Source organism: Pipistrellus kuhlii, unplaced genomic scaffold (assembly GCF_014108245.1).
Source record: "Pipistrellus kuhlii isolate mPipKuh1 unplaced genomic scaffold, mPipKuh1.p scaffold_m20_p_39, whole genome shotgun sequence".
Taxonomy (NCBI): domain Eukaryota; kingdom Metazoa; phylum Chordata; class Mammalia; order Chiroptera; family Vespertilionidae; genus Pipistrellus; species Pipistrellus kuhlii.
This window is the reverse complement of record NW_023425539.1, coordinates 562,764-665,684: the sequence shown is the minus strand read 5'-3', so window position 1 is coordinate 665,684 and position 102,921 is coordinate 562,764. Positions and strand designations below refer to the sequence as shown.

Here is a 102,921-nt window from a genome sequence, read left to right as displayed (position 1 = left end):
AGGTGTGGCACTACCGTGGCTTTCTCTCCTCCTGCTGATGTCAATTGTATCCCTGCTTCCTGGTCTAGTCTAGGTTGGGCCACATTTTTGTCAGGCATTGATGCTCTGTTGACTAATGAGTTTGCCGACCTCTGGTTTAGACCTTGGGCTCTCTTTTCAAAGTCTTTAAACTTACAATACTAGCAGTGCTCTCTGCTGATTGTAGAATATTCAAACAGTATAGAACTCAGTATACAAAATCATGAGTTTCCCCTCTATTCTGTAAACCCCTCGTAATTCAATTTTCTGCACAGAGAAAGTCCCTTGTCCACACAGGCTGAATGACTACAGGACTTCCCAACACCTTCCTTTGTCTTTGACAGTCTTATCTTCCTCAGGCAGCCACATTGCAGAGGTTTGCTCCACAGAAAATTGAATGGCTGAGGCTGATCAGCAGCATGAACTCCAAGGCCAGAGGATGGAACTGGGAATGTAGAGAAGGAAAGAATCCCAGGGTATGGTTCTGTCCACTCATTATCCGGTCCAGGCACATCCCACTGGGGCCCAGCAGTGCCCTAACCGCAGCTGGAGGTGGGAGAGGTACAGGAGACAGCCAGGACCTGGTGTTCGCATGGGATCTCTGCTAAAGAATCCAGGGACCAGGACAAAAGCACAATATCTATTCTAGGTAATCCAGGACCTTCTCCCCTCCCAACCCCACAGGAGGCAGACGGCCTAAGGAAGACAAGATAAGCTGCCTGGGCAAATCCCCTCTTTCTTCTCTCCTATGAGCCCAGCCTGGAGACTGAAGGGTCCCAGGTTCGATTCCAATCAAGGTTGTGGGCTTGATCTCCTGTAGGGATCATGCAAGAGGCAGCCAATCAATGATCTCTCTCATCATTGATGTTTCTCTCTTTCTCTCTCTCTCTCTCTCTCTCTCTCTCTCTCTCTCTCTCTCTCTCTCTTTCTATCTCTCTCTCCCTCTCTTCCTGTCCTTTCATCTCTCAAATCAATATATATATATGCTTTCCATATTTAGTCCACAAATCTTTGTGGAATGCCTATTGTGCAAACATCGTGCTAGGCACAGGGGATATGATGATAAACAAAAGCAGACAAGGCCCAGCTCTCATAAAGGTTATAATCTAATGAGGAAAAATACTTCAGTTGAATAATCACCTTAAATAAATATATGATTACAAAATAAGATTAATACTATTATGATAAATACTCTAGTAGTCCCTCAATATCCATTCTCCCTTTATGAGTAGCATAGGTAAATGTCCACTTTCAGGTAAACATATGGTTACCTGGAATAACAAATACATTGATCAGCCTTCTTGCATCTAGAGGTGGTCTTGTGGCTAAATTCTGGCCAATAGTAACAGAAATGGTATGTATACAGTAGCTTCCAGAAAATGTCTTTAAAGGAGGAGGCTTGCCCTTTTCTCCTCTTTCTTCTTCTTGATTGTGGGAATGTGGACATAATGGCTGGATCCCCAGCTGCTTTCTTGAATCATGAGGTGACCTTGGGAATGAAAGCCATGTGTAATGGAACAAGACTAAATAAAACCTGGGTACCAGGCACCATGGATTAGCCCGGGACTTCTGCATGTGAAAAAGACATGCACTTTAGTTTTGTTTAAACCACTGTGACTTGGAGGGGGGGGGGGGGGGTTGTGTGTGATTTTTCAGTTATAGCAGGGAGATAAATGGTTTTATCAATATATATATATATATATAACATGGAATCTGCCCCATACTGGGGGGCTTCTTTGAGGAAGTAATGCTTTATTTTTTTTTAATTTTTTTTTTGGTATTTATTGCCATTTTATTGTTCCTGTTGTTATTTTTTTTTAAATCAATCTTTATTGTTCAAATTATTACAAAGGTTCCTCATTTCTTCCCCCCTCCACCAGGTTCCCACCCCACCCTCCGCCCCCTCCCCATCCCCCATTGTCCTCATCCATAGGTGCAGTTTATGTTCAGTCTCTTCCTCCCTCCCTTTCCCCAATAGTAAATCCCTTTTCAGATAGTAAATCAGTTACTTAGCATTTTCTCATATCAATAATACCTCCACATGCCCAATGATACATTTCACACAAAAGACATTTCCAAATAGGTCAACCAGCCTCATCCAGGCCCCACCCAAGGCACTCACAGATCAACACCCCAGCCCTATACTAACTCAACACATCCAGATCTAAGCCTTCATCACTTGATTCAGCAGACCCTCAAGTTCCCACCAAAGTTTCCAGCCATGTCTGAGAGGCAGCCGTGGGGCAGGGGCAGGCGAGGAGCGAGCTGTTCCGGGCCTGGAAGCTCCGGGCCTGGCCTCTGTTGCTCTGGTTCGTTCCACAACCAGCTGCTCCGGGTCTGGTCACTGCCGCTCCCGACCTAGTTGCTCTGGACTTGGCTGCTGCTGCTCCAGGCCTGGCCACACCGGACCCGGCCACTCCGGGCCTGGCCGCTCCCAGCCTGGCAGCCGCTGCTCCGGGCCTGGAGGAAGTAATGCTTTAGTTGAGTGAGCCAAGAATGAAGTGGGATGTAAAAAGGTTTCAAGCAAAAGGGAAAAATTCCCTTTGCAATGGCCCTGAGGTGGAAGGGAGCTTGGCATGAAAGGAAGAGAAGGAAGGCCAGGTGGCTGTGACAGGAAAAGTAAGGAGAGAAGTGGCACAACATGAAATCCGAAAGATGACCACATAGGGCCTCCTAGGCTTGTTAAGACTTTTGCTCTTTATCCCAAGAATAATGGGGAGCCACTGAAGGGGTTTCAGCAAGGGGTTACCGGGTTAAATTTGCTCTCCCCTGGGCTCATAGTTCCATTCATCTGAAACAGTTACCATGCCCCACCCCAGAATATCCTTGAGGCCCAGACAAAATATTGTTTACCTGTGAATAAATTTGTGTTTTTCTTAAGTCATTTTATTGCTGTGGTAGAATATGTAACACAAAATTTGCCACTTTAACTGTTTTTAAGTGTGCAATTCAGTGGCTTTAATTACATTCACAATATTGTGCAACCATAACCACTATCCCCCACTTTTTTTTTTTTTTTTTTTTTTTTTTTGTGGATGAACTTTTGCACTTATTTAACAACTGTGTGTATTTAACAACTGTGTGTGGGATTGAACTCTATCATTGCAGCAGTCACTATGTGTGAATTCCTAGAAAGTGGGCTGTGGGCTATGAGGAACAGTTGACCATGTCGGGGTCAGCTGGGGCCAGCCTGAGGAATGTCATACCCTGGCCAGCAGGGCCGCCAATCAGTCAGCTGTCACCAGTCAGGCCATTCGGTGTGCTTTGCTTAAGAGGAAGAATATAGCCCCTGAACTGGACCAGGGACGAGACCAGAGTTAACTGATGTTTGATGTCTTTCAGGATCTTAGGAAAACGTTTTGGCCTAGTTGATCTACCAGAGAATGCCAGAATCAATGGGGATTTTGTCTGTGATTCTCAACCGGGGGCGAACAGTTCTCTGTGGATATACACAGCGGTGTGCCCAGGACACAGGAAGCCCCAGGACAGACACGGGACATTCTCCTGGAGCCTTCATTTGACTTGATGGGAAATAACTCACATGCTTTTATTTTCAAACAAATGTACATGCATTATGAGACAGAAAGTGACATAATGAAGTTTAAGTGTAAAATATAAAGTTTAAAGAGATTACACTTGCTGGTTTGGACCTTACTCTCAGATTTCCAGGAATATTTGTCTCTTTCCCCAGCGGATAGTAGTATTTTGGTATAGCATAGTGATTATGAATAGATTCTCAAGCCAAAGACACAGAGGCCACCGCTCGCTCTGATATTTCTTAGCTGTGTCACCTTGGACAAATTATACAACCTAGCTGAGTCTCGGTTTCCTAATCTGTTAAACAAGAAAAATGATTTTACCTAGGTATGTGTTAAATATTTATAAGACGCTCAGCACACACCAAGTATGCACTAGGAGTTCTTTCTTTAAAATATATTTTTTATTGATTTCAGAGAGAAAAGAAGAGGGAGAGAGAGAGATAGAAACATCCACGATGAGAGAGAATCATGAATCGGCTGCCCCTTGCAAGTCCCCCACTGGGGATCGAGTCCACAACCCGGGCATGAGCCCTTGACTGGAATCAAACCTGGGACCTTTCAGTTCGCAGCTGAGGCTCATTGAACCAAACTGGCTAGGGCTGGGAGTTCTTTTTAAATTTTATCTTTACTGTTGAAAGTATTACAGATGTCTCTCCCCCCTCTTCCCTACCCATGAACCTTCTTTATTGATGAGTAATAGTATGAAATGGTAATAGTTTAGACCAGTGGTCGGCAGCCGCAGTTTGCCACTCTGTTGACTAATGAGTTTTTGCCGACCACTGGTTTAGACCGTGGATTCTCTTTTCAAAGTCTTTAAACTTACAATACTAGCAGTGCTTCTCTGCTGACTGTAAAATATTCAAACAATATAGAACTCAGTGTAGAAATCATGAAATTTTCCACTTCCCCTAAATTCCAGTGACCAGACCAGAGGTAAACACAAATAACTATTGTTGTGCATCCATCCTGCCAAACATTTTTTAAAAATTCAACAAATGCGGCCCATGTCCACGGGAGATGCCAACCATAAGGCTCCACAGCTGCTTCCTGCCACTGGTTTCAAATGTCTAAACATAAAATGTAATACTTCTAGCATGCACATCTTATCGTATGTCAATAGTGCCTCAATAAAATGGTCAAAATTTGATAAGAAAAAAATCAATATAATTTAGGATTTACTAATACAAGGGCAGAGGTGTGCTGGAACTGGCTTGTCCAGCTTGTGAAAGCTGATAGTTAGGTTTTGAGCAAGCCAGTTGTTAACTACAGCCATCATTAAAACATAATTTATGCACTTTTACAATTAAGCTAATTATATATTTTTTAAAGTAATAACTACTTGCCCTGGCCAGGTGGTTCAGATGGTTGGAGCTTTGAACTGAAGTCATTCCATACATCAAAAGGTTGCAAGTTCAGCCGAGCCGGTTTGGCTCAGTGGTAGAGCGTCGGTCTGCGGTCTGAAAGGTCCCAGGTTCGATTCCGGTCAAGGGCATGTACATTGGTTGCGGGCACATCCCCAGTAGGGGGTGTACAAGAGGCAGCTGGTCGATGTTTCTCTCTCATTGACGTTTCTAGCTCTCTATCTCTCTCCCTTCCTCTTTGTAAAAAAATCAATAAAATATATTAAAAAAAAAAAAAAAAAAAAAAAAAAGGTTGCAGGTTCGATTCCTGGTCAGGGCACATACCTAAGTTTCTGGTTCCGTCCCTGGTCGGAGCACCTGCAGGAGGCAACGGATTGATGTTTCTCTTTCACATTGATGATTCTCTCTCTCTCTCTCTCTCTCTCTCTCTCTCTCTCTCACTCTCATAAATTGGGGGCGAAAAACCACATATTTTTGAGAATTAAAAAGAAAAAAATTGCCGGGACTGGTTTGGCTCAATGGATAGAGCGTCGGCTTGGGGACTGGGGGGCCCCGGGTTCGATTCCGGTCAAGGGCATGTACCTTGGTTGCGGGCACATCCCCAGTGGGGGGTGTGCAAGAGGCAGCTGATTGATGATGTTTCTAGCTCTCTATCTCTCTCCCTTCCTCTCTGTACAAAAATCAATAAAATATATTTTAAAAAAAATTAAAAAGAAAAAAATTTAAAATATATTTTATTGATTTTTTACAGAGAGGAAGGAAGAGCGAGAGGGCTAGAAAGATAGAAACATCATTGAGATAGAAACATTGATGAGCTGCCTCCTGCACACTCCCTACTGGGGATGTGTCCACAGCCAAGGTACATGACGTTGATCGGAATCGAACCTGGGACCCTTCAGTCGCAGGCTGCTGCTCTAGCCACTGAGCCAAACTATCTAGGGCAGGAAATTTAAATAAATAAATACTCAAGATGCATTGTAATTATATTTTACCAGTATCTATGTTTGTGAGGTAATTCACATCTACTATATCTGTATGGTAGAAATATCATATAATGGTGTGCTGCTGCCCTCTCTCTCTTTCTTTCTTCTTTAAAAATTTATTGATTTCTTACAGAGAGGAAGGGAGAGAGATAGAGTTAGAAACATTGATCAGCTGCCTCCTGCACACCCCCCACCAGGGATGTGCCTGCAACAAGGTACAGGGATGTGACCTTTCAGTCCATAGGCTGATGCTCTATCCACTGAGCCAAACTGGATTCGGCCTGCCCCTCTCTTTTCAACTCCAGATTCAGTGATTCTACCTTGGAGGTTTGAAATTGGCCATGATGGGAATATTTATACCATAAAAATTGGCAAACACTACAAATCTGGGTGTGTTTTTCCCCCCTCAGAGAACTAATCGGTAAACATTTACCAGCACTGTACTATTTAAGAATAACACAAGAAGAATAAAAAATAGGTGTATCTTTAAATCAACATAGAGAATTTAGCCCATCCAATAGAAAGCACTAAAGGAGGGGGGGAAAGGTATTTGATAAATAGAAAACGTAATGGATGCCTGATTAATCATGCCAATTAAATCTAAAGGTTTATATGGCCCTAGCTGGTTTGGCTCAGTGGATAGAGTGTCAGCCTATGGACTGAAGGGTCCCAGGTTCGATTCTAGTCAAGGGCACGTGCCTGTGTTTTGGAAAGTGCCAGAGGAAGCCAATCAATAATTCTCTCTTGCCGAAACCGGTTTGGCTCAGTGGATAGAGCCTTTGTCTGCGACTGAGAGGTCCCAGGTTCGATTCCTGTCAAGGCATGTACATTGGTTGCTGGCACATCCCCAGTGGGGGGTGTGCAGGAGGCAGCTGGTCGATGTTTCTCTCTCATCGATGTTTCTAGCTCTCTATCCCTGTTCCTTCCTCTCTGCAAAATATCATATATATATATTTAAAAATAATTTTCTCATCATTGATGTTTCTATCTTTCTTTCATTCTTCCTTCCTCTCTGAAATCAATAAAGATATATTTTTTTAATAAAGAGTTTTAAAGAAATAAAGGTTCAAATGGTTCTTCCTGTTACCCTATTAAAGTCATAGGAAAGAACTAAAACTATGATAAGCCCATAGGTCAAAGAGAAAGTAGCAGAGGAAACATATAAAATGTCAACTGCATTTTGGAAGATGGAAAGAGAATGAATAAGTAATAATTGATTTAGGTTTCAGCTATCTCTGTTCTGCTAAGTCCTCCAGAGAAATAAGGCCACAAGAAGAAAGAAGCAGTAGATTCATTTTAAACGACTGTAGAAAGCCTCAGAAGTTGGAAGCTGGAAGCATTGAATACCTCTCAAGGTGGGAGTGGATGTTAGAACTAAGCACAGAAGCGTCAACTGACAGTTTGTGTAAAGAAATAGTTCCCACTCCCAAAATTTATCTATAAATTAGATTCAATGCCATCGGGACCTTTTAAGAAATTGGACAAACTTATTCTTGTTAGAGTAACTAAATTAATTTTGGAAATGAAGAGCAATCCGGGAGGGGGGAGGGACTAGCTCAACCAGATTTTATGATGTAATATGAAGCCATAGTCATAAAGCAAGAATGATATGCTACAGAATAGATTTAAACCAGAGAAACAGGATAGAAAGTTCAGAAATAGACCCATACATCTATTGGAATTTGATATAAGATGAAGGTAACACTATAAGTCAACCTGGAGAGGACGAATTATTCAGTAGATGATGTCAGGGAAACTGTATCACTATTTGGAGAAAAATAAAGTATGATTCCTGTTACCAACTATACACTAATCTGCACTCCTGAGTATGAGAAAGATAAAAGACCACACAGTCCTAGCCGGTTTGGCTCAGTGGATAGAGCATTGGCCTGCAGGCTGAAGGATCCCAGAATTGGTTTCAGTGAAGGGCACACGCCCGGATTGCTCGATCCCCAGTGGAGGGCATGCAGGAGAGGGCTGATCAATGATTCTCTCTCTTGTCATTGATGTTTCTATGTCTCTCTCTTTCTCCTTTCCTCTCTGAAGGAGTGGAAATAATAATTAAAAATAATAATTAAAAAAGTATATATATATAGACCACACAAGCCCCAGCTGCTGGTTTGGCTCAGTGGATAGAGCATCGGCCTGTGGACTGAAGGGTTCGATTTCAGTCAAGGGCACATGCCCAGGCTGCAGGTTCAATCCCCAGTAGGGTGTGTGCAGGAGGCAGTCAATCAATGATTCTCTCTCATCACTGATGTTTCTCTCTCCCTCTGCCTTCCTTTTTGAAATCAATAAAAACATAATTAAAAAAAAAAAAAGAAAAAAAAAAGAAGACCACACAAAAGAAGGGGAAGTCCACTAGAAAAAAGGGCAAAGGCTGTCAATAGGTAATTCACAGAAGGAAAAATGCAAATGACTCATTAGCATAAGAAGAAATGTTCAAATTCACAGGTAAATGCAAATTAAAACAATGAGATATTATTGTATTCCTATCAGGGTGTATCCTGTATAATGCTCCTGAGATGTAGAACCTGTGAGCTAGATTTTTACATGCAGCAGCATAAATAGGTCATAAAAACAGTGTTGAGGCTGAGACCGATTTGGCTCAGCTGATAGAGCGTCAGCCTGCGGACTGAAAGGTCCCAGGTTTGATTCCAGTCAAAGGCATGCACCTTGGTTGCTAGCACATCCCCAATGCGGGGTGTGCAGGAGGCAGCTGATCAATGTTTCTCTCTCATCAATGTTTCTAACTCTAGTCCTCTCCCTTCTTCTCTGTAAAAATCAATAAAATATATTTTTTTAAAAACTGTTGAATTTTTAAAACAGAAAAAGATCCTTGGACCAATTATAAATTTAAAACATAGGCTGGAAATAGCAGTATATATTTTTTTATATATATATATCCAAGGGTACATGTCAAACATCAAACATGTAACAGTGGGCGCTTACGAAGGAGGGGAAGGAGAATGTAGACCAAGACCAAGGGAGGGGTTAAGATAAGTGAAGGGCGGTACATAGACCAAGCAAGCTATGACTGAGGAATCTGATGAACTCAGTTCTCAGCAAGCAAGGCATCTCAACCCCCTGCCTTTATTTAGCAAAAATCTCAATGGAATCTCTTGGGACTTTGCAACAAAGCTGTAAAGTTTTTCTGGAAGTATAAATAATGAAGAGAAGATCAGAAAACGTTGAAAAAGAAGAGCATTTAGGGATGACTTGGCCTTCCAGATAATAGAATGTATAAATAATTCAGCAGTCACTAGAACAGTATGTCACTGGCACATGAATAGACAAAAGAATCAATAGAATAGAAAAGGGCAGAAATAGACCCAAGAACTTAGCAGAAGCTACTGGATGATAACAGTGGCATTTTGATCAGTGATGGATTTTACAACAGGATATTTGAAAATCTGACTCGAGATATTTGTGGAAGGGAGAAAATACATACAGCAGGTAAGATTTTTTGAGAGTAAAGAGACTTAGGGTTTGAATACCTGTTTTGATACTGATTAGTTATGTAATTGCAGGCAGGTTACTTAACCTTCCTAAGCCTCATTTCTCCCATATTTATAAACAAGGTAGTAAAAGCGCCTACTCATTTGTTGTGTGGATTAAAAGAGATAATGGATGTTAAAAAGTAAGAACATGGTACCTATTACACAAACTGTGCCCCATAAATATTAGCTATTATTATTTCTATCCTATACCACACACAAAGTAGTGTGTAAAATAAAACCATAAGTGTTCCAGAAAGAAAAAAAATGAATATTATTATAATCTTGGGGAACAGAAGGGATTTCTAAATATGACCTGAAGTTAGAAAACATAAAGAAAAAGAAAACAGTTCTGATTGAAAAAAACAAAAAAATTCTTTATGCCAAATCCCACCACAAAGTATTAGGTATGTGGTGTGATATCTCATTATAATTTTTCATGTACCTAATGGCTAGTGATGATGAACTTTTTCCCTATATGCTTACTTACTATCTTTTCCTCTTCCCTGGTGAAGTGTCTGTTCAAATCTTTTGCCCATTTTTTAATTGGGCTGTTTTTTATATTATTGAGTGTGAGAGTTCTTTATGTATTCTGGATACAAAACTTTTCTCAGCTGTGTGTTTTGCAGTATATTATTCCAGTCTGTGTCTTGTATTTTCATTTTCATAACAGTGTCCTTTCAAGAACAGAATTTTTTATTTTAGTGAGTCTAATTTACCAGTTTTTTCTTTTGTGGTTCATGCTGTATGTATCTTCTCTATGAAATTTTTGTTTAAGTCACAAATATTTTCTCCTCTATTTTATTCTAGAAGGCTTATAATTTTAGGTTTATATTTAGATCTATGATTCATTTCATGCTCATTTTTGTACTTTTTGGGGGGCATATTCATGTCCAATTGTTCCAGTGCCATTTGTTGAAATGAACTTATTCTTAACTTAACTGCCATTATATTATATGAAATAGTTCTTTGTACCAAAGCTTGATGAATCGTGGAATATATAGCTAACATATCTGTAGTATTCTTTATAGTTTACAAAGTATTTGTCATTATATAATCTCATTTGACCCACAATCAACCATATGAGATAGGAATAAAAATGTTATTCCTGATCTAACTGGTTTGGCTCAGTGGATAGAGCGTTGGCCTGTGGACTGAAGGGTCCCAGGTCGGATTCTGGTCAAGGGCATGTAGCTTGGTTGTGGGCACATCCCCAGTAGGGAGTGTGCAGGAGGCAGCTGATTGATGTTTCTAACTCTCTAACTCTCTGTCCCTCTCCCTTCCTCTCTGTAAAAAATCAATAAAAAATATTTTTAAAAAATGTTATTTCTCCCATTTTACAGATGAAGAGGCCAAGATAAGCTAGCACTTGGCCAAGAGGACAAAGCTTTCAATACTATTGTCAACATTCATTATTGAACTTCAATAAACCCTGAGTAGCCTTTTCCAAGATCCAAGTTATGCCCATAAATCTGTTCAGTACTCAGGATCAAGTCAGTATTTACTACTTAATTTTGAACTTACTGACCCTTGAAAACTGGAAAGGCTGAGATTTGGTACAACTGGTATCTAAGAGCATGGTTATTTGCCTAACCATAAGTGGTCACATGTCTCAACTCTGCTATGTGAACTGGCCATGGTCCTGCAAACTTTATTCTATAAAAATGTAATTAGAACTCTTTTCTTTGGAATATTTTTTTTAAATCTTAAAAAAACACAAAAACACAAAAAAAACCACAATATTTAAAAAATATATTTCTTTATTGATTTCAGAGTGGAAGAGAAAAGGAGAGAGAGATAGAATCATCAAGGATGAGATAGAATCGTTAACCTGCTGCCTCCTGCACACCCCTCACTGGGGATTGAGCCCGCAACCCAAGCATGTGCTCTTGGCCAGAATTGAACTCTGGACCCCTCAGTCTGCAGGCTGACGCTCTATCCACTGAGCCAAGCCAGGCAGGGCCTTTGGAATATTCTTGAGCTTCAACAAGAATAAACTCTGTTACCAAATAGTCCAAATATCCAGATTAAACTATCATTTGTTTCCAACTGGGAAGGAGCAGGGAGGAGGAGGAGGATGGAGAAAAAGAAACTTGGATGAAAGGGAAGCCAGTGGAGGAAGAAAGGATAAGTCTGGCATGGATGGGTGCCCAGAAAAATTTTATACATTCACATTTAGAGACTCCTTTACCTTTGAATTAAAAAGCATACTGATCAACTGCCAAGTATTATTTTGTTAATTAGATTTTCTCCATGAAATTAGTCTTCTGACACATTTCCAACCATTTCTCTGAAGCAGACCCTCTGAAATCCTGACTCTCTCTTTACAAGCAAGGTTAAATGTTATGGCCTTGCTTTCTCCTCCTCACCCACAAGTCTCAAGTTTCTTTGCCTTGTTCCTGCCTTTGTCATTCTCTGTGAAGAGCATAATAATGCACAGAGGCTGGTGGGACAATGGGGCTGATTCATGGTTTGGGAAAACAGGGGATTGTCTCAGAGCAAACATTGACCCTCCTTTTTGCTGGGGGCACTATAATGACAGCAGCTTGTTTGGATTTGTTTGGATAAGCATCTAAATGACAGGAGCAATATGGGGTTCCTAAGGTCCCTGGAGGCACTTAAAATAATCTTGGAAGATGCTGGCAGAGTTTGTGCTCTTTATAAACAAACAGGGAGAGATTATTCAAACAGCTGCTAATTTCATTAAGAAGCCTCATTTAAAATATATATATATATATATTTTATTGATTTTTTACCGAGAGGAAGGGAGAGAGATAGAGAGCTAGAAACGTCGATGAGAGAGAAACATCGACCAATTACCTCTTGCACACCCCCTACTGGGGATGTGCCCGAAACCAAGGTATATGCCCTTGACCGAAATCAAACCTTGGACCTTTCAGTATGCAGGCTGACGCTCTGTCCACTGAGCCAAACCAGTTAGGGCTGACTTTTAGCTTTTATTTCATTTCCCAAATAGTAAAAAGTTGCAAGAATTTATATTTCATTGTTGGTGAGAATATGGATAAATGGATGTTCTCAAATCCTATGATTGTAAATTGGTAAGTAAATTTGAAGGATAATCTGAGAGCATCTGTGACAAATTTTTAAATTGTAAACCTGACCTAGCTATTTCAACTCTAAAAGAAAGGTATTCATTGAAGTACTTTGTTTATAATAGCAAAAAATGTTTTAAATAACTTAATTCATCAGCAGGGTATAGTTAAGTAAATGATGGCACATTTCTGCTATGAAATACTGTGCGGCCTTTAAAGAGAATAAGTAGATCTCTAGTACCAGCCTGGACATCAGCCCATGCTATTTTATTAATTTTAGAAAATATTTTGCAAGATAATAAGATATTATGATCCCAATTCTATTTTTCAAAATCCAAGTATATCTTTTTTTTAAATATATATTTAAAAAAAAAGATATACACTCAGAAATATATATACCTGTATATATAGAGAGAAGTTTTTGTTGAAGGTGCCTACCTCTGAGTGTCTTCCCATGCACCGAGAGTTCACCGGTTCAATTCCAATTAGGACACATACGTGGGTTGTGGGCTCAATCCCCAGTGGGAAGTATGCAGGAGGCAGCTGATCCATATTTCTTTCTCTCTCCCTCTACCTTCCTCTCTCTCTCTCTCTCTCTCTCTCTCTCTCTCTCTCTCTCTCTCTCTCCCTCTCTCTCTCTCTCTCTCTCTCTCTCTCTCTCTCTCTCTCTCTCTCTCTCTCCCTCTACCTTCCTCTCTCTCTCTCTCTCTCTCTCTCTCTCTCTCTCTCTCTCTCTCTCTCTCTCTCTCTCTTTCATCAATAAAAACATATTAAAAAAGAAAAAGGAAATAAATGACTGAATATACCCACAACCTAGATCAATCTCCAGATAATTATGCTGAGTAAAAAAAAAAGCCAGTCTCCCCAAAACCGGTTTGGCTCAATGGATAGAGTCTCCGCCTGCGGACTCAAGGGTCCTTGGTTTAATTCCGGTCAAGGGCATGTACCTTGGTTGCGGGCACATCCCCATTGGAGGGTGTGCAGGAGGCAGCTGATCGATGTTCCTTTCTCATCGATGTTTCTAACTTTCTATCCCTCTTCTTTCCTCTCTGTAATAAAATCAATAAAATATATTTTTTTAAAAAGCCAATCTCCAAAGGACTGGCTTACATACTATTTGATTCCATTTAAATAATATTCTTAAACTGACAAAATTCTAGAAAATAAAGAACAGATTAGTAGTTGTCAGGGGTGAAGAAGTGGGTGGGATGGGAGGGAAAGAGAGGTGACTGGTTTTGGAAGGGCAAGGTGAGGGGTCCTGGTGGTTGAAGTGTTTTGTAAGTTAACTGTATCAATGTCAATATCCTAGTTAGGATGTCGTATTATAGTTTTGCAAGATGTTACTATTGGGGAAAGTATAAGGGTATAAAGAATCTTTCTATTATTTTTTATATCAATCTATAATTATGTCAAAATCAAAAGTTCAATTCAAAAATAAAAAAGACTGTCCCAACCAAAATACCTATGGAGGCCCTGTGAAAAACAAATACAACAAGATTTTATAAAATATATTTTTTATTGTTGATAGTATTACAGATATCTCCCATTCCCTTCCTCCAATGAGATATTTATCAACCATTAAAAGACGGTGCTTTTGAAAGATTATTTAATGACATGGGGAAATTTTTACTTTTAACCTTCAGTTAAAAACTATTAAGATTTAGACCCTGGCCAGGTAGCTCAGTTGGTTTCTGGTCAGGACCAATGAATGCATAAATAAGTGGAACAACAAACTGATGTTTTTCTCTCTCTCTCTCCCTTTGTCTCTCTCTAAATCAATAAATAGAAATTAAAACAACAAAAACAGTAAAAAACATGGGAGTTCTATTTTTATTTGTTTGCTTTTTTAAAAAAAAAAGTATATGGCATTTTGTACAATATTTTGTTTGGAAAACTAAGCTTTTGAGGGGGGAAAAAAAAGCAAGTATGAAAACCATGATTTAGGGTGTTTTATATAACTTAGCATTAGTGGTTTTCTGGACCAGCATCTGGAGGCCTGGAATTCAGTCCTTCCTTTCTTTGTACAGTCAATAGTAGAAGGAGGGACAGTAGAAATAGCAACTGGGAGGGGAAAGGAGTGTGTTACTGAAGGGAATAGAGAAAGTTCTCTTTGGAAGGAGAAGGTTATTGGTTTATCTCTGGTCTTACACAAAGACAGTATAGGCAGCTCCATAGCAAACAGGGCAGACTAGCTTCAAGATCATCAAAACACCGAAACCGATTTAGCTCAGTGGATAGAGCATTGGCCTGCGAACTGAAGGATCCCAGGTTCAATTCTGGTCAAAGGTACGTACCTTGATTGCGGGTACATCCCCAGTGAGAGGTGTGCAGGAGGTAGGTGATCGATGTTTCTCTCTCACCAATGTTTCTGACTCTCTCTCCCTTCCTCTCTGTAAAAAATAAATAAAATATATATTTAAAAAAAAGATTATCAAAACCTTTCAGGCTAGATTATCTTCCCAGTCTTACAGCCCCCTCCACAACCCTCCATCTACCTCCACCCTCTCTCATACACTTTTTCATTCACTATACTGGAGCCTTTTCTTGCTCCCAGAACATGCCTTCCACATTTTTAACTTCACACCTTTGCTCAAATCATTCTTTCTATCTTCTTTGCCTTCCCCCAGACCTGTACTACTAGTTACATGGGTTATGAAATACTTGAAATATGGTTAGTGTGGATTTGGATATGCTATAAGTATAAAATGTATACATTGGATTTTAAAAGAGTATAAAAATGAAAGTTTCACCCTTTTCCCTTTAAAAATGTGGCTATAGCCGAGACCGATTTGGCTCAGTGGATAGTGCTTTGGCCTGCGGACTGAAAGGTCCCAGGTTCGATTCTGGTCAAGGGCATGTACCTTGGTTGCAGGCACATCCCCTGTAGGGGGTGTGCAAGAGGCAGCTGATTGATGTTTCTAACTCTCTATCCCTCTCTCTTCCTCTCTGTAAAAAATCAATAAAATATATATAAAAAATAAAATAAATAAAAATGTGGCTATACAAATTTTCAAATTATAGTACATTCCTGTTTCATAATATATGTCTATTGGACGGTGGTGCCCTATGTTATGAAACATAGTTTTACTGTTATGTATTGACCTCAAGGACATGTTGACTCATCATTTGTGAATCCAAATTTTTAAAAATATTTTTTATTGATTTCAGAGAGGCAGAGGGAAAGAGAGATAGGAACATCAAGGATGAGAGAGAATCACTGATGGGCTGCCTCCTGCATCCTCCCTACTGTGGATCGAGCCTACAAACTGGGCATATGCCCTTGGCTGGACTCGAACCCTGGACCCTTCACTCTGCAGGCCAATGCTCTATTCACAGAGCCAAACCAGTTAGAGTAAAAAGTTTTAATCAGAATTATACTAACTTCAGTGAATTTTTAGGGATATGTATTTATTAGCAGTTATACCACTTTGAATTTTCATTTTTATTGTTTCTAAGTTATTCTCATTGAGATTGATTTTCTTCTTGTAATAATTTTACAAAGGAAATTTGAAATATTTATCATGTTTTCTTAAGTCTCTTTTGTATGGTTTCTGTTACTGTGAAAGACTTTTGTGGTCATGCTTTTGACTATGTGTGTATATGTCTCTCCCCTCCCACTCTCTGAAAATCAATGGGAAAAAATATCCTCCAGTGAGGATAAACAACACCAAAATTAATATAAACCATTGACCTTTTTTAAAAATATATGTATTTTGTTGATTTTTTACAGAGAGGAAGGGAGAGGGTGAGGGAGAGGGAGAGTTAGAAACATCGATGAGAAACATCAATCAGCCGCCTCCCACACACCCCCTACTGGGGATGTGCCCCCAACCAAGGTACATGCCCTTGACCGGAATCAAACCCGGGACCCTTCAGTTCGCAGGCCGACGCTCTATTCACTAAGCCAAACCGGCCAGGGCCAATTGATCTTTTATCCAATTAAAATTAATATTATTCTAACTGATTTGTACCACATATTAGTGTCAACAGCTAAAACTTCACACATTAAAATGTTTTATCTGCAAAACTTAACCCAGGAAAATTGCATGTAGATTACAAGCTGCTGCTTCTAAATATTGCTTCTATGTCCAGGCTGGGAGTATCACCTTCATTCTTTTTTTTCTTTTTCTTTAATGTTTTTATTTTTTTCTTTAATGTTTTTATTTATTTCAGAGGAAGGGAGGGGGAGAGATGGAAACATCAATGATGAGAATCATTGACTGGCCGCCTCCTGCACAACCCCTACTGGGGTGGGAGGTTGAGGCCAAAACCCAGCATGTGCCCTGACTGGGAATTAAACAGTGACTTTTTGGTTCATGGGCAGATGCTCAACCACCGAGCCACATCGGCCAGGCTCTCCTCTTTTAATATCTTTTGTTTCTATGGCCTCCCAGTGTTTATGACGCATAAGGATGCTATGATGCTGAGATGAAGAATGACTGAATTTAGTTGGACTTGCCCTCATTTTCTTTGGGAAAATGCAAGTACATAATCAATTAGCTAAAATCTCCTGGAGTGAGTCTCTTACCAGTTGGGTCATGGCTCTCTTTCCAATGATACACATAACTTGTACGCCTGAAAGCTACCTTCTCACCATTTGCTAATTGCGTTCCACCAGATATACACACACAACAATGTATTTACCTATAAACAGAAGACAGTTTAATTATCAAAACGGTGTTTTCACATTTGTGTTCCTTGTAAACAGATGTTAGCTCTGGAGCTTTTAGAAGACATTTTTTTTTTTTAAACATTTATTTATTTATTTTTACATATTTTATTGATTTTTCCCCCCTCCCTCCCTCCCACACATCCCCTCCCTCCCCAGAGTTTTATGTCCATTGGTTGTACTTATATGCATGGATACAAGTCCTTCAGTTGATCTATTATCTCCCCCAGATCCTCCTCCCCTCCCCGCTGAAATTTGACAATCTGCTTGTTGCTTTACTGTCTCTGTATCTATCTTTTGGTTCATCAGTTTATAATGATCTTTATTATCCACAAATGAGTGAGGTCATGTGGTGTTTCTCTTTCATTGATTGGCTTATTTCACTCAGCATGATGTTCTCCAATTCCATCCAGGTTGCTGCAAATGATGAGAATTCCTTCTTTTTTATGGCAGCTTAGTATTCCATTGTGTAGATGTACCATAGTTTTTGGATCCAATCATCTGTTGACGGGCACCTAGGCTGTTTCCAAATTCTGGCTATTGTAGATTGTGCTGCTATGAACATAGGGGTGCATATATCCTTTCTAATTGGTGTTTCTGGTTTCTAGAAGACATTTTGTCCTATCCTCAGTAGCAATATTTCTGGAGTGTTTCTTCCAATCAGCTTATTTGCAGAACTTTTTAAACTATCACCAATTTTATTGCAACAATTAAAACAAATGTTTCCATTTTGGAAATGTTTACTTGAAAAATAAAGATTTGCAATTCAAATGAATGGGGAGATTGTTAGTTTCAGATCTTTCCTTGGGCTGTAAGTAAAATGGATATTTATACTTTTTTTTTTTTTTTAAAGAAACATCATCTAAAATATTCATTATTAAATGTTTCCTGTGTGGATGTATTCTTCTTTAAAAAAATATATTTTATTTTCAGAGAGGAAGGGAGAGTTAGAAACATTGATGAGAGAGAAACACTGATCAGCTGCCTCCTGCACTCCCCCCACTGGGGATGTGTCCGCAACCAAGGTACATGCCCTTGACCGCAATCAAACCCAGGACCCTTCAGTTTACAGGCCGACACTCTATCCACTGAGCCAAATTGGTTAAAGCATGGATGTATTTTTTTTAAAATATATTTTATTGATTTTTTACAGAGAGGAAGGGAGAGAGATAGAGAGCTAGAAATGTCGATGAGAGAGAAACATCGACCTGCTGCCTCTTGCACACCCCCTACCGGGGACGTGCCCGCAACCAGACCGGAATTGAACCCGGGACCTTTCAGTCCACAGACCGACGCTCTACCACTGAGCCAAACTGGCTTCGGCTATGGATGTATTCTTATTGGATCTGTATAAGTCCTTATGAATTATGATTGATAGCATAGATGTCCTAATTCTTCATTCTCAATAGTCAAGTGTTTATTAAGATGGATCTATTATTTTAGCTACTGAAAAGAAAGTGCACAGAACCAGAGTACATCCCTCCATATCAAGCATATAACAGTTTTATTTCTGTTTTGAAAAATTATTATTGAGGAATAAAGTTTTTATACATTTCTTCCAAGCAGGTTTATTGTGTTTTTGTTTTTTAAGGATTGCTATAAAAATAAAACTTGGTCACAATTTAGCAGATAATTACATAATACAGATTTTAAAATATTCTAAACATATATGAGTTTATGAGCTCAAGATTTATAAGGATTAGTGCTACCAGTTTGTATTAAATCAGTGTTTATTAATGTGATTCTAATTTTTAAAAATATATTTTATTGTTTTTTACAGAGAGAGGGATAGAGGGTTAGAAACATCCATGAGAGAGAAACATCGGTCAGCTGCCTCTTGCATACCCCCTACTGGGGATGTGCACAAAACCAAGGTACATGCCCTTGACCAGAATTGAACCTGGGACCTTTCAGTCCACAGGCTGGCGCTCTATCCACTGAGCCAAACTGGTTTCGGCAATGTGATTCTAATTTTATTCTGGACAATTTTGTTGGCGTTTGGAACATTCATTTAAAACAATAAAGAACTTAATGGGGGAGGGGATAAAGACACATATATAATACCTTAATCAACAAAGAAAAATAAAATGTACATATTCTGGCTTAAAAAATAAAACAATAAAAAACGGATTTACTCAGCCAATTAAATAAGAAGTGTGTTATCAGGCAACAATAATATTTTAAAAGACAGAAATGAACCAAAAGTAGATTCTTACAACAAAAGATGTTCATTTATTTCATGTTTATTTCCTGTTACCTCTCTATGCCTCCTCTTGTCTTTATCGAACTAGAGAATCCCTTAACTGGAAATCTGAAGACGACCTTCCAGAGAACATTTGATGTCCTTCTCTGCCTTCAGTTAGGAGCAAACCCAACCCCTCCAGGCTATTCACTCATGTTCGAACACCGCCAGGGACAGAAACAACCTTGCCTGACAAAAGGAAACCTGTTTTGGTACCAAGCTACAGTGATGGTTACTGGAGTTACCTATGATTCCCAACTAAGGCAGTCTACTTTACACATGCAGCATCCTCTAATTCTTACAAAGCCTTACAAATTACTTACTTAGTAAGTCTATTTTATGAGAAGCCCAGGCCAGAAAGAGTAATTTAGCCAAGGTCATATTTCTGTTAAGTGGCTCATCCAGGATTCATACCCAAATTATTTCTTTCATTAACTCAGCTGTTTCTCCATAGGCAGTGAGTATGTATTTACAAACATAAAGAGAAGTAATAAAATCAATGAACATAACCTTAAACTTATGTTCCAGGAAAAGTTTCCTTGGACAATGAAAATTATTGATGAAATAACCACACTAGATATCTGTTATTAAAGATTCAGAACCTCGCCGAAACCGGTTTGGCTCAGTGGTAGAGCGTCGGTCTGCGGACTGAAAGGTCCCAGGTTCGATTCCGGTCAAGGACATGTATCTTGGTTGCGGGCACATCCCCAGTGGGGGTTGTGTGCAAGAGGCAGCTGGTCGATGTTTCTCTCTCATTGACGTTTCTAGCTCTCTATTCCTCTCCCTTCCTCTCTGTAAAAAAAAATCAATAAAATATATTTTAAAAAAATTCAGTACCTCTAATCTGGCCTCTTTTAAATCATACGTCTCTGTGTGAATAAGCTGACTACAAATTCCCCAGATTTCTTTGTTATCAGTATTTCAGCCCATAATTTAGCAAACACACACACACACACACACACACACACACACACCTGAGAATCTGGAAGTCTCAAAACGGAAGCCCAATGAAAGATCTGGAACTTTACCCCTACAAGGCGTGTGTGTGTGTGTGTGTGTGTGTGTGTGTGTGTGTGTGTGTGAGAGAGAGAGAGAGAGAGAGAGAGAGAGAGAGAGAGAGAGAGAGAGAGAGAAAACACTAAGGAAAAGAATAGCTGAATCACATCTAAAAGCAAATTGTCCCAATTAAAAATCTATAACAGTGAAGACAATTGGGCATTCCATCCGCCTTTTAACCTCAAACAGCTCTTCTCCCCAAGCGAACCCAACCTCCTTCCAACCCACACCCCAACCAAACTAGGTAATAAACACGAAAGTTGGAGGTAGAAGAGTCGACAGCTTGGCATGGGGTGGGCTTTACTCTGAAGTCTATCGGGGCCCCGGGATCCACTAGATCCCTCCGCTAGAGGGTCCCGCCGTGGGTTGGCGCAACTGGGGAAGGTGTTGTTTATCCGCCAGAGCAGGGCGGGGAGTCCGTGATGGGCCCGAACCATCACCCCAGAATCCAGGGAACGGGAACCGAGAGGCTATTTCAAAGGTTACGGGAGGCGCGCAGAGCAGCGGCTCGCGGGCCAGCTCGCTCCCCGGCTCCGGGGCACCGCCACCCGCACGGGCCGCCGGGCCGGCGGGCCGCGGGCTCAGCGGAAAGCGGCGCGGTGCGGAGCCGGGCCCCGGTCGGCCGGCGCATGCGCCGCAGCGCCTCCTCCGCTCCCGCCCCCCTCCTTCCCGGCGGGGCTGGGGCGGCGGCGGCCGCGGCGGCGCGGTGACGTCAGGGCGTTGGGGCAGCTCCTGTGACAGACGGAGCTGGAGCGGCGGGGCGGCGGCGGCGGCGGCGTCTGGCGGCCGAGATAGCGAGTGAGCGAGCGAACGAGTGGCGACCCCGGGGTCTAGGGAGCGAAAAAAGAGAAGAAGGGGAGCGCTCGGGCGCGAGCGAGAGAAAACCGCGAGCGCCGGGCCTGGGTTCGCGCCCCGGAACGGCTGAGGAGCTGCCGTTCCCCTCCCCCTCCCGGGCCCGGGCCCAGCGCGCCATCCTCCCCTCCCTCCTTCCCTCCCTCCCTCCTTCCTCCCTTCCCTCTCCCTCTCCCCCTCCCCCGCCGGTGGATGGGAGTGAAGGACGGAAGAGGCCCTGCGGAGGCGGCGGTGCAGCGCTTCGGTAAGGCGACGCGGGTCTCCGCCCTTCCCTCCTCTGTCTGCTCCGCGGCGCTCGGGCGGCTGCGGGCCGAGCCCGGCGGCCTGACGATGTGGCCGCGCCGGTCCCCTCCCTCCCTCCCTCCCTCCCATTCTCCCCTCCCCCTGCCGCCGCCTCCTTCTTCTTCTCTCCTCGCTCTCAAAATGGCGGCCGCGGCGGCCGTTGAGTGAGACACTCGAGAGGAGGGGGAACGGGCCGGGGAGGGCGCTGCCCTCGCTTCCCTCCTCCCCGGCCCGGGCGGCGGGGTGCCCGGCCGCCGCCGCTCCACCCGCGGCCCTCCCCGGGAAGGGATCGCACCCCTCCCTCGGTGACTTAGCAAGAAAAGTATTCTTGGGTAGGAAAGGGCGTGGAGGAGCAGGTCGCCCTCGGATCCTGGAGAAAGGGTTCGGCCTTATTTTCCCCCGTCCACGGAGAGCCAGCTCCGCTTTCCCCCCGCGCTCCCCGCGGTGGGCGACGGGGGCCGGGCCCGGCCCCGCAGGCTTCCCAGGAGCTCCGGCCCCACCTGTCCCCGGGATGGGGCTGAGGATGACCAGCCCTGTCCCTGGCCTCCCGGGGCAGTGGTCCAGCCTTTGCATCCACTGAGGCCAAGCGGCCCGACCCACCGACCCCTCTGCAGCATCCACCCACCAAACCAGGCAGCGTTTTTTTCCTCCTCCTCCTCTGCCCCCGGCTCCTCCAACCGGAGTTGCCTTTTGACGTTGTAACCCCGGGTGAGCTTCGAGGCCCTCAGCTATTCCCCTCCATCCGGCCTCCCCGATCCTTAGCGGCCCAGGTGAGAAATGCTCAAGAGGCGGTGGGCAAATTTTAACACTTGATCTCTCTAAAGCATTCGAGTGGATAGGAGGAGGAGGAGGTTTTCAGCATCTGAGAGATGAGAGAGCCAAGTGCTTTATTTGTTATTCTGCCTTTCTCAGTGACTTAGCAAGAAGCTCCTTTGGAGGAGGGCAGGTTTTTTCTGTTGGGGGTTGGGATTTGGGTCCAATGTATACCCGTGGCTTAAGATAAGAAATGGTACTTTTTCAGAGAAGAACCAGATTTGTTGTCTCGTTCTCAATGGGCGATGTCATGCCAAGGTCTCCCCCTCCCCCTTTCCTTAAGAGGCCATCGGGAGAGAATAAAGATATGACTGTTATTCCGGCCGCTGCTTCAACACACAATCCTCGAGATTCATAACGTTTTAAAGGCTAACCAAAAAAAAATGCGTGCCATTTTTGATCATTGTATTTCTGATGGGGGGTGGGTGGTTTTGTGCGCTTTTCATTTTGAAGCCAGGGCGGAGGAGACGGTGCTTGGGCCTTTCATACCAGTAATGTCATCCCTCCCCACTTGCCACAGTAGTATTTGCTTAATTTTTATTTATTTATTTTATAGCGGGAGGGGGGGTTGATTGCTGCAGGGTCGTCTCTTAATCAGGAACATTTCCTGCTTATGGATGTCGGTGGTAATATGTTGAATATGTAAAAAGCTTTTACTTAATTTCTGATTTGGACCTAAGGCATCAGCTAGCTTTTAATCTCATGGGGATCTTTCAGGACACAGTTTTGAAAAATAATTGGCATTTGCAAATTGCAGTTTTTATTAAAGCAGAAGAGCAATTTGTATTGAGGGAGATTTATTCTTTCATGTTCTATTATACATTGTTTGGATTGTTCAGAAGGGGAGGATCCAAAACAAGTTTAAAGCTGTTATGTTTTAAAAATATAAATCAGAAAATAGAACCCAAATTTTCACAAAATATTCCTGTATGTATTGATTTTGATGGAGCTAGCCCTATTTTGGCACCCTCCTGCCCCTTTCTAAAAAAATGGGCTAATATTTGTGGATGCTATGAACAGCCATTGAGCCGAGGAGACTGGGTGGAGTAAGAGAACAGAAGCTGTGAAATGCTAGATTTAGGTTGCCCTTTCATAGCACTTTGTCTCTTCCTTATGTTTCTAAGGTTATTTGGTACTAATTTATGCTACCACAAAGGCATTTCTCTGTAGTAAATCTTAAAATCCCATGATTTTAGTTTCCACCTTTTTTTGGCAAGGTGGGAATTGAATAATTGAAGTAAAAAGCAATGTCCTTGCTCTAAAGCAGGCACTTATTGTCTATATGTATCTGTAGCTATACATACACACACACACACATATACACCCTTATTAATGTTTTTGTTGTTTTAGTTAAGTATAAATTAATGAATGCCAGAAATATTTGGCAAGAATTAATGGAAATATTGCAGAAATCTAATAATACTACAATTTTTTTTTTTACTTTAGTTTGCATTAAAACAGTAAAGCTGTGATTTTAAAAAGAATGAACATCAAAGAGTAGAAAAGATAATTTGTGTTAAAGGCTCTTGTGTTGTCCCCTTGAAAGGGTCCTTTCGGTAAGATGCTACCATTAGAGAGGGTTGGTTACTTTAATATTTTGTAACAAGCATTCCTGTGAATTTACATCTTCAAAAGAATGTCAAATTCATGTGCTAATTGTGATTTTGGTGAGCCTTATAACTATTTTTGTGTTATGCTTTTGTTATTTTTAATGTGATTAGAAAGTAGGAGGGTTCATATAGTGAGGAATGAGTAAGTTAAGAATGACAAATCACTGTTATACGTCTGACATATTCCTATTCCTAGTATTTATAGTTATAAAAGAGCAGTGTTTTTCTTGGTAGATTATTAGTGTATCTGATATTTGTGGAAACTTTTGCTTAATGTGGTGATCCATTTTAAAAATTCTTCATAATCCTATATTCATAAACTTTTAATGAGATTGGGATAGATTTCATTTTTTAGTAGAATTGCTTATTGTCTGTCTCTCAGATAAAGTAACTCTAGTATATAAGAGATTTGGATATGTACCATCATTTTTTGTTTTCTAGCTAGAACATCCATATTTCATAATCTATACTTTATTTTTTAATATACATGTTTCATATGTACTGAATTACATATATAAAAAAGAAAAAATATATAAAGTATATATAACTACTTTTTGTTTCCATGTGGTTCGTATTATTCATAATTTATCTTTTTTCTTTTAATCCTTACCCAAGGATATTTTTCCATTGATTTTAGAGAGGGTGTTAGAGAAAGACAGAAATATCGGTGTGAGAAAAACACCAATTGGTTGCCTCCTATACATGTCTTGCAGGGCCTGGGCCAGGGAGGAGCCTGCAACTGAAGTGCTTTCCCTTAGCTAGAATTGAACGAGGGACCCTTTAGGCCACAGGCAGACACTCGATCCACTGAGCCAGACCGACTAAGGCAATTTATCTTAAGTCTTGGAAAACTATGGAAGTTGTCAACATTGCGATGGAGGTTCTTAACAAACCCCAAACAAAATATTAGTGCAATCAGAGTGAATTTTCCAATGCTTCCAGTTGGGTTCTAAAGCAGTGAATCATGCACACTGTTGCCAAAGGGACTTGAGACTTGGTTTTAAACTCAGCTGGCCATGTTGGCTGTGGTTCTAAAAGATTTTTTTAAAACTTGTCTTTAAGTCCCTGTTGTGAAAATATTTCATAATGACAGTAACCTGTTTTATGTACATTGAAAAGAGAAATAGTTAAGTTTGAATTGGAAATTCTTTGCCACTGTTCTGTCTTGTACAACTATATATATTTTTTTTATTTAAAAAGTTATCTATTTAAAACTAATGTATACAATATATACGTTTTGAAAAGAAAAAGAAAATCAGTCCTGAAGATACTTAGTTGTAGAAGGTCAAATGTTTGGAGAATGTTTCTTCATGAAGAAAGATGCTGTGTTATATAAGCCTAATAGCTAATTGCAGTGAAGGCTTTTTGCATTGCTTTAGCTTTGTTGCTGGTTTGGTATGACACTTTGGGCTAGTCATTTAAAAGGAACTTTAATTTAGCTTCTGCTATGGGTATAATTTTTAAACTTGCCATGGCAGTGATAGCCTTAATTGATATTTGTGAAATATTTCATACTCTTTGGATATAGACATCATAAGTATTTATTATTTTGATGAATTGTTTTTCTCTTTAAAAGATTGTGGCTTTTGGTGAAATTTACCTAATTAGTATTGATAATGTGCATTTGTCAAGGATACTTCTGGAAAGGTATCCTCGGAAGTTGTTATTTAACATTGTAATAAACATTTTCCTAGAACTTTGTAAATGTATTTAGTAGTAATTTGGTATTCGTTTTCATTTATTTTGTCAGCTACTTTTTGAGGTAGGTTAGTATTTTTATGGATGAAACTACTGAACTCAGAATTTGTTTTCCTAAGGTCTTGAGAATTGGTTAGTAGCTAGAATGAGGTAAATATAGGCACTGAACCACTTGGTATTGCCTTGTATGATCAAGGAAACATTCTTTTTTGTTTTGACAAAATGAACTCTTTTTATGAGTATTATATATTAATTTCTTTTTTAAAATGGTGAAAGTCAGTGGCATTTATTACTTGCATAATTTAAATTGGCATTTTTCTTTCTTTTAAAAAAATATATTTTACTGATTTTATACAGAGAGGAAGAGAGAGGGAGAGAGAGTTAGAAACACCGATGAGAGAGAAACATCAATCAGCTGCCTCCTGCACACCCGCACTGGGGATGTGCCCGCAACCAAGGTACATGTCCCTGACCAGAATTGAACTTGGGACCCTTCAGTCCGCAGGCCGACTTTCTATTCACTGAGCCAAATCGGTTAAGGCATAAATTGGCATTTTTCTTAAACATATAGTCTTGTATTAGCTATTTTGCTTGCATAGACCTTAGACATTTGAGTAGGAACTCTCAGAAAGTGCCTGATGTTGCTTTACAGTAGTATTAAGTAAATGTTGCATGCATACAGCGCTATTCAGGTAATGTGAATAAAATATTAACATTAATATTAAATTAATATTTAAATAAGAGTAGTGTTATTAAGTAGATACTTGTTGCATTTGATTGAATGCAGGGATATGTGAAAGGAAATGTGCTATCCAATAGTAATTTGCAAAAGCTAATTTCCAGTGATCTCTTGGGAAGTACAGTGAAGGAGGAAAGTTAATGTTATCCCAGGGAGCAGCAGCACACTTCTGACATAGTTATCAAGACCATACAATTCCCAATGTTATAAAAAGTTAATTAATCCACTGGACAAGTTACATTTGCGTTTTGTAATTATTTGCTCTTTGCATTTTGATTATTTGCTCTTGAGCTCTTACCTGTTGACAGTAATTTTTTAAAATCTTCATTTATTGATTTGAGAAAGAGATAGATAGATAGATAGATAGATAGAAGATAGATAGATAGATATTGTATATGGATTTGGTGTTTAACTTATTTATGCATTCATTGGTTGATTTTTGTATGTGCCCTAAGCAGGGATTGAACTTGCAACCTTGGCATATTGGGACACTGGTATAACCAACTGAGCTACCTGGCAGGGCCTTGACAAGAATTATTATTATTAAACTTTTTGCAAAATTGATTGAGAAAGAAAGCGGGAGGAGGAAAGAAGAGAAACATTGATGTGAGAGAAATATTGATCAGTTGCCTCCTTGTATGTGTCCTGACTGGGAATTGAGCCCATAGCCCTTTGGTATATGGACGATGCTCCAATCAACTGAGCCACACTGGCCAGGGTTTGATGGGAATTATTGATAGTTTAGTAAAGCTGTTAAGATATTTTCTGCGAGACAATCTTTTGATAAGAGTGAAATTAAGAATCAGAAAAAAATTTAAAGAATTTGATTTTTTGAAGGCATTTTACAAAGTTTTATGTTTAGAATTTTCCACATTTTTTTTAATATACTTTATTGATTTTTTACAGAGAGGAAGGGAGAGGGATAGAGAGTTAGAAACATCAGTGAGAAAGAAACATTGATCAGGTGCCACCTGTACACTCCCTACTGGGTATGTGCCCGCAACTAAGGTACATGCCCTTGACCGGAATCGAACATGGGACCCCTTGAGTCTGCAGGCCGATGCTCTGTCCACTGAACCAAACCAGTTAGGGCTGCACATTATTGAATAATCCACTATTAAAAAAAAAAAAAAAGTTGAATCTTTTTTTTTTTAATAGTTTGTTTTTTAGAGAGAGATAAAGGGAGAGGGGGGGGGGAGCAAAAGAGAGAAAACCATCCATATGAGAGATTAACATCCATCACCTACCTCTTGCATCTCTTATCAGGGCTGGAGCCAGCAACCTGAGCATGTGCTGTGACTGAGAATTGAACTGACAACCTTTTAGTGCACACACAACACCCAACCAACTGCCCAGGGTGATTAATCCACTTTTAATCTGTGCCAGATAGAAAGATATTTTATACTAGTGTTTTGTGTGCATAAGGAGTGTATTTTTATTCATCTTTGCAAAAGAAAGGAAGGTATGGATAATGAGTCAAGTTTATTGATTAGTTTTGTTAACTTATTTTTTTAAGGGTAAGAAAAAGCTATACATTTTGCATCATCTGAAAATTAAAGCTGTTGACTAAAACTGTATATGGATATTTTAGATTCTAATCCACAATTTATCAGCTATGTGCTTTGAGGGAAAGCCTCAATTTCGTTATCTGTAAATGGATAATGTTGACAATATCTCAGTTATAGGGTGGTTACAACTACTGCATGATAAAAGGCCTGTAAATCCTTCAGTAAATGTTTTTTACTGTTAAAGACTTTTAAGAATATGTACATATTACTGATTTTTTTACAGAGAGGAAGGGAGAGGGATAAAGAGTTAGAAACATCTGTGAGAGAGAAACATGGATCTCTGCCTCCTGCTCACTCCCCATTGGGGATGTGTCTACAACCAAGGTACATGCCCTTGACTAGAATCGAACCTGGGACTTTTCAGTCTGCAGGCCAACGCGCTCTCTCCACTGAGCCAAACTGGTTTCTACTGTTAAAGACTTTTTTAAGGAAGAGAATTTAGCAGTTTAAGCATATAAATATGGTTCTTACAGTTTTAAGTATGTTTCTTAAGAATTAGGATTGGGGATTCTTGCCCCTTTGGTATCAATTATATGTTTCTCGGTGATGGCTTCAAAGTTTCTTAGTAGACAAGAAGTTACATGTAAATCAATGTCAAATGGAAAAATTTCATCTCTATATATAAAACCCTAATATACAAGTAGACTGAATAGAGGAACAACTGAACAGCCTGTCATTATTACATGTGCTGACCACAGGGGTGTGTGCAGGAGGCAGCTGATGGATGTGGAACATGGTGGGTGTCAGCCGCAGTGGGATGGTAGAGCAGGTCAGTGGGGGCACCAGACCAAGGCTGGGCATTGGTTGCTGTCATCAGGGCGAGCCTCTGGTGGCTACTGAAAATTCTTTGCTCCAGCATGCTATGGTTCCACCTAGTGCTCATACCTGCTGCTGGCGCCAGAGTTGCCACTCGCACCTGCTGCTGGCACCTGGCGCCAGCCCCGATCACTTGGTGCCATCAGCGGGTGCAAGTGGTGGCTGCTGGCCCTGATTGCCCCTCAGGTCTTTTCCACCTCCCCCTGCTCTTGAGGGGTGATTGGGGCCGGCAGACACCTCTTGTACCTGCTGCCAGCACTGGAGCTACTGCTCGCACCCTCTGCTAGTGCCCAGCACCAGTCCCAATCATTAGATGCTGTCTGTGGTTGTGAGGGCTGCTGGCCCTGATCACCCATGAGGGATTCTTTACCTCCCCCTGCTCCTGAAGATGATCAGGACAGCAGCCACCACTTGAACCCGCTGCTGGCGCTGGCCCCTTTCCTTCCCACAGCCGGCCAGGTGGTCAGTGTACTCCCACAGCTAATCTCCCTTAGCCAGCCAACCTCCCATGGTTCCTCCCCACAATTGGTTCTGATTGGGACTGGGCGAGACAGCCACCATAGGCCATGATCACCTGCCAGGCCGAGGGACCCCACCTGTGCACAAATTTGTGCACTAGACCTTTAGGGTTTTTTTTTTTTTTAACTTAATTTAATTTTTTAAATTTATTTCAGAGAGGAAGAAAGAGGGAGGGAGAGAGAGAGAAACATCAATGATGAGAATCATTGATTGGCTGCCTCCTGCACGCTCCCCACTGGAGATTGAGCTCGCAACCTGGGCACGTATCCTTGATTAGAATCGAACCTGGGACCCTTCAGTCCATAGGCTGACGCTCTATCCACTGAGCTAAACCGGGTAGGGCTAGTTTTAAATATAAAATTATGTTGCAAATAAGCATTTTTTTTAGACTCCAAAATAAAATTTACAATTTTATTTTAGCAATCAGAAAATTTTCTTTATACTTTTAAATATTATTTACGAATCACATTTTGCTCTTTAGAAACAGATATATGATTTAATGAATGGTTGTAAAATGAATATCTGTTGTGCTGTTATCCAAGTCAAATAATACAAGATTGCCAGCACCCAAGAAACCCCTCGCATTTTTCTTCCAGTCACAGTCCTCACCCATGGTGACCACTCACGTACTTTAATGTATTCATTTCTTTGTATTAAAATTTTTTTAAAAATATTTATTGTTGAAAGTATTACATAGAAAAATTTTAAAATCTTTTATTTTGGAATAATTTTAGATTTACAGATAGGTTAAAAAGATAAGACAGTTCTTGTAAATACTCTGCACCCAATTTTCCCCATTCTTACAATCTTACATTTCTGTGGTACATTTGCAAATCTTTGTATTTACTATTAGCTAAATTTCAGACTTTATATGGGTTTCACTAGTTTTCCCATTAATGTCCTCTTTCTGTTCCATATCTGACCCAGAGTACCACATTGGATTTTGGTTATGTCTCCTCATTCTTTTTTAGTCTGTGACAGTTTATCTTTTCTTGTTTTTTATTAACAGTCTTGAGTAGTACTGGTCAGGTAACCTATAAAATGTCCCTTAAACTGAATTTGTCTGGGTTTCTTTTCTTTTCTTTTTTATTTTTCATGATTAGATGGGGGTTATGGCTTTTTGGAAAAACTATTCTAGAGGTGAAGTGCACTTCTCATAATATCATGGCAGGGGCTATATGATACCTACTGGTGGTATTAACCTTCATCACTTGATTAATGTAGTGTGGCCATTTTCTCAATTATAAAATTACTATTTTTCCTTTCTCCTATTTTATCCTTTGAAAGTGAGTCAAGTTCTATGTCCCAGAGAGGAGAGTATTTACATACATTATTTAGAGCTCTTCAGTAAGACAGACTCATCTCCTCTCCCCCATTTATTCACACAATTTACATCTTTATTGTCAGAAAGTTTTCATTTAGAATTTTAAATATTAAATTAAACAACCCCAATATTCCTCTAGTTTATAAAAGTTTGGAAAATAAAGATCAGAGAAAGTCTTTGAAGAAGCTTATTTAATTGAATTATATATCCCTCTAGAAATACTTGTGAGAGTATGTAGTGTTGGAATTTTAAAGAAAAACTCCCTATATTGGGGCTTGTTTAGATGGTGACTGCTGTGATTTGAGAAACTAAGTAAATAGTGTCTTATTCATTGGTTCAGATCTAGTATTTGAACATATTCTTTCCTTCAAAAAGTTTTAAATACTAAATAGAAACCAATATTTTGATTTATTAGACTCTTTTAAAAACAACTGGTAGATGGATATCTAGTATTTAACAACCCTCAATATGGAAAGACCAAGCACATCATATAAGGGTCAGTTTGAAAGAGTAGGTAGATTGTCCTGTGATGTCTGGCCAGTGGATATAATTTCCTTCCACCCAGTTCTTGATATGAATTGAAATTATGCTCCTTGGCAAGTACCAAAAGTGTGGATGTTTTATACATTAAGTACAGACCATTTATATATTTTTTGTGAAAACCTAGTTTTACCCAAATAGAATTTGTAAAAGTTCTTAAAAGATTCTTCTTAAAAAACTAGAGGTCCGGTGCATGAATTTCATGCACAGGTGCGATCCATAGGCCTGGCTGGCAATTGAAGCATGAACATCTGGCATGCAAGGGCAGGTCCCAACTGACCTTTGGGCCCTGGGCATCACCTGGGCCCCTAGGCTCCTGTCCAGCTCCTTCAGCCCCTGGAAGATGGGCTGCAGCCCCACCCCTTGCTATCACTGCTGGCTGGTCATTGTCTGCAGGGCTATTGGTGGGGCAATGGAGCCTCACTTGCACCCACCTTTGCCTGGCACCACCTGCTTACCTGCTCTACCATCTTGCCGTGGTCCCAGGTCCCCATTGGGGCCCATTTGGGCTGGCAGCACCTTCACTGCTGCCCGCTGCCAGTATCACATTGCCAACGCAAGCCATGTTCCACGCTGCCCTGGTGGTTAGTGCACATCATAGCAAGCGGTCAAACTCAAGGTGAAGGGGACAGTTTGCATATTAGGCTTTTATTATATAGGACAATTTTGACCATAGCCAGTTTGCCTCAGTGGTTGGAGGGTTGGCCTGTGGACTGAAGGGTTGTGGGTTTGATTCCAGTCAGAGTGCCACGTACTTGGGGTTGAAGGCTAGGACTCTGCCCCAGTTGGGGCACTTGCAAGAGGCAACCAATTGATGTGTATTTCTCACATCCATGGTTCTCTATCTCTCCCCCTCCCTTCTCTCTAAAAAAGCAATGGGAAATATATTTTTGGGTGAGGATTAAGAAAAACAAATTAGCTGGGACCGGTTTGGCTGTGGATAGAGCGTCGGCCTGGGGACTGAAAGGTCCCTGGTTCGATTCCGGTCAAGGGCAGGTACCTTGGTTGCGGGCGCATCCCCAGTAGGGGATGTGCAAGAGGCAGCTGATCAATGATTCTCTCTCATTGATGTTTCTAGCTCTCTATCCCTCTCTCTTCCTCTCTGTGAAAAATCAATAAAATATATATTAAAAAAATAAAAGAAAAACATTTTTTTTTTTTAATTTTGAATCTGTGACATCCCTGTCTTATTTTTTTCTTTTTCTTACCCATAATAGCAAAGTTGTTAAGAAATACATTTAAAGAAAAAAAGGGGCCACTACACAATCCTTTTTTTATGCTCCTGGAAATTAATTGCTTCAGTAGAAGATCGTTTTTATGCATCAGGACTCATGGTAGTTTTCAACGTAGATTAAATGTAAGGAAGTATTTTTATTTATGTCTGTAATAGATATGGTTTCTACCCACAAGAAGCATACTAATATATGGCACTCTGCCTCTTCTTTCTTCACATTGTGCTCAAGATTCCCCTTCCCCTTAAAGTAAGGAAGATTTTTTTTCTTTAGTCCTATTAGAACTGCAGCTCTTTATCGATGTCTGCTTTTTTTTTTATTTCTCAGTTTGCCACCCTTAGCCTCAACTCTTCAGCAATACTGCATTTTCCAACTAATTAAAATGATTTTGTGCCCTAGTTGGTGTTGCTCAGTTGGTTGTGTATCATCCCATGCATGAAAAGTTTGCAGGTTTGATTACTGGTCAGGGTATATGAGAGGCAACTGATCGGTGTTTCTCAAATCCATGTTTCTCTCTCTATCCTTTCTTAGCTTTCTAAAAAAATCAATAAAAATATTTTTTAAAAGGAAAAATTATTTTGTATTTGAATATTTTGTTGTCATGTTATATTCATTATTATTTTCTCTTTATCTAAAACTTGCCTCAGAAAAATTGCCAATCATTTGTTTCCACCTTTCTTAGTCTTTAAAGCTGACTTGGTCAGTGCTCAGTTCATGTTATATTCTCTTTGTCACCTTTCTAGTCCCTACCCTCCCACCTCATTCTAACTAGATTGTATATTTCCTTAGGAGTGAATTACATTGTATCCATTTTTTACTTACTTTAAAATCTTACAGACAGAGCCTATATAATAGTCAATGAATAAAAGGATATGTAAAGCTCACATCTTCTATATTGTAAGTTTCTTATGGACAGAGACTAAACATTGTTTTTATGTCACATGTCGCTTTCCATAGATGAGGCATATGTTTGAAGATATGTGTTCTTTGGATGAATACTGGGAACTTGGTACATTCTCAGTAAATAAATTGAATAATTGAGGTCAAGAATATAGTAATTTCTTAGTAATATTGGTGTGGATAATAGTATAAACTAGAAATTAGTTCAGTTGAGATAGGTTTTCCATTTGGGTTGCCATAACAACCTGGGCAGTTGTCCTCAGATGTAAACAAGATATCTTCCCTTAGGACCAAGATCATATCCTAGAGAAAGCCATCCTACAAGAGCAACTAGTGAACTCTGTCAAAAATAATTCCGCCTTGGCTGGGTAAGCTGAGTTGGTGAGTGCTGTCCCTATCCACCACGGTTGTGGGTTCAGTCTCTGCTCAGGGCATATACAAGAAGCAGCTTTTGAATGCATAAATACTAAGTGGAACACAAATTGATATTTCTCTCCATCTCTCTGTCTCTTTAAAATAAATACAATTTTAGAAATTCCACTTTTGCATAATTTCTATTTGACTATAAAGCTTTTCCCCCAAAAAATTATTCCAAATGCTTCCATCCTAGTCCAAGCCTCTGTCATCTTCTATTTTCAGCATCCCCATGCTTTAATATCTCATATATTATTTCCAAAACACCATGATCCCTAATTGGTTTGGCTCATTGGATAGAGCATTGGCCTGCGAACTGAAGGGTCCCAGGTTCCATTCTGATCAAGGGCACATGCTTGGATTGTGGGGCTCAATTCCCAGTAGTGGGTGTGCAGAAGGCAGCCAACCAAAGATTCTCTCTCATCATTGATGTTTCTATCTCCCTCTTAATCTCTGAAATAAAAAATATATATATTTTTAAAAATCGCCATGAAATAACCAGTTTTAGAACATTGTTCCCTTTTTTAAGAATTACAATGATTTATGCCTTGTAATTCCTTTGGGTTAACTGCATCAGTATTCACCATACCTTGTGCTTTAAAAATGTCCATAGGACAGTAAGTCTTCTATTATTGTTTGTATGCTTGGAAATACTAGCAAGCTTCTTTTTCTTGGGCAATGGATTTTTTTTTGTGTGTGTATGACCTTGTTGAACTTAAAAAAATCAAATCTAAATTAAAATTAAATACATACATATATACATACACATATACATACTTACGTACATAAGTAAATAAATATCAGGTCTATAAGGGCTGTTATAGCTATGTTTGTTTGTCACTTGAAAATGTAGCATTTGTAGGCAGAAACCAGAAGGGTAATTTCAATGTAAAAGGAGGCTAAAAGTTCTTTAATTTAAAAATATATATATATTTTATTGATTTTTAACAGAGAGAAAGGGAGAGAGATAGAGAGCTAGAAACATCGATGAGAGAGAAACATCGACCAGCTGCCTCTTGCACACCTCCTACCGGGGATGTGCCCGCAACCAACGTACATGCCCTTGACTGGAATCGAACCTGGGACCTTTCAGTCTGCAGACCGATGCTCTACCACTGAGCCAAACCGGCTTCGGCAAAGTTCTTTAAATTTTTTTAAAGAATTTCAGTATCAAGTTAAGACAGCCAATTGATTTTTCTACAGGACTTAAAATTTGGCTGTCTCTGACATGTTAATTGGTGGTCAATCTGTGTGGGTTTTTTGTTTTGTTTTGTTTTGTTTTGTTTTTATTTCAGAGAGAGGAAGAGAGATGGAGATAGAGATAAAAACATCAATTATGAGAATCAACAGATGGCTGTCTCCTATATACCCCCTACTGGGGATGGAGCCCACAACCCAGGCATGTGCCCTGACTGGGAATCGAACTGTGACCACCTGGTTCATGGGTCAACATGAACCACAGCAGCCAGGTGTTTAATCTTTAAAAAGTTTTATCAAAGCCAGCCTCATTCAGCTGGGCTTGGATGTTTGTTCATATTGCATATTTTGATTTTTTTTCCTAATTAAAAAAAAAAAAGATGAGAATAAAATGATACTTTGCATCTTTAGTTCTGAAAACACAGTAAATTTTTAGTTTTACTATAATGCATATTGTAGTCATTTTAAAAATATATATATATCATTGATTCTTCTACAGAGAGGAAGGGAGAGGGACAGAGAGCCAGAAACATCGATGAGAGAGAAACATCGACCAGCTGCCTCCTGCACATGCCCCACTGGGGATGTGCCCACAACCAATGCACATGCCCCTGACCGGAATCGAACCCAGGACCCCCCAGTCCGCAGACTGACGCTCTATCCACTGAGCCAAACCGGTTTCGGCCACATTGTAGTCAATTAAAAACACTAGATACCTGCTGTGTGTTAATTACCATGATATTTGGTAGAAACAACAAGGAATAAATATGTGTAGCTTTGGAGGACAGTTGTTGAGGAGACACTATTCAGGCAGATAATTACAGTGTAGTATGAGAAGTTTTAAATATGTGTACATACAAAGAACTATGAAATGATAGGAGGGAGTTACTTTGCTTAATTTTTTTGTCAAAACTATGTAAGTAAATCCCAGTTCTGCTATTTATGCTAGCTGCTGAGAACTTTGCTAATGCTGTTTCAATACCATTGATAAATATGAAGTTGAACCTGTTCAGTTACCATTATTGGCAGTTTTATATGGTTTAACCCTAATAGTATTTCAGTATGGCAGTTAAAACAATAAAATAAAACATTTTTAATTTCTTTTGCCGATACTGTATGTCATTGTTGGGTAATATTTTATTAAAATCAAGCTTTGTGTTGACTAAATGTACCATTTTTGGAGAACATTTTAAAAATGTTAGCTTGGTTTCTCTTTTTAAGAAGATAATATATATGAAAGAATTTATTAACTAGAAATTGCTATGCCCTTATAAGATATTTATTAATTGCCTATAATTCTGGAAATATAATGATTTGGAAAGTCTTGCTTTCAAAGTTTGATTCCTTACAAACATTTATTGAGTGCCAGAACGACAAAGACATTCAGTCCAGTGCTTGCTCCTGAGGAGTCGGTCTGGTACTAGGCATAGCATGTATCTAGTTACAAAGAATGTGGGAGGCAGGACAGGATAGAATCACGATTTTTCAAATTTATCTTAGCACTGTATACTTTTACTCAAAAATTGGTGCACAGAAACCCAATACATAAACAGATAAAAAGGGAGTCCTGCCTGTTTGGCCTCCTTTCTGTTCTCATTCCAGCTGTTTGAAACCATTGATGTGGGAGCAAAAACCAAACCTGGGCCCTGCTACTGCCTAGCTATTTGACCTTGGATACATGACCTGACTTTAGTGAACTTGTTTCCTCATCTGTTAAGTGAGGATATTAGTTTCTTTGCTGGGTGTTGGAAGAATTGAACATTGTAGAAGAGGGATTTAGGATGTAATGGCATTCAGTAAACATAGCTATTAGGGTTATACGGACATGACACAGTGAGACTAAAGAAGATGGTGCCTACCTCTGCCAAGGAGTATCGGCTGGCCAAGGAGGGCTTCACAGGCCGTGATTGGCCTCCTTCAGGCTGAATCTTAAAGGGGGATGGAAAATTGCAAGATATGAGGTGTACAGGTTAATAGTGGCAGATTTTGTAATAAAAGAAAACACGATCATTTCAAGAGAAACATCAAAAGTGCTTTATTCAAAGTAATGTCCATTGATAGCTACACATTTCCCCATCTTTCAGGTAATTTGTGGATACCGTCCCAATAGAACTTTTTTTGTTTTGAGGGAAACCATTCAGAGACACAATTTTCCACTTCTTCATATTTTAGTGCTGCTCAGAAAGTGCGTGTGCCACCCATCAAACAAGTGGTAATCTGAAGGAGCAGGGTCTGGCGAATATAGCGGGTGGGTTAATACTTCCCAGGCAAGATCTTTTCACGTGTCTTTAACTGTTTTTTTGTTTTTGTTTTTTTAAAATATATTTTATTGATTTTGTACACAGAGGAAGGGAGAGTGATAGTTAGAAACATTGATGAGAGAGAGTCATCGATCAGCTGCCTCTTGCACACCCCCCACTGGGGATATGCCCGCAACCAAGGTACATGCCCTTGACCGGAATCGAACCTGGGACCTTTCAGTCCCCAAGCCGACGCTCTATCCATTGAGGCAAACTGGTTTCAGCTTTAACTGGTTTTGAAGTGTGTGATGGTATGTCGTCATGAAGCAAAATTACTTTGCCATGTCTTCTGGAACATTCTGGTCGTTTCATGATCAAAGCATGGTTCAAATTGATTATTTGTTGTCGGTAGCAATCAGTATTAACGGTTTCACCTGGTTTTAGAAGCTCATAATATACCACACCTTCCTGATCCCACCAAACGGAGAGCATTGTCTTCTTTCCGAAGCGATTTGGCCTTGCAGTCGATGTTGATGGTTGACCTGGATCAATCCATGATTTTGTGCATTTGGAATTCTCAAAATCAGTTTTTGTTGCCAAATGCAAAAAAAGACTATTGAAGCAACATTTTACTGATGACTTTTAGGTCTTCCATTTGTCTTTCCTTCAGTTGATATGATACCTATTTTCCTTCCTTTAAAATCTTTCCCATTGCTTGTAAATGATCGGAAATTGTTTGCTGAGCAACGTTTAATCTTTTTTTTTTTTTTAAATATATTTTATTGATTTTTGTACAGAGAGGAAGGGAGAGAGATAGAGAGTTAGAAACATCGATGAGAGAGAGTCATCGATGAGAGAGAGTCATCGATCAGCTGCCTCTTGCACACCCCCTACTGGGGATATGCCCGCAACCAAGGCACATGCCCTTGACCGGAATCGAACCCGGGACCCTTCAGTCCCCAAGCTGACGCTCTATCCATTGAGCCAAACCGATCTTGGCTAATCTTTCTGCAAGTGGTTTCTGGAGATAAATGCCTCCCCAGCATTCTGTGTAGCTTTTCCTTAACATTCTTTGACTCTCACTTTAATGTTAGGCTGGGCCAGGCTGGGTGAGGGTCTCTAATTAAATTGACTAGTTACCTAAAGAAAAAGATGCTCTAAATATGAATTTGTGAGTGTCTTGGTTATAATGTAATGATGCATTTATAGACAAGTCCTTCCTAAAAGCAGTTACATTTGTGTGTTGAAAATTAGGAATCTTTATGTCCGCCTCTGAGGTCTTATTGCTTTTGTTATTTTAATGCCCGAGGTTCAGGGTAACAGTACTAGTGTTAGGATACATTACAGGTGAATATAATTACTTTTACCTTTTTTGTTTTTTAATCCTCACCCAAGGATATGTTTTTATTGATTTTTAGAGGGAGGGGCAGAAAAAGAGAGAAGTATTACTTGGTTGCCTCCCGTATGGAGCCTGACTAGGGATCAAACCCACAAGCTAGGTATTTGCTATGATTCAGAATTGAACCTGCAACCTTTTAATGTACGGAACGATGCTCCAGCCAACATAAGCAATCACGCTAGGGCTACTTTGAATTTTTGAGAGAGCTAGAAAATTAGTTTCTAGGAAAAGGTAATGAATCATAATTGTATATTTTTTCTGCCATAACAATGACATATCTTTTCTTCTTATAACAGTCAAATTTTAGGCAAAACATTTCAATATATTAGGCTAACACATGAATGAATCCTATATAATAAAAGCCTAATATGCCACGTGTTCAGTTGTCAGGTCATCTGTTCAATCAAAGTGTAATATGCTAAGGCTGCTCAACTGCTCACTAAGACGTGCACTGACCACCAGGGGGCAGACTGGTTGATCAGTTGCTGTGATGTGCACTGACCACCAGGGTCCAGATGCTCTGGTAGATTAGCTTGGACTGAGCAAGATGGGCAGGACCTGCCCTGGAGCCCTCCTGCAACCCCTTCCGGGTCCTGAACATGCACCGGTGCAGTTTCTTAGCCTGGTCTGCACCCTCTCATATCTGGGGCCCCTTGGGGGATGTTGGAGAGCCAGTTCCAGCCCCATCCCGCAGGCCAGGCCAAGGGACCCACTGGTGCAAGAATTCATGCACTGGACCTCTAGTATGAGAATGGATGAGACGTAGAAACTAAGAGTGATGTATATGTATAAAATCAGATAGTACTATGTATCAGACACTCTTCTAAGTACATGGGTCAACTAATTTAATCTGCCTGGCAAACTGAAATAAATATTACTATTATCTTTTTTGTTTAGGAGGTTTGCAAACTATGGCTGGCAAGCCAGATCCTGCCTGCTATTTATTTTTGTACAACCTGTGAGCTAAGAATTATTTTAGTGGTTGAAAACAAGCAAAAAAAATTGTTTTTGTACAATTGTACTTTTTAAGATTTTTATAAAATTTATTTTGTAAAGTTAAAATTATAACTTACTAATTTCTAAAAATGATATGAAATTTGGCCCTGGTTGGTGGGGTTAATGGTTAGAGCATCATTCTGTGGTGCACTGGTGGGTCCCGGGTTCCGTTCTCTGGTCAAGGCATATTACTCTGGTTGTAGGTTCTATCTCTGGTTCAGGTGCTTACGGGAGGCAACTAATTGCTGTATCTCTCTCACATTATGTTTCTTTCTCTCTTCCTTTCCCTTCTCTCTAGAATCAATGGAGAAAACATAACCTTGGGTGAGGATTAAAAAAATCTATGAAATTCAAATTTTAGTGTTCTTCAAGTTTTATTGGCACAGAGACACACCTGTTACTTTACATATTGTTTATTGTTGTTTTTTTGCTTCAGAAATTGAAAGGTTGTCAAAACCGGGAATATTTGCTGTTTAGCTTTTTATAGAAAGTTTGTTGACCCTTGGCCTAGATACAAAGGGCAGGAGATAAAAGCAACAAAGTTAATATTACATATAAATACATGTAAAAGAATGCATCTTTATTAGTATATACCTGGAAGATTAGATAATTATATAATGAGAAAGCCAACTATTTTCTTGAAGGATTAAAAAAAAACAACACCTGTTAATAAAAGCTTAACTATAATGATAAATGCTTATTTATATCATAATGTTCGGTTGACCTTTTTCCTCTTAATCGATCTCTTAAAGATATACCTGCATTGTAAATATTCCTTTGAATTTGAGTGACAGTTGTAATTACCATTGAAATCTTAGAACCTTGGCCTCACAATTCAATATTTGTCTGTGTATCCCAGTTAATACTTTCTGACACTGTCCCTTTGTAATATTGCTTTTGATCCTTTAGGACTAGCTATAATTTGAGCATGTGCATCAAAATCACCTGGAGAAATTTTAAAAATTTAGATGCCTCCTCAGAACCTCTGAGGGTAAGGCCCCATCATGATTATATTCAGAAAGTTCCTCAGGGTGTGTGTGTGTGTGTGTGTGTGTGTGTGTGTGTGTCAGGGGTGTGTGTGTGTGTCAAGGGTGTGGGGGATCAGGTGGTTTTAATGTATAGGTCTAGTTAAGATCCATAGTTACTTCCATCTTAAACTATTTTAGTAAATCCAGTTTGCACAAAATACACATATTCTCAGAGGTGTTTTTCCTTTTTTAAATATATTTTTTATTGATTTTATTGATTTCAGAGAAAGGGGGAAGGAGAAACAGAAACATCAATGGTGATAGAGAATCATTGATAGGCTCCTGCACACACAACCCTCACTGGGGACAACCTGGGCATGTGCCCTGACCAGGAATCAAACTGTGACCTCCTGGTTCATAGGTTGATGATCAGCCACTGAGCAACACTGGCCGGGAGAGACCTGCTTTCTTGATCCTTCAACTCTTCTATTTTTCTTCCCTGTTTTCACTTTCTGCACAATGCAGTTTAGGTTTTGTTTAATCCATTATTTCACCTCTGATTATGCATTCCTCACACATACCTTACAAATCCTCATCCCAACCCTAGATCTCTAAATATGCATATTTTCTGTGTCTGCTTAGTAAAGAAAAACCATATGTCTTTGTACATTGATCCCACTAAAATTTCAGTCTCCCGTCTAAAAAATGTTCTTCTGTTGAATTTCTTTGCTCTCCATAGCAGCGATTTCAAGCCTCTTAAAGCCTTCTTTCTTACCCTGCCTACTCAGCAAATGACCTTACTTTCTATTTTCCCAAAATATAAAACATATCTGTGCCCTAGCCAGTGTGGCTTGGTTAGGTGTCATCCCATTCACTGAAGGGTTGTCGGTTCTATATCCAGTCAGGGCATGTGTTTAGGTTGCAGGCTTGATTCCTGGTTAGGGGGTGCAGAAGGCAACTGGTCAGTGTTTCTCTCTTTTTTCCCCCTCTCCCTTCCTCTTTCTCTAAAAATCAATTAAAAATCTTAAAAAAACAAAACAAAACCCACATATTTGCATCTTTTTTTCTTTCTAACACAGTGGAAGAGGTGACCAATCTTTATGTGTAAGACTTGTACATGTGGATCTTATTCCTTTCTCTTCCTCTTCCCTTAGCTCCTTGTTCCATTTTTTTTTTTTTTTAATGTATTGATTGATTTGAGAGAGAGAGAATATGGGAAATTATTTGTTGTTCCACTTATTTATGCATTCATTGGTTGATTCTTATATGGACCCTGACTAGAGATCAAACCTGCAATCTTGGCTTATCAGAAGGACACACTAACTATCTGAGCTACTCGGCCAGGGCCTCCCTCTAATTAAAAAAAAAAAAAAATTATTATAGAAAATACGAGAACCATAAACAAAATTAGAGAATAGTGTGATGAACCCTCTTTTTATCCATTACCCAGCTTCAATAGTTATCAACTCAAAGCCAATCTTATTTCATATATTTCCCACCATCTACTCTTTCCACCCAAAATTTTGAAGCAAATTCCAGGCATATAATTTAACTGATAAGTTTTTAACATACATATTTTTATTGGTTTTAGAGAAGAGGGAGAGAAACTTTAATAATGAGAGAGGATCATTGATCAGCTGCTTCCTGCATGCCTCACACTGTGGATTGAACCCACAACCTCAGGAATCTTAACTGTGACCTGGTTCATAGGTCAGTGCTCAACCACTGAGCCGCACCGGCCAGCTAACTGATAAACTTTTTGTGTGTATTTCTAAAAGACTTAAAATAACCACAGTACTATTAATATTCTTGAAAAGTTCACAATTATTCTTTAATATCATTAGATATCCACTCATTGTTCAAATTTCCCCAAAAGTTTATTCACTGGTTTGTTTATTTTACAAGTGATTTTTAAAATCCAGATCTAAATAAGATCTATAAATTGCAATTGTTTGATATGTCACTTCTCTTTTAATATATAGGTTTGCCTTTTTCTTTCTTGGAATTTATTTAAAGAAATTGGGTAATTTATAGGGCTTTTCACAGTCTGGATATTGCTAGATATATCCCATGGTATCCTTAATATATTCTTCTGCCCTGTATACTTCATTCAAATTGGTAGTTGAAGCCAGATATTTAAACAGATTCAAATTTGATTTTCTGGCAAGAATACTTTATAGGTTGTATAGTGTTATTTTATCAAAGGGTAGATAAATTATGTTTAGTCGTCTGCCTTTAGTTGATTAGGGTGAGAAAATGGTCATACTAAAATTCTTAATTCCTTTCTTCATTTTCCCTGTGTCCTTTTTTCCTTTCTACCGTTACCATTTAAGCATCATGCTTGATTGAAATGGGGAAAACACACACACAACAACAACAATAACAACAACTAGAAAAATGGCTTTTCTACATTTCCACCTCTTTCTGAGATATTTATTTATAGTATCATCTTTAATTCCTCTCTTTGTACTATCAACCCACTTACTAAATATGGTTTTTGCCATGTTAAAACCATGTCCGTACCATTTTACTAAATTCATGCTCATCAAAGCTATTAGTGAGCTCTATACTTAATGGGACAATGGGAAGTCTTTAGGTGAAATCATTCTCATTTTTACAGTGAAGAATGGACCAGAAAGGCTTGCAGTACCAAAGATGATAGATGATAGGGATTCACACTAGCATAGCAGCAATATATGGAGAATTAGATTTATTTACCAGGAAAATCTTACAAGGTTGGTGACTAGATGTGGGCAAGAAAGTGAGAGAAAAGTCAGCCAAGGAGTCTAAGGTAATTAGGACATTGTAAAAGACCTAAGCTTGTTTTGTGATCAAACCTCTGCTAACCTGTTCAGTTTCATCCTGAGTCATCACCCCCCCCCCCCCAACACTTGTCACACTTTTCACAATGTTTCAATTGCTCATTCTTGGACTACTCTTCCAGTAGACTGTAACTTCTTGAGTGTAAACACCAAGTTTCCCCCCTTGTTTAACCTGGTGCCTGGCACATACATAGTACCTGTTTTGTAAATGTTTGCTGAATTAATAAAGTAATTTATGCAGTGGTTGAGAATCAACCTATGAACTAGTAGGTCATGGTGCGATTCTGGTCGGGCCATATACCTGAGTTTTGGGCTCAATTTCTAATGTGGGGCATGCAGGAGACAGCTCATCAATGATTCTCTCTCATCATTGATGTTTCTATTTTTCTTTCCCCCTCCCTTCTTCTCTCTGAAATCAATTGGGGGGGGAAACAAAAAATTTTTAACTTATGCAATAGTACATTGGTATACATTCAGTGATTTGTTTACCATATATCTTGTTTTTATTGTTATTAGATCATCCTGTATTCCGGTACTGCTAATTTTGTACATTAATTTGCTTTTTTGGTAAGAAGCAGTCTCTCCATAATTAAATTAGACTTGTAATGTACATACATAGTGGATTTTTGCATATTCCTTTTTTCACTTTGATTTATATTAATTTTCTGTCAGTGTATTATCACTGTCCCAGTTAATAGAAACCTTAGACAGTTCAAATAATCACCACCATCAAATTATTCTTACCTTATTGTGACCTTTGTCAGAGTTTATGAGATCCTTGATGCTTTAACTTGGTGACAATTAAAGGTTAGAAAGGTGAGGCTTAAATAACTAGGGAATTATTAAATAACAAAGAGGGATAGTTTTCTGGATTGTCCATTGAGTTTGGTTCTCAATCCCCTAATTTATTACTAATTTATTGGTGATTTTAGACATCCTAGTAGTGGTAGTGATGGTTCTTAGCTGTCATTTTGAGCTAGCGGGCCTTCAGGTCAGAATCACTAAAGACAAGAAAATCCCTGATTATATTTTGTCTTTTGATATATGTTTTGTCTTTTGATATATTGATGGAACCAGAGAACCTCTATTACAGTGATTCTCAACCTTTCTAATGCCAGGACCCTTTAATCCAGTTCCTCATGTGACCCTCAACAAGAGAACTGGATTATAGGGTCGCAGCATTAGAAAGGCTGAGAACCACTGCTCTATTAGATGTTAATTTCAATTCATTTAGAGAATGATTTTCTATTTCTTTAAAGTGTCCCTTCCAATTGAATTTTGTATATACCAGTTCTCTGGATTTTAAGTAAGATTGCCTTAGATATATTTCTTAAATACAATAAAAATTCTACCCAGCTATTTTTGTACATGATAAGAGAAACTTTTTTTTAAAGAATAATTCTTTGCCAAAACCGGTTTGGCTCAGTGGATAGAGCATCGGCCTGCAGACTGAAAAGTCCCAGGTTCGATTCCTTGGTTGTGGGCACATCCCCAGTAGGGTGTGTGCAAGAGGCAGCTGATCGATGATTCTCTTTCATCGATGTTTCTAACTCTCTGTCCTCTCTTCCTCTTTGTAAAAAATCAATAAAATATATATATATTTTAAAAAGAATAATTCTTTAAGAAAGCTTGATTTTTCTTACTTTTACATTTACTCTACTAAATCACAATGCATTGATTTTATAGTGTTATAAGTATAAAGACAGGGCTCTGAAATACTAATATCTAAAAACTAGATTAGAGAATTAGATTACTGTCAGTACTTAAAATCTAGGGTAGTTCATTCAGTTTTTTATTTTATTTTTTTATTTTTAAAACATGCTTCTAAAGGACACAAAATAAAAATAACTAACTTATTTCTTAATTACATGTATTAAGAGCATTAGGTTACTAAATAGTTTATTTACATTGTAAATATCAGCTATTCTAAGACTATTGGTGACATATATTTATTTATTTATTTAATCTTGTAGGTTACTTAGGTTGGTACCTTTTAGTACTTTATGAAATCATCTGTCATACCTTTTTCACATTATAGATTTTGTAAATTAGAATCTTTTATTTATTTTTTGGTCTTTTAAAAAAATTAAATTTATTGTAGTGACATTGGTCAATATGAACATATGGGTTTTAAGGTGTGGTTTCTATGTTACAAAGTCTGGATATTGCACCATGTGCCCACCACCCAAAGTCAAATCTTTTGTCACCTCGTGACACCCTTCTCTCCCCCTTCCCTCTGGCAACCTCTACAGTGCTGTTTGTGTTCATGAGTTTCAGTTTTATATCCCACACCAGAGGCCCAGGGCATGGCTTTGTGCACTGGTGGGGTCGCTTGGCCTGGCCTGTGGGGATCGGCCGAAAACATCCCCTGAGGGGTCCCAGATTGCGAGAGGGTGCAGGCATGTTTCCATGCCTGTGCATTGAATGTCTGCCCCCTGGTAGTCAGTGTGCATCATAGCTACCAAATGGTTGCTTGGGCTTTTATATATCTAGATATGAGTGAAAGCATATGGTTCTTAGCCTTTTCTGACTGACTTATTTCCCTTAGCATAATGTTCTCAAGATCCATCCATGTTATTGCAAATGGCACTATTTCATCCTTTCTTCTGGCTGAATAGTATTCCATTTTATATGTGTACCACATCTTTATTATTTTACTTTAAGTGAAAGTTAAAATTATAGTCTTCTAGAGAATTTATACGTTTTGTTTTTCTTAACAATATATTTTTATTGATGTCAGAGAGTCAGGGAGAGGAAGAGAGAGATAGAAACATCAATGATAAGAGAATCATTGATTGGCTGCTTTCTGTGCACCCCCTATAGATGATTGAGCCTGCATCCTGGGCATCGAACCACAACCCAGAGTTGACACTTAACCATTGGGCCACATTGGCCAGGCAGAGAAGTTATATGTTAATATTTGAAATTTTATAAAATTAGTATCAAAATCTGGGGGGCGACTGGTAGGACTGGGTAAATTTAAAAATAGTGCTTCTCTAGCCAGTTTGGCTCAGTGGATAGTGTGGGCCTTCGGACTGAAGGGTTCTGGATTAAATTCCGGCCAAGGGCATGTGCCTGGTTGCAAGTTTGATCCCCAGCCCTGGGGGTGCGTGCAGAAGGCAGCAAATCGAGGTATCTCTCACATCAATGTTTCTCTTTTTCTGTCTCTCCCGCTCCTTTCTGTTCTCTCTAAAAATCAATGGAAAATTATCCTCAAGTGAGGATTAACAAGAAAGTAAATAATAAATAAAAATAGTGCTGAAAACTATTAAAGATCATTTAAAATGCATAAAATACTACATATTTTTGGCATTGATTTTCATAGTAGGTTGGAAATATCACCTAATATTCATATTAGCATCACAATAAACCTCATCATTGAAAGTGTGTTGTATTGCAAGTAATAATTTAGAAGTCATATAAATTCTAAATGAAAGAAATAATCTCTTTTCTCTTTTTCCTTAGGTGGAATGAATCTAACTTGCTGAGTATCTCCTGGTTACTGGTTGAATTCACTTATAAAAGAATCATCTTCCTCTGCGTGGAAGTCACCTAGTGGAATATTTAATTACAAATCCAGGGATTGCAAAGCCTTTTGATTTCCCAAAGGAAGGGGACATACCACTATATCAAATAAGCTTGACATTACAGCCAAAATGGTGCTGTCCCAAAGACAACGAGACGAACTGTAAGTTTCTCTGTTGTGTGTGTGTTAAAATATTCTCTCATAAAGGACAAAGTAGTAAATTAAAATACAGCTTTTGGAGATCTACTTTCATATTAAAACTGTTGTTAGGAGAGTTCAAATATTGATGTGGACATTTACATCTGATTTTAAAACTGGGTCTTACTTTGACAGCACTATTTACTCTTGTGACCTTATTGTGTATAAATTTAAAGCAAATCAAGTTAGTTGGGATAAGTTTTATCTCAGGTTTGTCTTAAATATATTATTATGTTCATTTGGAAGGTAGATGCTTCAAAACACTTCTAAATTATTTTGTCTGGAACCATGTATTAGGAAAATGAAAGCTTTTTTGTTGTTACTGCTAAGGCCTTTCCTTTGCCTTATTGTATTTTTTATTATCCTTTGGCTCTTATGGGATTTGAACTTTATGATGTGGCTAAGATGATAGTTAATGCAAATGCATTAACTAGGTAGACATGAAAACGATTTGATCATTGCTATATAGGATTTTATAGCATTCTATTTTTGTATGTGAGAAATATTTAGTTTTGTGTTCTAGGCTTTTAAAATTTCCTGTGGCTTTTTAAAAAACTATAATTGGGAATAATTTCAAATTTATAGATTAATAAAATTAGTACAAGGAATATTTATATACATTTTATCCAAATTCGCCTATTGGTAACATTTTGTATCATTTGCACTCTGTAACTCTGTGTGTGTGTGTGGGTGTGTGTGTATAGAGAGAGTAAGTTGCATACATCCAGGTCCTTTCTCTGAGATACATTAGTACACAGTTCCTAAGAATAAGGATATTCTTGTATAAAACCAAGTACAGTTAGCAATTTCAGTAAATTTAAGACTTTTAAACAATACTTTTATTTAATCTCTCTTCCATACTTGAATTTTGTCAGTTGACCCAATAATGTCCTTTATGGCAATATTTTAATCCTCTCCAGTATACCATCCAGCCCAGGATTAGGTATTGTGGTCAGTTGTCAAAGTGTCATTTAATCTGAAACATTTCCTCAACCTTTCTTGCTTCGAAGACAATTAGATAAAAATACGTGTGTGTGTGTGTGTGTGTGTGTGTGTGTGTGTGTGTGTGTGTGGTTTTTTGTTTTGTTTTGTTTTGTTTTAATAATCCTCACCTGAGGATATTTTTCCATTGATTTTTAGAGAGAGTGGAAGAGAGGGGAAAAGACAGAGAGAAATATCAATGTGAGAGAAACACATCGATTGGTTGCCTCTTGCAGGCACCCCAATCAGGGCCCAGCCAGGGAGGAGCCTGCAACTGAGATACGTGCCCTTGACTGGAATTGAACCTGGGACCCTTGGCTCTGGAGGCTGGTGCTCTGTCCACTGAGCCAAACTGGCTAGGGCTCAACCCTTTTATTCTTTCTACATTTGCTAGTCAGCACTAAGTATTTTACTGTATTCAAGGGATCTTTTCTCCTTTTTGTTGACTTTTCATTATTGGTGTGAATTTATGGGTTCTTATATTTTCAGTAGTTTTCATCATTCACTATTGTACTTACTGCTTTGGTGTGTAGAATGTTCTAGGTTGTACTCTAGGACAGGGGAGAGACATCAATATGAGAGAAACACATTGATTGGTGCCTCCCACACAGGCCCCTACTAGGGCCAGGTATGGAGCCCGCAGGGTTTTATGGAGCTTCACCCAGGGTTTTCGCACAGTTGTAGCCTCGGGTACACAAACTTTACTCCAGGGTTTACAAATCCATCTCTTCCCCATGGTACAACACTGGGTTCGATTCCAGTCAAGGGCATGTACTCTGGTTGCAAACACATCCCTGGTGGGGGTGTGCAGGAGGCAGCTGGTCGATGTTTCTCTCTCATCGATGTTTCTAGCTCTATATCTCTCTCCCTTCTTCTCTGTTAAAAAGAAAATAAAGCCGGGACCGGTTTGGCTCGGTGGATAGAGCGTCGGCTTGGGGGACTGAGGAGTCCCGGGTTCGATTCCGGTCAAGGGCATGTACCTTGGTTGCGGGTATGTCCCCGGTGGGGGGTGTGCAGGAGGCAGCTGATCGATGACTCTCTCCCATCGATGTTTCTGGCTCTCTGTCTCTCTCCCTTCCTCTCTGTATAAAATCAATAAAATATATATTAAAAATAAATAAATAAAATAAAAAATAAAAAATAAATCAATGAAATATATATTTTTAAAAAGCAACGTGGTATACTTACTTGGTAGATAGTTTTTGTTGCTGCTGTGGTGTGGAGAGTGAGGGGTAATGTCTTCTGAAGAGAAGTGGTTAACTAATAGGCTAGAATACCAGTTTGATTGATCCTGAAGTAGGAGAGGAGCTAAGGGGGAATATTAAATTTTTATAAGTACCATATAAGATTTGTTTACCCTTGACATTTTGCCCTTAATTGCTTACTGTTGATTTTTTATATTGAAAGAAGAAAACAAAGCTAAGAGATATCGCTTGTTTCCCTTATTATTTGGGGTATTCTAACCAATAGGAAATTTATTTTTGTTTAAGGTTTATAACAGGTTTTGGCAACCCAATATTTGATGGAATGTTTTGAGAAAGCTATTGCATTCCTATTTTGTATTGTTTTAGAAGGCCTAAGTAGAACTGCCTGGTAGAAATTAAGAAGTAGATCTCAACTCTGTGTAAAGAAGTTATTTCTTAATGAATTAAATGATCTTAGTAGAGTAGGCCAGACGTCATAGGCTGTGACATGAGCAGCACATAGGTATAGACTCACAATAATAGTAAGAATTTACATTTCCTCAACTCCCTTATCCAGGAATATGATGTGCTGACCTTGTCTTCCACTAGTTATTGTGCTTTAATCATTGTTATGCTAATAATTACTTGTAACAAAAAGATAATTTCCTGTTATCTTTATTCACTTTTTTATTTTTGTTTTTAACATGACATTGAATTAAAACTTAGTCTTAGCAATTCTATGATACTCCTAGAGTGTTTTTATTCCCTAAAGCAGTAGGTGGCAGTGGCATTTACAGTTATACAAGGTTGGTCATAGTAGCATGTTTGTAGTAGTGAATGCATATTTCCATAGTGGAGTATAATATTGAAGAAGGCAGCTTTACATTTGGTAAAGAATGGTTGCTACACTGGCCAGTGTGGCTTTGGTTGGAGCATTATCCCATACCAAAGGGTCTTTGGTTAGATTCCTGCTCATGGCACATACCCAGGTTGCAGTTTTTAGAGATATCTTCAAGCCATTAACAGAGAGTGAGCCCTGGCCTGTGGGTTCAGTGGTTAGACATCCCACACACCAAAGGGTCAATCCCCAGCTCTATTGGGTGCATACAAAAGATCCGATCAATGTGTTTCTAACATCAGTGTTTGTCTCTCTCCCTCTCCCCCTCTTTCTTTTAAAAAAAAAGAAGAAAAAAAAGAATGATAGCTGCCCTAACTGGTTTGGCTCAGTGGATAGAGCATCGGCCTGCGGACTGAAAGGTCCCAGGTTCGATTCCTGTCAAGGGTATGTACCTTGGTTGCGGGTACATCCCCAGTAGGAGGTGTGAAGGCAGCTGATTGATGTTTCTCTCTCATCGATGTTCTACCTCTCTATCCCTCTCCCTCCTTTTCTGTAAAGAATCAATAAAATATATTTTTTAAAAAGAATGATAGCTTAGATTGAGTTTATATAACATTGTAAGACATACTAGTAAGTAATGTACTGCAGTTTGTTTTTAAAACAAGTATTAATTATCTCTAGAAAACTACTTGGGGATGTGTATTAATAGGTGAATTCTCTCTGAAAGGAAACACAAAACACTGGTAAAATAATTGCCTCAGGGATGGAATATTGGGGGTCAGTGGTGGAAAGAACATTTTATTGTGTAGATACGTAAAATTATTTTAACCTTTTACATATATTAGTTTTTTAAAAATAATTTAGATTGCTTTAAAGGAAATGCCAAGCAACTATTATATTACAGTGATCTTAAGGCTCAAAAATTGATTAGAGGAGTAGGTTGTCTTAGGAGGGAGGTAGCTGGTTTTCTCTTTGAAGGAATATAAGGAAAGCCTGAAAAGGCATCTAACTGTTCAGTTTTTCTAAGTGAATGTTTAGTCTGTGATGGTATACTAAGTTTATAGCTTATGCTCTTTTTTTCACCCACTCTTTTTTGTTTTGTTTTATTAATCCTCACCCGGGGATATTCCATTTGTTTTTTGTTTTTTTGTGTGTGTTATTTTAGACATAATGAAAGGGGGAGGGTAAGAGATAGAGAAACATTGATGTGAGACACACATAGATCAGTTGCCTCCAATTGGGGCCGTAGATTGACCTTGCAACCCAGATATGTGCTCTTCATCAGGAATTGAACCCCAGACTCCAGTGTATGGGCTGACACACTAATCATTGAACCACACCAGCTAGGGCTCACCCACTCTGAATGGTTTAAAGATGTTTCTAATATTAAAATACTAATTATAATTTTATCAGAACAAGTCTTTCTGCAAAACTAAACCTCATTTGCTAGTTCTTTTTTTTAAACTTTAAAATAAGTACATCTTTATTTTTTTTTATTGTTTAAAGTATTACATATAGTAGTACATATATCTTTTTTTTCCTCATTGACCTTTCTCCAGCCTCTCCTACCCCCTGTTGCATTCCTAATCCCAACACTCCCCAGCCTTCCCGTTATAATTTGATTGTCTGTTCAGTGCTTTACTGCCTCTGTATCTATCTTTTTGTTCATCTGGTTATAATGTTCTTTATTTTCCTTTTTTAAAAATACATATTTAATTAATTTTTTACAGAGAGGAAGGGAGAAGGATAAGAGAGTCAAAAACATCAATGAGAGAGAAACATCGACCAGCTGCCTCCTGCACACCCCCTATTGGGGATGTGCCCACAACCAATGTACATGCCCTTGACCAGAATCGAACCTGGGACCTTTCAGTCCACAAACTGATACTCCATCCACTGAGCCAATCCGGCCTTGGCTGTTCTTTATTTTCCATAAATGAGTGAGATCATGTGGTATTTTTCTTTCATTGCTGGCTTATTTCACTTAACATAATGCTCTCCAGGTCCATCCATGCTGCAGCAAATGGTAAAAGTTCCATCCTTTTTATAGCAGCATAGTATTCCATTGTGTAGATGTACCATGGTTTTCTAACCCATTCATCTGCTGATGGGCCTTTAGGCTAGTATCTCCAAATCTTAGCTATGGTGAATTGTGCTGCTATGAACATAGGGGTGCATATATCCTTTCTGATTGGTGTTTCTAGTTTCTTGAGATATATTCCAAGAAGTGTGATTACTGGGTCAAATGGGAGTTCCATTTTTAGTTTTTTGAGGAAAGTCCATACCGTTCTCCATAGTGGCTGCACCAATCTGCATTCCCACCAGCAGTGCACGAGGCTTCATTTTTCTCTGCATCCTCTCCAGCACTTGTCGTTTGTTGATTTGATGATGATTGCCATTCTGACAGGTGTGAGGTGGTACCGCATTGCCATTTGATTTGCATCTCTCGGATAATTAGTGACTTTGAACATGCTTTCGTATGTCTCTTGGCCTTCCTTCTGTCTTCTTTCGAAAATATTCTATTTAGATCTGTTGCCCATTTTTTTATTGGATCATTTATCTTCCTTTTATTAAGTTGTATAAGTTCCCTGTAGATGTTGGACATTAAACTTTTATCAGTGATAACATTTGCAAATATGTTCTCCCATACAGTGGGCTTTCTTGTTGATGGTTTTGTTGATGGTTTCTTTTGCTGTGCATTTTTTAGTTCTTGAGTATCTATAACAAGTAAGGGAAGGTTAAATGTAAACATGAACAAAATTAATGATTACTTTTACAAATTGATACCTATTAATAAAAGCCATCTCTTGACCTCTAAAGAATGCCCACGGCTTATAGAGTAAGCAACACATTAGAAACTTAAAGCAAAAAGCTCAAGAATAATATAACATATATTATTAAAGCTGTACTTTGACAGAGCTAAATGTTTTAGAGGCTTAGGTGGAGCAGATCCTTTTTTGTGTGAAATACTTGTATTTTTTTTAAGTCATTTGAATTTGTTTTCTTTCAGAAATCGGGCTATAGCAGATTATCTTCGTTCAAATGGTTATGAAGAGGCATATTCAGTTTTTAAAAAAGAAGCTGAATTAGATATGGTATGCATTACTTTTTATAATTGTAAGTGGATTTTACTCAAGTATCAGCAATTAACAGTCACCTCAGTTATTCATAGATCTTATCATTTGTTATTTACATGGCACTAAACTTGGTTTTCAACTTTTTTTTAGTATTATAAGATTTTTAGTAATATTTAGACTCAGAGACAAATGGTCTGTATGGCTTGAACTATCATAGTTGAGCCATTTTTTAAAAGGTTCTCATTTTTCCTCTAGAATGAAGAATTAGATAAGAAATATGCTGGCCTTTTGGAAAAAAAATGGACATCTGTTATTAGATTACAAAAGAAGGTAACTAAATTTTTTCCTTTAAAGTTGGTTGGTTATATTTGGAATGTTCTTAAACTTTCTGAAAACATTAACATAATTTTCTGAAAATATTAACATAATTAATAATTTTATTTAATGTTGAAAGGGCAAATAATATGTTTCCTATGTATTAAAAATATTTTAACCCAAAAAGATCATAGCTGATACATGCTAACTCGTGCAACTTGGGTACTGGCTAGGTTGAATTTACATAAACAAGAACTTGGTCTTGTTTAGATGGGAAGAACTAATGGAGCCAATGTGATGCTGAGAAAAGAACACTAAATTATGCACTTAGACAAGTTATTTTTATCTCTGAGCTTTTATTTTTATGTGTAAAGTGAAGGCAATAAATAATATTCTGGTTCTACAATTTATATTTTTAGTAGGCGAAACTAGAATGAATAAATAAATTGTTGCGAAATGAATTAATGCATCAAAATCTCTTAGAAAAGTATCTAAAACATAGATATTAAATAAATGTTGGCTTTTCAAGCAGACTGTCAAATTACAGCAGGGAGGATAGGGAGATCTAGGGGAGATAATAGATCAACCAAAGGACTTGTATACATGCATATAAGTACAACCAATGGACACAAAACTCTGGGGAGGAAGGGTTTGAATCAGAGGGGGAGGGATGGTAAGATATGTACACAGATAATTTAATAAAAAATACATATTTATCAATAGAAAATAAATAAATAAGTGCTGGCTTTTATTATAAATATTACTAGCATGTATAATTAAATTTGGTTTGGGAAGAGTTTACTAAGAGTAACAGATTTCGAGAGACCGACACAAGTGTACTGCTCTTCCTCTAAATAGTAGATATAAGTTGAAATTTTTATTTGAGTTAAGTAGTTAAGACACAGATTGTACTGAATTTTTCTCCATTTTTGGTTTTTTGTATTGTTTTTTAAAATATATTTTGATTTTTTTTTTTTTACAGAGAGGAAAGGAGAGGGATAGAAAGTTAAAAACATCGATGAGAGAGAAACATCAATCAGCTGCCTCCTGCACACTCCCTACTGGGTATGTGCCTGCAAGCAAGGTACATGCCCTTGACTGGAATGGCATCTGGTACCCTTGAGGCCACAGGCTGATGCTCTATCCACTAAGCCAAAAATGGTTAGGGCTCAATTTTTGGTTTTTATGTCACTAAAATTTTGATGGTAGATAGTGTAGATCATTTTTAATAAATGATGAATGCTTTGTAATTTAATGATTTTTTAAAGTATTCTGCATATATAGACACAAAATAAAAGCAGTTTCTTAAAATATCAAATAAAATTAGAGTCTATCTGAATATATAACTATGTGTTCATTTTCAAGGTTATGGAATTAGAATCAAAACTAAATGAAGCAAAAGAAGAATTTACATCAGGTGGACCTCTTGGTCAGAAGCGAGACCCAAAAGAATGGATTCCCCGTCCACCAGAAAAATATGCATTGAGTGGTCATAGGAGTCCAGTCACTCGAGTTATTTTCCACCCTGTGTTCAGTGTTATGGTCTCTGCTTCAGAGGATGCTACAATTAAGGTAATTTTTTAAAATGAAAGATTTGCAATAGGGTAATTGTTAAAAGCAGATTTAAATTTAATTGGGTGAAAGAAATAAAAACATCCTGAAAATGAGGAATTAGAAAGAAGGAAAAAGCATGTACCTTACTTTTAAGTAAAGATGATAGATGAAAATACAGGATTACAACACTAGTAATTCAGCAGATGAATATGTTCTGCAGCAAAAAAAAAAAATTTTTTTTTCAATAGAGAATTTCTTTAAATTGGACTCTATTTGAAATATTTAATATTGGCTTTGATTCCAAACTAAATAGTAATTCTCTCCATTACTGTGTAAGAATGTAGGTGCTTACCACTTTTATAAGTTATGTATTTCTTTCATTCCACCCCTATAATAATCATAATACATTTTAATATTTTATTTTTTAATCAGAGAAAAGGTTGTTTTTATAATTCCCTTTAATCCAGACAATGGCAGTTGAATAAGCCACCTGCAAAAAGACAAGTAAAATATAGTTAAAATGTTTAGGTAGGTTTCTCTGTTTTAAGGCTTATTTCAGTTTAAGTTTCATTTGGAGAGGTTTGGGAAAATGTAGTTTAAGAGTGTACATATCACACAGCCGCAGTCTAACATAAAATGCAAGAAACAGTTAACTGTGACTTACACTTAACTTGTTCTTTATATTAAGCACTATTTTATGTTTTCCTTATGTGGTTTCTTTAGTTTCTAAATCAGTGGCTTCCTTTTATCCTCTAGGCTGGCCATCCATGGGGCAGGCTGCAGAGTCATTGGAAGAGAGTCTTAAATTCACATGTGCATCATATACTTCTGTAGGCTGAGATGATGATATACCTAAAACCTTAATATATTGCTATTTTCAGATGTATGTAGATGTGTATTTAAATGATTGATTTAATTGATAGTCTTGTGTACTAAAAAAACAGCACTGATATCATGAGGCATAGGGGTAAAGTAAATAGATTTTTTAATAGATTGAACCCAGTCCTTTTTGTTGTTGTTGTTCCTTACCCCACCCCAGGATATTTTTTCCATTGATTTTTTTTTTTTTTTTTTTTTTTTTTTTTTTTTTTTTTTTTTGAGAGTAGGAGGGATGGGTGTGGGAGAGAAAGAGCAACATGGATATGAGAGAGACACATTGATTGGTTGCTTCCTACATGTGCCCTGGCCCAGGATCAGGCCTGCAACCCAGGTACATGCCCTTGACCAGGAATCAAATCTGGACTCTTTGGTCTTTGAGTGATGCTCTAACCATTTGGAAACCCAATCGGTGTTCAGTATTTACTATTAATTTTGCAGTAGTAGTAGTTGAAGAGCATAAACAAAACTGTAAATGTGACATCTTAAAATATATCTGTGGAGTCAACTTTAAAATATTACAAATGGTACATACTTGTTTCCCTTTACTTACCAGATAATTTTGTATAAGTCCTATTATTTTTAGATGGCCAAGGTTTATGTTATTTATCTCTGTTTTATAACTGTGAATAAGTTTTCTATGCTTTGATTATAAAAATGGAGAACCTGCCTGGTCAGTGTGGTTGAGCATCAACCTAAGAACCAGGAGGTCACTGTTCGATTCCCTGACAGGGCACATGCCTGGGTTGTGGGCTCAATACCCAGTTAGGGACAAGCAGGAAGCAGCTGATGGATGATTCTTTCATCATTGATGTTTCTATCTCTCTCTCCCCCCCTTTTTCTCTGAAATCAATAAAAAAGAAAAAGAAAATGGAAAACCAACAAACACCATTTACTCCATGAACAAAATATTACAAATAGAAGTTTTTAAATTTTACCTTTCTTCTGTGAAGTGAAGATAATATCTATCTCAGGCTTTTAGGGAGGATTAAATGTGTTATTACGGAGAAGCTGTTTACCACAGTGCTAGTCAGATACTAAAGGAGTACTTCGTGTCAGCAGTGTTTCAGCAGCATTAACAGATCTTCCTTTGGATTTTAAGTTATTTTTAGTCATCTACTGTCATAAATAATGTTCTGTTTATTTTTATACATAAAGCTTTTTTCCTCATAAATTACTTCCTTTGATGGTTTGTGGAATGAAAACAAAAAACTTTCCTTCTATATCTTTTCTTTGTTCAATTGTGTTCAAATTAGGTGATTTCTAAGTGTGCTGGTTGAGATAGAACTACTTTCCCAAAAACCCAAAGGGTGCACAGTCAGAGCGTCCTCAAGAGGCAGCCATTCTTGTGACTGTGTTGGGCAAAGGGATTATGTTTAAGGTTCAGTTATCTCGTTTGTTGGGAAGGGGGATTAAAATATGTCATAAGATTCTATTTCTTAAAATAAGATAATATATACATAATAATGTTTATAGTATAGTGCCTGGCAAACTTAAATAGATAGATGGTAAGGGCTCAAAAAGCTGTAGCTAATGGTACAGTTATCAATAACAAAATTAAAATTATATTATGTAATTTCTCTTGTGCATCTGGTAAACACAGCAAGTTTGTGCTCGTTTATTAATGTCAGGAATTTCCTTTTAGAATCACTCATTTACGTTATCAATATTTGAATATAATAATTTAGAAAAACTGATAGAGGGTAAATATTTGGAATAGTTTATGATAGTATTTTTTTGTTTTAATTTTAATTCTCACCTGAGGATATGTTTATTGATTTTAGAGAGAAAGGAAAGGGGAGAGGGAGGAAGGGAGGGAAGAAGGGAAGGAAGAGAAAAGGGAAAGAAAGAAAGAAAAGACAGGAAGGAAGAAAGATCTATGTGAGAGAGAAACATGAATCAGTTGACTTCCATACACACCCTGGCTGGGGATTAAACCTTCAGTATAGGTATGTGCACTGGCACTGACTGGAAATCAAACCTACAGCTTTTTTTGGTGCACAGGAAGATGCTCCAGCCAGCTGAGCCACCCAGCCAGGGACTTCATAACAGTATTTTTAATTGCACCATTTAAATTTTTGAGATATTTCTGGTTTTCATTTAGAACTAATTATTAAATGTTTTAAAAAATGAACAGCAACATAACAAAATACATTAAACTAATAAAGCAGGTTAAGGATTGCCAACTTTAATATATAAACAGTTCAAACAAATATGAAAAACAGAAACATCTCTAAAAATGGACTGTAGGACATGAAGAGATAATTCATAGAGGAATAAAAATAACTAACAATAACAAGTTTGGCCTCACTACTAATAGAAGAAATGCAAATTAAAATTATCCTACATAATAAAGTGATAGTATGCAAATTAACCCTCGCACCCTCACAAGATGGCTGCCTACAACCAGGCTGGCAGGGGAGTTAGTGAGGAACAACCAAACGACTGAACAAGCAGCTGTGTGGAGCGATCAGGCGTGGGGGAGAGGGGAAGGGAGGTTGAGAGGTGAATAGGCCAGCAGGGGGAAGGGGGCAGTTGGGGGCGATCAGGCCAGCAGGGGGGGGGCAGTTGGGGTTGACCTGGCTGGCGAGGGGGGGGGGGTTAGTTAAGTAAGTGAGCAATTAGGAGTCAGCGGTCTAGGATTGTGAGAATAAGTTTTTAACAACATAGAAAAATTTATATCATAAGAAGCAAAGGGAGAAATTGAATAATTAAATATACACAGTCACACTGTAACCGGTTTGGCTAATGGTAGAGTGTCGGTCTGCGGACTGAAAGGTCCCGGGTTCGATTCCGGTCAAGGGCATGTACCTTGGTTGTGGGCACATCCCCAGTAGAGGGTGTGCAAGAGGCAGCTGATCGATGATTCTCTCTCATCGATGTTTCTAACTCTATTCCTCTCTCTTCCTCTCTGTAAAAAATCAATAAAATATATATATATTTTAAAAAAAGAAATATACACAGTCACTATATTTAAAGGGCATAGAAAATAACGGGGGGAAAATCCATACTATTGTTAGGATAAGGGATTTTTATTTTATTTCAAATACATTATAGTTTTTTTTATCATGAGCATTTTATAATTATACAAAAGGTAAATATAAAGTAAACTTAATTCTTATTCTTGACATTTATAAACTCACAAATACTGTTTGCTCACCATTTATGAAGAAATACACAGTTTGTTTTCTGGCTATATTTATTTTAGCGAAAATGTTTTAGTGTTATTTAATGAATACATGGAAAGAAAATTAACTGAAATTGGAGTGAACTTCAAGTTCACACCTTGCCCTAGCTGGTTTGGCTCAGTGGATAGAGTGTCGGCCCATGGACTGAAGGGTCCCAGGTTTGATTCTAGGCAAAGGCACATACCTCAGTTGCAGGCTCAGTCCCCAGCCCTGGTTGGAGTGCATGCAAGAGGCAACCAATTGATATGTCCCATTCACATCAATGTTTCTGTGTGTCTCCCCTTCCCACTCTCTCTTAAAAAACAAAACAAAACAAAAGAAAAAAAACACCTTAAGTGTTCCTCTGAACTCTTGGTGTCAAAATTAAACACTTAGATAACAAAGTAAGACAAAGGTATTACAAAAGCAAACTGTAGACCAATACAGTATGAACACAGATGTAAAATCCCTTACACATCATAAATTTAACCCAGTCATTTATTAAAAGGTTAATTATAATGAAGTAGGTACACCCAGTATGCAAGGAATGGTTCCACATTTGAAAATAAATCAATGTGATACAACAACAACAGCAACAAAAATAAACGCAGCTGGTGTGGCTCAGTTGGTTGAGCCTCATCTCATGCACCAGGAGGTCACAGGTTCGATTCTCTGTCAGGGCCCATGCCCAGGGTACCGGCTCTACCCCCAGTAGGGGGCAGGAGGCAGCTGAGCAAATACTTCTCTCACTGATGTTTCTCTCTCTTCCTCTCTCTGAAATCAGTGAAAACATTTTAAAGCAGAGTCAGAAAAAGCATTTGAAAAAATGCCAATATCCACTCATGAGAAAAACAAGAGGGGTAACCTGATGAAAGGTAAAGGTATCTGAAAAAACCTGCAGTGGTGCTAATACTTAATGGTGGAAACTGAATGGTTTCCTCTGAGGTCAGGAACCAAGCCAGGCGGGATGTCCAATCTCAGCCACTATATTCACCTTCATACTGGAGTGCCTAGCCAGTGCAATAAGGAAGAGGAAGAAATAAAAGGCATACAGATTTGAAAGAAAAAACTATTTGCAGACACGATCTATGTAGAAAATTCAAAAGAACATACAAAAAGCAATTAGAACTATGACTAAATTTAATAACTCAGGATACAAGGTCAATATACAAAATGTAATTACGTTTCTATAAACTAGCAATAAATAATTGAAATTTGAAATTTAAAAATGCAACTTATAGTAGCATCAAGAAACCACAAGGATAAGTCTAGCAAAGTTACACAAAATTAAACACATGAAGGAGAGCTTAAACATTTACATGGAACAAATTTTGTTTATATTGGGAAGGGTACAGAAGTTTTCTGTTAAATTTTTTCGAAGATAGTTCATTTTTCTTAGGTTTTTTTTTTTTACATAACATTGTCTGCATGTCATAAATTCATTACAGTTGCAAATTTTATATCTTAGCCATTTGCCAATGTTGGTTATATTGTTTCTAAGTTTTCAAAATGCAATTTCTACATTTCTCTAAATTGGTTGGTATATACCTTACCACAGATAAATTTGAAATTATGGGAAGAATGGAATTAATCATTTGACTTTAGAGCAGCATAATTGGTATTGATGAAAGATTAAACTTCACACTTGCATTTGACCACCAGAATGAAAGTTTAGTATGTTCTTGAGGTCCATTTCTAATATTTATTCTTGATAGCTCATTATTTCTATTATTTAGAAAAGTTATCTTTAAAATATGTGGCTGTGACTTTTTTACATCAGAATGACATTCTTTTGTTAATGTGCTTTTCATTGGACAGTTACATCATGTGAAGTCTTTTCTTGGCCTTTGAGATATCTGAATTCCTCTTATCTATTGTATATAGTACAATTGAGTACTCCTTCATTGTTACTTTCATTTTACATGTAAATGCCTGTCATAGTCCCCTGAAACTCTTTGTACTAAAATTTACTTAGTAACATACCTGTTGCCTGCTGTCAGATTCGGAAGGGACTTTGTCTTGTGGCTTTATATACTTAATCACTGGTGTAATTAGGTGCATGGTAGATAATGTGGTACTAGAGGTCCATTTTAATAATTGCACCATCAATTTTCTCTATTAGAGGAAAGACCAATTTATATTTGAAGATGTGCTAATTTCTAAGACAGTGACCCTTTATCACTTTCTCAGTTAATTAGTAAGGTGCCAGACTGGCCTGCTGAGTGCAAATGTGAAACAAGAAAGTGATGAGTTGATATTAACCAATTTTTTGTTCATGTGACAGGTGTGGGATTATGAGACTGGAGATTTTGAACGAACTCTTAAGGGGCATACAGACTCTGTTCAGGATATTTCATTTGACCACAGTGGCAAACTTCTGGCTTCCTGTTCTGCAGATATGACCATTAAACTATGGGATTTTCAGGGCTTTGAATGCATCAGAACCATGCACGGTAAGGAATAGACGGTGGTGTTTTGATATTGATTTCTCACATGGCATTCCAGAATTAAGAATATTGTTTTCTAACGGTGTGCATGTTCCCTTCATTCAATTCTTAATTGTCTGTGTCGTTGAAGGACTAGATGATGTAGATAGTCCATGGATAAGCCATAGTTGAGTTGTTTTTGTTATGATGCTTTAAGTATCTCTTAGTGGTTTATATAAAGTATGAAAATTGTGTTCACAAATATTTTTTAATAAGAAAAACTGCTAGGACATCTGTTTTTGAGAAAATGAAGTTGTTAGTAGGGTGTTTTTATTTGTCTTTTTTTTTTTAAATATATTTTATTGATTTTTCACAGAGAGGAAGAGAGAGGGATAGAGAGTTAGAAACATCGATGAGAGAGAATCATCGATCAGCTGCCTCTTGCACACCCCCTTCTGGGGATGTGCCCGTAACCAAGGTACGTGCCCCTGTCCGGAATCAAACCCGGGACCTTTCAGTCCGCAGGCTGACGCTCTATCCACTGAGCCAAACCGGTTTTGGCTTTATTTGTCTTTTTTTTAAATCATTTTTCTCAGTTGGGAAACGGAAGTTGAGAGAGAGTGGGTATAGTAAAAGCTGGAATCCATATTTCCTTGCTCACTTTTTAATATTTCACATATATTACAGTCTCATTGTTAGTTGTAGTTGTTGTCTGGGTTTTGTCACAAAGACTATTTTCTGAGGCAGTTTAGTTTTGTGGAAAGAGCTTTGGGATCAGATATCTGGGTTTAAATTCCTAGCTGTTTACTTATGGCATTAGGAAGTTTTAACCTCTTCCATCTGCAAGATAGAGGTAATAATACCTAAGTCATAGGCTTGTTGTGAGGATAAAATGAGACCACATACAGGCATACCTTGGAGATATTGTGGGTTTAATTCCAGACTATCACAATATAGTGAGTCATGAATATTTTGGTTTCAGAGCATATAGAAGTTATGTTTGTACTACACAGTTCTATCAAGTATATATTAATAGTAGTAGTCTGTATTTTTAAAAACTCAGTGTACATATCTTCATTTTAAAAAACGTATTGCTAAAAAAAATGCTACTCATCAATCTGAGCTTTCAGTGAATCGTGATTTATTTGTTTTTTTGCTGGGGGAGTTTCTTTCTTAGAGGTTGATGAAAACATGGTATCTGTGAAGCACAATGTAGCAAAGCACAGTAAACAGGTTTTCTGTACTTGATTATCTTGCTTTAATTCCTGGCACATAGAAGGTGCTCAGTAAAGAAAGGTTTTGTGTCTTTGTGTGTGTTTTTAAATTATTATTTGTTTTGTTTAAAATATATTTTCATTGATTTTAGAAAGTAGGAAGGGGGAGGGGGAGGGAGATAGAAACGTTCATCAGCTGCCTGCTACACGCCCCTCTGGGATCTTGAGCCCACAACCCGGGCGTGTGCCCTGACCAGGAATCAAGCCAGTGACCGAGTCCATGAGCTGGAACCCAGCCACTGAGGGACACCAGCCAGACATGTTTCTTTAAGCATGATGCGATTTAAATGTTTGTATTTTATATAAGGAACACATACTGTGTTAGTAATAAAATATTTTTCTAAATACGTCTGAGATACTGAAACATGAGTAAGCTACATGATTACATAGAGAGTGTAATTTGAAGTGTGTTTTCTTCCCTAATTAAATGTATTCGAGAGGTTTACCAAGTAGTGGAATTCTGTTGAATCCTTTCATAAAATCTTGGGACTCCCCGGGGCTCTTTCCTTCAAGAATAGCTGATTAGTTAGGACTGTGAGTAATGCATATGGAATAATGCATTTTACCACCATGAATATCAACAAAAGATCATTTCAACCATTGTTTTAAATATAGAATCATATCCCCATTTTTCTTATCTAGTCTTTTTAGCTTTATTTCTATTTTATATTGTAGAATATGAACAATGGAAATATTTGTGTGTTTTTTCTAGTGTTCATACATAAACATTCAATGTATTAATACAGGGGTGGGCAAAAGTAAGTTAAATTACCAGCCATCATTACCTAAAAAAATATTAAAAGTAAGGATATGAAATAGCAACAATAAAAATATATAATACAATATTAATAAAGAATAACATAAGGCTAAAATGTTTTGCGTACTAGAGCTATAAACCTACTTTTGCTCCACACCTATATATTCATATGCTGATGATATTGGCACCTTACGGTTTTAAAACAATTGTGCAGTTTGAAATTTATTCATAAATTGAGTTGGCTATTTATTGTGGATTATTTTATTGGTTGGTACTAGTTCCTTTTTTGTATAAGTTTTTAATCAAATTTATAATAAAGCCCAGTGTATTAAAGTTGCTTTTATTTAAAATCCCGTGGTGAAATCTTGTGGTAAACAGGTTTAATTGCTCTTGGTGGCATATTATTTAATACGTTGCTGTGTTATGTATTTTAGGCCATGATCACAATGTTTCTTCAGTAGCCATCATGCCCAATGGAGATCATATAGTGTCTGCTTCAAGAGATAAAACTATAAAAATGTGGGAAGTGCAAACTGGGTAAGTAGATTTAGTTGAGTATCTGGTAAAGAGCTGTTAAACAAAATTGTATTCTAAATGTTCCAATAATTTTAGCTTTTACCCATAATGATCATCATGGCAATTTCATTATGTACTTTAAAACTAAGTTTTGATATCTAAATGTATCTTCCCCCAAAAACAGAGAAATTATTTAAAAAAAAAATCTATGTCCTTCAAAGCCATTTTCTATGTAATGGCTTATTTTCTCTGTGGTCTTCTTTTAGGTTATCTCTCTGTGGGTTGAAATAAAATGTAGATAACATTTGTACAGGTATGCCCCTATTAGGTTTAATTTGGTTGTGCTTAGAATTACACGATTGTTAAAATAGAACCTTAACCTACTGGTTTTACCCAGATTAGTAGAGCATGCTTTTCTCCCAACACGGCTAGAAATGTTTTTGTTAGGTTTATTGTGTGTGTTTAATTTTGAAAAGATTTTCTCTCTATATTTTACTGTCTAAATTTTGTTGATTTGGTTAGCTCCTTAATGATTCTCCTATAAGCTTATTTTAACTGATGTTTGACTTTCTAGCCTGTCCCCATCTTTCATTAACCAGGAATGTACATTTATTCTGTTGACTTGCATATGGTTTCACTAACTTGGTGTCATTCTCTTCATTCCAGTGCACATAGTAAGTTTTGCATTGCTTCTGGGAAGTGTCCCAATGGATTACCATTCACAACATAAATTATTATTTATTTTGACAGTTACTGTGTGAAGACATTCACAGGACATAGAGAGTGGGTACGTATGGTGCGGCCAAATCAGGATGGCACTCTGATAGCCAGCTGTTCCAATGACCAGACTGTGCGAGTATGGGTCGTAGCAACAAAGGAATGCAAGGCCGAGCTTCGAGAACATGAGCACGTGGTAGAATGCATTTCCTGGGCTCCAGAGAGCTCCTATTCTTCCATCTCTGAAGCAACAGGATCTGAGGTACTATGATTGATGTGTCATTTCATGATTTTGTTGCTGATAGCTCAGAACCTTAGATGACATTTCTGATGCTCAATTTCAGAGCCATTAATGCATTTAAAAATCTGTATTCCAGAATTATGAATCTTATATTTTTTTTACTCTTTAACTTGCAGGTGAATATAGATATATAATTTTTTTTAAATATATTATTTTTATTGATTTCAGGAGGAAAGGACAGGGAGAGATCAGCTAACCTTTGTTGTGTAATGGGGATGGGATTTTCCTAAAGAGAGAGAGTGGTAATTCAAATTATTAGAAATGCCATTGTTGCCGAAACCGGTTTGGCTCAGTGGTAGAGCATCGGTCTGCGGACTGAAAGGTCCCAGGTTCGATTCCGGTCAGGGGCATGTACATTGGTTGCGGGCACATCCCCGGTAGGGTGTGTGCAAGAGGCAGCTGGTCGATATTTCTCTCTCATTGACGTTTCTAGCTCTCTATCCCTCTCTCCTCCTCTCTGTAAAAAATCAATAAAATATATTAAAAAGAAGAAGAAAAAAATGCCATTGTTTTAAGAGTGTGCCAGTGCAGAATAAAACTATGGAGAGGTTAAAGTTATCTTTTAGAAAAATCACCTTTTTATGGACATAATTATTTTACTTATAAAATAATTGTTGGTGGAATGCAGTTTAATATTTCTCACTTCCTCTCCCTTTCTCTCTGAAATCAATAAAAATATATTTTTAAAAATATTTGTATAGCCGAGACCGGTTTGGCTCAATGGATAGAGCGTCGGCTTGGGGACTGAAGGGTCCCGGGTTCGATTCCGGTCAAGGGCATGTACCTTGGTTGCGGGCATATCCCCAGTAGGGGGTGTGCAAGAGGCAGCTGATCGATGACTCTCTCTCATCGATGTTTCTAACTCTCTATCTCTCCCTTCCTCTCTGTACAAAATCAATAAAATATAATAAAAAAAAAAATATTTGTATAAATGAAGAGTATTTCATATGGAGGTCCCTGATAACCCTTGATCAGACTTTTCTGTTATAGATTTTTTTTAGAGAGAGAGATCAATGTGAGAGAAACATGAATCAGTTGCCTTCCATATGCACCTCGACCCAGATAGCCCGCAAACTGTGCATGTGCAACTTTTCGGTTGATGCTCAACCAATTAAGCCACACCAGCCACTATTGTGGATTTTTAAAAATTACATTTTTTGTGGGTTATTGTTAAGACAAAAGAAAAAAAAATTACATTTTAACCAGTAAAGAAGGCGAATATTTTCTCTTCCCCACCTTTCTCTCCATTGTATTTCTAAATGAAGCTTCTATTGTAATCTGTTTTTGTTGGCTGGTTGCATTTTTGAATTCTTTTTACTGCCCTCTGGTGGTAGTTACATACAATGTCAAATTTGATTCTATCTGAACTTTAGATATAAATGCTAAATTGTATAGTTTTAAGATTCTTCTTGATTACAGAAGTCTTGATCAGTAAATTTATCATCGTGGTATTGTAGGTAGAAACTGATTTTTTTTATTGATTTGAGAAAGAAGAGGAAGAGAGAGAAACATCAACATTTATATTAATTGGATCCTTTCTATGTAGCCTATGTAGGTTAAAAGATGTGTGGTTTTTTTGTTTTGTTTTGTGGGTTTTTTAAATCCCTACCTGAGGGTATGTTTTATTGCAGTGTTTTTCAACCTTTTTTGGGCAAAGGCACACTTGTTTCATGAAAAAAATCACGAGGCACACCACCATTAGAAAATGTTAAAAAATTTAACTCTGTGCCTATATTGACTATATATAAAGTAATTCTCTTGAATAGGAATCAAATAAACATAAAGAAAGTATTTTATAATTACTTTATTATGAAATATTAAGTAAACAAAATAGTGAAAAATTATAAAATTCTTGTCTTGTCTGCACCTACGGCACACCAGGCAACATCTCGCGGCACACTAGTGTGCCGCGGAACAGCGGTTGAAAAACGCTGTTTTATTGATTTCAGAGAGGGGAAAGTGGAGAGAGAGAAAAAGAAACATGATGTATGAGAGAAACATCCTTTGATTGCCTCGCGTGGAAGGTTGAACTGGCAACATTTTGGTGCACAGGATAATGCTCCAACCAACTGAGTTATACCAGCCAGGGCAAAACTTGTCCACTTGGATACAGTAAAACAAGATAAGTCCTGGAGATGTCCTGTACGGCATACTGGAAATTTGCTAAGGAGGTAGTTCTTAAGTCTTCTTACCAGTTTTCATTTGTTTAAAAAATGCATTTTTATAAAATTGGAAATACAGATAATTAATAGATAAAAGTCATTTAAGTTCTTATATAACTTCTTGCATGGGAAACTTAATTTTTATATGTTTTCTATAGACTAAAAAAAGTGGCAAGCCTGGGCCATTCTTGCTATCTGGATCCAGAGACAAGACTATTAAGATGTGGGATGTCAGTACTGGCATGTGCCTTATGACCCTTGTAAGTTTGAATAACCTCACTACTTCGCTTTCTTTCCTCCTTTAAGTTTTGTTGTTGTTGTTTTATGGCTCTTTTTTTTTTTTTTAGTAATTCTTGTTGAAAGTATTACATGTGTCTCCTTTTTTCTTCCATTGACACCTGTATTTCAATATGAGGAGATATATGTGTGTGTGTGTGTGTGTGTGTGTGTGTGTGTGTGTGTATATATATATATATATATATATATATATGAATGATAGTACAGGATTGTGAACATTCCTGTTTGTTTAAGAGATATCAAGAAGATCAAGAGGATCTGTGGACATAATCCAAGTAGCAGTTTTTGTAACTTGATAAAATAACTTTAGTTTTAGAGATTCCTTAGGTGCTAACTATACTTTGAAGTTTATGGTAAACACATGGAAGAATCATCAAGAATTAGTTAGAAATTTAAACTCTCCTCTGGTAGTGTTCTGATATACAGTATTGCTGTTAGAAAAGGTGGCCCACGTTTAAAATTAAAAGCATGTGCACCCCTCTTCTGTAACAGCACAGGTCACTGTTAGTTCCCGGGAAGTTTCTGGCTCCTATTTTTCAGTTGAAGTTAGGGGAAGGGTTGTACCTTTTCTGCTTTATTTTGGTGCAGGCAAGGAAATGTGATTTGACTTTCGTTGAGGCTTCTACCTCTAGTGATTGGTGGCTTTACTATAAGAGAATAAAGTTTTATAAATAAGGTCAAAAGCAGATTGAACAAAGGCAAGGAAGATGTCATGTTGGTTGTCTTTTTTATCTGCACTCTCCAATATTGTAACTATATTAGCCTCACGCAGTTAATGAACTAATGAAATGTGGCTAGTGAGACTGAAGAACTGAATTGTTAATTGTATTTAATTTTGGTTTATATTTAAATAGCCACATGCAATATTTTCTTAAATTCTGTAGATGAATTTGGTGGTGTTTTTTAAATAAAAACGTTACGTTTGTAAATACTGCTTTGTAGCAAACTTTTAATTTAGAAGGTATTGACACTTGCTCATGTCATTAGATAGATACACTCTACATTAATTACATGCAGTGCTTTGATAAGCATCTTTGTTAACTAAATCTCTGGGCCTGATCTTAATTATTTCTTAGGCTAAATTAAAAGAAATGGAAATGCTGGGACAGGAGATTAGGTGGGTGGGTGAATAGATATATGGGTGACTATATACCCTTTACCTACAGTCACCAGTTTTAAACATTTTTCCTGTGTGTGTGTGTGTTTATGTACATTTTTTTTGAACAATTTGAGTTACGTGACTTGTATACATGACAACATCTATTTCCTAAGAATAAGGGTATTCTACCATTAACCACAATACAATTATCACACTCGAGAAATTTAACATTAATGTACTATATAATTTCTCGAATTATCCCAGTAGTGTTCTTTATAACTTTATTTGGCCTCTATCTAGGAGTCAGTCAAGCATCACTCATTGTATTTACTTGTTAGTTTCCAGTTTTTGTGTTTTAATCTAGAAGAATTTCCTAGACTTTTTTTTTCTTCTGTCTTTAGCTTTTTTAAATGTGTGTGTGCATATAGTTTCAGTGAGCTTTTAGTTACAACTAAGTATTTTCATAGATGCTATTTAAGTAATTTATTTCTCCATTAAGTCATATCTTTTTGTTTTTAAGGTGGGTCATGATAACTGGGTACGTGGAGTTCTGTTCCATTCTGGGGGGAAGTTTATTTTGAGTTGTGCTGATGACAAAACCCTACGTGTATGGGATTATAAGAACAAGCGATGCATGAAGACCCTCAATGCGCATGAACACTTTGTTACCTCCTTGGGTATGTATGAGTTATGAGGTTTTTTGAGCAAATAGATTTTGGAGTGTAACAAGTTTTATGTAATAACCATGTGGACTTTTCAAGGTAAGAAATGACCATGGCTTTTAGGGAAAAATGGATGAAAAACTTAGTAAATCCTATCGTTTGTTTTAAATTACCCTTTGCTTAATTCTCTCGTGCCATTGTCAACCTTATAATACAAAAATTACTTTTCGCCATTGCACAATTTTGTTTTTGGAAACTAGAATTGTGAAGAGGATGCTTACTGATAACTCTAATGGGTAATTTTTTTTCCTTACTAGTTTTAAATTTCTCAAAAGAAATATTATTCAACCTTTTCCTTCTGGCAATTATATGCTATTACATACTAGAAACTCAGGGAATGCTATTTAAGTTTAATAAGCATCTTTTAAAATGTCTATATATATATAATAGCCTAATCTGCAGTGTCCCCTCGGGGGTTCGATCACTTGCTGTGACGTGCGCTGACCACCAGGGGGTGGCATGGAACGAAGGAAGGGCTGCTAAAGGCTGGCGGCAGGGGAAGGGAGGACCCAGCTGCCAGCTACTAGGGACACTACCCGTGTACAAATTTCGTGTACTGGGCCTCTAGTGAGAGTGTGTGTGTGTGTGTGTGTGTGTGTGTGTGTGTGTGATTTCAGAGAGGTAGGGAGAGGGAAATAGAGATGGAAGCATCAGTGATGAGAATCATTAATTGACTGCCTCCTGCAGGCCCCCACTGGGGATCGAGCCTGCAACCCAGGCATGTGCCCTGACCAAGAATCTCCAACCATGACCTCCTGTTTCATAGGTTGATGATCAAGCACTGAGCCACGCAAGCTGGGCTAATAGCATCTTTACTATCATCTGGACCTGAATCTAGAAGTGAAGAGAGTGAATACAGTAAAATACAATACATTAGGTTATGATGGATCTAATGGTGAAGGCAAAGCCTCAGCAGAATAGGGCTAATCACTTCACAGGATGTTTACAAGGGTTTAGCATGAATTGAATATAAACCATTAGTATTTAGCTTTGCACTAGTATATGTTCAGTAAGTGGATACATTAAGGTTATCCTTGTAGTTTTGAGTATTCAGCTTCATTTGGGATCGTGGTAGTGGAGGTAGGTTTGTGTGTGTGTGTTTTATTTTTTTAGCTGTTAATACAGGTTTTAATCATTAAGTCTCAGTTTTCTTAATCTAGTTGATACTTTCCAGGGGTGGATGTGTGGGTGTGTATAGATAAAAGTAGGTTATTCCTGGCCTTTGGACTTGCTTGTTTTGTGGCTCATTAAAAATTTTATCTGTCTCAACCTAATTTTACAAAAACCTTTTCTTTTTTTTCAGATTTCCATAAGACGGCACCGTATGTGGTTACTGGCAGTGTAGATCAAACAGTAAAGGTGTGGGAGTGCCGTTGATTGAGTCTCTTTTGGCCCCTCCTCCTGATTTTCCTCTGGATGCACTCTGATGATACCATGGTTACCCTATTGAGCTCTGTTTAAATAAATATTGTCCTTTCATGTAAATTATTCTGGATGTAGATTGAGCTTATTAAATGTTACACACAAAGTATTCATGCATGGTGAATCCAAATTGTATACTGTAAATTTACATACGTTGTCTAGAAGTACCATAGGGTTTAAAAACCTGGGCTGGCATTGGTCACACCAGGCCTAAGAAGGCAGAAATTGAATAATTGAACTAGGGCACTAAACTGAATAAATTGAGTGTCATTTTATGTTTTATTATTAATTCCTGTTTTTCTTTCTGCTGTTTGTTGGTGCCTGACTTAATGGCCTCATTTGGGGGAAAGTGGTGGTTATTAGGGTTTTTTTCTGAAATGTGTATTTATGTAACATCACTTAAGTGTGCTTAATAAATCATCTTTAAGGATGTTAGATAATAAGGCTATAATTCAAAATCTTCTGAACCATCTATGTAATTATTGAGGATTACACATGGAATTTTTGTCATGACACATTTGCCAAATCAATAGGATACATTTGTTTTGGCAGCCTATCAAGCAAAGGCTAGTGGTATATTTATGTAAGAAAATGAGTATAAATCTCAAATAAGAAAAATTTCAGCAGCTAATAGCAAATCATTTATTTCATTTGGGTCTTAATGCTTTTAGCAGATTAAAAAGTACTATGATACTGTAAGCTTCTCTTCTCCACATCAAACACACTTCTAGTGGTATTCTCCATACTACTGGACTGGGTTGTGATGTGACTTCCAAGTAGAGTTAAATCTTCCCATTGAGTGTGTCATGATACAAATCACTATTCATTTTTTATATTTTTTAGAGATTGCAATGTGCATTACATAATGACAAAGATTGAGAAGCTTATGTATGCTCATTTTAAGGGAGGGGGAGAAATAGAGCAGTTTTGTTTTCCAACAGGAATCTGACCAATTTGAACTGTGTTTAACTTGCAAGTTAAAAATGACAGGGTTTAATGGAGTGTGCATAAAATGTACTGTGTTTTCACCTTTTGTTTATATATAAATGTTTATAAGTATATGGACTTATCTATTAAGTGGATAAGTCTGTATATGTATATCACACACATACAACCTCCATGTCCTTGGGCCCTGGGTTTCTGAAGAAGTGCTAAAATACACAAGTAGAATAAATCTTGCTGTGGAATACCATGCTTTAGAATCAACCCTTTTTGATCTAACGCTTCTGAAAACTAGGTCTGAGTCTATGGGAATTTTTCCCACTCACAGGAAAATCACTTCTGCCTAGCCAGTGTGGTTCAGTGGCTAGGCCTCGACCCATGAACCAGGGGGTCCACCCGGGTTTGATTCCAGGTCAGGGCACATGCCCTGGTTGCGGGCTCAATCCCTAGTGTGGGGCGTGCGGGGGGCTGCCGATCAATGATTCTCTCTCATCATTGATGTTTCTTTCTCTCTCCCTCTCCCTTTCTCTCTGAAATCAATAAAAAAAATATATTTTTAAAAAATAATTTCCATTATCTGCCTCTACCCCCAATTTGGCAGTTCAGCATTTTATATTTCCCTGATACATAGTGTATTGTGATCCAAAGTTACTACAAGTAAATTTAAGAGAATTTTTGTCTGACTTTGGAAACAATATTCCATTACAAATTATTAATAAAAAATTTTATTGCTTAGCTAACCAGGTTTTTTTTTAATTGTTATTTGAAAAGTTAATGAAATAACAAAACAATTTAACAAAGAAATTTATTCCGAATTTCACTTTATTCATTTGTTTAAAGTGGTTTTTAAAATGTTCCTTTTAGTATTTAATGGAAATTTGGTTTCTGGAAAAGACTAAGGGTTAGAGTTGACGTCCTGTAGATACACAGAGAATAGGTCGTATATTTACTAAAAGCAGTTTTATGTCTAGCTTGTGTCTTTTTGTTTGTTTGCTTGTTTGTTTTTAATTCCTGAAAGACCTCTCTGGAAGGAAGTGTTTTGAGAACTAATGGCTATTTTTGAGGACAAAAATTACAACTTTAAGCTAACTTCTTAAACTCAGTAGGATAACTTTCAGGACAAGACTGCCTCACAACCCTGCTCACGCTGAGAAGTCGTCTTTGTTTGTTTTCTCCTTAGCTGTTCTGACTGGATTCTTCTACAAAAGCTGTGGAAAATATCTTTGTTCTTGTTTGCTGCTATTTCCTGTCCTATTTTAAGAAATATACCTAGAAATGGTGCATCTTAACATTTGTTTGTACATGTATAAATGTCTTGTATTTTAATTCATTTTTAGCATGTAGCAACACAAATTGTTTAAGGGTAAGCCACAACATCTATAAATCATTCATAGATTCGGACAATAAAGGAAAAAATGGTACCGATTTAGGAGGGAACAAAGCTGCTGTCCACTGGGTTTTCTCCCGCAGCATACAGTGACTTGTTGACAAAGAAGGAGAGACGTTACTCTGTCAACAAAGTTATCCTTCCTTGGGAGATGGCCACAGCCTGCTGCTTAGTTGAATTACCAGACATCCTCCATTTAAGAAGCAGCGATCATTGAATCTCAGGGATGGTCCTCAACTGGATCCAAATGTAAGGAGCCCTGTTTGAATAATGAAGGGGGTGGGGAGAGAGATCCGTCCAGAATCCGACTTTCAGAGGTTTCCTGTACTGTTGTTTGAAACTGCCCTGTTGATGCCCTTTCTTCCTGTTTTCTCTGTCTGCTGTCTAACCCTGTGCCTTGCCTGGGATAAGTACAATGATGAGGTTACTGGTTTGGATTGTAAGTAGAGGAATTTATTAATTGGTTTAGAGGTTCACTGCTGCTTTGTCACTTTCTCAATCAAATTGGCCATTTATTTATGAAATAAAAAGCTGGTAGAATCGCATCCTCAGATGATTGTTGACTTGTGTCTGTGTGAAAAGACATTCCAGTGCCACCCTAACATAACGTGCCCAAGAGGTCTCCGCTGCACTCTCGGAAGTGCAAGCCACGGAAACTGGTTTAGACATCGCTTGGAGAACGGTTGCTTTTTGACATGGCATCTTGCACTTTCGGAGACTAAGACCGTCCAGTCTCGTCCATGTGTGGTGTGCCCAGTGGTGTGCCCAGAGCACTCCTCTAAAATCGCTGGTGTTAGCAAGTCGTCCGGGCCATGGGCGCTCACTGTAGTCTTTGGAAGCTTTGGCTCTAGACCACCAAGCCCGTCTCCTTACTGTCAGTGCCCTGCTCTCCCGTCTGCCTCTTTCTGTTTGTGTGAACTTCCAGGTAATGTCACTCATTAAATAGTTTTTTGTAAATTTATTTAAAGAAAAAACTATTTAAAAGTAAAGGAAATTTTGTTTGTTGACAGTGGTGGCTTGATAATCCTTAAGCAACTGACGTTAAAAATGTTGGATTGAAGGACAAGGCACTTAAAATGGTTCCTCTTTCTGTCCAGCTGTATATAAATCTAATGTGTTAATCTAGATGATGCAAAGAAGACTCTCCTGGTAGAGAAGCAACATGTACAAAATTGGGGGAAGGGCTTTTTTGTTTTTTTCCTGTGGGGTGGGGGGAGGGCAAGCTGGATTTACAAGTCACGACTGGACTGAACTGGCCTTTTTATCTTTCCACTATTATCATGTAAGTAGCTGCTTTCTTGTCCTGCCTATCCTTCCATCATCCCTAAAGCTCACTCTGAAGATGACAAAAATAAACACAATCTTCGGGTTAGAAGTTGATTCTGACTGACACTGACACGAAGGCAAGCATTGATTTCATGAATCCTGCAGAGGTGGTGATTGGAGAAAACAGTTCCCCAGACTGTAAGAGTTAACGGAAGATGTTGACACAATTTTAAAAAATCAGTAAAGGAATGTATATAATATTGCTCTTGTGTTTTACAGTAAGATTTGTTGCTCTCAAACTGTGTAAAACAAAAATTTATTCATGTTTTCTGCATATTAAAAATCTTATTGTACCAATTGGTAAACTATTAAATGCCTATAAACCTTGGTGTGATTTTTTTTATTTTTATTTTGTCTCCTTGTACACAGCTTTAAAAACTTAGGAAGTGAGACTGTGTTAAGCCTGGTGGATGGCAGGGCCCTGATGGAAGGCTTTTTTCCTTTAATTGTGTCAGCGCTGCCTTTGCTGTCTGCTTCCTTCTGTTTGGAGAAAGAATCCAAGAGCATCCGCTGTAGGAGCTCTTGTGGTGAATCTGTCAACTGCAGGCTTTCCAAGGACCCCTCTCCTCTCAGCACTCACCCTTCCCTCCAGCAGCCCTTTCTGACCGTGTCTTTACAGCTGTGGCCAGAAGCTGAAGCCGAGAATGACCTATTATAGCCCCTCTTAAAAAGACTTGGCTTTCTTAAGGCGATCAAGGCCCAGAGACAGTTTTGTTTTAAATTTTGGATGTGTGCCAAGAGTGTTCACCCTTGTCCTAGGAAACCCCAAAGGCTTTCTCTGTGCTTTAAAGTGTTTTGTGTTATTTTAAAAATGACTTTAGAGATTGCTTTTTTTGTTCTACTTTATGCATTTATTGCTTGATTTTTCTTTGTATTGAATTTATAGGGGTAACACTGGTTAACAAAATTACATAGGTTTTAGTTGCACAATTCTATAATACATCATCTGTACACTATTTAGTGTGTTCACTCCAAGTCAGTGGTGGTTTTTGAATGTTCCCTGATCAAACCTGCAGCCTTGGTGTATTGGGATGATGCTCTGACCAACTAACCATGTTGGATATCCTCCTTTCATCCCAGTCTACTGCTCAGTGCCCAGAGCGTCTAGGACACCCAAGAGGTCTCCAGGCATTTTTATGGATAAAGGACTTGCTGAATGATGTGGGGCTCTTACAGCCCAGTTGTTTTCCTGCCTCCTAGTGGGAAGCTGGGCCAAGAGCACCAAAGTAATTTGAGGTTATAGTTCCCGGCGTTTTGCAGCTTTACCATTCCCTTGGAGGGCTTCTCTTCCCCTAAGCTAAGATCCAGATGATAAGCCTGACCACTTCCTGGGGGTGGAGTTCTAGCCTTAGGGAATTTAGCTGGTCAAAACCTGTTGAGTGACTCACTGATAAGTCACACATCAGGCTTGCTTCCAAGATTTGTGGTTATGTCTGTCCCTGAGGGATAGGAAAGGGGGAGACCTGGTGGAGAAATGGTGTTGCATCCATGTACATTGGTGAAATAACTTTCATGTAAGAATCCTCTAGCATGTTGTGGTGACCCCCAACCATAAAATTATTTTCGTTGCTGCTTCATAACTAATTTTGCTACTGTTAATGAATTGTAATGCAAATATCTGTGTTTTCCGATGGTCTTAGGATCTACAATAGCAGTTCTCAACCTGTGGATTACCACAGGTTGAGAACCACTATCAGGGTCGCCTAAGACCATCGGAAAACACAGATATTTTATGGTTGGGGGTCACCACAACATGAACTGTATTAAAGGTCAAGGCATTAGAAAGGTTGAGAACCATTGAGCAAGTGATTCTCCAATGTTAACAGGCGAGCAGAATCAGCATCACCTGGGAACTTATTAGAACAAGTTCTTTGGCTCCATCTCATACCTACTGTACCCAGAACAGGATGGGACCAAGCAAATACATCCTCACTAGTAATCCAGGCAGCTCTGCTGCAGGCTCAAGTCTGAGAACCACTGCTCTAAATGACAGCTAATTTCTCGCTGAAGGAGAGATTTGGACAAGTCACTGGTCCCTGGACCCCACAGCTGGGGTTGGAACTCAGTTCTCCCTTCACCACCACTTGGATACATGGAATTTGTTCCTTTGTAATAAGTATGGTCATCATTCCCACTTAGTCACCAGCCCTCTTTGTTTTCTTTTCAATTATTGATTTCAGAGGGAGAGGGTATATTTCTAATAGTAGAAATATTGATGAGAGAGAATCCTGCACACCCTGCACCTGGGGATCGAGCCCACAACCCAGGCATGTGCCCTGATGGAATCAAACCATGACCACATAGTTCATAAGTCAACGCACAACCACTGAGATACATCCAGTGGGCCAGCCCTCTTAGGGAATTACCTGCCATTTGAATGCCTGTAAGATGCCAACTCTTACTTTAATTCTCAATATACACCTTTATTCTCATTACTTCCTGGTAGTAGATACTAGCACTTTTAGGGACTAGAAAACAGGCTCACTTGTTAAGTCATACGCCAAGGGTATTAAGCTAATTAAAGGGTGAGTTGGGATGAACCCAAATACACCCCCTCTTTCTCTTACCTGGTTCTGCTTGTATAAAGAATTTTATTTGCTATTTTAAATGTAAGAAGGACCTTCTGACATCTTTTAAGCAATTTTTAAACTTGATGATGCAAGAAAGGCCCTCATTCCATCCTTGAGAACCTTGCTCATATTATTATATCGATACAACCCTCTGCTTACTCCACTGTGGGATGGCCATTAAGAATAAAATGGAGCCCAGCCACCATGACTCAATCGTTGAGCATCTACCTATGAGTCAGGAGGTCATGGATTCCTGTGGGGGGAGTACAGGAGGCAGCTGACCAATGATTATCTCTCATCAATGTTTCTATCAATCCTCCCTCTATGAAAATCAATAAAAATATTTTAAAATGAGGTGGAGGCTGAGAATGCTTAAGCAAGATTCATGTTGTCCACACTTGCAATTAGGAAGACTCACCAATCGTTCTACATGTAATGACCTTGTTCTCGGGGTAATTGTGTATTGGTCTGCATATCTTCATTTTTTAAAATTATTAAAGTATTATATGATTCCTTTTTCTCCCATTGACCTCTCTTTGCTCATTTTCACCCCCTCCTCTTTTTTAAAAACATTTTTATTGATTTCAGAGAGGGAGAGATAGAAACATCAATAAAAAAGAATCACTGATCTGCTGCCTCCTGTACACCTCACACTGGAGATTGGGCCCGCAACCCATAAATGTGCCCTGACCGGGAATCAAACCATGACTTTCTGGTTCATAGATCAATGCTCAACCACTGAGCCATGCCAGCTGGGCTTTTTTCTCTTTTAAATATATTGACTTTTTACAGAGAGGAAGGGAGAGGGATAGTTAGAAACATCCATCAGCTGCCTCCTGCACACCTACTGGGGATGTGCCTGCAACCAAGGTATTATACATGCCGTTGACTGGAATCAAACCTGGAATTTTCTTTTTTTTTAACCAATAGGTTTGCCTACTTAATAGAGGTATTTCACTTTCTATTGAAGAGGGTTACCTGCCTTCTCTAGGTGTCCTAATTATGCATGCCTTATTTGATCTGCTAATTTAGACAGTTAGGGATGAGAAATACATCCAGATACCTTATTTTCAGGTTCAGGATATTTAAGAATTCCTCAGTAAAGTCTGTTTTCTCAGTATTCACAATGACAGTTGGAGGGTAGGAGTGCAGACAGATGATACTTTAAAAGTTTAATTTGGTTATAATCCTTTAAAAATATATTTAAGTTATAAAAGTAGTATGTGTAAAAGAAATCAAAAACAGAAAAGCCCTAGCTCAGTGGTTGGCAAACCGGTTCACGAGCCACATGTGGCTCTTTGGCCCCTTGAGTGTGGCTCTTCCACAAAATACCACGGTCTGGGCGAGTCTGTTTTGAAGAAGTGGCGTTAGGAGAAGTTTAAAAAAATTTGGCTCTCAAAAGAAATTTCAATCGTCGTCCTGTTGATATTTGGCTCTGTTGACAAATGAGTTTGACAACTGCCCTAGCTGTTTTGGTGCAGTGGCTACAGCGCAGGCCTGTGGATTGAAGGGTCCCGGGTTTAATTCGGTCAAGGACCTGTACCTCGGTTGCAGGCCCTGGTTGGGGTGCATGCAGGAGGCAATCAATGTGTCTCACATCGCTGTTTCTGTCTCCCCCTCTCCCTTCCATTCTCCTAAAATCAATGGAAAAATATCCTCAGTGAAGATTAACAACAACAAAAATAAACATGGAAGAAAAGAGTGAAAAGTGAAAGACCAGCTTGGGGGGCAGAACGCATGGTGGGTGCGGGTCGCCAGTTAGTGAGACTTCATTTCAATCTGAACAACTGCCCATCCACACAGACCATGATCTAAAAGGTGCCAGTTCTCTAACTTCTGTGGATACCACCACTCGCCCTTTTTTAAAAAACAAGTCTATGGACTAGGGGAAGGAGGGTTAAATTCACACCTAGAGCCTCTTGTTTCCGTGAGCAAACAACAGCCCCTTGTCCCTTAGTTTGTTAAAAGGTATCTGACACCACTAATATGCTTAAGGAATCAACCGTGAAAAAGGGGCCTTCTCAGGTGACTAGTAGGTCCAGGAAGAATTCAACCTGATCCATTCTCGGCTTCACAAGACGATGCCCCGTTTCTGGAAGTGCTGTGAAGCACGTGACCAGGACAAAGGTCACAGGAAGGCATGAGATGTAAAGGGGGGGCATGGGGAGAAGGGGGTGTTATGTCAGGGAACCCAGGGCGACCTTTAGGCATCACTTGAAAGAAAAACCTCAAGGCAGGGACTTTTTTCCAGTTGGCTTAGGAAAATTAAGACAGAGTTGCATTTTTTTTTATTTTTTTTTTAAGAATGTTAAAGACACAATGAATGCTCCAAGTATTAAAAAAGGCATTCAAGCCTTGCTGGTTTGCTTGGTGGAGAGCGAGTTAACCTGCGAACTGAAGGGTCCCAGGTTTGATTCCGATCAAGGGCACATAGCTGAGTTGTGGGCTTCATCCCCAGTAGGGGATGTGCAGCAGGCAGCCAATCAATGATTCTCTCTCATCATTGATGTTTCTATCTCTCTCCCTATCTCTTCCTCTCTGAAATCAATAAAGATTAAAAAGAAAAAAGAAAAAAAAAAGGGGGGCGTTCAAGTGTGCATGAGACCAAGAAAGGCAGGGATGGCCAAACAGCAGCCACTACCTGTAACGAGACTTCTCCTCTTCTCAGACAGGTCCTCTCTACCCCATACATCTTCCACTTCACGGGCTCTGCCCCTCAGCAGCCACGGCGGATCCTCCTTCCCCCATTCTCTAGATCTCCGAGCTTCGCTAGCCCTAAACCACACCTGAGCATGGCCCTCTGCACAGCTCAGTGCCCCTCGCTTTCAGGCCTGGGGATGCTATCCAGGCCTCCCTACTCAAAGGGACAAGACAGATGCCTGCAGTTCGGTGCTCAGTGACCTATCAGGCCAGCCCAAGGCCTGGGCCACCTTAAGCACCCTTCCGTCCATCCGGCCTCCACTCCAGCCTGTGTCACAGGAAACTCCATGGAGGAGCGCTCGCTATTCATCTGTGAGCCACTCTCCTGGGTTAGTGACTGGCGGCCAGGCAAAAACCATGCCCGGTGCCTGCGACTCCACCCCCTTCCTCCCACTGAAATGACGATAACTTTGACCGAATTTTCACACATTCAAGTGCTTTACACTCTCACTAGTAACATTTCTGACAACACTCCCCATCACTTAAGACAGGAACAGAACACACAGGGTGGGCTAGGGCAGTAGGTTTCAAAAACTCACTTTATTCCAATGTGAAATGAAGACGTGATGGTTTAAAAACAAGAAAAAGTTCTTGATCAGCTGTGGGGATGCTCCGATTCCTAGCTCACGCCCACTCCCTTTGAAACAAGGTGTTTGGACAGACCATACCCATAAGCAGCTCCCCCAGGCAGAGGTCCCACCCCTGGAACGGCTCCCCCACAGTCAGGCCCCCAACAGCAGGCACAGAAGCAGCACAGGCAGGCGGGAGAGGGAGCAGCGGGCCTGTGGGGCCACCACCTTTGGTGCCTCCCCACCCCCACGCCCAGAGGTACTCCCTGTTGAAGGTGCTTGTGTGGCCAGGACCAGGTAGGGAGCTGGGCTCCACAGACCAGTGGCGATCACCCCGCACCTGGTCACTCACCCCCAGAACCCGTGATTCAGCCCGGTTCCCCCAGGCCCGTTCCCTACCCGCTCCCACTGTGCATTAGGCAGCTCAGGTTAAAGTGGTGAGAAGAATACATTCAGACTGCAGCCCCCAAGGTCTCCCCAGGAGCAGAGAGGCAGACCAGGGGGCTGGGCACAGGGCTATCTGGGAACCACCACTGTCCACCCTGCCTTCCCCAAGCACAGCCAGGCCAGGCCCAACCATGACTAGTAAAGCCACTGCAGCTCTCACCTTGCCACAGAGCTAAAGTGCACCCCAGCCCTGCCACAGAGCTGACTCCCCATCCCAGGACACAGAAAAGCACCCCTCTTTCGGCTTCCAACCTGGACTTTTAGCCAGGCTGGGGCCAGGGGTAGTGGCAGCAGAAGCAGCAGCCGTAATGTCAAACATACAAATGACCTGAGAAATCGCATCTGCACGTCACCCACTCCGAACCGACTCGGGCTATATACAAGTTAGGAAGGACAGATCAAGACGCTCACGGGCATGGACACGCTCGCACACACCTGCTCCAGGACAGGACGCCCGAGGGGCACCTGTCCCAGCTGGGAACTGATGCCCACACACTCCACTCATGTGTCTTCAATTAGGCTCTGCATCGACATTTTCATTGAACCAGTGCAAAAACATCTCTCGGGGGGCGGACAGGCCAGGCCAGGATCCCAGGAGGATGCTGGGGGGAGGGCTGGGGTTGGAAATGTGGAAGAATAGGGACTCGCTTCCTCTCCGGATCTGCAGGGCGTGCCCCCTCCTCCTGGAGTCTGGATCCCTGGGTAATGGGGCAGCTGACTGTCCATCTGTCTCTCCCTTTCTACCCCTGCAGGCCGGGGGGAGGAGGGTCCTTGGCGGCCTGGGGCTGGGCAGCCGCGTCCTCGGGGGCCCCCGCGGGCTCGGGCTCGGCGGCCGTGGGCTCCTCGGCCTTGTCCCTGTTTCTGCTGGCTTCCTGGAGCTGGTGCCGCCGCGCCACCTCAGCTTTCAGGTTCTCCAGGTCCTTTTGGCTGAGGAGGAGGACAGGGGTGAGGGCGGGAGGTCAGAGCGAGCCCAGGCCCCCCATCACCTCGCTGGCTCTGCTTCAACTTAAACCTGGACAAAATCAGACTCCGAGGCTTGTTCGGTGCGAGACAGGCGAGAAACAAGGGCTTCCCTTCCCTCCGCAGAGCAGGAAGGCCGAAGCGCTGAAAAGCGGAGAACTCCACGCACCTGCCAGAGCCCTCAGCCGAGGCCTGGCTCCCAGGCTCCTTCACACCCAGCGCTGCCCACACAAACGAGGGCGGGAGGGTGTGCAGCACACAGAGGCCCGCTATCGGCTCCCGAGCCGCTGACTGACAACCAGGTCCCCCACGGGAGGGAGGCGGCAGGAGGCCTGGTCATGGGGCACAGGCCTGCATCGGGATCGCAGGAAGCCAGAGAAAGGATGAAGCCATGCTTACGGGTTTGGTGAGAGCGCCAAGAAGCATGAAGTGCAGAAAACAGCCCTATGTGCATGGTTTGCTACTGTACGTTTGTGTGAAAGAAGAGGGGAAAGACGACAGCTGTTAGTTTGCTCAGTGATGCGGAGTATTTCCAGAAGGATTCAGAGGAACTTCTCCGCCTGGCTGTATTTCCCCGCATTGAGCCATGCCAGTGTATTATGGCTCAGAAGCCAAGAAAGCAAAGGCCAGTTCCCCAGTGGGTGCGGGTGCAGGCGGGCCTCACCTGAGTGGAATGAAGAGGATGCCGTTGATAACATTGAGCTGTTCCAAGACACTGGCCATGCTGGGGGCTGTGAACTGAGGGTGCCAGGGAGGATGAGCCACGGGGTGGGCACGGGGAGGGCAGGGGGGGGGCCCGGCTCTGTCCCGGACACACCTTGAGGGGCGGGATGTTGGCGCTGGGGCCGTTGCGGTAGATCTCGTTCATGGTGCGCTGCAGGGCCACGGCCTGCTGGGTCAGGCACTTGAGGTACTCGGAGCTCTCCTTGGTCTTCTCGTGGTCCTCGCCCAGCTGCGGCGAGAGCGGCACAGGCAGGAGTCAGGGCTTCTGAGTGCCCAGCCCCTGCTGCGCCCCCCCGCCCGCCTGCCAGCCCCTGCAGCGGCCCACCTGCGTCTTGTAGATGGTGTAGCCGTCTTTCTCGTGCTGCAGGGCTGACCGGAACTCGGCTTTGCTCTCATAGACCCGTGCGACAAGATGGTGGCTAAGGGAGCATGGTGTGGGGCACAGGAAGGACAGGCGTGGGCAGGGGCAGGGGCAGCCTAACGAGGGGGTGCGGACTGATCTGGGTCCTGCTCTGGAATCTACCTGGGGCGACAATCAAGCCCAGGACTTGGGGGGGAATAGGTGAGGGAACTTCCTCAGGGGTCAGACCGAGGACAGACAGCGCTGGGTCCTGTGCCCGCGCTCAACCCAGGTGCTTCCTGGGACCCTGTCCCTGTAGCCCGGGCCCCCCACCCCCTAACCCAAGGCAGCCTCACCTGAGGGCCACTTTGAGGGACTTGGGCCCGTGGTACTTGGTGCTGACAGCCAGCGCATTCTCCAGGAAGCGCAGCGAGAGGTCATACTCCATCACCCCATGCAGCACCAGCCCGATGTTGTTCTAGGGGCAGTCGGGAGGGCCCTGGTCAGCTCCCGCTCCCCTGGGGCTGAGGCCCGCCCCGCCACCCCTCCTCAGCACTCACGTCCAGCAGGGCCATCTCAGGGTGGTCTTCCCCGAACACGAGCAGTGTGAGGTAGCGGGCACGGTACAGCAGGCTCAGGGCGGTGGAGAGCTGGCTGCTGGCGAAGCAGTACAAGGCCAGGTGCATCTGCAGGGGCAGCCGTGTCAGGCCAGGCTGGCCACGGGCCGCACCCAGCCGGGCAGCCCCTGGCCCAGGGGCCACTCACATATTCCTGGATGGTGTTGGGGTGCTCGATGCCCATCACTCGCTCGCTCATCAGCACCGCCTTCTGCTGGTTACTCAGGGCCTGGAGAAGTGGGTACTGTCATCGGGGCGGGTGCCCGTCCCACACCACCTGCCTGACCCTGCTCTCTGGGCCCCACAGGAGCCTGGCCCTGGTCCCCTCTGGCTGCACTTTCTATGCTTCCTCTGTGCAAAGGCAGCAGAGAAGGGGTCAAAACTCAGCTGCTCTGACCATGAGGTCTACGCCCCACTCAGAGACGATTTCACCTTTAAAAAAACCTGTCTTAAACCCTCTTTTCTCCTAACAAAATCTATGTAAATACATATATATGAACCTCAAATTGTGCTAAAAGTTAAGTATTAGTAATCATTTTTAAAAACCCATATATAGCCCTAGCCAGTTTGGCTCGCTGGATAGAGCATCGGCCCAGGGCTGAAGGGTCCTGGATTTCACTGCAGACAAGGCCATGTGCCTCGGGCCTCGGTTTGAAGGCCCACCTCGGCGTAGTCGCCCATGATGTAGTGCAGACGGGCGAGGAGGCGCAGGCAGGCGCAGATCTCCACGTGCATGGCGCCGTACACATTGTTGAACAGGTTCAGGGCCTCGTTGATGAGCTCGCAGCCCTCCTTCAGGAAGCCTGCAGGGCACCGAGGGGGGCGAGGTCAGGGCCGAGCCGGGAAAGCCCCGCCCCCCGGGCACGCCTGGCCACGCACCCTGCTGTACTTTGGCCTGTCCGCTCTGGAAGAAGTGGAAGGCATCCGAGGCCTTGGGGTTGACGTGCTTGACCACGGGGAAGATGTTGAGCACGTCCTCCTCGGTGAAGGCGGGCTTGTGGCGGCTGTCGAAGCTGTACTCCTTCAGCAGGATCTGGGGACACAGCCAGCGCCCATGCCACGGGCAGCCTCAGCGCCTCCAGCACATGGGGGAGAGCCCACCGGCCCCGGCCCCCCCCGCCTACCTGGATGCCGGTTTTGAGGGAGATCTCCCGCAGCAGCGTTATCTTCTGCAGCCCGTACGTCTCCACGGCCTGGTCCACGGACTCGCTGGGGAGAAGGGGCAGAGGCTCCCACTCCGCCCTTCTCCGCAGCTGCCGCTCCGCTCCACTGAGCCGCAGCCTTGCTCTCCAGGGCTCCCGGCTCCCAGCCCGTTCCCCGAGCAGCTCACCCCCCCCCCCAGCCCCGCCCCCAGCCCCCCACCCCCACCCCCACCGCCCGCCGCACACACCACTCGAGGGTGAAGTCAAAGTAGTTCTTGGCCTCCTGGCAGATGTTCTTCCAGAGCTCCTGGGGGGTCATGACGGCCCAGGCGGTGCTGTCCGCCGCCCCCGGAGGCCGGTTCCTCCTCCTCCTGTTCCTCTTCTTGGAGACCAGCTCGTCGGCGGGCAGATGGGCCACAGGGTTGGGATAGGAGCTCAGGAAGCAGTTCAAGAAGTGGCTGATGGCAGCCGACAGGCCTGAGAGTTCGACTCCCTGCAAGTTTGGACCAAAGTCAAGAGGGCCCTCGGGCCCCAACCCAGGGCGCTTCCTGGGGACCCCACCCTCCCGGGCTGGGAGGGAGGGGGTACCTGTAAGTACGTCTTGAAAATGTGCTTGGCAGACCGGGTGATGAGCTCTCCGATGCCAATTTTCTACAAAGGTTCGAGAGGAAAGTCCGGTTGGCGCGGGGCCCCCAGCGGCACCAGGCCTCCCCTCCCGCTCTGAGCGCCCCGAGCGCCACTCACGTAGATGTGGTCCAGCTGGGCCCGGGCCGGGCTCCGGAGCACCAGGTCCAGCACCTTGCCCAGGTAGCGCATGTTGATGCCACGCTGGCGCATCACCTCCGACAGCGTGGCCCCGTCCATGGGCAGCACCACGTGGTCTGTGCAGTCCTTCACCTGCAGGCTGCAGCACGTCAGGCTCCCCGCCCAGCCCTGAGCTTCCCGGGCCCCCCGAAAGGGAAGCAGGGGACAGAGCCCAGCTCCCGTGAGGAAGAGGGAAGGAGCCAAAGCAGCAGCAAGGACCAGCAAAGAGGTGAGAGCCTGCCCCCCAGCCTGTCACGCAAGCCAGGAAAATGGGTGACCGCCAGGCCCACTTGGTGGGGAAGCGGGACGAGGGAGCCTGCTGGTGATGAACGAGAGCCGTGTGACCAGGAGGGAAGGAGCGGAGGTGACCCCTGGGGACCGGGGTGGCTGGCACAGCAGGCTCAGCTCCAAGTTCTGAGACAAGAGCACCGCTGGTCACGGAGCTGTCTCCGTAGGAGCAAACCTCCCTGGCACCCCCGTAAAGCTCGGAGGGTGAGGCGGGCAGGACCCTCACCTTCTCTCCCAGGCGCCCCCGCCCGTCAGCCACCGTCACACAGGGGACCAGACCCCACTGCGGGCGCACGGAGGAGCAGAGCCCCCCCTCCACCTGGTTGCTTTGGGTCAGGCAGGGTGAGCACTTGGCCCGCCTGCCTCTCAGTCAGCAGGCCTAAAGAAGTCACTCCTGTGACAGTCTCCCAAGCCTCTAAGATCTGTACCAGCCCCGCCCCGCAGCCCCGCCTCTGCAGCCAGGACTCACCAAGCCGGGGATCTGGCAGGAGAGCAGGAAGGCAGCGGCGTCTTTGAGCAGCTGCTTCTGGTCCCGCACCTCCTCCTGGCAGGACTCGGGGAAGCGGACCCCTGCGGGAGGGGAGCGCAGGCTTGAGCCGGGTGAAGGGAGGTGGGGGCAGCAAGGCAGATGCCATCGTCCGGTCGGGGAAGGGCCCTCCGGCACTGAGGCCCCAAGGTGACCCCAGACCCTGCCCACCCCGCTCCTCCACCTGCCTGGTGAGAAGATGTCCGGGTTGAAGCGGACGTCGAAGGCCGTGCTGCTGATGGAGCCGACGGCCTTGCACGCGTTGCGGATCACCTCCCGGCTCCGCGGGTCTGCTGTGGAGACATGGCAGATGAGTGCCTGCCGCCTGCCTCTCTGGAGCCGTCCGAACAAGCCCCTCAGCCGGGGCAGGGCCGGGGCTCCCCGCACCCACAGCAGCCCACCTGTCCCGTCGTCTGAGGCGATGGTCTCTGCCAGCTCCTTCACCTTGGCCAGGCCACTGGCATTGCCTCCCTCCTCCTCACTCCCCGCCTCGGGCCCCACAGGGTCTTCAGACTTGGACTCCGGGGAGGGTGGGCTGCCGTTTTCCAACGGGGTGGAGCTCTCCATCTTGCTGGCTTTCTGCTGCATCAGCTGCAGGGCGGCCAGCTTCATGAAGAGGAGGTACCTGGAGAGCAGCACAGGGGGCAGCACAGGATGGGAAAGGGGTCGGTGGCCGCTCCCCTGGCCTTCAAGCCGCCTGCTGGGACCAGAGCCGGGCCCCGGCTCCTCGCCTCCTGGGGTGAATGGATGTAGGGGCTGGACCCCCTGACAGCAAGGGAACACAGCCTGACGTGTGCAAGTACCAACACATCCATGCACATGCCAGCCCAGCAACTCTCCCAGGTGGCAGCAGATCCTCCCAGACAGGAAGAGGACGGCTGGGGTGGGGGCGGGCCAAGGCGTGGCTCACCACACAGCCAGGGCTCTCAAGATTGACAGGAACCCACTGGCACGGTGAGAGGGAGAATTATTCGTGGTGTGGGACGTTTGATGTGGCTCTTATGCATTAAATGCCAGCAGCCTTGACACCCCCTGCCCCTCCTGACAGCCTCCCCCCACCCCGCAGCAGGTTCAGACACCCCAGCAATTTCCACATGCCCCTAAGGGGACAGACCCCTTCGGCTGAGAGCCACGGCCTAGCTGATCACCGGGCTGTGAGCCTGACAGTGGGTAGGGCCAGAGCCGAGTCTGCGATGCCCGTGGCCAGGGCTGGCTCGTCTCCCCTTTCCAAAGCCACTCCCCCCTCAAGATCAGCCCAGAAGCACCCACCGCTGAGCAGCCCGGCCCGGCCGCCCGCCAGCCCCGCTCCGCACCTGTGCTCCACGAAGGCGTCCACCAGCTCCTGGCGCAGGCAGCACAGCTTGTGCCGGTGGGCGCGGGGGAAGCCGGCGCGGGCGCACTCCTCGGGCAGCCGCTCGCCGGGCACCGGCAGGAAGTTGAGGTCCGGGGGGAAGGTGCGGAGCAGGTCAAGGATGTAGTGGCGCCCGTCGTTGCCGATGATGCCCTTGCACTCCACGGAGGAGCAGAGCTCCACCTCCTCGTCGCGGTCGTTGAGCACGCGGTGCCGGAGGATCTTGAGGGGCCGGCTGGTGCGCTCCAGCAGCTCCAGGTACCGCGGGTGCGACACCACCGTCTTGCCGAAGTCGATGGAGCCGTAGATGACGCTCTGCTCCTGGTCCCGCTCCAGGATGCCGGGGATGATGGACTGGGCGGTGACGCGGTAGCCGCGGTAATCCACCACCACCGTGCCCAGCGTGTACAGCCCCTCCACGTCCACCGCGTTGTACGTGCGCACGCCGTTCAGGTCGTTGGCGGGTGCCACGTAGGCCGCCACGTCCCCGCCGAAGTCCTTGTAGTGGTCGCGGACGTCGAAGCCCAGGCTGAAGAAGATGTTGTTCCAGATGAACATCTGCATCCTGGTCTCCTCGCTGGGGTTGATGGCCATCACGTTGCCGTCGATGACCGCCATGGCGCCCCTTGTGGCCGCTGCCGTGAAGTCGCTGTGCACCTGCGGGGTAGGGCAGAGGTTGGGAGGGGCCCACCTGGCCGAGCTCACGTGGGGGAGTCTAGGGGGCTACCTTGAGGGCCGAGGGCTCGAGGCTGTTTCCTCACATTTGAAAAAGGGCAAGAAACCCCATTTTTTTTGAAAAAACATCACTTATGCTTAGACTTCAGAACTTGGCGGCTAACAAGGATTGGGACCCACCAACTGTGTGCCAGGTGAACTCGGGTCACCTCTTGGACTCATTTTCTAGCAGCAACAATAAAAGTATGGAACTTGACAAGTTGTCTGAGAGATTACAGGAGATAATGCCTATGAAACACCTGGCACAGATCCTGATAAAGTTAGTATCCAAAACATTTAGATCTTATTTTCACCATCACCACCTCTAGGTGGTAAGATTATCAAAGAATTTAAAGCATTTCTTCTTCCTTCCTGTCCAGAAGAAAACCAAAAAAGAAAAAAACCCAGCAACGGTGCAGGTGGGTCTGAGGCTGTCAGACACGGGGACATGGTACCTTGAAGATGGCTCTTTCTCGAAGCAGCCGCTCGGGCAGGTTCTTGCGGGGCAGCTCCCTCGTGGTCTGCAGCTCCTCGTTCCAGTCCCGGGTCTGGAGAGGGACCAGGGAGGGAGACACGGCTCAGCCTGTACCCCACAATCTGCACTGGGCAGCTCCTCCCCCCCGCTTCCCCATGGACAGCCCCACAGGCTCCCAGGTGCACAATACAGAAAAGCAGATGGAGCTTCCAGGGAGGCGCCCAGAACTCAGCCTGGAGGGGGAGGAAGGGGGAGGGAGGTGCCCGGGGAGGGCAGGGCTAGGCTGCAAGCACCTGTCCAGGAATGTGCTCCTCGTAGCCCAGCCGTGAGGTGTAGGCATCCTCCGCGCGCACGCAGTCCATGGCGTGCTCCGCCTGGGGGGCCGTCCAGCTGTACACCTGGAACGGGGTGGCGATCCTCTCGAACGGGTGGCGCTGGACCCTGCGGCAGGCAGAGGAGGGGAGATGGGCAGCCCGCCAAACTGAGAGCCCTGCCCTGGCCCCCACCAGCTCCGGTGTCTCCCATCCTGAGACCTGCCCCCGAAGGCCTGGCTGGCAGCGCCCTCAGGGAGGCTCTGGGCGCTCCGGGGCACAGCTCCTTAGGGCAGACATGCCCGCGTTCAGGCTGGTGGGCCATGGAACCGGGGCAGAGACGAGGCAAAGGCACTACCTTTTCTTCTGCAGCACGGCGAAGTTTTTTTTGAAGGTCGGGCTGATCTGGTTGAGCAGCTCCACCAGGGAATGGCTGAGGAAGCGGGGGCTGGCAGGCTTGGGGTTGAAGTGATACGCCGTGGACCTGCGGAGAGGGCGGTCACTGTGCAGGGAGCTCCGAGCAGCTGCCCCCGGACCCCGAACGGGCCGCACAGACTCACTGGTTCAGGTAGAAGCCCCGTGTGGACGCCGTGATGCTGACTTGCCGGTCCTCGGCCGTGATCACGAACAGGTACATGAGGTCCCCGTGCATCTTGCGGTTCCCGGGGGGCGGGTTCCAGCCGCTCATGGTGAGCACCTTCAGGCACTGCAGGGGCTGCGGGGACGGCCGAGTGTGAGGGGCCCGGCCTCCTGGTGCGGCGGCTCCCACCCTGCCAGAGGCTGCCCCCGGCTCTCCGCGGGGAATCCCACCTTCCAGTCCCGGTTCTGAGGCTGCAGGGGACACAGCGGCCGCTCCCGGCTCCCCGGAAGGATGTACTCGGGCGGCGTGCAGTCAATGGGGTCCATCTCCAAGCCCTTCTTCCGCTTCCCGCTGTCTGAGGGACCCGAGGCTGATGGTCAACACAGGGCCACCCAGGGGCCACCCATTTCCCCACCTAGATTGGCCCCACTCTGCATGCCTCTGACCCGCCCCGCCCCCTCCAGGTGAGATGGCTTGGCCCTCAACACCTCCCCCAGCCCCTGGCTATCTTTTTTATTTTTTTATTTTATTGATTTCAGAGAGGAAGGGAGAGAGAGACAGAAACATCAATGGTGGATCGACTGCCTCCTGCACACCCCACACTGGGGACCGAGCCCGCCGGGCATGAGCCCTGACCTGGAATTGAACCGTGGTCCCCTGGTTCCTAGGTTGACACTCAACCACTGAGCCACGCTGGCCGGGCAGCCCCTGGCTACCTTGCTCCTGACCCCTCTGCCCAACCTGAGCCCCGATGCCTCCTTCACCTCCCAGGTCGCCATCAGTAAAGACACTCAGGAAGGACAAGGAGTTGCAGTCCACCCCGTTGAAGGCATCGGACGGGTCCAGGCTCTTGAGCAGGTCTCGGACGTGGCGCACGTGGATTCGGGCCTCGCGCACTGTGTACGGCTCTGTGGGGAGGGAAGCGGCGGGGCGTGACCCGGGCTCTGCTCCCGGCAACACCTGCCGCGCAGAGATGGCTGCATGGTGCGACCATCGTGGTCTTAATTTTTCAATTGTAGCTTCCACTTACAAGCTCCATAATAAAGTCATAGTCTGGAGCTCTGATTTACACACATACACACCTGCCTGCCGGTTGGCAGGAATCCTTGTTTGCAGAGAACCTTCTGCCAAAAGGCACAGAAATGACTCCGGAAGTGCACACAGGCCTCGGGGAGCCCACAAAGCCCCCGCTCTGCTCACAGGGCCAGGGTGAGCAGCCCGCAGACTACTGGGCCCCGGCAGCCCTCACCCAGGGGTGCCCCGAAACCAACAGGATCCGGATCACAACACTGCTCCCCAGTACGTGTTTTGTGAAACATTAATGGGGGCTCACTGTGGGGAGGAGAGAGCTTCCATGACCAGGCAAGTTTGGGTACAGCTGGCCTACATTTTTTCCACATTTCCTCTTAATAAGCTGACACACCTGGACCCTCTGAGCCATTCTCCTCAGGAGAGCCAAGTGCATAGAAGCTTTTGTTTTTGTAAGTAAATCATCCTTATCACACCAGCTGATCACTCCACACTGGGCCTGACTTCCCAAACTTCAGTTTCCTGATTTAATTTTATCTCTATGGAATCTGATTGGACTGATAGCAGGCCTTTGGTTGGTATTCTGTTTTCAATCACGACTGATATGTAAAGCAAGAAGCTGAAGGGTGCGCAGGTGACCGCCTCCCCAGACGGATGCCCCCGGAGCCTCCACACGCTCTCGGAGACCAGCCAGCGTGAGTGAGCACTGCCTGGCCCGCTGCTGTGTGCCCTCCCGCGGCAGGCCGCCCGGCTTCCAGACAAACCTTCCACCACGCGTAGCACCGAGCCCTCCTGCAGCCCCTCGACGCTGCGCAGCTCTGAAAAGTGGTCCAGCATGTTGCCATCCAGGTGCAGCGAGAAGCAGGTGCGATGACACGTGTCTTCACGGTCCATGAGCACCTGGTGGATCTCCTGGACCATCTCCTGCGGGGACACCTGCCAGAGAAAAGCCCTGGTGAGGACATACCACTTTCACAGCCTAAAGTACCTGGGTCCCTAGAATCAATGCTCCAAATAGTCACTTCCCCACCGTTTGGCTTGTACCTATCTACACCTATGAGCGTGTGAACAGGATCTATTCACACGTTCAGGACACAGTCTGGCCCCATTACCCTCAGGCCTAAACTACTCCTGCAGTTGAGCAATCCCTGAGCAGAAGGAGATAACAGTGGGGGAAGAACACGGCAATCTTGCTTTCTCCCTTGACCAATGCCAAGGTCCCCAGGGCAAACAGCTTTCTTTTTCAAGAAGAAGTGCTCTCCACAGAAACCGGTTTGGCTCAGTGGATAGAGCATCAGCCTGCGGACTGAAGGGACCCGGGTTCGATTCCGGTCAAGGGCATGTGCCTTGGTTGCAGGCACGTCCCCAGTAGGGGATGTGCAGGAGGTGGCTGATCGATGTCTTTCTCTCATCAATGTTTCTAATTCTCTATCTCTCTATAAAAAATCAATAAATATTGATTTATTTATAGAGAGATAAATAAATATTAATATATTCAATAAATATTGAATATATTAAAAAGAAGAAGAAGAAGAAGAAGAAGAAGAAGAAGAGCAGCAGCAGCAGCAGCTCTGGGTCATGGCTGGTTTCTCAGTGGTTAGAGCGTTGGTCAGAAGACAGAAAGGTCATGGGTTCGATCACTGGCCCTGGTCGGGGTACGTGTGGGAGACAATCAATCAATGTTTCTCTCTCTCTCCCTTTCACTCTCTCTCAGAATCAATGGTGGTAATATCCTTGGGTAAGGATTAAAAAGAAAAAAGAAGGGGTGCTCTGGGCTCAAGCCTCTGGGCACAGAAGAGGGCATTGGTCCCCCATGGTTAACACCCTGCAAGACCTCTGGGTTGGCTCTGCTCTTGGAGACCACCCAATACACTCTCCTCTCAGGCAAACAGTAAAGACACACCCTGAGAGAAGAAAGCAGAGGACTGGGAGCCCTGGAACCTCACCACCACCCAGCCACCACCACACCTCTCCCCAATAGTCCCAGCCGGAAGCTCCCCCCAACAATGGGACAATGATGGGAACCCAATCCCCACATCCACTGGGTCAGCCGGGCGACCTTGGGCGAGGCACAGGTAGATTTCCGCCTACAACAAGGGCCAGGACGAGCAAAGGCAAGGTTTGTCTTCCCACCCTTGTCCTCCCAAGGAGACCTGGGGCTTGGTCTCCAGCTCCGCTCCACTTCTCACCTGCAGGGAGAAGGGCTCAATCCCCGGGGCCAGGATCTTCACGGTAAAGCCGGTGTCCTGAATGACAATGACTTCCTGCCCAGTGGTTTCCTCTCCCTGCTCAGCCTCATTCAGCCCATTTTCCTGGGGCGGTTCGGTGCGCCCCTCTTCCTTTTTCAGGCTCTCCGGACAGTCCCCATTCAGCAGCATGACTGACGGCAGCTCTGTGGGCAACAATGAAGGAGCTGAGCAAGATGGGCCTCATTGGTCAGAGGGGGTATCCACCTCACCCACCAGGATGGGCACATGTCCTATAGGGTGGTGCCTGCCTGTTCTCCCAAGACTCAGCCCTCGTCCCACCTCACCATGGGCACACAACTTCCACCTGCAGGCCACTTCTGGAACCTTCCACACCCCGGGTCCTCCCTCCCATTTGCTCCTCAGTCCACCAGCCCAGCTTTCCTCTGAGCACGCTTACCCAAACCACTCTCCCCAGAGTTACCACGCCACTCTGAGAGCCCAACCCCAGGGTCCTCCGGCCTTAATGAGCCCAGCTTCTCTCAGCAGCTCCTCCCAGCTCTTCCTCCTCCTCTTCCCTGATGCCCCTCTCCTGCCCCATCGTCTTCTAGCAGTCCCACCGCCTCCCCTCATTCTCATCTCTCCCTCTCCCATGCTTCAAGTGCCTTGAGGCCTCAGAGCTTAGATGGCCAATTTAGGCCTTGCTCAAGCATTTCAAAGTGGCCATCCCTCAGGCATCACCAAAGACCATCTCATTGGCATGGAATTCCTCTTCCTCCACAAACCGGCCCCTGCTCCATGAATATCCACGACCCAATCTAGTCACCGGGCCCAATCTCCACCAGGCACGCTGTGACTGGCGCGGCGCTGGCACAGGCCATTCCCCCTTCTTCATGAGCGCTACTCGGAACTCTCAATGCTCCACTGCCCACAAGACCCAAGCTTCTCGGGCCCACACTCTCAGGCACAGCCTTCCGTCCTCAGCTCCCGCCAGCTCTCCCTGTCAAAGTGTAGCTACACCAACCCATTCAGGAGCCTGAGAATAGGCCTCACATCTTACCTCCCACTGTGCCTCTGTTCTTTCTGCCCCCAGATCACATTCCACTGGGCAAGCTCCTACTCATTCAATAAGAGCAAAGTGAGATGACCCTCTTCTCTGAAGAATCAGCACCTCCCTTTATCCCCACCTCCCAGGCTCTGGATCTGCTGCACTCTGGGTGGCTGCTCACGCCAACTCTCTATCTTCCTCCTTCTGTCTTGCCCGGGCCCAATAGAGAGGCACTGAATTAATTACTGTAAGCAGGAGTTAAGTTGAGTATTTGTGAAAAACTCCCAACTCACATGCTGCTGAGAGAGGGGGAAGAGGTGGCAAAACCTTCTATTTGTACCCAAGTACTAAGGGGGACAAAGGAGAGCCTCCGGCCTCCTGGGGAGCAGAGGCCTCACAGAAACCCTCCAGCAGAACCCAGCGCTGCCGGGTGCTCTCTGGGCCCAGGAGCCTCTCCACCCAGGGTCTGCCTGGCAGCCAAACTGGCCCCTGGCTAGCCTGGGCGCTCCAGACAGGTCAGCTCACCCAGCCCTGCCCTGGATTCAGCCCATTCCACCCCGCCCCGCCCCTCCTCTTCCTACCCAGCTGTTAGGAATGGGGCTGAGGTGCATTTCCCCAGAGCTGAATGGACCCTACAGACCCACAGAAACGTGGAACAGGGCTCTTGGGAAAGGAGAAAAGTCCAGCACTGAAGGGCAGGCCAGGGGGACATCACAGGAAGCCACTCCCTCTTCCCTAGGTCCCCTCAACTTAGTGAAAAACAGTACCACTAGGAGCTCAGATACAGTCTCCTCCTCCTCCCCCCAAATTAGGATGCATGAGGCCCAGAAAAGTTCAGAGCCTTGTCCAAGGTCAAGAGACAAGAGTGAACTCTGGATTCTTGCACCACCACGCCGCCACACTGCCCTCCGCCCTAGCCACCTTCAATGACCATCGTCCCCCAGTCCCATCCCCAGCACACCTCTCCAAGCCAGAAATGAAACTCCCGAGAACCACAAGGACACAAGGACCTCTCCTTCCAGGGAGTGCACAGTGCAGCGAAACCCCAAGCCCCTAGAAAGTGAGCAGCCAAAACCAAAGGGAGAACTTGGCTATGACGAAGCACACGGGGGAGGGGGGGGACGGGAGGGCGGGGAGAAGGGCAGTGGTTGGTCAGCTTTCAAAAGGCAGATTGAGAGATGGCAGGAGATATCAGGAGGCACTTCCCCCAACTGAGTGTCTGAGAAAAACTTTGCAGGCTGGTGAGCCCCCAGGATGAGAAGAGATAAAGGAAGGGCTCCCACCAAATAGGGAACAGCAGCCTTGAGGTCTGAGACCTCACAAGTGGGAAATCAGGGGTCCAACCCAGACAGGTGGCCTGCACTCTGAGCCCAGGCTGGGAGGACAGGGAGGAGGGCAAGGAAGACAGGATGGCTACAGCTCCCACTTCTGCAGCCCAGGGAGCTTGCCCAGAAGGCACCGGCGCCAGGTTCCCACCCCAGGGGGGCACCCAATCCCCTATCAGATTTCAAAGAAATGCGGCTGGTTGCCAGGGACCTCTACCCCCCAGGACAGGGAGACCTAGCCTTCCTCCTTCCTTTAAGGAATCCTGAAGGTAGGTAGGGAGACTAGACTAGATGAAGGCCAAGTGATCTCCCCACAAGAGGCTGCCCACCTGGCTCACTGCCCCCAACAGCCCACCTGGTACAGTCAGCGGCTGGCCTCTCCTCGACTCTGGAGTCTCTTGACCGCCATCGCAGCCAGGCAGCCAGCTCTCCGGCTCAGGCCCGGCACACTCTGTGTCCCTTATTCCGGCCTCTGCCACTACCCTTGCCCCCATGCAGCTGGTCGGCGCGGGACCGGCGCTCTGGCTGGCTTCGGGTTTCAGCGGGGCCAGGCCTGCCGGGGCGGCCCTGGGAAGGGCACACTCCCCCTGCCTTGAATCCTGCTCAAGGTCGGCCAGAAGGACAGCTGTGGGACAGGAGGCCCTGGTGGCTCCAGGACCCCAGCTGGAGCTGCTACCGGCACTCAGACCCACCTCCCTGCACCCCCTTGAAAGGGGGTCACTGCTGCCAAAGCTGTTAGGGGGACAGGAGAACCCAGCATTTGGGGCACCTGGGCCCTTCAGGACCGAGGGCCTTGGAGACTGGCTGGCAGGACCCAGCAAGGGGGTCCTCTCCTCGGCCCCAACCCCAGTGGGGGTGGGCAGGACTGCTTCAGCCAGCTGCCGGCAACAGCTGGTGCAGACCCAGGCCCAGGCCCAGGCCATGAGGTGACCACCCCGTCTACCAGTCCCAGCCGCTGAGACCCTGCTTGCCTCCTGGGTCAAGGGGCAGCTGGGGCCTCTTCATGTTGCCCCCTGCAGGTGACCCTTCCTGAGAGTCACTGGTTCTGGTGGGAGGAGGGATGGGCTCCCAGTCTCCCAGAGATCAACTGCACCCGTGCCCCAGGCCTCCAGCTCTCCCAAGAAGCTGGCAGGCTCTGCCTTCCCTTCCCAGCAGCCCCTGCTCTGCCAGGAGAAAACCAAGTCTCTCCCGCGGGGAGGGAAACGGAGCTGGCAGCTAGAGGCCAAAGGCTGTTCAGCTGTAGAGGGAACATGTGGAGAAAACATGCCCAGCCTCGCCACGGCGCCTTCCCAGGGCCTCTGACTTGTTGCCACGGCCCAGCCAGAGCTGCTCCGGCATCCATACTAACCAGCTGGGGGCGGGGAGCCAGACTCACTCCAGGCCTCTTCCCTCCAGTCCAGTCCCATCCCAGGTGGCCCTGATGGCCCAGCGTGGGCCAGGCCCTCAGCCTCTCCAGAGCCCCCACCAAGTGTTCAGCCCGCACACACCAGATGGTACTGAGGGCCAGATCCTGGCAGAGCCCCTCCTATCCTGCCTTCCTTCCCAAACACACCCTAACCCTCTGGAGAATCGAGGGGGGCAGGCGGCGGCACGAGTGGCAGGGACAACCACCCCCATTCTTCCCGTTACCACGAAGCTAATGCTCACTGTAGGCCCGGCCCACAGCAGTTCCCTCATCAGCTCGGCCAGTCCATCTCACTTGATGAAACTGAGGTTCCAGATGACTGGTGAGCAAGCTGCCCAAGGTCACAGAGGCACAGGCAGCCACGCCAGGTCAAAACACACACCAAAGCCCGGGTCGCCCAGGTCTGTCAGCCGCCCAAGCTCCTGCCTCTGAGTGCCACTCCCCAGGCTGCAGCACCCACAGGCAACCTTTCTCCTCCAGGCCTCAGCCCAGGACGCACATCCATCTCCAGCCATAAGCCCTCTCCTCCATCCCTACACCCCTGAGCCAGTGTTCCTCATCCCAGGGAGCATCCCTGAGTATTTGGGCTTTAGGGAAAGGGGAAAAGGTGCCCAACTGTCACTGCATACATACCCCACCCCACCCCACCCCACCCCCGTTCTGATCTGTTTTCACTGGCCAGATCAGAACGAAGAGATAATGCGTGGCCCTGCCCTGGCCTGGAAGCAGAGGACCCCATGGGCAGCAGAAAGGAGGGGTTAGAAAGGAAACTAGGCCGTCTCGGGTGGCCTGTGTGTGCCTTCCCCAGCCTGGCATGGCCTCACTCAGTAGACTGTGCCAGGGCCAGGCCCCGCCCCAGCCAAGGCCTTAGCAGGTGAGGCTCCAGCAGGAAGTAAGGCCCCAAAAGACACAGCACTCTCACCCAGGGACCTCGGTCTCCAAGGGAAAGGGGTGAGGGCAGGGAGCACCTGTAGAAGGCCCCAGGATGTGGCCACCTGTTTCCTCCTTCCTGTGCCCCAGCCCAGAAGCAGGCCTGCAGGAACTGGGGACAGTGCAGTGCTCTTCAAGCTACTCACTCTGACCTACCCAGAGAACTTTGGGGTCCTATCAGGAAGCTCCTCTAAGCCCCCACACTCCTCCCCAGTCTGCCAGGCCTTCTTAGCTCCGGGCCCCAACTCCAAGGAGCCCTCCCCTAAACAGAAGGAACTAGACACACCACTGTGAACTTGAAAAACCTGCCTGTTCTCTTAACCCCTAAAAGTAGCTTTATTCCCAAGAAGGTAACTGACCTTCGCTCCCCCCAACCCCCAAGAAAGGCCCAGATCACCTCTTCAAGGAGATTGGGGAGCCTTCCAGAGCTGGGTCTTAAGGTAAGGAGCCTGCTGGGGTGCCCCCTCCTTCTTTGAATCGAGTCAGGCAGACTGTAATTCAAGTTCTACCTATCTCTAACGAGCTTCCCAGAGACTTGGGGAGCCACTGTTCCACCTGCTAGTATGCTCCCAGTTTCCCCAAAATGAGCAGCTGTGCCCTTCCCCTGGCTCAGGTGGCTCCAGACCGAGCCTCTCAGCAGACAGCTGAGCAGGGACTTCATTCAGACCCTCAGAGAAATCCTCCACCAGACTTCCCTCCTTAGCCCTCATTCACAGCACATGCAATCAGCATGCATGGCCCACCTTCTCCTGGGACAGGCAGGGCAGCCTTGGCATGCTGGCCTTGAGCTGCAAATCCAAATGCTCTCAGCAGCTAAACCACTGTGTGACCTTGGGCAAGTCACTTCCTCTCTTCGGGTCTCTTTGCTGGAGGGGAAATCAGCCAGCCCCTCCTATACACCTCCTCCTGTCTGGTCCCTCTACCAGGGGTCTTCAAACTACGGCCCGCGGGCCACATGCGGCCCGCAGAGGAGTCTGATCCGGCCCGCCAGGTTTTTTGGGCAGTGAGCGCAGCCGAGGTGTTACAGTAGGAATTAGTAGTTCATATAGTCCGGCCCTCCAGCTCTCTGAGGGACCGTGATCTGGCCCCCACTTTAAAAAGTTTGAGGACGCCTGCGTCTAGTCAGAGCCACATCAAGGCAAAGCACTTGTCCATCAGCTCAAACCTTGGCCAGGTCTAGGCAATCAGCAAAGCTGCCTAAGTACCCATCCCCAACCACAAGGTAAACCAGGTGTTTCGGGTATCAAAGAGCTTGCCTAACACTGTGCCCACCCTGACTCACAAGAAGCTGGGAAGGAAAAGGAAAATGACAAGTCCTGTTGAGGAGAGTGTGTGTGGGGAGGAGGGGGTGGGTGGGAATGGGAAATAAGGGTAATTCTGGCCTCCCAGGACCACCCAGGGCAGACAGGGACCAGAGTGCAGCCCTGAGTCTCTGAGGAAGATTGAAAGATGACAACTGACTGGCTGGGATGGAGCTTCGGACTCAAGGCTAGACTCAGAGACATGATGGAAGGGAAGAGAGAGGCCCAGGAGAAATGGAGATTGCTGCGGCCACTCCCAACCCCAACGCCACCATCACACGGTCCCCATGGGGAAGCGCGGGGAGCTCCACTCCACACCAATGACCTTTGCCTTAAAAACTGCAACTGTGGGCCGACCCACTTTTCGCAATAAGGCGGGTTAATGATCAAGTTCTGGCACAAACACCTCTTCCTGCCAAGGCACTTGGCTTTGGTCCCATACACAGGCAGACCCCCCTGGTCCGCCGACCAGGCCCTTCCCTAACCCGGCAGAGAGCAGAGCGTGAACACCTGGGGTTAAAGCCTTACCTCTGAGAATGAACCAGAGAAACCCCCTCGCAATACTCATCCTAACTAACGCTCTTCCCGCAGACCAAGCCTGGAAGTGCCAAGTGCAGCCTTCCTTGCAGGACTGCAGGGTGTGCACAGGGAACGCTTGGGATCCTGACGTGGAGGGGTGCCTGAAGGAGCAAGTGTCAATGACCCCAGACCTGAGGGTTCCCCAATGCCGGGGCACAGAGGGGGTGGGGCCGGCGATTCTATCCACCTGCGGCGGCGGCGGCGGCGCACCCCGAAACCGCGTGTGCGCGCACGTGTCCCCGCGACTTGACGCGAGTGTCCCCGCCGCCGCTGCCCTCTCTGGGACCCCACGTGCGAAGCCCGGGCCGCAGCTGGGGGCGACAGGAAAGGTGACCTTCAGGGCGGGGGCGGCCCGGTAGAGGGCCCGGCGAGATGCCACCCACCCCGGCGCGGAGGGAAGGCGGCGGTCCCCTCGGAACCCCGAACCAGCCCGCCCGCTCGGCCCAGGGCAGCCCACCCTTCCTGGCTCCCCGCCGGCCCCAGTTCCGCTCACCGGTCGAACCTGGCCGCCCTTTGCCACCAGCCTGAGAGCTGGGCTCCCGGGCACTGTCAGCCGGGGCGGCCGCCGGCAACTCGTCCGTCTTGATGACCATGGCGGCGGGATCCGGCGTCCGGCTCAGCTGTCCGCGCCGCCCGCCGCGCCACTAACCCGAGTGCCCTGCTCGCCGCGGCCGCTGCGGGAAGGACAGTCACCGGCCCACGTGGTGCGCGCTGTAACCTTTGACCCCACCGGCGCTCCCCTGCCCCGCCCACGCGCCCGACCCGGCCCACGGCGGCCCACGAGGGACAAAACAGCACCGCGCTCGGTTGGCCGGCCACCAATGCGATGACTTTCCCGAGCGCCTTAAAGGGGACGTACCCAGATTCCGAGGAGAGAGAGAGACGTCGGATCCCCTGGAGGGGCGGGGCTTCGAGGAGAAGTCCTTGCGGTTCGCTGCCCGTTGGGCGGGCACCTTGACCTTGAGTGGAGACTCCGCCAAGACTGCCGTTGCCAACCGTCCCCTCCCCCAACGGTCCTCTGCTTCCAATTGCAAATCTGCCAAGTGACCACGCGGCCTCTAATCTGTGATGTTAGCGTGACCCTCGGTGCCCTCCTCCCCAGCTTGTCCTTTGCCGCCGAAGGGGTGGGGCTGGGGGGCCTAGCTTCTTGGGGAGGGGGTGGAGGGCAGCGGAGGGCTTGGTCACAGCGGCAGGGGTGGAGAATGGCAAGTGGTGATAAGTGTCAGTAAGGAACCCACCAAACTTTGTCCTGGGCCACACAGGGCTCCTTCCTGCCAGCAACTCGGCACCCCACCAGATGAGTCCGCATTTCCAGACTGGTACATTATCCCCATTTTACAGTGGAGGAAGCTGAGACCGAGGTCGCACAGAGAGCAAGAAGTAGACCTCGGTCAGGATAAATCTACAGCCTGGACATTTAACAATAGTTCATATTTTTTTCAAGTGTTTGGGGCTTGGTGGGGACTAAGACCTGAGGTAAGAAAATGCTGCCTAGGTGACATATGTCCAGGTCTTGCCAGTGAACGGGCATATTCCAGCTGCAGAGAGGAAGGGTCTTCCATGCACAGGCCCAGGAAGCCACTAGGAAGCACTAAGGCATATTCTTTGCTATTTCCGAGAACTCACGGGAATTGGGAAGATGAAGCTGCAGAGGTGGGCTGGGGCAGGCCTTAGGGACTCATGAAAATGGCAGAGGAACCCTGGCTGGTTTGACTCAGTGGATAGAGTGTCCGCCTGCGGACTGAAGGGTCCCAGGTTTGATTCTGGTCAAGGGCACATGCCTGGGCTGCAGGCCTCATCCCCAGTAGGGGGCGTGCAGGAGGTCAGTAATTCTCCTCATTGATGTTTCTCTCTCTCCCTCTCCCTTCCTCTCGGAAATCAATAAAAATATATTTTTAAAAAATTGCAGAGGAAAGTGGACTTTTTTGGTGGGAAGGGAAGCCAATGAGAGGCTTTGAGCATTTAAGCAGGAGGAAGAGAAGTGAGCAATGCTCTGGCTACTGGGAGAGGGTGAGGGTAAGAGGGACTGAGCCAGACTAGTGTGAGATGAGTTAGGACTATTGCACAAGAAAGCTGGAAATAAAAGCAAGACTAGACCACTGGATGTACATAGAAGGCAGCAGCAATGGTAATGCATGAACCTAACACTGGATTTCATTGGAAATCTGCATCCTGCAACCACTACCTTTTCTCTTTTTGTAACCTTAAGCAAGTCTCTTGACTTTCACCCCAGTGAAACTCAGGTGATTCCTCTGTCAAATAAAAGTACCCAGCTGTCTAGCCTCACTAAGCTTTTGGGAAGAGATGGTGGTAGCTCTTGCAAGAGCCCAGTGCTACAGGAAGATCAGAGATGAACTGGACCCAGTTCCTGCCAGAAGAAGTTTCAGTCTGGTGGATAAAGCGAGATGTGCACAGCATCTTCATGTTCAAGGCTGCAGAATAAAGGCCGTTAGAGAAGGCCGTTCTGAATGTGCAGCGGAGGCTATCAGGGAGGGCTTCTTGGAAGAGGCTGCTCTGAACTGAGCTTTGAAGGGTAAAAAGGATTCTGTTGAGCAAATCAGTGGAACCACATGGGCAGACACAGAAGGAGGACTCCGGAAACTTATTGATTCTTTTTTTTTTTTTTAACTTTTTAAAATTTTGCTTGTCATTTTGAATAGGTAATAAATTCACATGGTTGAAACTTCACTAAGTATAAAAGATTATACAGTACAATTTCTCACCTGCCCCCAGACACCTAATTTCCCTTCCCAGCTCACCAAGGTTATCAAATTTTTAATATCCTTCCAGAGATGTTCTTTGCATATAAAAGAGAATGCGGTGTGTGTGTGTGTGTGTGTGTGTGAATATACTGTATATATATTAATATATATATATATATATACATATATATACATATATATATATATATATATATATACCCTGAGTTACATAATGGTAATATACTATACCTGCTATTCTTCACCCTTATCTTATTTTATTTTATTATTTATTTTTGTGGACACCAGGACCAACGATCACCAGCTTCCCAAGTACCAAAAAATTATGTTTCCAAAATCTCTGGATGTCAATTCTGCAAGTAGAGCAACCAGGCTGCTCTGCGAGTGTCACTCACATCAGAAGCCCTTTTTTCTCTTCTTTGTCCTAATTTGGAAAAAATTTAATTCATTGATTTTAGAGGGAGAGAAAAACATGTTTTTATTTGTGTTCCACTTGTTTGTGCATTATGCATGTGTATCTGTCTCCCCTCCCCAAGCTCGCTGCCCCCAGTGTTAAAACTGAGCTATGCTTCCGGTTATGAGTAATGTTACCAACATGAAGGAGGCTTCCAACTTTAGCTACACTGGACATGGTACAATTCTCCAAGCTCCTTGAGTTTCCTAAATACAAACTGAATATCCATCAGTCCAGAAACTGGTTAAGGCCTGGCCGATGTGGCTCAGTTTGTTGAGCGTCTGTCCCATACATGAAGAGGTCACTGATTTGATTCCTGGGAGTATGCAGGAAGCAGTTATTTGAGGTTTCTCTCTCATCCAAGTTTCTCTCTTTCCCTTTCCCTTCCTCTCTTTTCGTAAAACTGAAAGCATTTT

General features: G+C 43.1%; 2 protein-coding genes and 1 non-coding gene across 6 annotated transcripts; 1 reads left to right on the top strand and 2 right to left on the bottom strand.

Moving 5' to 3' along the window:
- The first annotated feature begins 21,145 nt into the window (after positions 1 to 21,145).
- PAFAH1B1 (platelet activating factor acetylhydrolase 1b regulatory subunit 1) lies at positions 21,146 to 74,737 on the top strand. Of its 2 annotated transcripts, XM_036408484.2 has the most exons (11): positions 21,146 to 21,514; positions 46,813 to 47,035; positions 53,085 to 53,169; positions 53,407 to 53,481; positions 54,832 to 55,038; positions 61,348 to 61,516; positions 63,955 to 64,057; positions 64,787 to 65,015; positions 67,375 to 67,476; positions 69,133 to 69,289; positions 70,638 to 74,737. In XM_036408484.2, the coding sequence occupies exons 2-11, from the start codon at positions 47,004 to 47,006 to the stop codon at positions 70,709 to 70,711; spliced, it is 1,233 nt and encodes a 410-aa protein (XP_036264377.1). In that variant the 5' UTR covers positions 21,146 to 21,514; positions 46,813 to 47,003; the 3' UTR covers positions 70,712 to 74,737. The 2 variants fall into 2 exon arrangements, with proteins under 2 accessions (XP_036264377.1, XP_036264378.1); XM_036408485.2 differs by lacking the exon at positions 53,085 to 53,169.
- A 5,465-nt stretch (positions 74,738 to 80,202) lies between these two features.
- On the bottom strand, positions 80,203 to 100,037 carry CLUH (clustered mitochondria homolog). 3 transcript variants are annotated; one of them, XM_036408402.2, is made up of 26 exons: positions 99,825 to 100,037; positions 92,747 to 92,949; positions 91,322 to 91,493; positions 90,293 to 90,436; positions 89,759 to 89,883; positions 89,509 to 89,663; positions 89,307 to 89,432; positions 88,931 to 89,078; positions 88,618 to 88,710; positions 87,411 to 88,105; positions 86,499 to 86,722; positions 86,286 to 86,390; positions 86,041 to 86,141; positions 85,224 to 85,376; positions 85,068 to 85,130; positions 84,728 to 84,972; positions 84,462 to 84,546; positions 84,217 to 84,370; positions 84,001 to 84,140; positions 83,486 to 83,566; positions 83,281 to 83,406; positions 83,077 to 83,198; positions 82,706 to 82,799; positions 82,475 to 82,609; positions 82,322 to 82,395; positions 80,203 to 81,624 (listed from the first exon to the last, which is right to left on the bottom strand). In XM_036408402.2, the coding sequence occupies exons 1-26, from the start codon at positions 99,922 to 99,924 to the stop codon at positions 81,438 to 81,440; spliced, it is 4,050 nt and encodes a 1,349-aa protein (XP_036264295.1). In that variant the 5' UTR covers positions 99,925 to 100,037; the 3' UTR covers positions 80,203 to 81,437. The 3 variants fall into 3 exon arrangements, 2 of the variants coding, with proteins under 2 accessions (XP_036264295.1, XP_036264296.1); XM_036408403.2 differs by having other exon boundaries at positions 86,286 to 86,387; XR_006739625.1 differs by lacking the exons at positions 80,203 to 81,624; positions 82,322 to 82,395; positions 83,077 to 83,198; positions 99,825 to 100,037 and adding an exon at positions 95,472 to 95,495.
- Positions 100,038 to 102,328: 2,291 nt separating this feature from the next.
- On the bottom strand, positions 102,329 to 102,462 carry LOC118702626. Its single transcript, XR_004982788.1, has one exon. It is a non-coding gene; the product is annotated as a U11 spliceosomal RNA (small nuclear RNA).
- Positions 102,463 to 102,921: the final 459 nt, after the last annotated feature.

What these genes read in the sequence shown, in the direction of transcription:
- PAFAH1B1 (XM_036408484.2), top strand. Translation starts at nt 47,004, where the DNA reads ATGGTGCTGTCCCAAAGACAACGAGACGAACT. An exon ending in CAGAGGATGCTACAATTAAG is followed by an intron (nt 55,039 to 61,347) that starts GTAATTTTTTAA and finishes TTCATGTGACAG; the next exon opens with GTGTGGGATTATGAGACTGG. An exon ending in ATGCATCAGAACCATGCACG is followed by an intron (nt 61,517 to 63,954) that starts GTAAGGAATAGA and finishes TATGTATTTTAG; the next exon opens with GCCATGATCACAATGTTTCT.
- CLUH (XM_036408402.2), bottom strand. Translation starts at nt 99,924, where the DNA reads ATGGTCATCAAGACGGACGAGTTGCCGGCGGCCGCCCCGGCTGACAGT. An exon ending in CTCAGAACCGGGACTGGAAG is followed by an intron (nt 89,664 to 89,758) that starts GTGGGATTCCCC and finishes CCGTCCCCGCAG; the next exon opens with CCCCTGCAGTGCCTGAAGGT. An exon ending in CGCCTCAGACGACGGGACAG is followed by an intron (nt 86,391 to 86,498) that starts GTGGGCTGCTGT and finishes ATGTCTCCACAG; the next exon opens with CAGACCCGCGGAGCCGGGAG.